At 42.0% G+C, this 144,179-nt stretch overlaps 2 protein-coding genes across 2 annotated transcripts; both read left to right on the top strand.

The window, feature by feature from the left end:
• The first annotated feature begins 4,407 nt into the window (after positions 1-4,407).
• Positions 4,408-29,883, top strand: eif3ea (eukaryotic translation initiation factor 3, subunit E, a). The gene is made up of 13 exons (XM_070835304.1): positions 4,408-4,507; positions 5,754-5,871; positions 6,098-6,215; positions 8,184-8,226; positions 9,236-9,340; positions 14,516-14,641; positions 15,000-15,124; positions 17,672-17,798; positions 18,318-18,419; positions 21,820-21,929; positions 27,857-27,959; positions 28,428-28,562; positions 29,720-29,883. Exons 1-13 carry the CDS (start codon positions 4,418-4,420, stop codon positions 29,753-29,755), a joined length of 1,338 nt encoding a protein of 445 aa, XP_070691405.1. The 5' UTR covers positions 4,408-4,417; the 3' UTR covers positions 29,756-29,883.
• Positions 29,884-33,825: 3,942 nt separating this feature from the next.
• rspo2 (R-spondin 2) lies at positions 33,826-89,199 on the top strand. Its single transcript, XM_070835792.1, has 6 exons — positions 33,826-34,134; positions 34,393-34,708; positions 58,027-58,215; positions 67,771-67,914; positions 68,204-68,392; positions 88,993-89,199. The coding sequence occupies exons 2-6, from the start codon at positions 34,609-34,611 to the stop codon at positions 89,106-89,108; spliced, it is 738 nt and encodes a 245-aa protein (XP_070691893.1). The 5' UTR covers positions 33,826-34,134; positions 34,393-34,608; the 3' UTR covers positions 89,109-89,199.
• Positions 89,200-144,179: the final 54,980 nt, after the last annotated feature.

Genomic DNA, 144,179 nt, shown 5'->3' on the forward strand with positions numbered 1-144,179 from the left:
CATGTGTTGTGCAGATGTTCTGCCATGCTTGGTGCCATTGGGTGCTCGCTGGAGGTTTGTATTGTTTTCTGGCCCACAGGCCTGGTCGATAACCTTCATCCCATTGCCATCGAGTGTGACAGCGCTGAAGTCAGCACTGGGCTCCGAATCAGGAGTGTGGGCCGCTGATTTATAACCTGACACGCACTAGGAGCGAGGTGATGCATATCTAAAAAGTTTACAAAAGAATCATTGAAATTCATATGAGATGCTGGAATTCGGATTCAGAGCAGGGATGCTTGGCTTTGCAACATCCAGCTCCGAGTCATTTGTCTTCAGGTCTTATTGATTTATATTTTGACAGATATTAGAACAAGGCCAGTGGCGGGTGTCTTTGGCAGTGTCATCTCCTCTCCCTCTCTTGGATTCATTTGTTGACCAAGAAAGCTTTCAGGGAACCGGAGAGCTGAGGTTTTTCATGGAATATTTGGCCCATCACTCCAACGCCCTCTAAGTTTATCCCATTAAGGCTGAGGAGCATTTCCTGCAAGACAAACACATAGGATGATGGATAACTGTTTTGCATACTGAAATGTGTTGCTGTTCCTGACAGCATCCCAATATTGAACATATCATGTGTGGTCAAAAGCATCACTGCCTGCAACTGCTTCATCCTAGAAAAACACACACATTTACAGAGACAGAAATGGTGGATGACTGTTTATATTTACTCCACTTTTATGGGCTTTGTTTAAAGTTTTGATAAGGCTTTAGCCCAAACCTCTTCATTCACTTGCCTGGCTGGGTACTATGGGAGCTGCTGAGAACAAATCATTAGTTACTTTCACCCTGTTGGTTGGGCTGACCGAGAAGCACCTTGGCAGGAAGAAATAACAAAGTTGCAGAAACGTCGCCAAGACATAGTTATGTTCGAGAGCAGACCACCATGAACTGTATCCACACTGAGGCTGAATCTGACAAACAACAATCAAAGTGAAGAGGGGCTCACGTTTTCTGTGCACAATTGCATGGCCTTGGCCTTAATGGAATAGTCTTACATTTCCGGAGGTATTGCTTGATCGCTTTCTTGCCGAGAGGAGGGTGATCTGTAGCAGTCTAATGTTTGTATGCTAAATATGAAGCTACAGCGAGCAGCTGGTTAGCTTAGCTTAGCTTAGCATTAAGACTGTAAGCCAGATGCTGCTTCCTACAGTTTGTCATATGATTAATGTAGTTATTAGTCAAGATATTAAATTGTGTAGCAAGACATTGCTTCATTGTTTGTCTCAATTCCCCCAGCCCATTTTCCCAACTCTCAGCAATTCATGGGTTTGGCTTTGCTTTTCTCTAAGGGGATGGATGAGCAAGCTGGCGCTGGACCATTCAAAAAACATGGGTTGAGCATACTTCAGGCCCTAATGGTGTTCAGTGGTGAGGATTGTTTGGTTTGTAAATTTCAATATGTATCTGAGACTTCCATTGGCAAATGCAAAAAGTGAGTGAAGGGTAAGTTTCAAACCTCTCTCTGTGTGGGAGAAAGTATTTACACAGTGAATAAGAGTACACAGTAAAGTCTGGCTTTAACATGTTTTGGTGAGTTCAGCATGTTATCAGCAAAACAACATTAATGTGGCGTCAGGAAAGAAAATGAACGATATCTGAAGAAAGGAGAGAGAATTCCCCTGCACGTCTTTTCCAAAATACTACCGCCCAAGCACCTTTTCTTTTTAAAAAAAAACAAAGATTGGCTGCTTGACACAAGGGAAACCAAAGCAATTTGGCCTTCATATCACTATTTATAATACATGATTTCTTGTCATTTTGCATTTAGCTTGTGGTGTTTTACTTATCGGAGAATGCTCATTGGCCTTGCCTGGGCTGGTGAAGCGTTTTCCCGCTGCTTCCTAATTCAATATTGTGTAATAACAAGTATTATTGCCTGCACATAAAATGCAAGCACACAGCTCACATTACACTGAAAATTAACAATATAGTGCTTGTGTTTATGTTACATGGAGGAACAATTATTGGGTTGTGATTATTTTGCACTAAAGTAAGGTTGGAGGGACATGTGGAGGTTTTCCTGCTTGGTAAAGGACTGTATGAAAATGATTGGGGTTGAAACCATCCCATGGCTATGGACGATTTCTTTGAATCCTCTTCTAGACTTGTCATAAGTCAGAATAATATGTGTATATTAATACGTTAATTAACCATGTTAAATTGGTACAACTTGTTTAAACGTATGCCCCAATCTAAAGCTTAATATCTTATCATGTTACTTTATTATATTCTTGTATATGGCACTTACTAATGTTCAGACTGAACTATTGTCCTCTGTATATGGCAAAGTGCATTTAATAACCCTTTATGAACCATGGTACACTGTGTGAAAGTTGTTCTTTTTAAAAAAAAAATCTAACTATTAATTATATTTGAAGAAAGAGATCTTATTCATTTAGAAAGAGAAAAAATACATACATGACCCTCCCCTGCTCTCCATATGGAAATTACAAAACCTTCCCCCTTTTGTGACCTCCTCTCCCACTCTAAAAATGTTTGTAAAGCTTCCTAAGTTTAAAACTTTGCCAGGAGAAGATACACACTTCAAGTGTGTTTACTGGAAATCAGGACTTTAAACATCAAATATGAAAATTATCCAACACACAAAAGTGAAATACAAATAAGTATATTTGACATATTTTTTCCATGATCAATAATTGGAATATTTTATGAAAATTCTGAGCAGGATTGCACAAGTGAAAGAATAATACTGGGCACAAAGACAATATGAGAATGAAGAAATGCATACTCAGTATGCATAGGACACAAGCTGCTCACATTAATGAAAACCTTGAAAAAATGAAAAACAACAACTGCAACAGAGAAGGTATTTCATTGTGACCTTATAAAGCCAACTTAATGGCAGCCAAACTGGCTGGAGCTTTTAATTATTTAAATTAAATCACTGAATGATCTAATAGAGACAAATTCCCAAATGATACTTGCCAAACTGACTGAATGATTGCATGGGTGACTCTTTTTTACTGCAAAACCTTTCCTGAAATGAAGCAGACAACACAAAGGAGACTTCAGCAGAGTAAAAGCTGTGTTTTCCCCTTTTTTTATTTTAAGCGAGCTGCCACTGAGCCAGAGCCGACTGTGTCAGAAGCACCCAGTAAAACAGCAACTGGCCATGGTGAGTGGTGTCTGTTTATGACTCATTTCTACCTGCCGTCAGGCGGCAGGGAGAAGTGGGAATGGAAGCGAGAGAGCCCACTAGTAACAAGGGAAGAATTGTGTGAGGATACACGACAGGACCTTGTGGTTGTCAAGAAAACAAGGTGCTAGTGAAACCTATTAGAGATGGGCCATTTAGTCGCTGATATTGGCTGTTGTCGGGTATGGTCAACACATGGGCACCTTTATGAGGCAGCTGCTGAGAAGGAGGAGGAGGAGGAGGAGGAGGATGGTTCAAATACACAGTGACGACAATCTAACCTTGTTGAAAAGTCAAATGATTGGAAATAGTTGTTTTCATTCAAATTTAGCAGGCTCACAAGTGGGGGTTCATCATGACTATATTTGCCCTCAAATGGTTTTGGTCCCATCAAGAAGTCACACACTGGCTTTTAGGAGAAATATTGGTGGTGTCTGGAGGAAAGCCTATGTTTTCAAATTCAACAAAACGTTCACTTGGATGCCTTTTTATAAATGAAATGTTTCACTGTATCAACACCACAAGGAAATTATGGGAATTTTGAAAGGTTTACAAGTCACAGTCATGCATCCGTCTGAGAAACCAAAGAAGAAAAAAAAAGAACCAATTTCCATACATGAGCAAGAATGAAAGGGTAAAAATGCTAGTGAAACACAAGTCCCATTCTCCTCCACAGGGAGCTCAACCTCACAAGACCACATTACTCAAATTTTACACTCTAGTCTCAAGTCTATTAAAATCAAACATTTTGCTTGTAATTAAGGAATAAATAAAGTCATGAGATCATTAAGCCTTGCACATAGCAAAAGCTTGACTGGAATCAGAAAGTAATTGGAAACTATGGAATTAACAAAAGTTAACAGTATAAGTGTATTGGCATGTTGCAAATAAAGAAATTAAAAGTAAAAGGGGGCACAGGCATGCAAGAGCTCATGCAGCAACTCAGAAAACGAAAAAAATACAGTACTAGAGTATCTATCTATCTATCATGTATATATTAACTGCAAAATAGTGATTATAATAAGCTCATAATGTACAATACATTATTCAATCACCGTACATGGTGGACTTACACTTCATAATTGCCCTGTAAAATCAGCATGACCAGGTCTTTTTGTGCACTTCCTATAGAGGACGCTGAGAGTGTCGCTGATTGGTCAGTTCCTCCTTCCGTACAAGGAAGAGACGCGCTTCTACTTCCCTTTCCCAGGAGCAAAGATGGCGGAATACGACCTCACCACCAGAATTGCCCACTTTTTAGACCGTCATCTCGTTTTTCCCCTGCTGGAGTTCCTGTCTGTCAAAGAGGTACGGACTATATCAACACGTAAACACATCGGTACAGTTTTTCGTAATTTCTGGAGGAGTATATTCGGCTTTTCGACAGTTGTAAAAGCCGCGTACGATAAAGGGTTGATCACGTTTTCAGCAGCTGTGTAAAGAAGCCACATTTACCCGGAGCGGATCCGGAAATGTAGCGTCAATCCATCAAAATAAAAGCACAAGAACGTGTCACTTTAGAGATCTGTCGTGTAAAACGGGAGAAGAAATCGCAGAACAACGCTTAAAGCGAGTAGATCGATGCATGTAGTTAAAACACGACCTTGTACTAATTACATTATATGATAAATACTTAATGTATTTCATTGTGAATCTCTAATGATCCCAATTGACTTATTTTTGAAAACAAGTACCGGAAGTGCTTCTTTTAATGGCGATAGCTTTACACAATCCAGCCACGCGCTGTTTGAGAGTCAGGCAGTTGTAGGAGCGCGCGTTTTATCACCTGGAAGAAGTTTGTTTTACACAATTGTTGGGCGGTGCTCCCATAGACGTTACCATTCTACGGGACAGCCATGTTGCCGCCCAGCGGGGATGTTCCGGACAGTGAAACAGTCGTATCTGGGTTCCTACCCAGGCGATGCTAACAGTTGGAAGCTAAAAATGTGGTTAATTTGTGACAATAACACCAATGGTTGGAAGGCATATTTAGCCAACTGTTGGGAAGTATCGCTCAATTGCTAAAAGATATTTATTAACAATGTTCACAGCACGCAACACAACTATTAGGGGCGGCAGACGCCCGCTACGTTCACCAACAGAAATGTAAGCTAACAGCCGGGTACATGACTATTTGGCTAGCAATGGTATATATTAAGCTGAGCTTTATAACAACACGAACAATATCCAGCTGTCTTTTTCAGTACAAATGTTGTGTATACTGTCACTGTAACTCTTTTATATTTCATAATGAATTTATAATATATATATATATATATATATATATATATATATATATATATATATATATATATATATATATGTATATATTAAGGCTAATACAACTAAGATGGCCATGTGGGGTGTGGGGGCATATGAATGAATAAAATAAGACAAAGTCATTATCCTGTAAATATTTTGGACCGTTTGTAATAATCAGTGAATTGGAGGTGTCTTTTTTTAACTGTTCCAGGACCTCCTTGTTAGGCTTATTCATAATTATGTCCAAAAATGCAGCTCACCTCTGTTTTCTGTTATCGCCTCTGGTTTGTAGATATACAATGAGCAGGAGTTGCTTAATGGAAAGCTGGACCTCCTCAGTGACACAAACATGGTGGACTTCGCCATGGATGTGCACAGAAGCCTCTTTCCTGAGAAGGAAATTCCCCATAGTAAGTGCTGGTGGATGCAAAAACACACACACAACACCAAGATATAGGATACTGCTTGACAGAAATCATAAAGAGTTCCTGCACTACATCACTCGCTCTATTCAGAATTGATTTTGCAATAAACTTAGTTTTACAGCGTTTTAAGTGCTGGACCTCAGACCATGTAAAATGTTTTTTATTATTGTGTTGCTGTTGATAATGATTTTCTCAACTCTCCCCGTGTTAGCTCTGAGGGAGAAGAGGACAGAGGTGGTGGCCCAGCTAAAGCAGCTGCAGTCAGAGACAGAACCCATCGTGAAAATGTTTGAGGACCCAGAGACAACAAGGCAGATGCAGTCCACCAGGTAAAGCCCGTTATTTTTAATCAAGAGTAGGTTTCTTTCCGCTTATTTAATAATTCTATATGTATAAACCTAAAACAGATTTTATGCTAGCTTTAGTGAGATTGTCAAGATTATTGCTGGCCTTACTCGCCATCATTCTAAGATTAGTTAAAACCTGTTGTTTGAAACGGTAGACGGCAGAGCAGTATTGCAAAATGATTGAGTCCAAAGAACTGCATTTTGAATGAAATATTTACTCAGCCTTTTCAGGGCTTTTGCTGAAAGAACTCAACAAAGAAAAAAGAGACAGATACAAGATGCTGTGGTTAACTTTATTAAGGCTGTTTTGTCATCTACAGTGATTAAAATATTTTGGTCATATTCAGTCTTCATCTGTGTCTTGGCGCGAGTGTGTACAGTTGATCAAAAGCATTATCCATCTCTTCTCAGTTTGCATTGTTTTATTATGCCGTTTTAGTTGGACTGTGGACATTTGTTTATTGAAGACACAGATTTGTATGAACTGCGATGTGAGATTTGAAGCCTGATAATATCAACATTGACTTAGTGCATGTCTATGTTATTGTTAGTGTGCTGTCAGTATGGAATAAGGAGGAAATCTTCCTTTTGGATGAGGGATTGTGCGTCTGTCTTAAATTATAAATGATTTTTTCTTCATACCATTGGGTTTGTAAAACAATAGGAAACTCATCTGGGGTCAATGAAGAATTTTCTCTCAAGCCAAAGGACATGCAACAGTTTTATTCCACCATTATGGCCTAGATAATGCTCTGTGCAGTTGCTTGTTTTTCACATTGTTTGTGGATTAAAGGATCATCCAGTGCTGGAAATGAGAAATGGGTTGATATTTGAAACCCAATGTCCTGTAGGTTGGAGTAAATGCACACAGATCCACAAAGCATTTAACAGAGTAATAGAACCTATTGGTCTTAATGCTTTATTGAACAGTTACCTAATAGACAAGGCTTTATTTGGACGACTACTGAAGCCAGAAACCAAGCCCAGCCATCATAGTAAATCATGTTAGTGCCATATTTATAAACAGCCTGTCATTATTAGACACACTGTGGATTATGACTACCATTAGGGTGATCTGTGATTTATGGTCTCATTTGTTCGGACTTGTTAAAGCAATCAAAACCACTTTTGGGTTTTTGAGTGAACATGCTGCTGATGGCTCTTTGACTTTTTCAGTGCAGAAGGTGGCAGTAATGCTGTGCAGACTTTTTACTGAACAGTTGCCACTTGTTGGACATGTCAGCAGCCGACTCATATCTAAATCTAAAAGTCTAAAAGTGCAAAGCGAAATATAAGATATGTATCTCTGCCGATTTTGCGTCTTTGCAGAGTTATACAGCTGCAGCGTGGATACACATATGCTTTAAAAAGTTCAATAAAGGAACTCCCCCAGGAGGTTCCTGTAGCTTGTCAACAGAGACAACGGTGCTGAAGCAGTGAAGAGTCCTACCTAAGCCTAAATGAGAGTGACACACCTCATACACGTACCTTCAACTGTGCAGTCATTCATTTAAATTATAGAAGTGAACATGCCCTAGAAATACACACAGTTTCAGTGTGGTGTCCACATAAATACCAAGATTTTGGGTCACAGGCAAAGTTGTAAAATGCAGTCGGAACAGTTAAGAAGAGCCAGTGCATTCCTTTATTTTGACAAAGCCATAGAGACCTAAAGGCTGTGCTGAGAAATCAGTATTCACTTTCCTCACCAGACATAATTTGTTAGACATGGCTAGCATACATTTGTAGTAGCCAAACCAAATGTAATAAACAGCCCATCACACTGTTTTAAAAGTGAAATGGTCTTCATTTATGTACAGCTCTTGATTTAGGCCAGAAGTGGAAAAATATACCTGAATGGGACTCCAAACACCAGGATGTCAGCCAAACGGCGACTCAAGTTAAATGGCCTCTAACTACAGGAACTGTCTTCTCTTTTTTTTGTTGCAGAGATGGACGAATGCTCTTTGACTATTTGGCTGAAAAACATAACGTAAGTTGGCCTGGTTTGCTGACATCTCACTTCTTCACTGCATTTCCCATGGCTCTTGTGTGAACCCATGGTTGTTTTAGGGGCGAAGTGGGAGGGGCAGGCCGAGTAGGGAAATGCAGAATTACTTCCCAAAACCCTTAACTCATTTTCGGGGTTTGTATGGCTTGCACAAATTCTGCGGACATTTACATTCTGTGGTGAATTGTTAAGAATAAACGGAGTAGCTCGGGACTCGTGGATAGAGCCGCAAGAATGCCGGAGGTTCTATATTTACCGTGATGTTTGGCTTCTTACCCTCCCCTCCATTGGTCCCCTCCCACTCCGGTATCCCGCTGACCTGCCTCCTGTCCTCAGTGCACCTCCACACAGCCCCGGCTTAGGGCCCCTCAGCACACTGTGGGAAAGGCTTGGGCGGCCCAGAGCACCCATTGCCTGTCACAGTTCCTCTGAATCTTGGTGAATGGCCTGACGTCAGTGCACGGTGCTGTGAGATACTGGACAGCAGGAAGGGCAGTTAAATATAGGAAAACAAGTAGGCTCCAAATGATAGCCCTATGTAAATATACATATGCATTGCTTATTTAGTTCACAAGACCACTCCTAAACAGATTTGTTACAAAAGTTAAATATTCTCTTGCTATTTAAGGCAGAATACCACTGATATGATATTGCAGTGTTTATTCAATGCTCATTTAGCAGTGGTGTGCTACCACAGCAGGAAACATAACATGACGTCTGTGAATAAATAAGAAATTAAAATTAGATTTGCAATTTAGTGACGGTGATGTCAAACATATTTGGTATACCAAGATGAAGTAAAATATTTCTTATGATCGCAACACCAATAGTTATGACACAGAACTGGGATTTCCTTCGGCACCACAGCTGCGTAAAATTACAGAGCAAGCACAATGTTTGATTTGAAAATATGCCCAATTATTGTAACTTGGTCTGACAGTGCTTTACATTTGCCCTGTTTGTGATACTGATACTCGTGTTTCTGTTGAAGTTTCGTCAGGAGTACTTGGACACACTGTACAGATATGCCAAGTTCCAGTATGAATGTGGAAACTACTCTGGCGCTGCAGAATACCTCTACTTCTTCCGTGTCTTGGTAAGTTTTCATCTCTTGTCATTGCCAGTCAACACCAGTTAACATTGAAAGTGATGTTTGCTGATAACTGTACACCTTACCTCACTTAACAGAGTGTCTGTAGTATTTTACTATGCTCATTTATATACTGGCTTAAAGCATTTCTCTGACATATTAAAATTGAACATCACATTATGTTTGCCAGATTGCTTTAATTCCTCAAAAGGCCAGTGCTCGCACAGGAGAGGAAAAGAACACTTAGAAGTAATTGAATGTGAAAAGCTTACGTCATTGCCTGTTCAATTCCCTGCACGTCTTTTGTATTAGGAGGAGACTGCTGCTCTATGACTTGAGTAGGATCTTTTACTGGGCCAAGTGATCAGTGGAGAACTGCATAATCTGTCTGTAGTCTTCTCACGGGGCGGGCCTCAGTAGACAGCTTATTGATTTGAGTGCTGTGGCCAGAGAGTCCCTTGTCACGACTTCTGAGCTTATGGTGTGCTTAAGTTATGCAAGGCATCTCTTAGTTAGCATCAAGATGGTTACACACATTCTGCAAGATGTTTCAGAGAGGCTGTACGTGTCTGATGGGGGTCCATATGAAATGTCCTCATTGAGAGCTGTTAGTGGCTGACCCTAACCTTAACCCTTCATTACGCTGCTCTTTCTCCCCTGAATATAAAATGATGAGCTGGTGGAAAAAGACAAATCTATACAGTAGAAAGGGTTTCATTCAATCATTTTCAAGATAAATGATTTTAAAAATCAAACCATGCCAACAAATGTTGTGCAGAGGAAGATAATTACAGTTCTCAAAGAGCACTGGCAGTATTCTTGTTGGTGCACATGCACACTCCCTATTTCCTCTATAAACAAAGAGACTTGTTGCCTGGGATCTGGCATTGTGGCCTCTCTCCCTTTGCCCTCAGAAATGAGTGAGAGATGAACTAGCCAGTGAATAGTCTATGTGCAGCCTGACTGCAAGGGCTGCTGTCTCTCATAAGACTTGAAAACCTCTCAGTGATCTTGGTCAAAAACTACGTTTGAGTCACTGTAGAGTTTTGTCTGTGTGTTTTGATTATGTGAACGGTGTAACCATCTTTTTTTAGATTCCTCAAGAAGTGATCCTTCAATGTTGGACTCTTAATTGGGCCTACTTTCTGTACTGTACTGTCTTTGATTAGAAAAGAAGAGGTAGACAAGTACAGGTAGCTGCATCCTTGCAGGGATCAATATTCTTAGAGAAGTCAAAATTTCAGGAAGAATGAGCATTTTCAAAAACAACCACTGGTTAGTTTAAGGTACCATTGGAAGTTTTTATTTTAGCAGGTGGTTAACTGCTGTTTGCCAGATCCCATGGCTCCTTTCCAGTCACTTTGAAGCACCGTGTGCCCCTACAAATCACATGACATCACATGAGGATTACATTTGTGACTCAGATATTAAGATTTGCCAGCTCTGCAACATTTTGCAGGTTTGTTTAATGTTTGTTTAACACACAAGCAGAAACAACACCAGCAATAAGCCCTGAAGTTAGGTTTTGTGGTGCCTGTTATTAGGCTATGAATATCTTTTATTGAAAGTTATAATCTGTTGTTGTTCCTACCAACGGAACAAGAAGACCTATGTCAAAACGATCCCATTATTAGCTATTTGAGCTGCAGTGCCTGGGAGGTGGCGTCAGTTGTTGCCTACTCAGAAGCTGCCTTCAAGGTCACATGCAGGGCAACTTGAAGCTTATAGCTACCCCCTGTCGACATGAGGTTATTGCTCCATCTGAAATGAAAAACAAATTTCCAACAGAAATGTAACTTTCTGACTCCTTTGATGCTATCTTGCATCAAGTGTTGGTAAGTTCAACTCAACAGAATGTCCTATAATGACCAGTGGAACCAGGCTGCACAGTCAGTGGTTTCCAAGTGTCACTCACTTGTCCTCTTGCTTTTGTTTGTCTTTGGTTCAGCATTTAGCTTTGCGGTAAAGCAAGGACCCATGCCAAAGCCAACCCTGAAAGAATGGGCAAAAATAAGATCAACATTTTGTCTGTTCATTAGAGTGAAAAACATTAAGACAATCTTTTGTTCCTAGTCTAATTGGCATTTGATACTGCACTGTGTTGCCTCTTGCCTTTCGGATGTCAGTGACTCTGGCTAGTCATGCACATTCACTATGCTGGAGTGTCCCCTCCTGAAAAACTTGGCAGTGACTCTGAGCGATGATGAACCGTCTTCGCTACAAACCCTCTTAACCCAAAGCATTTGGGTACTTCATTTGATGGGTTTTTCACTGATCTGCTTAAATCTGTAGAAGGAAGAGATGCATCCGAGACAAGATGACGGGTAATTCACCCAAGCTTTCCACTTCCACTCCCCACCAAAAAAATGCTTCAAGAAAAGTCCTCAAAAGCTTGCAACAGATATGTCCCACTGTTCCAGCAACAGTTGTTTATGGCATTGCAACTCAGTCTAAATAAACCAAAATTGCTTTAATTGAGGTATGTTGTTCGAAGTCCAGCACAGATATTTTTTCTTTTTACCCCTCAAATTGTTAAACCCCTCATTTTAAGTTCCAGCTAGATCAGGCTCTGTAACTAGATATCTGTTGCTTACTATTGACAATGCAAGAGGGGTTTTAGATGGGGGAAAAGGTAGAAATGGATTTCTTTAGTGGGAGTTTCTATATCACTCTCCCCCTCCCGTCTTTTCAGTGTTTTGTGGACCTCCCATCCTCACAGGCACCTCTTCTGTGTCTCCCTCCCCCGAATGGGAGAGGTGAGGCTCCATAAAGTCATTTAACGTGGGAAACCCAGTCAATTAAACGAAGGAAGCCAGCCTTGCAAAATCCATGCCTCAGGTCTTGTTACAGTGTGGCCTAGCCCGAAAAGAGCAACTTATTCATATCATCACTTAATGCAGGGATTGAATGTTAAGAATAAAGATTGAGTATCCCGACGGATCCCCAGCACAGTAAATTTATTGTTGCTGGTCAGTCAGCGAAAATGTGCCCATTTCACAAACCAATGGAAACTTAAGGTAACTGCTGGAAAAACCCAGGTATTGAAACTTTTCTAGCGTGGCCACTAGTGAAAGCCAGACTCTGTGTGTTTGTGTGTGTGTATGTGTGTGTGTCTGTGTGTAGAAAGCTGCCATAATGACCTGGAGGTCAGCCAAACGTAGCAGGCAGAGACTTCCAAGAGAGGGAAAAAAATAACAAACAAAACAAAACACTTGAACAGATGAAACGCTGACCTTTATACTGGCAGTGGAGCCAAGTTCTTCTCTCACTGTTACAATACTGATCTTTCGTGTGACTTCTGCACTCATTATGAAATCATTCATAATGGATCCGAGTCGTGCCCAATGATTAGAGGAACTCTGCTGCTCTGACTGGATGGATGGACACACCATCTAACTGTGCTCTCCTTTTGGGGAATACTACAAGAGATTTTCCAAATACTTGCCCCTGACACGCTGCTGTCTCATATTATAGCACTTTGTTGAAATGTTATCAGAGTGTAACTGGTCTTTGCCAAGTAAGAAAAAAACTCTTTACTTCCAAATAATCTTACCAATTTCTGGGGTTCCAGCGGAAACCTGTTCTTTTTTTAGTGTTTCCTCCACTTCTGCATCTGTCGCGTCTCACAGTCCAGTTCAGCGGCTGTCCAACAGTGTACGGGGGTGTGTGGTTAGGATCTAGGTTTCTCTGGCCGCTCAGCAGACACCCACCCTGACTTCCTGCTTGACTCATGTCACTGCGTCTGGTGTTTGGTGTTATCGTGAACTACTGTGGCGCAGAGTTTCCCATGAGCCCTAGGGTGTAGTCTGATGTCCACTACACAGTGATTGCCTTGCTGAGGTTCAGAGGCGTTCTCAACCTGTGTTTCATTACCTGATTTTTTTGTTTTGTTTGTTTTAGTCTGTTCTGAAAATCAAAAACAGTAGTCTTCAACATTTTTGAGAGCAATTATCCTCAAAAAATGTCTTTTAGCGTCAGTTCATATTTCAGCCTAATTACCTTGTGATAACGACAGACTTGTCCAAAGTTACTGAAGGTGATGGATAAAGATTATTGCAATTATCATTCTCTTGACTGAAGTCTGAGAATGAGTAAAGTTTGCAAAAATTGATAACAAGGCAAATCTGACTGGAAACATTATGCTCAAGTTTAATTCACATATTGGGCACTATCATTAGGAAATGTCCTGGGCATTTCTTGATGATTGTTTTTCAGTGTCGTCACTAAAGCTGCATAATTAAAATATCAGTGTAAATATTCATTATTTTTTACATGATGATTTGGGCAAGAAAACAAAATTTATAATAAGTGCCCATCACAAGGCACCAGATCTCAGAGTAGTTTCATCAGACCTTTATTTGACCAGCAGTCAAAAAACCCAGAGGTACTTAACATTGCTATGAAAGACAGAAAAGCAAACTAAATGGCAGCAAATGTTTTGTATGTTTCCATCAGTTACAAACACCTCCAGACAATCCTGCCTTTACTACTTTCTGAATTAGATTTTCCACGGTACTTTATACAAACAAGATTATTTATTAAGGCTCATACTTTGGCTCGATCTTTTAGTCAGCCCTCTGTCTGTATTTGTAGAGTGAATAATAGTGTTGTATTAACTAAGCGAAAGAACATAATGCAACTTTGGGATGGGATGATGTAGTTTTTTTTATTCTATTGTAGAATTTTCTCACCAACAGCCTTATGCAGCAGAAATGTCATACCCAATCAAAAAACTCCACTACAAGTGTGTTTCAGTCTATTCTGACAAAATAGTGACACACATGCTCTGAATATGCCTTTACTTAATGTGGTAATCTCAACACATCAAACGGTATGGTCAACTGCAGTGCAGTGGTTCTACGTTTAAGTGCAGCAAATTTGATTTATTAAAAGCTAAACAGTCTTTCATTTCTCTTTTTCTGTCGCGCTCTCTTCCCTTAGGATGACATAATTAAATAAGAAAAGTGACTGCACAATTCAGCAGTGCCACTGAAGCCCAGCAAGTAGTGGAAAGCCTGCTGTCATTGTGTATGGATGCAGATGTTACTGAACAGTCCACCAACCTGTATAAGAATATTTTTAAATGACTATTTAGTACGTCAAGTAATGTAGAGAAGCTGTTTCTTATGTTGTAGTGTCGTGTGCTTCAGGTTCTAACAGTGCACCATGTCTGTTTCCAAGGTCCCATCTACAGACAGGAATGCCCTAAACTCTCTGTGGGGCAAGCTGGCCTCAGAGATCCTGATGCAGAACTGGGAGGCAGCCATGGAGGACCTCACCCGCCTGAGAGAGACTATCGATAACAACGTAAATGCCCCACTTCTCAGAATTTGATACCACATTTAGATTCCCTTACATGGACTCTAATATTGACATTTCACTTTCAGTACAGCTCTGCTGTGGCATTTTATTCCTTACCCACACACGCTCATCTGACTACTTAGTGCTTGGATTAGAGTATAAAGTGGTTGTCCATGTTTGACTGATGGCCATATGGGAGGCAAGACCACTTAAATTGTTTGTTTTTTTTTACTTGTACCATACTGTAGAAAAGGACCGCTTCTATTTGACAAGTCTTTTTTAATTTAAGTTTTTGTCTCTTCTTTTTTTTACACTTTGTTGCCTTTCTTCCCCCTGTCTGTATTTCTGTCTTTCTCCTATCTAGTCCGTCACCTCCCCTCTCCAGTCTCTCCAGCAGAGGACATGGCTCATTCACTGGTCTCTCTTTGTGTTCTTCAACCACCCCAAGGGCAGAGACAACATCATTGAGCTCTTTCTGTATCAGCCGCAGTAAGTAAAATATAGCATTATTTAGTTTGGTTTCTTGTTTACACCCAGGAAATTGCCAAACTTTTGTGAGAGTACCAGAGAGTAGTTGTAAAGATAAGATCTATTTCCACCAAACAAAGGAGCCAGGAAAAGAAAAAGCTCTGAAGCTTTGCTGGACCTTTGGTCTGTTGGCCCACTGAGGTACTTTGAAATGCAGAGCTGCAATCACATAGCCTTTCAACAATTTGCACTGTTTGCAGAGGGACGAGGAAGAAGCAACTCAGGGGAAACTGAGGAGACTGACTGACCATCACTTAGTAGCACAGACAGCAGTGTAGAGATGGTTGTCAGAGCTAGCCATCCATGCAATGCTGCTGTCAAACTCAGTTTCTCCACTGGAAAGATATGGAGCCCAGTGATGTCTCTGTGCTTAATGTTGTTGTTCACCAGCCCTAAATATCTTTTATGAGGTCTGAATACAGCACAGTTATCAGTGGACCCATGTGTTGTGTTTACTGCCACCACAGAAGAATTTTGTATCATAGTTTGGGTCCATATTCAAGCATATTGAAAATTGTATTGTAGCTCCAAGGTAATTCGTAATTCTTAGATGATTTGGATTAAAAATCTGTCATTTTATAACATTAACTTGATTTAGAGAAAACCATTTGCTTTAATAACACACTTTTGGGTGGTGGGCTTCTTCATGAACCCCACTGGTATTTTTAAAGTGGTTTCAGAAGTGTGTGTTTTTCGTGTGGTCTGTTTACTCTCCAAGTCGAGAACGAGTCCATGTGTATCGCAGATCGGAAACTTTATACTCTGTGTTAAAATTTGCACACGGCCTATTTTGATGTCTTTGCTCCCTCCCCCTGTTCTGATTGCAGGCTTGTATAATTGTACAGATGATTGGGCTCCACAGACAGTATGACAGGCGACCACAACACAGCACACTCAAATGTCTGGTTCCCTGAATTTTACTCAGTTTTTAATTTTATTGTGGATGATTAAGGAGGCCTGCCCAATAATTACTCATGAAAAGCTCACCCAACCATCTGTGTGGACAAACTGAGGTAGTTTTGTGTGCTTTGCAGTTTCACAGTCTAGAAACCTCATGTTTTCCCCACTGAGGCTTGGCTCTCGTTTCCCATCTCTTGACCAGTACTTCCTTTGGCTGAAGTTGGTGACCAGTGGCTGGCCTTCAGCTCCACATATGACCTCTCTTACCCCTGCAGTCAGCAGATGTTGGTCCAATGCCTTGTTTGTGTACTATTGACAGACTGCACAGACTTCACGGGAAACAATATTCAGTAGCTAAGTATGATGCAGGTGCAAACTGGGCAAATACCACTGCAGTAATAGATCTAGACTCACTTGATTGTCTATATCACTCATTCAATTGTTGGACAAGATATTCTTCTCCAGACAAGCTGTGAAATGGGACCTTGTTACCCTGTCCCTCTGTTTTTTCCCACAGCCCCCCCTTGAATAGAGGAAATTTGAACTCATTCTTGATTTCTTGGCTGCATGCCTCAGTAGCATCTTCAGCAAACCGGGGCAGTGACGCTTGTTGCCTCAAAACTATAAAAAGAAGAATAAAATGAAGTCCCCTAAGTGGGGTAGGGTGAATGCCCCCCAGATATGGTACAGTGACTCATGCAAGATTGCTTGCTATTGGAGCCACCCCTGGAGAGTGAGTAGGTGTAAGTTAATCAGGAAAACATCACTGAGTGTTGCGGTCTTCCACGGGAGTCAAGCAACTACAAAGGGAGGAAGAGAGTTCTCCTAAAACCAGGCTGGCGATGGCTTTGCCAAGCAGCCCACTGCTGTTTTTAGACTCTACATCACTACTGCCACAGGTCCCCTGTCCCTTTAATTGTTTCAGCTAATTAAACATTTGCCGGCACTCTCTCTGAGCACCATGTGTTCCTCTGGCCTTAGCTGTAAGAGACCTGAAGGGGCCCACTCCACTTCCTCTTTTCAGATTTAATTTTGTCAGTTTAGTGGTTTAGTGGAGGGTGAAGTTCAAAGATAAACATTTAGAAACCATTGAGGATTTTCGATGATACAGTCACTGTCAATTGATGACCAAGAAAGTGGTGATGCTTGTGTGTGTGCAGACCATAAGTTGTTTTTTTTGTTTGTTTTGTTTTTTAAGAACATGGTCTTCAGAGTTAGTGTGGGACTAGAATCAGCCTGTAACGGTGTGTTCAGCCCTTAGCCAGTTGACCTGTGGTTGAGACATCAGTCCCTGATGGATTGGGTTTCAGCTACTGGGCAGGTCCCTGCTCACTGATCTATATCTTCTTGCCAGGGTTTCCTTTTCCTCCTCTCTCTCAGAGCACTAATGAAAGAGACAGCTTAAAGCTGGGACCCATGTCCAGAAGTGAGGGTCCTGTTAGGACATTTATCTGTTGTAGCTGCAAAGGCTTTTTCTCTGTCCTAAATGCCAGGAGCCCAGTAGGCAGCCAAAATGTTATATTATGTGTCCTTGTAAAGATCATGTCTTTGCTTACATCAGTCTGATAAGTGATTGCCTTTATCCTCACTCATGCTCCCTCATTCCAGATATCTAAATGCTATCCAGACTATGTGCCCGCACATCTTACGTTACCTAACCACAGCAGTCATTACAAACAAGGATGTCCGTAAGCGCCGCCAGGTTCTGAAGGATCTGGTGAAGGTCATACAGCAGGTATCAGACTTTTTATTTTCTTCCCTTGGTGTTTGCAAAGTGCTGACAGTTATCGAGTCATTTCTTACAGACATTTAAACAACCAATGTTATTGTTGACACTTTATTTTAAGCACGGGGAGTGTATATGGGTTTGGGTCCAAACTGGAAACCAACTACCACCAATGACAGTATCTTCATCAGAGATCTAAACATTGTTGGTTGCTATAATTAGTCAAATGTGTGCTCAATGTTTTCTGCTCCTCGGGTCAGGTTGGGACTCTCCCTCAGCATGATTTGGAAGTTCAGAGCATGTTTTCATTCAAGTACTTGTAAATTGTTTTTTTATTTAGCTATGTTTCCCAGCAGGTGGTTATTTTGACATCATTATTGTCAGTAGGATTTATAATTTTCTTTCTGACTGCGTGTATGCTGAAGTCAGTGATTTCTATTGGATTGAAAACCCGTACGTTTCATGATGCATAAATAAATAAATGTATTTTGGTATAATAATTGATTTTATTGTATTTTTATTTTTCAGGAATCCTACACCTACAAAGATCCAATTACCGAGTTTGTGGAGTGCCTGTATGTCAACTTTGATTTTGACAGTGCTCAGAAGAAACTCAGGGAGTGTGAATCTGTGAGTAACCACATGAATAACCTCACCAACACTCATTTAAACCTTTTGTTGCCAAACTATCAGCAGCAGAAGGGTTAGACTCCTGAACGTTAACCGTAGTAAACATCGTCAGTAATCATGTGATCTCTGTCTGACCTTCTGTCTGTTCAGTGTTCATATTTTCTGGATGTCTGTGTGAGTCCTATGCAGACAGAACAGAGATAGTGCGTGCCTCGTATCATACCTCCAGATACAGACATCCTCTCTGTACTCAGGCTTCTGTCAGATTTGACTATGGCCTGTAATTGACCCATCAGACTAATAGTTAACAGTAAAAGCTTTATAAGCAAAAATCTCCACAGAGGCGTGCTGACACTCTTTTTAAGTGGGAGGTCTAGCATAGCACTGCCATTTAGAGCATTTACATCAATTTTGGTTTATAATGGCTAAATGTAAGTCTGGTCCTTTGTGCCTGAATAGAATTATATGTATATACTGTAAAAGTCCTTTTTTGTTGACAAATATGGACACACAGTGAATACAGATATGATTTGATAAACGAAACTGACCTCAGATTAGACAGTATTCACAGATCAGTGGGAAAAAAGCCTGACACATTTACCGCCTTTACTTTATCATTTCGCACGACTATATCAAAATTCGGGAACCCATCTTCTTAAGGTCTGTGTCCCCAGTCAGTACTAAACAACACTCCTGATATACTCGACCAGGAAGCATCAACTGGCTGCCTTTGTAATAATGAGCATATGGTCAAGAATGCACGCTGACAATGATTGTAGAGGGACACTGTTTGGTGTGCTTGAATGTCTCTTATTTTCTCAATCTTTGAGATTTTCTCCCTTCATATAATTGATGTTTCAGTGTAGTGTAATACAATTCAACAGCCTAAAAAAATTACCATAAAACCATCTTTAAATATGGAAGTGTTGCATTCAGAGAGCACACGTGTTCTAACTGGTGTTGTGCTATATGTATATTTTGTGTAACTTGATCTCTTAGTTCATTCTTTGCATACACACTGTAATTTGGTTTTCCCAGATGACTTGATAATTTGGACCTGCAGAGGAATAAAAGGAAAACTTGGGGTTATTTGGCCCCCTTTTTTTTCATCTTTTGCCTTGCAACGATAAACCTTCAAAATGAAAAACATCTGGCCTGATCAAATGGCTCTTTCCCAGGAGTAAATGTTTATAAATCATGTCAGCGGTTTTCTGACAGTTCCGTTTCGTTTTAACCTATTTTTAAGGTAATGCAAAGAGTCTTCCGAAATCAATATTTAACAAATGAAGAAGTTATAACCAAACTCACTTGGGCAGATTTGTTGTGTCTTGGTTATACCCTCAAAAATGTGTGCATCATCTGTGAATGGTCATAAAAAATCCCAAGCATGTTCCAAGAGAAAATGAGATTTTTCCTATGAAAAGCCCTCTAGGGGCCATCTTCAAATGATGACATGTACTATCAACAATATTAGAGCTGTATCCTATTTCAGCTTAGAAATGACACACGCGCTCAATCACTGACCTTGTTAAACATTCACTTTTTAGGAACTCTCTGGGTTGGTCTTGACCTCGCCTCATGGGGTTCTGTTTACAGAGACTCTACTGTGATTGAAACAGATGCTCAATTCCAGCTAGCTCTGAGGTCAGAGCCCAAGTTATTCCAGGTGCTTTAAACACCGGCCTACCTGTCAGTCTTATCAGAGCATGTCCAGTAGGCACAAAAGCCCTCTATTGACCTTGCTCAGTTCACAAGCAGGTCTGACTAGGTGGGTGGCTCCAAAAATGTTTAAAGGCACCTTTAATGCATTACCTGTGATGGTCTGCAAACATTTTCAAAAATGGTCTTGTTTGAAGTCAGTAATGCAGCTTTTCCCCTGCAGAAATTCACACGCAAATCTTTAAAAAGCAAATTATTTCAGAAGTATAAAGGGATGTTTCACAGACCATGGAGTGATTGAGGTAAACGGATACCCTATAGGGATGGGCTGTTGTCTTGATGAGCATTTGTAATGCATCAATTTTGAGCCACTGAGAAGAGTGGCACCCATCTATTTACTGATTGCTGTAATAGCAAGATATGGGTATTGTTTTCAGCTGTCCTGTCTTCAGTTCACTGTACCCTGCACAATAGTTTACGCCAAGTGCTTTCAAATGGGGGCTTTAGCTTGGTTTAAATTGTCCTCTTCAGGCTGTGCAGGTTTTTTTTTTTTTTTTTTTACTTCTTTCCCACTCCACCCAAATCTGGAATCACTGTCAGATGTTAGATGCTTGCATGTCAAAGAATGAAAAATATAGACTTACCTATAGTCAGGCCCTCAGATTGCTCATAAAAGGGCTCTTCGGGCCCTTTTCAGAATTTGTTTAAGCTTTGTGGTTTGAGTCCCAGATGACAGTAATTAGGGCACTTAAGTGTTCAAAGTTTATCAGCCTTAGATAAGCTTTGTCATAGCTGAAATGTGCGTTGCCTGATAGCGCCATGTAGTTGGGATTTATTCAAGCAGAACTCTGGGCAGATAGCAGCTTTCTAAGCTTAAGCAAAGAGCTGGCATTTCTTAGAGAACTTTTGAAGATGGAGGTCTGTGATGTGAAATACCTCTTAATATGGAGAGTTGGAATGCAGTAAGCACTGAGAAATAGGAGCATTTCACACAGTGGTACCTCTGGGGCCATGGCTGGGTCATGAACATTTACAGTAGATGAATTGGCCATATGCAGTAGTGTAAGAGTCCAAGCAAGGCTGTATTTCTTACAGTAACAAGCCACAGGTGGTACCGTACATGGACAGCTGAAAAGACTTGCTCTCCTGTGAGTTTATTTGGTTTGGCAATGCTACAGTTATAAGATGACTGAAGCCATGAAATTTGGTGATCCTGCACTGAGGAATTGACACTGTCACCACCAGACTAGATGACTGGTGATGAGTCACAGACAATGTGGTCACCTCTGTGGTTGGCTCTGTTCTTACTGTATTGGTTCATGTAGTTGTGGAATTTGAATATTTGTAGTTGGCCCGAAGCTCCTTGCACAGCCTGGAAGTACTTATACATTCAGCTTTTAAAACTTTCGCCCAACCAAATGCTTTAGTAATGTACATCCAGGCTCCTTTCCCTGTTCACCCTGACTGTATATAAAAAATGGATTGGAATTTTGTTTGAGAGAATTTATTCCTTAATTGATTAAGACATGAATTCCTAGAAGTAAGCAGATTGAAACTTGCAATGCCGCACTGTTAAATCGGAATGTTCCAGCTTGATGAGTCAAAGAAAAGTTTTAATTTGTTGAACTGTTTTGCCTTAATCCAACCACAAGCTGTTGTAAAAAACTTGAAGGTAGACCTATAAACAGACAGATCCAACTGTCTTGCACTGCTCTCATGTAACATGCACTCTGTCTCTTAGGTTCTGGTGAATGACTTCTTCCTGGTTGCCTGCCTGGAGGACTTCATTGAGAATGCCCGTCTCTTCATCTTTGAGACCTTCTGCCGAATCCACCAGTGCATCAGCATCAGGTCAGTCACTCCACACAATCCACAATGATGATACCGTGCAGGGACACAACATTTGCTTTTAAATCCTGGACATGTTGCACAGCAGAATTAAGACAGACGTCCCTTAAAACTAACAGGAAGTCCTATTTGCTATCAGTGGACTTTGTAAGCAGTCGGTAAACAGGAAGTAAGAACACGGGCTTAGTGATTAGTGGAATTTTCCTCATAGATAAGTTTTTATTGCCTCTTCCTTACACAGCCATGCTGACCCCACACATCTAGAGGATTAAGGTTTGTGAGCTTTAACTGCTTCCAGGTCTCCATAGGTTGCTTTACTCAGTAAACTTTTAAGACCACCTGTCCAAGGCCAATTCATGGACAGTTTTCTCCCAGGAGCAGGTCAGGGTTTAGACAGCTTGAGATGTTCGCAGCTGCTGTAACAGGCAGAAACCTCCCTGTTATGTTTTTTTTTTCTTTTTTTGGAGGGGCGGTGAATGAAGGTTAGAGGGTTTAGTAGGTCTCCATTGACTCTTAGTTCAAAATCCAGTTTAGTTGCATTAAAACAAAATTGACCTTGGATGCCTCCCCAAAACCATGAAATTTAGTCAATGCTAATTATAGTGAGCATTAGCGGCGACAAGTAATTGTCTGCAATTAAGAGAGATTATAGGATTTGGCTGCCGCTTTACATCAATTTTAGAGTGACAAAGATAAAGACAGCATTCACTCTTCTTAGCTATTAATCCTCATCTTTGTAACAGTAGATGTGGGCATGTAGCTGTATCTAATCTCTGATATGAGGTAATGCATACGTTCATCTTTTGTTTATGCTGTTCCTCAATAATTTACTGTACAAATTTCCCACTCATTTTCGAGAGCTGTATTCTCAGTATTTTCTGCCCCTCAGGCATATTGGGATTGGTGAAGATTTGAAGGAAGCTCTTTTGAAGGAAGTATGATCCATGAACACATGATGCTTATTGGAAAGAGGGAATGAATTCCTCCTGTTGACACGAAAATGATTGCATTGACTGTTACATAGAGCCGTGGAGGTCTGTAGTCAAGGTTGAACCGTGGAACATGATCAGCCCCTGTCGAAATCTCCAGTTGCAGATTGTCTGGAATTGATTAGGAGTCCTGGTTCTTTTTGGCAGACTTACTGCAATTGGATCCATTTACTTGTTAAAGACCACAAAGGTTAGTGGTAACACTGAAAAAGGAAGTTGAACGGTGATTTTTCTACTTTTCACCTTTTTTCTGTGTCATGGGCTCTCAGTTTGTTGAAGTCTCTGAAGCAGGAACACATATCAGAGGCAGTTTCCGGGATTTCCGTGTTTATTTCTGGTGGCGTTATGACGATGGACAGAACATGCCTATTTTTGAAAGACACCCAAATTTCTAGTCATTAGTCCTCTACCCAGAAGCCCTCTGCACCCAAGCGTGGACTCTAATGAATTTGATGGCTGTTTTTAATGAGGACATTTTTACAGCTGTTGGCCATGATGGTTTCACAGATATTTAACTCGCCTTTTGCCCACAGCTTGGGACACAAAAGTAGACCAGAAGTTGGTGTAATTGAAGTTATTTTATACAATACAGGCTTATGTAAAACGTACTGTAGGCAGTGAAAATGTGATTCAGGCTGCACTCGTAATTGCTTACACACACATCCTTTTGTCTAGACTCTTCAGTGTCCCTAGTGTGTGTTTCCAATTTAGCTTTGTTTTCCTTGTTTGATTTACCGGGTTTATTTCCTTAGTCCTACCATGAATGTTTCAGTGGCAAGACCCTGCTTTGACCTCAAATGCACACTTGTCCTTTGACATTTTGAGTAAATGCTTTAGACACATGATAATTTGGGCAGTTTTCTTCCCCTCATCACGAGAGTGTATTTGTACACAACAGCTCACTGGTAGTTGGAAGGAGTGTCTTGTGTATTTGGATGTAACACTGAAGATCTTTCCACCTCACAATTGAGTCATTAAAAAGACCACACGATCATTTCGGTTTCCCCGAAAAATCAATTTAACCCCAAGCCGAAAGCGAAGTTGCTCCAAATGGCTTGGAGTCTCCCAAACGCTATCATATGTTAGTGTTTAACAATGCATTCATTTTAAGCCAGCCATGTTAAGAAGGGCGCTACTTTTGAGAAGGACCCCCCTCCCCAATCCTCCTCTCTCCTCTAACAGAGTTAGACCCCAATGCTGACCCCTCTCTTCAAGTGTGAGGTTGGTATTGAGACCCAAAGGAGTCCCCTAGCCTGAAGTCGAAAGCTCAGGAGCCAGAGTGAGTAAGGGGTCGAAATGAAAGTGATCCCCTCTCCCCCAAGGAACAGGATCATGATTGTGTAAAATAAAACCAGTCATGGAGGCTGTCTACTTGGCTATAGGGCCAAAGGATGTCAATAGTGTAGGTTGTATAAGTCTGACCCATTACTTGCTCCCTCTTTTTCTCTCCTTTTTTCTTCCCCTCTTTTCTTGTTTTCACTCTGATAGGTATACGACGGCTCACCCGATTTAAACCTCAGAGAAACAATGAAATAAAGTAACCCTCCTCTGATATACAAATGTCCTTCCTGGGAGGAAAACATTGCCAGACTTGTTTTAATAAATTAGATTAGAGGACTTTGGCTGGTACAGGCCAAGGCCCAGGGCCTTTTGGGGCACTCTGTGTTCCTGTGTTACGCTGCACAGATCACGTTTAGAGGGGTTAGGGGTTAGCTTAACTCCCCAGTGAGGAAACCAGATCATGTTTGTTTTGATCATCATATCTGACCTGGACTTGACTGACATGTGCCCCCACTTTACTGAATTGCCAAACAAAACACCCAGCACCCCTGCCCAGCAATCACTTAATCACACGGGCAAAATCGGAACCAATAACAAATTTCATCCAAATTTGCCTTAGATTACTTGATTGTTAGTTAAACAAGTGAAGGGTGTTTCTGAATGGCAGTGAGTGTGATGGAGGGATGCTCTTAACAGGTGCTGACTATTATTTGTGTGTGCGTGCGTGCGCGTGTTTCACATAAGCCTCAAAATAAGAGAGTTTGCGGATTCACAACATTTATAAACACAGGTGTACAATGAAGAAGAACTGTTTAAGATTCTGCACTATTTCTAGCAAATTAAATTTAAGAACATTTGTACCACCAACCAACTTTTTCTGTAAAAGGAGGAATTGGATAAAATCCAGTGTTAACGCATGCTTCAATGGAAGGGATACAGTTTGGGGAAATCTGACCTTTTGTACAGAGTTAAGTTGGTCACAAATTTGCTTAAATTTGATCGCTGTATATACACACATATAAGCTCACACACACAGTGTCAGTCTGAGCGCCGACATGTGCTATCCATCCTAACCTAACCTTGCTTCATTAGACAGCTGACACGTCTCCGAACTTGTTAGGTTCCCAAAATTGGCACACATGAGCAATTTCATTGTCAAGTGTCATTTTCTTCAGGTTTTGATGTGACCTGAAGTGTAATCATCTCTCCTGCAGAGCTACGTTAAATAGTTAGTGGGTGTGAGTGACAGGTCTCTCTCTATTGCCCTTTTCCTCCTCTGGGCTGCTGAGATGCCCATGAAACAACCCACAACTGGTTCTTTTGTGCGTCGTTATTTTCGTCTCCTCCATCGCTTCACTGTGGTGAAAGTGTTAAAGAGACACATGCAGTCACTTGGAGACCAAACCCTATTTTACTCATTATGCTGAGGTAATGTTGTTATTTGTTGTTTATGCTCTTAATGCCCCATCCAGACACTGACATCATGCCACTTCCCTTCTTTCGTGGTTTTGCCACCACTTGACCAACATTCATGGGTTAGAAAGTGGTAGTCTTTTATTTATTTTTTATTTTTTTTACCCTTGAGGTAAGACACATTATCACAAATCCCAAATAGGATTACCTTCCACCAAAGGAATGTCTGAAAGTCAGACTCTGAGGATGACAGTTGAAATCAGTAACTGTGCTGGTGGGATCTGTGTTTGCAGAGCCATGGCGTGAGAAGCGGTGTGGTCTGGGCACATAGCTTGCTCACTGAAAGAGTCACAAAATGTGATTAATGGACCAGGAAGTGATAATTAGTAGAATAAATTGTTTTTATATAGGCCTTATAACCCCTATTATTTTTTTCCATACACACACACAGGCTATACACAATGACAAATTTGACATATAGTAACTCATTAAGTATGTGTATGTTAGTAAGGTTTTTCAGCGGTGGGAGTGGTGTCTTGCTTTTGAAATGAGCGGTAGGGTTGCTGTAGTAATTGTGGGCAGTGCACAGAGGGGTTGAGGATATTTATTGGGGCCCTTATATGAAATGTGGTAGGCGTGGAGGGTGGTGGGGGTCAGACAGAAGGAAGGGGGCAGGAAATGTGGGGGGAAGGGGGTCTAGATGGGGTTATCGAGGGGGGTCTAGTTATTTTGAAAGCCACAAGGGAAGCCAGCTGCACTGCGGAAAGCTTTGGATCAAAGAATGCCAGCCACCCTCATACCTCCCCTCCCTCTACTGTGACACATCCACGTCTAGCTGTATCAAAGAGCAGGACGGGCTCCAACCTGGCTTTCATGTTGAGGGACACTCGCTGTTTGGACCAGTGTGTCATGACGAACTTTAGCAGCCAGGTGGGAAGAGTGTGTGTCCTGGACAGACGTACAAAAAAAATAATAAGTATAAGGATAAGTAACCACAGAAGCTCACGACATGGGGTCGTCCCACCACTTCTAATTGAGTCATTCGTACAGTCTGTAAATCAGGCTGTCATTAGTAAAGGACCATTAGAAGTGTTTTTGGGGTGTGCTGCTTCTTGTACACATTTTGCCTGAATACAATACGCTGGCCATTTATTAACACTGTCAAATGAAAATATAAGTGAGTAGTCATCCCTGGCCCTAATGTGTAACATCCATCATAATGCATTGAAGTGTTAGATATCAAGAGTAATGAGATGCTATTACATATTTTATGTGTGCATCAACCAATCAGACAGCAGTACAATTTCAGGACCAATCTTACCTGGCAACCAACCAGCAGCAGAGATTTTCTGTTATTTGAAAAAAAATCCCTTTGCAGATTAGCCACAGTTTTGTTAAAGACAGAGATACTCAACTAATACTAACATTAGTAATTTCAGGTTTAGTTTGTTTATATTATAAAAAAAAAAAAAATAATTCTCATGCAATTTTTGCAATTTGAACAAGACTATGCTAGCGGCTCTATGAGGCTCTGGCTTTGACCTGAATACTAAAGCATTGTAAACTGCTGATAATGGAAATGCTAAGATATTGGTGCCAAGTGTGTAGATTTATGATGTTCACCATATTAGTTTGGCGTATTAGCTTGGTAAAATTAGCTAATTAGCACTAAACACAAAGTACAGCTGAGTCTTATTAGTTTGCAGGTGTTTAATCCAAAAAGTGGAGGGACCAACAAAGTCATTACCACTGGAAACCATGTGTTTTATAGAGGGTCATTTTGTACAGACAGTTATTAAGAATAAGAACACTTTATTCATCCCGAATATTATTATTATTATTGCGCTACTCCATCCAGTAGGTGCTGAGATATTTCAGTCCCAATCAACAAGGGCTAGAAGGACCAACAGACTAACACTCCCATCCATAAAGCCATGGCTGAAAACTCAAGACAAAGTCAACTGTATAGAGGAAGGATTTAATGGTTTGTTTAAACTTCAGGTTTTGGTTTCCAAAATGATGAATCCAAAGCACTTGTAGTTTTGATTTTGAATGTCATCATGTGTGGGAAGGTCAGCTGATGAATTCTATGAGATCTTGACATGTGATTTTGCTATAGCTCTTAGCTAGGGTCTGCATCCTTGGCTTGTCTTCTCACTTTCTGCCCAGCACTGAGACAAACTGTCCTTCCGTTTCTGTTGCCTTATGCCCAGGTTAGAGCCCCATGTCTCTCTGTTTCCTCAACAGCATGCTTGCAGACAAACTGAATATGTCACCCGAGGAGGCCGAGAGATGGATCGTCAACCTCATCCGCAACGCCAGGCTGGATGCAAAGATAGACTCCAAGCTGGTGAGACCTTATGTGTTCTTCCTCGGTAGTCAACTCAGTACTTAACTAATGAATCAAAGCTTTGTAAACAGCCCTTTGTAAATTGGGGATGGCGGTGACATTCATGTAGCCCCTGTAGATGCTCCTCCAGTGTGACCTGAGACCAGAGCCGTTATATATATGTCCTGATTTTGTAATTGAAGGTTACACTGAAAGGACATTGTAACTATAATATCTCACCTTTGTAAGGTCCCTTCCATGAGGCTTCATGTTGAACCTGCATGTTTTGGCGTTTACATCACAACAGTTCTCTGTAATCAGCAAATCACAGCCCCGTCCTCCAGAATGACATAGAATTATCTAGATGTGCCTACAGTAGATGTGAATGGGACCTAAGCAGCTGCTGGTTGGTTTTGTTGGATGGTGTGTCTGCAGGACCAAATCTGGTTGGCTTATTGGTTGTTATTGTGGATCTGTCTGTATTTCTAGGGCCATGTGGTCATGGGGAACAACGCCATATCACCTTACCAGCAGGTGATTGAGAAGACCAAGAGCCTCTCGTTCCGCAGCCAAATGCTGACCATGAACATTGAGAAAAAGCAGGCTCATAGCAACAAGACCGAGGTGAGTGAAGCACATACTGTACATACAACATGCATAGAAACCACCACTTCAGCTCGGCGCTGAGAGCAGCCCTCCCCTAACCGATCAGATTGCTAGAAGGTCAACATGAACTGAGGGCAGTTCAAAGCATCTCAAATGATCGGCTCAGAACAACAAGGCAAAAGAATGTTGATGAACAACCATCAACAAAAGCTCTCTTTACACGAAATAAGCCAGTAAGAGCAAGTTTAACAGAGCTAACGCTTTCATCCCTCCATTGCTCTTCAAAGGCCTAATGACAAGGTAGATTCCAAACAACCATAAAACGATGCCTGAGCACTGTGACTCAGCTCAGCAACGTAAATAAGGTGGACCCTCACACTGGCTTTTGGTGAACATTACTCAAAGCCTGGAGTTCCCTGCACTTAGGACCTGTTGCAGATGTCTGGCTCAGGGTCCAGTCATCCCATTTAAGTGTGTTTTTGATGTTGACCTTGTGTGTTTTAGTGGTATGTAGACTGTTCAAATACTACAAGTACACACGGTGTCATAATCAGGCACATACTCTGAGCTGTTGCCTCACACTGCTCACTCCCTGAAGACATGCAAGTGTGTCAGAGCAGATTGATGGGTTGGCTCCCTCGTTGGACACCTGACAGCACCAAGGCCACAGAGTTACAACAGACATGTTAAATGTTCACTTTTTAACTATGCAGCTCTTGAGTGGCTATCTTTTGATGTGCTCAATTACCCTCCTCCCTATTGTTTGAATATCTGCAGCAGGAGTGCAGCCATAACCCTGTCCTGTAAAAAAGCAAAGGCCCCCCTCATTAAGGAGTTTTTGTAATTAGACAAAAGAGGCTGCAAACAACTCACAGAGCACCATTACATCCTGCTGTCCTCAAGGCTACAAATCACTTACATATAGAGAACATTTACTGCTTGCCATCTGGGCCGGCTGCTTAGGGTCCCTGTCAGCTCTCACAGCCACCCAGCGCTCACCAACAGAACACACACACATTACACACTTCAATGAGGAAAGCGTCAGCACTTAACTGCTTGCACATGTGCATTGCTTTTTCACATTTCCCACAATCAACAACAAAATTTTTGTTTTGATCGATCTCAGTGATCTACAAATGGTCTAATTGTACGTTTCCTTCACGCTTCTCTTCCAGACACCAAACTGGGCAGGCCAGGAAACAGGATTTTAGACACAATGAAGATGGATCCATCCCACTCATTGTGTTACTTCTTTTTTCCACACTTGTCTCTCAAGGAGCACAGTGCTGTTTTGTACTTCGAGTCATCACCAATTCAATAAAAGTGACCAACAAAACCATTTTCACCCATGATTGCCTTATTTCTGGACATTACAAATGGTGGTTGAGGTTTGAGTGGTCAGACTTTTTTGTATCAGTAATACTTGATGAAGTTTTAATGTGCGCATTGAGTCACCGAGTGGGACAGTTAAGACTGCTGCGTGTGATGCGGCTCATGTGTGCGTAGTAATGATGAATGGCTGTTTAGTCTGTTGGTTTTATGGTGCTTTAGTGGTTCGCTTCCCTGTGGCAGGCCGTCTCGCTGAGTGGGACGTCAGCTGAAGGGGGCAAACAGAGGTGATGTACAGTTACCAGTGGTCACACTCTCTGCCAGTCATCCTGCCCATCTGGGGACATGAGGGAGCCATAAAGAACCATTAGCCAGACGGACACAATCTTTTTAATGTCCCACCCCGCCCCCGCTGTTCTCTGCTTTTGACCTTCTCATAACTCAGTCGTCTGCCTCGTAGTCCCTCCCTCTTTAGCACAATTGCTCACAAACAGCCTTCATTCCTTCACGCGCCTTTAATTTTCCTCTTTTATCATATAATTTAACTACAGAACAAGAATTTTATATAAAAATACACCTGCTTTATTAGGCTAAATCCAAAGTGTCTCATCACCTGAATATTCTCTTAAACCACAAAGTGAATGTGTTTTCTGTGTGTACTTTTGAGACATAGGCCTGAAGGGTTTCCAGCCTTTAAACTAAACCATCCAACTACAAGAGAAATCCGTTCATGATGGCCATAGAAAATGTGCGATGAAGCTTCACTTCACAGCCTTATGTCAAAACTGTCTCACATTCAGGTGAATTTATGCTCCTCGTCAGGATCCAAGGGCAGAGTGGAAGCTCCCGTCGTTCAGCACTGCTCTGTTTTTGTTTCCGTTTGTTTTTAACCTTTAAGTCAGCTGACATAGATATGGACTTAAAGCCACTGCAAACTTCATCTCAGATCTCAAATTTTTCTGTAACATTGCTCTTAACTATAGTAAATAAATTCCCATGGCATTATTTATTGATAATGTAAAACTCAGGAGCAGCAGTGCATAAATAAACAATTTAAATGGAGTGCTGTCCTCTTGATTATTGATTTTGAGGATTCAGCTATCTATACATAGGGGGGATTGACCGCGTCATCTTAAGATAGTTTAAACAATCAAAAACTCTTACTCTCTTGCCTGGTTTGATCAGAATCCTACAGCAATTGAATTTCATATCGCTAAATCCTGATTGGTGCAAAGTTTGTGATGTCATCTTTTTCAAAAAAATAGCCCAGCCCACTTCAGACCAGTGAGAACAGAGCAAAAAAACAAGTCCATAAATCTCTCAAATGAAGCACCTACAAGTGTTTAAACTTCGGCAAAAATGGTTGTGTTGATTGAGGACCCCGTGGCTTATAGGAGAAGCTGATTTGAGAAAATAATGTTTTTGGGGCCTTTAAAGGAGCATTTACCTTCATATCTTTTGGAGAATTTGAAAGACGTTTTGACACTTTTTCTAGCTTTGAAAAACTGACCTCTTACAGCCACCTTTCAAGCCTACAAGGTTTGAGAGTTGCATGTTTTTAGAAGAATGATAAGCTATTAGATTTATGGTTGAGGTTCTTGATCTTGGATACAGCAGTTAACAAAACCTCGCCTGAGGGTCCATTTTGTAACTGTTTTCGAGCTTTTGATCTGATGACATAATCGTCCAGTTGTCTTGAGTTACAGATGTTCAAATTTCCATTGTGCACCTTGAGGTTGAGGTAGTTTCCTCAACCATATATGGTGACTATAAAGCTGTATTTGTACATGTAGACTGTAATGTTTGAGCTTTGTGAATGCCGTGTTAGGATTATTTCTGGACGTTGAAGTTTCCAGCTACAAACATGGAAAGCTGCTAAGTATAACTTGAACTTTCTCAGCTTCCCTCACTCTCATCCTCTGACATTTTCGAGATTCTGACTTAGATGACCACTGTGGCCTGGAGCCTTCTTTTTTTCTTCTACCTAGCAAACCATGACAACAACCCACAACTGAAGACCGTCCAGTCTGGATCTCTGATGAACGGAGTGTATAGCAGCTCCCCTCATTCCTGTTATGGCACTGAGGGCTCTGAGCCAGACCATCCAAATGCTGACGTCACCCCCACTTATGTGCACTGCAAGGAGTAGGAGGGAGGGAAGGAGAGAGGAGATGGGGGAGAATAAAGTGATTGGTTTACCGGCCCCCTTCTCCATGACACATCATGAAAATAAAAGTGCCGGAGGCCTAAATTATCACATTCACCTTAACCGTGCACTCTCAGATGTTGTTTTAGAGAGGAATCCAAACCAGCAGCACTGCCTGCGGCTGACAGCCCTCCTGACCACAGTGTCTGTCACTGCTCTCTGGATAAATAAATAAACAAAGTCAGGACAAAGGTCACCACACGTTTTGGCAAGGAAACAACCATGATTCCTTCTTTTATTTTCAACATATTGTTAGAAGCCCCCCCACACACACACGCATATATTTCTTTTCATAATGAGCTCCAGTGACGAAATGGAAAGTTGAACTTGTGTGTGTTTTACCTCTTGAGGGTGAAATCTCCTTTTTTTTTTTCTTTGTTTCTCTTGCGTTTAAAGTGTGCAACCTGTGTGTAAAACACATGTTGTCATACTAAGAATGGAAGTCTTTGTGATATCTGTGACTTAACCAGACTTAAGGTAGTAACAGGTTGACTTTTCTTACCATTTGTACACTGGAAACTTTTTTAGCAGCGCACATTATCATTCTATTTTAGTCTCATGTCAGGATGAGTATTGTTTCTTCACTTCACACTGGTCTGACTGGCGTAGTCCTCCTGACGTGGGCGATATAACTCTTGTATGAAAATAATTTCCTGAAATAAATAAAAGATTAAGTGCCACACCTAGTGGCTGAAGGAGGTAGAGCATTCACAACTAGTATTCCAATCAGGATGTGGATCAGTTGCTGAGGATGATAACATAAAACCAGAATAGACTTTTATGATGCTCTAGTGTTTTTTAGTTGCTCACATATATACACAGCACTGCACTGAGAATCTTCCTGTGAGCCTCTATCTCTAACTTTAATAACACTGCAGCCACATTTCATTTGTGGACTGATTTGTAATTGACCCTGTCTCATGTCTCCGTGGATGAGGCCGCACGGGTCAGTGTGAAAGGCCCGGGTCTGGAAAACCCCTGAATTTATTGAATGATTTATTCTTGTTCCGCAATTGCAGCCTCCCCAACGATTATCATTCATTTTAGAGGAGGGGGCGGCCGTCCGGGGTGCGCAATAAAAGAGGCGTGACAAGATGTTAGACTTGCTGGCCCACCTCATTACGCACATTATGCAGATAATTGCTTTTTTTTTTTTTTTTTTTTTGGGCGAACCTCTAATTATTCAAAAGAGCTATCGTCAGCGGAAGAAAGCTTAACCGAGATAGTGAGACCGATACTGAGAGTTAATGCCTGAGAGGGGTCACCAAACTTTAATTTGGAACAGTTATGAAGAGATCCACGAGGAAAAAATGATATTGTGTGATAATAAGAATTAGGATCCTCGTTGGACTATTAAAGGAGTATTCCTGGTAGATGAAATATAACATGATGCAGTAAATTCACTATTACGCATAGTAGACAAGCAGCAATCCCATATAAACCCCCCGCTAAAAAACTTTTTTTCCCCCTGAAGGATGGTTCCAGCTTTTTACGCTCACTAGGACCCAGAAGCAACCTCGTACCGTCCAGTGTGGGTGAGTGCGCGCGCGGAGGGGGGTTGGGTGGGGTGGGGTGAGGGGAGACCACACTAAATGTCATCTTCAACATCTCAAATAAGAAGAAACACAAAACTAGAGATCTCCACACGTGACAGCGGCACGGCGCTATATGAGGAAAAAGGCAGCAAGCATCAGGACCAGTCGGGAGTCAGTCACCGCTCAACCTCAGCAGCGCGCAACACGCAGACACGCTCACCGGCTCTCGTTTTCCGCTTTAAAGAAAAGTAACACATGTGAGTTTGTTTCTGCTCTGCTACAAGACACGGGACAGGACGAGCCGGAGTCAGGAAACGCAGGTAAACGGAATCTAAGCTTTTACAGAGAGGAGGAAAGGAAATCCCCCTCCTTCACCGCGACCACCTTTTTTCTCCTCCTCGGACCTTCTGGAGACACAAGTTTCTCACACAAAGGGATGCTGCATGTTCCAGAGCCGCACTTGCACTCAGAGGGAACCTAAAAGTGGACCGGAGCGGAATTACACTTCATCAGATGCAAGGTATACACCGACACGTTATTTCACGGAGCGTCCTGGCGACTATTACGCACGGTTGCGCTTATTTTTTTCTGAAAGGGGCGTTTGAGCAGCACGCTTTGCCTTTGCATCTGTGATTGTTCCGACACATTATCACACAGAAGAGCTATTATTTTTTTTGTTTTCACCCCCCTCTTGTCAACCCCACGCATCATTGTTTAGGAAGGTGTTGATTTCATTACACTGTTATCACAGTAACCTCCTTTGTCATTCTCCCCGCAGAGCACCAAAACGGACACTTTGAGTGACTGGAGGATCGGCGCGCTTCATAAAATGATTCCAATCAGCGACGTGATAACATGTCGCATCTCATCTGATGTTTGACACATTTGAGGATCGACTAAAGAAACTGGACGAGGACATTAAAAAGTCAGAGAAATCACCCCGAGCCCCGCTGGCACCTTTTTACTGGAGTCCGAACAACAGATCGCCGTCCAGATGCAGTTTCGACTCTTCTCATTTGCCCTGATCGTATTGAACTGTATGGAGTACAGCAACTGTCAGGCGCCGTCGCACCGCTGGAGGAGAAACAAAAGAGGTAACACGGGGTTGTAGGTCTGAGAGCAGCATCCAGGGGAGTGACTTTAACAGATGGCTACAGACTTTGTGTGGGTCACGGGAGGCAACGGCCCCAAACTAAAGGCTTCTCACACATTCTGTTAAAGTGCGTTTCCTTCTCGCTCGTGTGCATGCCTTCTCTGTAGGTTCCCATATAGAGCCCGGTGCGCACGGAGCAGGCGGGCAGTCAGAGGAAAAATGACATCAATTATCGTTCTGTTTGATGTTACAAACACACATGTGAGAGTTGGGAATCCCGCACAGATTGTAATTCACCAATATTCCAGAAATTCACACTGAGGAAAATAAATCGTAATCTAAGTATCGCAGCATCTGATGTAACTTATTAACCTCATGAAAGCAGATTTTCAACATTATGTAATGATTTCAGAGCCGGTAGCTAATGCGTAAAATGTGCGCAAAATTGGCCACGCGTGTGGCTGTCCAAAACGAACATTAAAACATGTTGCGTCAGTGGATCGGTTAAGCGTATTCAAACCGCGCTGTCAGACGGGCTATTAGCGCTACTTCCCGATGTTGTGGCCCCAACAAAGGGCTCTCTATATATCTACACGTGAAACTGCTATAAAGCTGCTAGCGCGGATCGGTCTATAGGGAGCTGGCCGCTTATAGGAGGGGAGGGGGTCGTATTGTGGGAGTTATTTAATGAATAGATACGGAATCCCCTTCCCCTGACTTATGAAGTGCACATCTCCACTCCAGCCTCCTAAGCTGGTTTTAATTGATCTCATAACCACTTTGAACAGTTGGTAGGAAACCCGCATAACAATCGCTCAGCGGAGGCGCAGGAGTTGAGGAGGGGATCAGCCCCTTTGTAAATACTACCCTATGCTCTGAATGAATGAGGAGACAGTGGGATTAGGAAAGTAGCCCCCCCCCCAGACCTGTGACATACGCACACCTCACCGGGGTCCTCAGAGAAGACTTGGACAGAATTGCGCACGGGGACCATGCAGCAGACTTGTGGGCAGCATTAAACAGTCAGCACAGTGTGGCAGTACAGTAGAAAAAAGTCATTTAAAGTCAAAGGAGAGGGGGTCTTGTAAACTGTAAGGCAATCACAGATTTAATCATATGCGCTGCGTGCCAGGGGGAACCTCCACACTCTGCAAGCCCTCCACTGCCCATCTGCAAATAATCAGGCAATCACTGTGGGGTACTGGCACACACGTTTCTCAGCTCCTCTGTGTTTTTCTTTATCTTAGGAGAGTGTGATCTTAGATAGAATAAGGAGATAGAATGTCATTTTTATACTCTGATCAATGTTTTTTGTGGAACTGCATAAATCTGGAGGGTATTGTGGATGCTCAGGCAACGCATTCAGTCTTAACATGTGTCTTCTGGTGCCTCTTTATCTGTGTGGTGTGTGAGAAAGGGGGAAAGGGAGAGAGAGAGAGAGAAAGGAGGGAGGGAGGGGGTTGGTGGAGGGGTGGGCTAACCAGTGGAGATGAGATCAAGAGGTTAACTTACACATTTGACCTCAAGAATAGCTTTAGGCTGAGCACTATAAGCTACGCATTGTTACCGCCAGCTCTCAGAACGGATGTTACACTTGTCAAACTAATCCCATGCAAATATGTACAGGTTTTGTCCTTACAGTAATGCTGAAAGTGTGTGTGTGTGTGTGTGTGTTTTGGGGGGGAACAGCACTTTGGGCCAAAAGTGCCATTCTAGCAAGAGGTGGCAGCCGGCCAAGTTTTCGGTATTTGCTTCCTTCCTTTATTTATCACGGTTATATTGAAAGAAGCATGTGTAAGAGATCATTGTCCAATAGGCCCAGAAATGCTTGAATATTTTTCTAGCCCTCAAGGTTCCTGTGACAGCTTTATACACAGCCAGTCTGGCATGCACAGGGAGCTATCCAAACCATTCAGGAGTGTTGAGACCCAGACACATTCAAAACTCAATTAGGCCACACTCCGCTCCCCGGGCGTTACTGTTTTACGCGCAGCAAAAACACACAATTTAACAAATGTCTTTTTCATTTTTACATGCATGAAAAAGTTGAGCAATTTCGTACACTGCGCACATGCAGCCACACGACCGAGTGAGGTGTAAAGGCAGCGAGATGCCATTCTAATTAGGAGATGTCAAGGAGAAAAACAGCCATTGCGTATGACTGGAGCCCGCTGAAATGTATGAGTAAAGTCAAGATTGGGATCTTTGTGTGGTTTCTGGGCTGATCTTGTCTTGTTCACTCACTGCATGGCATGACCCAACCTCCCATTTGGCTGCGGTAACTGCACATATACTTTTTTTCATGTAAAACAGATGACAAAACATATTAAATTTACACCTCCTTACCCCCTATCCTGCCCACTAGAAGCAGGGAAATGATGCCAATGAGCCTTTCTATGATATCATAGGTAGACACAAGGGTATTACTTTTCATTTTTATTCTCTGGCTAATGATGCCACCTGCTGACTACATAAAATCAGGCTTGAGTACCAGCGCTGCCTGAAGGAACATAGACACACAGTGGGGCCCTAAGATTTTAACAGGTAATGAATAGGTCATAGCAGTCAGGAGTGGTGAAAAGTTGCCATGTGATACTGTTAACCCTTCCTTGTCCCAGAAATCCCAAATTTGGATTCCCAGCAGGCCGCAGCATGTTTCAGATCATGTTCAACTGTGTAATCTGTTACTTTAACAGTGTTCCCAGATGTGAAGGACAAAAGTGATTAGATGAAGCCAGTGCAGCCTAGCAGGGTGGAGGTAGTGAGGTCAGAGATGCATGACATGTTGTAACACACTCAGCAACATGGGTGTGTGTTGTGAGTTTTTTGATGCCAAAATACACAGAAAATAGTCATGATTTGGGGCGGAATATGCCTTTCAACAAAGAATCCCCTAAAAATGTGTGGAAACTTGATAATTTCAGGTATTCGTCTCTTGAGAAGTGACTTGGAGCTTTCAGTTTGATGCTATAGCAGAAAGAAAGATTATTTGGAAATTATTCTTAAGTCTAATGCAGTTTTTGGCTGTATAAAAGTACAAATTATAGCATCTTTGGATGCAGATGAGCAACTCAAACACAGTGGCCTCTCTCTTTAAGCCCTAGGAAATCAGGCCTGAGTGTGCTGAAAGCTCACACAAAGTCCCAGGTTTGTGGGTGTAAGTGTTAATGTTGGAACCCGGTACTTCAGCGCAATATAATACGCTGATTAAGTGCCTGGTGAGGAGAGGGAACACTCCAAGAGGCTGCTTTGAAACCAGCCTTGCCACTCTTGCCTTTGGAAAAAGTGAAAAAGTCCTGTGGATGGCACGTCTGTTAACAAGGCTTACTCACATGATGCCACTCTAATCCAGGTGATGTGAGCGTGATTTATTCCATAAAACAGAAGGGGTTCGTTTATTTTACTTATGTGGAGCACCAGATTGATCGCTCAAAGGAGAGGCTGAAAAGTGATCTGAGGTTTGACAGTGTGGAGTAGGAGCAGCCCTCCCTCCTTCTCATCCTCTGAGGTTGTGCTGTTTGAGGAGAGGTGGGGGCTTTTTAGGGGATGAGGAAGGCGCATTTAAGCAGATCAGCTGGAAACGGCTGAATGTGAACAGCATCACCTGAGAGGGATTACAGCGAGCCGAGTCTTGACCTGAGCCGGAGCTCCGGCATCAGGGAACAGAGCCCTGTCTTTTCTCTCCCAGGCCCCATTCGCCAGGGCTAGATAAGTGTAAATCTGTGTCTGTGTGCTCGAAGCTGTGTGTGTGATGGAAAAAGAGTACAGGGAAATCCACGGACGCCCTGCAGGTGCACGTTCCTGATGCTCTAATCAAGACGTCAAGTCCAGAACAACGTATACACCCCCTTCACTCGCACCCACTCCTAACTCCTCGACCAATCACGTCCACGGTCTGTCTCGGGGATTATCATGGCCATTAAGGACAATGATTCACTTATGCGCTGTATTGATAAATCACATTAGTCTGACCCAGCCTCCGAACTCTGTCGAAAGACTAGCTCCTTGTTTGACCTACTAACCCATGCATGTCGATCCTGGCCTGTAGTGCAGCTCCTGCTCCGAGTCACAGCGGTATCAGATGAAGCCGCTGAAAGGCTCCTCAGTGCGCTCATGCCATGCTACACTGCCGAAAACCCCAGCAGAGGAAAAAAACATGCAGTGGCATGAACTTTCTACGCACAGAGGCGGAGGCGCACAGAGAGAGATTCTTTTGGGCACCATGTGACAAAGTGGGGATGATCTGTTTTGCTTTTTCTTTGTTTTCCCACAGAAAAAAAAAACCTATTAGAAAAAATTCAATTAAGCCTAATGAATTCAAATCAATATCCTGAGTTTATGTTTTAGGAACTACATGAGGCTGCTATCAGTTCTTTGGGTGTTGCTCCGCGTTTAAGCAAGATCCGTCTCACATGGATGAGAACACTTATTTTGTACCACTTCCGCACACTTCCATCTATCACATTGCGGAGAAAAACCATTCACTGTGAGCATGTTTGATCCCTCCTTTTGTCTTTTCTCAGGGTGGGGTGGGGTGGGGGGGGTGTACATGCGGGGATCCTCTCTTACACCCTCAATCATTGTCATCAGAGGATCCCATATGCTGGTAAAGCTAAATGCCAAACAGATGGTTTTATTTCAGTCTACATTTTACCACACTGTAAAAGTTCATTTTTTCGGAAATGTGAAATGAAATGAAGTTATTACATAAAATCTTATAACACACTCCATATTTCCTCACGGTGATTGGAAACTCCCGAGCAGCAGACAAAAACTGCAGTGTCCCTCCAGAGCGCAAGGGTGATTTTGTAACCCTCACCTATGCCCGTTCCCTCAGTCGCCCACTCCCCCAAAGCAATTACACCTTAATACGTTTTCTTATAAAGCTACTAAATATGACCAGCCAATTTGGTCCGATTCTCTCAAGTTTATTGGGTCGTAAAAATTCTAATATGGGAATCATTTCTAAGTGCCACACATAAAACAACAACACAAAAGGAGCATTTTTAGAAAAAATGACTCATACAAGGGCTTCACAGGTAGGAGAGCTGCCCAGAGCCGGAGATGGAGCCCCTCAGGCTTATAGTGAAATGCACTTCCAGACTACTTACTTCTCACATTACTAATACACACCTCTAAAAGAATTCAGTGAAGAACTGTTTAGAGGTAATGATGTGGATACAATAGGCATCCATTGTGTTTTTCCCCAATGAATTTGATCATGGGAACTGTTAAAATGACCAGATTCCCTTTAGCTGTTTACAAAATAAAGTAACTACATAAAACTTGAATTTAAACTTGGAAACTTTGGGAAAGACACTTTTATCAAGATTCAGAGGAGAAGATCAATACCAGTCTAGTGTATGTGTGGTAAAACTGTAAGTGGAGGGAGCAGCTGGTTAGCTTAGCTAAGCATAAAGACCGAAAGGGATCAGTTAGCTTAGTAATGACTAAAAGTTAATGAAACCTACTAGCACCTCAAAAGCTCACAGGTAAAATGTTATATCTTCTTAGTTTAATCCTCACAAAAACCAAAGTGTAAACATGACAGGTTGATGTTTCACCATTTCTTGGCGAGGAGCCAGTAAGTGGAGACTCCAAGAAGTTACTGGCCCCAGCCAAGAAATATTCCACCACAAAACCCCCACGTAAAAACAGCGAATAACAGGTTCTTTTGTACACATAAAACAACTTGTTCATTCGTGAACTGTAGAGGTGATTGCTGAATTTTGTGGATGGAAGCCAGGCTAGCCCCCCCCCCCCCCCCCCCCATTTCCTGTCTTTATGCTAAGCTAACTCGGTGCTAGCAGTAGCTTCATATTTACCGCTCAGATGTGAGAATGGTGTAGATATTCTCACTTAACTCGCGGCAAGAAAGCAAATAAGTGCATTTCCTTTAGACAAGTGTTTGGCAAGCAACTTGGTAATTGAGTCACAACTTGACAGGCCATAAATTTGATTTCCCACCTGCCCTAAATGTGCAGAAGAGCCATGTGTATTTAGTGACCCAAGAGCCCTTGGAAGGATGTTTTATGTCTAATGTTTCTAGAAAAGCCACACTCTGTATCTGCTCTTGTTTGCCATGTCAGTGTGTTCCTCTGTGTGCGTGCCGACTAGTGCCTACTTTGCATCGATCTGCAAGGCCTGGAAATCTGAAACTTAAGGAGGCCCCTTGAGAAAATACACCAACATGTGCACAAACAAACACACACACTGACTCCAGTTTGCCGCTAAAGGTTGTTTGCATCAATGCCTGTTTGAATGGCTGCCGCTCCAACAACAGTGAGGCATGGGGCTCTGATCGCTACCCCCGTGCCCACCCCTTAACACTCGACAGATGGACAAGACTCCTTTTTTTCCCCCTCTCCCTGCTTTTATGGGACCTCTAATTATGCTTACACACCACATCAAAATAAAACTCAGCATGCAATGGCTTTGGTATGGAGAGGAAGTGAGGTGGTCAGATGCAATAAAGAGACTCTCTGCAGAGCTCGCCTGTAATTTGACGGCCCGAGTATGGAGAGGTAAAGGTAAAGGTGCAGCTGCCCTCAATGTCTCCTTCTGACTGTCTGATGCAGCCTGTGGAGTCACAGCAAATCTGTGGAATTGATATTGATATGCTTCAGTACTGAAGGACCTGAGCTTTTTCTGCCAATATGATGATGAAGTAATGTGAAAGATAAACCCAATACACTTTAAAAGACGTGCACATACGTGACAGTATACTTCAGACCCACCCTTGATTTATCCGAGCCAGGGACTGTAGGCAGCCTCTGTTATGGTTTTGGCTGAGGCTGGGGTTAATGTTGGTAATTGGGCACCCTTAGACTAAATGAAGACTTGCTGTGGAATTAGGCTTGGACTAGTTGAGACAAGAGCTTTGAATGCTGCAGTGGGTAAGGTTTACACTGGATTTTTTTGTTTTCTTGGGCATGGAGCTGTGTTAGGGCTGGCTTGTGCTTCTATCTCCCCACTCTCAGGCCTTGTGGTGTGAGGAGGGGAAGGCCTCATGGCTGCCTGCGGAGTGCAGAAGCACCCGGTGTGTTTTTAATCAGGAGCAAGGCTGGGAGTCATTACTGGGCCTCGATGTTGAGCTCATTGTCTCTCTGACTCCCTCTGTGGAGAGAGAGGAAGACAGAGAGTGAGGATTGGGGGGGAACAGAGAGGGCAACGTAGCGTGCATGTCAGATGTAAAGAGGTCTTAGAGGGTCATCCCCCCAAGATTTATGTGGTCAGAATAGAAGAGGAGAGTGATGGAAAGAGAGGATACACCGAACAGCACAGGAATGACACATGCATCTGTCTGCTATCAGAGCAAAGCAATAAAATTGTAGATCAATCATGTAATGGGAGCTACAGTACGTAATATTTTGCCTCAAGGCAGCAGAGTGAGCTCCTTGTTCTGGCAGAGTTGTTTAAGCTCACACCACCCAAATGATTGTCACTCATCCTGATGAGCTGTGTGATTACTGCCGACAGCAACTTTGTCTGTCTTTTCACAATTTCTAGCTAACTGGTTAGCATTATAGTTGTCAAGCAGTAAGCACATCGCTCTGTCATCTTACTGAGTATGGACAAACAACGCAGGTGTTCACAGTTTTAAAACGCCGATGATGCAGCACACATGAAGCTGTTCTGTACTTTTGTCCTTAATGTCTTTCCACATTATTACTGCTGTGACTCACCTGATAGCTCACCAGCCAACAGCTGGTGAGAGGATGGCATTTTAGCGTTTAGAGTCTACTAGGTAATGTAAGTGCTTTATGTTATAAACCTACATTCACTGTTTTCTTGGCCACTTGGGTGCAGCAGAAAGCAAGCTGCAACATAACAATGGACATATTATCATTTCATAAAGTTGGTATGGGGAATTTGTGGTTAATATACAAATCCAGCAGATTAACAGCAACACTGAGCCCAATATTCACTCTTCTTCTACTTGTAGTCTGGTCTCAACCAACACCTGAGGGAGATATATGTGGTACTTCAGCTGCTTAAAGCTCCACTATGATCTAATTGCTAACTTTGTCTGTTTTTGGTGCTTGGCAATTAGTGTACAGTGGGTCAGTCAAGTTTTTTTTGCTAAACAAAACAACCTGCTCTATCTATCTATAAATGAACCAATAAAAGAGCAGTAGACCTGAGCGCAACGGGAAGGTTGAGTGATAACTGTCGGTTTGACACTTTGAGTGACACCTTCCATATTACACAGCCATTTTTATTTATTATTAATCTCAAAATGTTTATGAGAGCAGCTGTAAGGTTAGGACTGTCAGCATTTGGGTCTCCAAATTCTACAAAAGAAATCTGGATTTTCAGACAGTCTGAGTACAGCCAGACTGAATGGCGCCCTTACTGACGCCTCTCACAATCAGCCTTTTGTGGGTGGATTCAACATCTTGTCAGTACAATTACAGTTTACAGTTTGCTTCCATGGTTGCTGCAGTTGGGTTGCATAAGTCAAATACAATGGTTGACAAATTAAAGGAAAAACCTGAATAACGGAGTAAAAAATCAACAATAATTCTGATCTTTCCAAACAGTGCAGTGGGATCGCTGGATGGTTTGATGTGTATTGAAACTAATGTGAATGAAAAGCTTTGCCGTCATGATCCTCAGATGTCAGTTACCTTACAGGATGTTCCTTTAATCTGTTTGTACGTTAATGAAGGAGCTTTGTCTTGGTGGAAAATCAGGCTGCCATGTAAATATATTTAGAATGAATACTGCACATAAAGAATCTCAGGTGTAATTGGTTATCATGACAATATATTCACTCCTTCAAGGTTCCAAGTCACTGTTGTGAACTTTTGCCACTAGTCAGTTATGCACATTGGACAATGCTTTCTTTTCACCTGTCAGTGAATGCATCTGAGTGGTAACTTGGTGTCCTAAGCCGCAATAGCCATATTCTGAGCATGTCTGACCTAGATGTCATGTTTGTGGTCTTTGTTGTTGTTGTCTGTGTTGACTTAAACCCATGTATGCTTTTGTGTTTCGCTCTGGCTGCACACCACGCAGGCTTGGGACACACACACACACACACACGATGTTAAAAAGAGAAAGTGGAAGTCTAATTGTGGGGGGAAATTTGTAAGCTTGTGTTATGATTTCAACGCAGCACATTTTTATGTTGGGCTTTGTCAAAGAGGACATCAATTGTGGTGACTGCGTTTTTTTTCCATCACGGTTTCTCACTAATCTTGTTTTAGGGCCCAGACAATGAAGCAAGGCTGTGGTAAAGACAAATGCTAGACAGAAAAGTATAAAGATATAAAAGAAAAAGAAGTCCATTAACATTTCTCAGATTCCTTCACTCTTTTTTTCTCCCCTCTAGTTATGCACTTGTATTACATCTTGGCTGACTTCTCTTTAACTGGATATTATTTTATTTGGACTGGGGCCAGGTCTCAGGAGCAGCGGCCTTAGCTGTGTAAACAGCTGTCACCAGCAGGAGTCATAACTAATAGGTATCTGCAGACAGGGGTCACATGTAGTTTACATGTTTACCAGCTAATGGTTATAGAGACGGTACTGCTTTGGTGCCTAATGGATAATGTGAGGCTGGTTATCATCACCAATGGGGACACGCATGCATATGCATATGAGCAGCCAGAACATTATATTCTTCAAAAGAGCTTACGTAACTTCAGAGGTCGAGGGTTATTTTTGGAGAATACGACACTGCATCTAAGACATTTTTTCTGACTGTTTAGAGAAGAGGAGACAACTCTGGGAGTTATTGCATTGCTCTTTGGCACATCCAGAGGTTTGGAACATAGCAGCCAATACATGACAACCCAATTTGCTGCTCATTTGTAGCAGTAAACACTGTGGCGTGTAGGCACAAGACAGGTACCGCTCCATGCATCTGTTGCCTCCATGTAATGATACGTGACCTCATGCCACCCAGAGATTTTGGATGCGAGTCTCCACTTCTTCATCCAAAATTTCCTTTTATCACAACATCTAACACCTTTGTTAGATTCTAGCTCCCCTGCATACCAAAGATCACTTTTTTGTGGCAACAGATTACATTTCCACACCCAGAAGCACACGTAGTCTTTCTGCTGAGAGGAAATTATCATTGCACCGCAGTCGTTTTCATTTTGCTTTATGTGATCCATTTTGGCCAGTGGAGTCCACTCATCCTTCATACTCTATGAAAGCATTTATTCCAGGTCTCCCTCAAAGGGCACCGGAGAAAAGAAATGTGTGCTCCTGGGGGCTGAGTGTGGCCTTTCAGAGCCAACACAAGCCGGTTTCTGTTAAGAAGCCCGGGCAGTGCCAGCCATTCAGTTGCAGGTTTGTGGTGGTGCGAGAACACGAGGCCAGATGTGACCCAGACACCTGCAGGAGCAGAAGGTTACTACTCTCATCTGGATACAGTATAGCCGTCAAAACAAACTGTACATCACAGGCCTGTGAAACACCTCAGATGAACTTCTCTCTAAAGTCTTGTCGTGTGTGTGTTTACTTTTGGGATAACCCTCAAGTTATTGATCAAACATGGGTACATATTAAGACTGGAACAACATTTCAACTGTCTGCAGCTTGAGTAGAAAAATATCAGCGTTTATTATTCTCGCATTTAACCGTCTGATCAACGCAGCGATCAAATATTGGACATTTCTGTCGTACGAAAAGTCTTCAATTAGGTGAGAAAACAAGCAAAGTTGTCTTCTCTTCCCGTGAGAGACCCGATGTAGATATTGGATACTGCCCTGTTTTTGGGGGGAGTAAAATAAGGCTTTGATGTTTAAGGTTTTTTTTTTTTTTTTCGTGGCAGGCACCATGTGTGAAAGTGAGACCAGGTCTTTGCCATCTGTCCCCTGTGGTGCACTCCACTTTTGACCCTGGTGATCACCTCACATCTCCCTGTTGTCTTCGGCGGGCGAGGAGGGGTGCGAGGTTGTATCTTGTTAAAGGGTTAATGAGGTAGAACTTTGTAGCAGACATTCTCGCCGCACCCACCAGAGATCGTTATGAAGGGAGTTAGCTGGAGTCAATCAGTCAGCACAGGCTATTTTTTTGGTAGTTTCTTTTCACTTTTGTTGTTTTGTCTCCATCTTTAATGCTAAGAGTGTTGAATTTCCCATAGATCACCTGTCAATCAAACAGTGTGACGCCTTTTTCCCATTCTGTTGGTGAAACTTGAGTTTGTTAGGGTAGCGCTCTTGTGTTCATGCTAACTGCCTGGCTTCTCTATTTCTTACAAACAGACAAGAAATGTAACATTCTGCACTTTTTGTGTGTCAAAAGAAATTTCATGATTGCTGCTTTACACCATTTCAGGGGAAAATCTTGTCACTTTCACTCCACTACTTTCTTTTAACAGTTATCGTTGCTGCTGTAGTTACTTAACAGGTTAAAATTTTGCATACAAAATATGATCAGTTTCTAAAATATGACGCAGTGTTACAAAATGTATCAAACTATACTTCAGTTCCAGTATATGAAGTAAATAGTTACTGCTAATAGTAGTTAGTAGTAATAGTTCCTCGTTGTCCAACTGCAACATAATTCTTAATAATAAGAATATATATATATATGATTTATATTTATTATATTAATCATGCTCATATAAAACTATCTATTCTCGCTACATATTTTTACTTTTGATAAATATATTTTGCTGATTTGACTTTTGCAATTTCACATCAGTTAGATAATGAATGACTGACTATTATTTAGCTGTGTTATTACTACTTTTACTTAGATACTACTTGGAACCTAGGAACTGAGGACTTTTAATAAAATAATAATAAAAAAAAAAAGTTATACTTTTCTGAAGAACATATTTGCTTTCTGGCAGGGAGACTGATATCACACTCACTTAGCTTCTCACAAAGACTGAAACATTAGAGGTGCTCATGGGCAGATTTTGTTTTCTTTTGGACAGAGCCAGATTAGCTGTTTCTCCTTGTTTCCAGTGTTTGTGCTAAACTAAGCCAACTTCTTGCTTCATATTTAGGGTACAGACATGAAATTAATTCCCCAAACATAATAAAGTATTTAACTCCACTAATAAAAATATTGCTTTTAACCTCTCATTACATTACTATTTCATACTTTTATTTTTTACCAGCACTGCCAATTAGTGACAGGAAGTATTAATTTTTATATCAACACTTTATAGTTTTTTCATTTACAATCTGTTTTTGTGTGCCACTTATATAAAAGATGACTACCTCCCATCTGGAACTGAAGCTACAGTATGTTCTCTGCTTTGTGGCAAGTACAAAAAAATCCGCATCCAACTGTTTTCCAAATGTGCGAGCTGGAAGTCAGGGTGAATTTAGTCAAGGTGATGACAAATGGAAAAAGGAGAGTGAACACAGCTTAGGGTGGGAGAGACGGAGCATTGCTACATGGGGTGCAAATATGCCAGGCATGCCCACTGACTTCACTGATCCTCGTCTGTGGTGTCCTCGTTCTCCTCCTGCACTGAGGGAACCCTAAGGCCAGGTCCCACTCAGCAGCATGTGTGTATGTGTGGGAGGTGTGGGTGGGTGTGTGTGTATGTGAGTGAGTGAGTGAATTACTAGACTTCCAGCACGTTGAGCTACAGGTGTGAAAATTAGGTGTGAGGTTTATGTGTGATAAATTACCAACATGTGGGCTAATCGGAGCCACTCCACCTTTTCCTCCACCCACCCTTTTCTCTTTTCCCTTTTCTTCTTTCTGTCGAGGGGAAAACACATTTCTCCCACAGCTTGAGTGGATTTGAGGGAGTGTAAATATTGAAATATTCAAAGTTTCAAACTTTTCCCTTTCTTTTGGGCCTCATATCTTACTTAGGATTGCACTGCTTGTGCTTTATCTGTCATTTTTATTTTATTGGTTACTGTCAAAGACATGGGAACTCTGGGAAGAAATAGGGTGTTTCAAGCACCTGAGCAGATGTATATGAGATATAACAAAGACTAATGACAATATTTACATCCATCTGCGCTATCTTTCTTTTGTCCTCTAAAGTGAGGCACACGTTCACCCAAAGATTAAAGGATTTCTGGAGATCAAAAATTGTTTCAGCTAAATTTCTAAGAGCATCATTAACTCTGGCTCTGTAGTTTTAAATTTTCCTTTTCTTAATTTATTATTGTTATGATGTTGACTGACATTTTCAAGTTTTGCACTAAGTAAATGTGCAAAGTCCAAGTGCTTAGTTGATCCATAGTTGCTTGGAACGTGCCAATTTCTATCTGCAGCTGCTTTTTAACGCTAAATCTGTAATTAAATGCTAAAATATAGATCTTAGATCTGTCAGTATGTTGCAAGTTCCTGAGAAACTCTGGAGATGAGTAGAAAATGACTGGGGTGTTTCACAAGAACATTAACCTTTTTCTTTGAAAGAGTGAATATAGATGAGCAAGAGATGAAGAGCTGGCAAGAAATGTAAACCACATGCTCGTCCTCCAGTGCCTGCCCAGAGAGCGATAAAGTCCATCCTTGTGAGTCATCGATGAACTCCCATAGTGCTCCTATTCCTGTGTGTCATAAAGTCCTTTTACACCTGTGCTGACCAAGTATGGCGTATGGAGCGAGTATCATCATCAGGAGAATCAAAGGCAGATGCTGACTGATGGTCTGTGCCACTCGTCTTTTAGCATGTGTAGGAGTTCAGGGAAAATCCCACTGAATGTGTGATGTTTCATGCATTATATTGTGATGATGTGTGTACAATTTCCACTATTTTTTTTTTTGGTGCCACTTTATAGCTGTGCTGTTTTTATATAAAATACACCACCAAAAACAAAACGGCCCTATAAATGCAGCATCACCAACAGTTCATTTTAAAAGCGTTAAAGCAGTTTCAGAATGGATTTTTCCTCCATTGGAACAAAAGCTTAACCCGATTAGAGGTTTGCATTGTTTTAGCACATTGTTTAAGCTATGTTGACATTAACTGTGAACAGATATTCTGCTGTTTTCACTGCACGACTGAGCTGTAAAACATTTTATGGGACTGCAAGCCACATTGAAGAGGCGATGCTTGACCACCACATCAAGGTCATTGTCTCAGTTTTTTCCTCCTGTGTGACCATAGTGCTTTCCATGTTGGTCACACGTCTGCTATGGTTAATGGTTTAAGTATCCATCAATGTGGCAGAAAGTATTAAAAGACTGCAGCACATACTGTGAGACATACTTTTATTTCTAATTTTCCCCAAACAGAAATGATGAGGTCTCTTTCACATCAGGGGATCCAGATGTGGGATTTGACCTAGGACATGGGATTTAAGTCATAATCCAACATAAAGATGTTGATAAGGAAGTGAAGTAACCTTGGGTCCTCATATAGAGTTGGAAGGAGTGCAGGGGGTGAGAGCCATGATGAGTTCAGCTGGACAGATGGGTGAAAGGTGCAGAAAGCGTTTCCAGATTGACTCAGAAATACTGTCAATGTCTCTATCTGACTGGCTGCAGGATCAGAAAACATAGGACAGAGAGATCAATTCGCACTATTCACCTCACATTTTATGTCGTCATTTAATCTGTATGAATAGATTACATTTATTTATTATTTTTGAATAAGATGAAAGATGAATTGATTTATGTGGGCCAAACTAAGACAGAGTTGGTGGCAAAATCATCCAGTGAGTTTAGAAATGACTCTGATTCTAGATACTAGAAATGATTCTTCCTCTTACAAATGAGAAATCTACATCATAAGCAACAAAACGCACCAGCGCTCAATTCAGTACACTCAGGGGTTTGGTGTTTCAGCCTCACGGTAGCCTATGGTGACTAATGATGACTAATGTAATGATGACTTGCAATAGCTTAGCATTTTAGCTAACAGTAGTGTAGCATTTAGTGTCATCATATAATTACTGCTTGTAGCTGCAATGGCAATTCAGCAAAAGTTCCATAAATATGCTTTAAAGGAGTAGTTCCACAATTAGTGAACTACGTTTAGTACATTTTTTGTTGAAAGTAAGCTGAGAAGATTGTTTCCCTCTCTCATATCCATATGGTGAATATGCAGCTGGTTAGTTTGGTTTAACATAAAGACTGGAAATAGTGGAAAACAGCCAGGGTCGCTCTGTTCTAATTGATAACAAAATCTGGTGACCATCACCTCTGATTCTTGCTGATTAAAACGTTCTTTTTGTCGAATCTGTACAAAAACCAATACGTTTAAAGATGTAAATTCATTCTTTATGGGTGGAGCTATCCCCAGTCAACCAGAAGAGGAAGTTACTGCTCCCATACATGTTTCTCATATAGATGTGATAAAAGAAGGCAAAAAATATTTCCCAAAATGTAAAACTAGTCCTTTCATAACAAGCACTTTGTATGATGGAGATGTGGTCATCCAATGCGTCAAATGTAGTTTTCTCACCTGCATGTGACTGTGGCTCACCCTATTGAATCACACTAAAATAAATGACCTTGAGCTTCTGTTTTATTGTGCACTAAAATGTGAAGCTTTAAATTGGCCCCCATTTTCCAGTTGCCTGTTTGATCCGCGGCTGCCTGTTTTACCCATTCGCTATTTAAACCGCCATCCTTTCAAGTGAAGGTTCAAATCTCTGTGCTGCCCGCCTCGCCCGGTGGATCTGTGTCACAGGAACACTTGGGCCAAGCTAATATGTCTGACAGCAAATGTGTTTGCTCAGTCTCATGCTGCAAAATCATTATAAGCAGCAGGACCGTCCTAAATTATAAACATGTGCTTACAGTATGATCTGTTAAAGTAAACTGGGGGAAAAACGTAGATCCTAAAACCTGACTATTTCCAGCTGGAAAAGAGTCGGAGGCAAGTCCAACATATTTTCTGCTAAATTGGAACAGAAATGTGCCTTCAGCACACAGGCCTGAAGTACCCCCCTCTTACCCCTTCTGTTTTTTCTCCAAACTTTTTGAGCTAAGTGCAACTTCCAGTTCCATGACAAATAAAGTCACGGGCCTGAAAAGCGGCCGGTTTGATGTAATTTTCCATGTACCAGCTTTTAACGAGCTTGAACAATGTTGAGACGTTACAACGGCTGGTGAACTCTGAGTGCGAGGGTTGACACTGTTGGCTCTCCTGCCTTTTACAGCTACAGAGTGTAAGCCCGGATAGTTAGGTGGTTTGAACAGCGATCCAGAAAGCGGCTTTTTAACTCACAGTTTGGTCCGCCACCCGTCGGCTGGTGGCTGCAGCGCTACTCTGTCCCGTATCTGCCCTTTCTCTCTCTCCCAAGCTTTCTCTTTTTCCTCTAAAGTGGAGCAGCAGTAAGCTTATACCATCATTTAGAGGGGAACAAGGGAGGCGGACAATAAACAATAATTGTCTCAGTGCCACGAGGAAAAGCGTATAATTCTGTTGGTGAATGTGATGCTTTCCACATGAGAGCACAAATCTTCTTGACCTGCTGCTGCTATGTAACTCCAAAACTTGAGGTTTGCCATCGCTGCCTCTTTACCAAATAACATTTATAGTTAATAAAATGTAGTAGTAAAATGTATGTTTGGTCTTACTTGATGGTAGCAAACTTTCTCTTATAGACTATACTGTAACTAAATTTTCCAAACAATGGACAGCGTGAATGCTGGTTAGTCGCATTCACAGTCTGCATTATTAGATTTACATACCAGGGGTCCTTGGAGAAATGGAGCAGAACTGTGAGAATAGAAACAGTTGTGTTTTAATATAAGCTCGTGTCCTCTGTCTGCTAGGTTTGGAGTTTACTGCTGCCTTATGATATTGCCTCAAGTCTGCTGAATTTCCAGATCAGCTCAGTGGTCAGTCATGACGCGCTCATTCTACCTAGATCGTATCCTGTGCCGTCATTCATTCATTAAAATTATATGTGACAAGATAAACTACAATCTAATCAAAACATCTTACAGACGTCTGTTTTCTACCTCTGTGCCCAATATCATAAACTACTAATGTGTATGAATTTCAGTTTATGGCTAACATTACTATGGATGACCCACTGCAGTCTCTGCCCATTTTTACAGGAGAAGAAAATCAATAGTCCTTATAAAAGTAGTGATGGCAGCTTAAAGAGGTGATGACCGGGTGAGGACTGGTCATAATATCTTTTGCACTCGCTGAAGCTGCTCAGTGGACAAGTCTGTGAATGTAGCAGCTCAGAGGTGAGAGAGAGACGCGTGTAACCACTTCTGTAAACCTTTTTCAGATATAGCAGGCCACATGCATATGTAAAATGTATACGAATGTAAATTATTTGACATTACTTTATCCCATTTTGTCCATAAAACATGAAATATAAGGAAATGCTACTAAAACTTAAAGGATTTGTTCCGATACGGTCCAGTTTATCTTGTTTATATTTAACTATATTTCTAATACCATAATGTATTTTCTTTATGTCATCTTTTAGTATCATAATAAAATTGTCAAATTTAAAGACCTGAAAATGGTTACAAAGTATCAGTTTTCAGCAGCACTGGTTCTGAAGTCTGTCTGGTTTCTCAAACGTTGGCCTGCAAGAGCCCACATCAGTGAAACCCTGCGTAAGAATGTCTTCTTGTGCTCAATGTTAAGTTCGGGGCTCTAAAAGAAACACAAAAATTATGTGCAATTTGCCTTGTTAGGGTTTCGGGTTGCAGAAAGTTGGAATGGGTCAACGTGAATGATTTCATGGGTAACGGTAGGTGAGTGGAAGGCAGGAAGTTAGCCGGCCGTGGGTGGAACCCCCTGTATATGTGGAGGTTTCTGGCAGCCCTGAGAACAGTCTGTCACGCTTGCTTTGGACTCATAAAAACGTACCTGAGACGGAGTTTGGGTTTCTGCTGGATCTCACTGCAACCCTAATTGCTCTTGAGCTGCTTTAGAACAAACCTCCCAGCAAGCCTACGGCTGTAGAGTGAAAGTGCTGCACTCCAAACATGCCGTCATTCTTCATGTTGTGAGCCTGACTGTTGCGCATGAATGAAAGACCAAAACTTCACCTGAACATGTTAGATGCGTATCAGTGAATATCTGCAAGGCCATTTCACCATGTAACTGGAATTTTATGCTTTAAATTAGGATTTTTTTAAAATTGTCCAATGCAGTAGGTTTGAAGGAAATGGCCTTGGATTATGGATAGGAATAGTTTGACATTGTGGGAAGTACGCTTCTACGCTTTTTTGGTGAGTTAGATGAGTAGCTTTATACCACTTTCATGGCTGTGTTGCAAATATGTAGCATAAAGACTAGAAACAATGGGAAACAGCAACTCTGGTTCCAATGAAAGGAAACAAAATCTGCTTACCTTTCCCTCTAAAGTCCACTAAATAACAAATTTTATATTGTTTTTTTTTTATTCAAAGAAAAACCTGAATGTAAAAACAAGTTGTTCGTTTGTATGGAGCCAGGTTAGCTGTTTCCCCCTGTTTCTACGTGTTTTGCTAAGTTATGTTAACAGGGTTGTAGCTTCATATTTACATGCAGGCTGAGTGGTATTAATGGTCTCATCTTACTTTTGGACAAGAAAGCGAATGAGCACATTTTCCAAAATATTCTTTTAATCACACACATGAGGTAAATATCCCCCTGAAATTAAAATTTCCAGAGGGATTCCCCTTGAAATTCAAAAAGCATTTGTCACACAAAATCATCCTCAGCCTGGCTGTCACCATATATTGTTGATGGGTGAGGAAGAGGATATGTGAAGGGTCCTTCATGTGGTTCACTGTATGAACCCACTACACAAGCCCTCTGCCTTGTAGACATGACACATTGCGGCACTTATTAAGTCTTTGTGTTAAAAAGTCCTTAAAGAGGCTTCTTCTTCTTCTTCTTCTGGCTTTTGTAAATACAATACTTGAAGCTCAGAGGGATCTGAAGTTAGTTGTCAGAAGTGGGAACTGCGGATTTGTTCTGTTTCACGTAATATGTATTCCGTGGTTGAAATCGTAAACGGCATCGGTTTATCATGTGCCGGGAGTGGTGCATCAAATGGCGTGTACACTCCTCTCCTGCCTTGAAAAACATGATTGGCGAACCTGGTATCCATAATCTCACAATGACCACTTTCTGTGCGGCTCCTCTATATGTCTGGGTCACTTTGGTTTCAGTGTGACTGACAGATGAAACACTAGAAGAGCCGAGGCATTACATGATTTGTGGGGAAAGAAGAAGCCATGGGGCAGTTGAGCATTTGTCAAAACATGACACATAGCGTGTTTTTTATGGAAACAGATTTGTGTCGGTGTAGTCAAACAAAACTTCTTCAATATCAAACAAAAATAAGAATTTGAGAGAGAGTAAACATCACTGAAGCAGAAAAAAAAAGTCATCCAAAAAGAAAAACTTCTAACTTGCAAACAAATTATTTGTGCGTCTTTTATATGTTTTGATAATTTCCCCTTTTGTGTACAGCTCCCTCTGCTTCTTCATCACAGATCAAACTTTTGCCTGGGTCAATGCTTCCATTTCATTAATCATGTAGGAATTCAGTAAAGTTAGCTATAGTAGGAAGTGAATGTCCTGTACCGCTGTTTAGGACGTCAGAACTACAGACAGAAAGTCAGGCAGTGCAAAAGAACAACTGCCAAGCCGACAGTGAGGGCAAAAGTCTGATGAGCGAGGAAGAAGCAGAGGGAAGTGTAAACAAAAGCACGTAGTATCATGTAAATGTAAAAGACCAAATGTTTACATGGTTACACAGCTAATTTGTTTGTGAGTTTTACTTTTGAGATGACCTTTTTCTTTTGCTTCAGTCTCTCAGTCACTCTCAAATTCTTATTTTTGTTTGACTATTTTGACACAAATCTAATTCCATAGTTTCTTTTAGGATTCGGATGGACTCAATTTGGATGTGTCTGCTGTTTGAGAAAAGGAAAAAGACACTCTATGCAAAAACAAAAACCACATCCATAACTCAGACCACGCTAAACATACAGCTTTATGTTCCTGCCAAATTAAGTTAAGCTGCAATGATCTATAGAGACTTCAGAACCAACACTTAACTCATTTCCCTTTGATTTTCTCTTCTTTAGAGCCACTTAAAAACATGGCTGCTACACGCTTCGGCAAACTGTTTTCAATTTTCATGCCAATAAAGCACACTGAGGTAAAAATCTTTACTCACAAGCCTCCTCCAAATAGTCCTTTCTACAGTTTCAGTTCTGCTGCGAGCGAGCTACTCTTGTATTTCTTCTAGTCTGAAAAATCACATGCAGATGAATGAGTGTTTTCTTTAAGAATGGCTGAAACCTGCTGGCAGTCGACAGATTGATGTAAAGTGCGCTAGACATTATGCTGGTAGTGTAGGACGTGAGTTGGACAGAGCAGCTCCAGACACTGTGAATTGTGGCCTCCTTCCTGACATACCTGTGGCCTGAACCCCCAAACCTTTCCACAGACACACACACAAGCTAATCTCCCAAGATCAGCACCAAAGGAGGTTCTCTCCACCATATAAAGCCTTTCCTTCCCTCCTCCCACCCTCCCTCCTCCAATCATACGCTAATTCCAGGATGTGGGATCTGCTGCATTCAAATGGCGTGTGATTATGTTATCCTCAATCAGCACGCATTGCGAGATTAGCAACCAGCAAAACAAATGTTTGACAACAAAGAGTGAGCAGGATTTTTGAGCCAGAGTCATGAAGAGACTTTTCAGCGACTAGAGTTTCTCTGCTGATTGACTGGCCAGTGATCTAAGATGACCGCAGGCCCTGATTTTATTTTTCTATTATTGTTAGGATAGTACTATTAGCACACTGTTAATAGTTACACAGTTGAGCCCACTCAAAACAAGCCGGAGAAATAAGCTCTCCAGTCTCACAGTTCTTTAGTTTTGCCAAGTTGGCTTTCCCTTTCTGTCAGTGTTGTGTTCAAGTTTGGCGAGGGCAGAGGGAGTAAATGTGACCAAGTTAATGTGAATGTCAGTTTGCTGTAAACACATCCAGACTGTATATTCTGCAGAAATATATGGTTAAGTATGAGGTTTGGGCTAATGTTGCAGTTTAGTTTTACTGAATGGAAGGATTGACAGAATGAAACACGAGATATACTTGAGAAATCATGTTTGTGGTGTTACCTGACAGGAAAGAGAAACACTTTCAATACAGCTGCAATTATTTATTTTTTTAAAAATGAAAGAGACATTTACTGTGTTTTTATTCTAATGTTATACACGTGAAAATATAAAAACACGAGCTTATATCAAGATATAAATATATATATATATATATATATATATAAATAGAAAAATTCTGCAGGGCACATCATTTCTAAAAAAAAAAAAAAATCACTATATATAAAAAAAGGTGTCCATTTGTCATTTAGCCAGTTGCAAATGTGATAAATAGTATCTGTGTCCAACAAGCAAAGCCAACTGACTCTGAAGATGCTGAATCAAGAGACAACTTGTATTGGCAAAACTGAAATAAGAAATAATAATATCATAGACACTGGATTACTACAGTTTTCCATCTGAGAATTCAAAGAGCCAAAACTAGTTATAATTCGGGGTTTCCATCTCTCCCTTATGTCGTACTGAGTGCTGACTGGAGATGAACAACCACCAGTCTGTGTGACGAATAGGCTCGGAGCGCACACCCCAGCGCTGCCGTGATCGATGGGGTGTCGCTGCAAGCCTCATCCCTAAAGACCATCAGAGACACATTCTGATTAGCACTTCATCTTACTTCCATCCACCCCGGCTTCGGGAGAATGAATGTAGTTTGGCAGAGTGAGCGTACCTCTCTGAGGACACACACTCTCAGCACTCCAACAAAAGACATGAAAAAAGATGAGTCTGACATCCGCTGACTGATTTTCACATGATTACAAACTGATGCTTGCACTGGGCCCACTTAGCGCTCACTTTCGTCTTGGTGAATCTGTTCACAGAAATCTAATATGCGGATCCACGGCCAGTAACACAGGCATGCTCTGCTCTGTCTCTCAGGGTTTGTCCAGTTTGCTGCACAGTGTTTTATTAAGCGTTGTGGTAGGTCGCTCGGTTTGAGCGGCGCTGTTACCCGGTCCCTGCTTGTGATATTTAAGACTTGGCTTAAATCAATTCAAGTGTCTCTCGTTTTGAGAGATTGGATTCGCCCAAGGACATTTTCCTGTAAACGGGACGCTAAGGAGTTTACACTGAAAGTCACTTATTGTGGAATGGACTGTCTTTTTACTGGCTCCTTTGTCTTCCGCAGCAACTCGAGCCGAGGCCAGAGCCACTGCGGTTTTGGGGGCTTTCATCGGCTGTCTCAACACAATCGTTCAGGAGGCCAGCTCTGACCAGAATTAATGCAATATTCACATTCATAACCAATCAGCATTCAAACATCGAGAGGGGAGCCAGAGTTTGCATGAATGACAAATTGTTGAATTGAACATATTTACTATGAATTAAAGAATATCCTGCTGATATATCTATTATGGTCGTTTTGGTTTTACTCTTGCACTTGGGTTGTCTTCTACTGGTCAGCCCTCCCACAGTTGAGTCTATTGCCTCAAGTTCACCCTGTCCTTGTTGTTGGGTGAAGTCAGGGTCATCTACAGATGAGTGATACAATGAATTTTATTTTCCTGTTACAAGTAGCTTTCTGGACCATGTGAGATCTTCTACCAAAACCTAACAATCGTAGTGGCTTCATATTTAGACAGGAGCTAGCATGTCCCCAACCCTAATTGGGTTTTCGTCACAATCATTCACCAGGCAGCAAGAAACTGCTGTCTAAGTCTAGCAAAGACTGTGAACGATCAATTTCAGTTGAACACAAAAGTTGTAGTAGGAGTAGTAAAAGATGGGTGTGAATCAGATGATCAGCAAGGAACGGATGCTTTAAAGCTCTCTCTTCACTGATGGCTTTCACGTTACATGACAAACAGACGGTCAGATATGATGACTTGTTTGCTTTGTTAATGCTGACATGTTTGCACAGTATATCGCTCAACCACATCTGAATGCAAAAGTTTTTAAAACTGTTTCGAACAACCGCATTTTAAAGAGGTGAAAATCTGTGACACTGAGAGTGATGTGATATGATATTAATTAGATAATAATTAAAGTGGAAACACTTCAGTGACAATCTCGCTTCAAAGGCATTCATGGCGTTGCACTCGTTCATACAAAATCGGCAAAAGTTGTTAAAAAAAGAAGGCTGGAAATAGAGGTTCAAACCGCGCCTGCTTTCTCAGTTTGGCACGCCCGTCCAGTTGTTGCGTGAAGCTGCCGTGCTTGTTGAATTGTCAGTTTCAGAAAATAACAAAAATTGTTGGAGGCAGCCACAAACTGACTGATCAGAAAAGTTTGTTTGACCATCCAACAAAGTTGAAGCATACTGACATCTATACGTATTAAATTCCATCTTGTTAATCACCTTTGCTGTTTGCTCCTCTGTGTTTGTCCTGCAGCTAGCTATGGAGCGTACCCCATCTGTAAAGGCTGCTCAGTGTGCTCCAGAGACAACGGCTGTGTAAACTGCCAGCCCAAACTCTTCCTGTTTTTGCGGAGGGAGAGGATGAGACAGTACGGGGAGTGTCTTCACGACTGTCCAGCCGGATACTACGGCATGCGCAGCCCCGAACTCAACATGTGCTCCAGTAAGTCAACTTTAACCCACCAGCCTCCCCCACACTCCACCTCTACACCTCCATCTCCCACACTGCAGACTTTCCCCTCCTTTTGTCGACTCCCCCCGACCACCCCATCTTCCCCAGACACACATGCACACTCCCTCAACTTCCCCTTTTCCCACAACACATGATTTATCGTCGAGTATCCAGAGGAGACGCACATACCTCGCAATTTAAACGGCTCATCTGTTCACACAGGTGGATGTGAGTAGTGAACCCTCGTCTTTGCAGTTTCTCCCTGTGGATTTAACAGTGAAGTCCAGCTAGGAGGAGTGCTGTTTCTAATTTCTCTTAAACACTCCCTTTACACTTGCATTACCAAACTTACAGTTTCGAGAATGTTTGAAGGCACGAAGTGTTCTTAAACCACAGAATTATTTGCACCTGTGTTCCTATAATGATGAATCCCGTTGTACTCGTAAGTTCAAAGCTTGTGCCAGTTGTTCGTAATTAGCATAAGCAAACCCCCCACCAACCGCCATAAAAGGGCATGAGACTGCAGTGCCGAGTGCACACAGAAACAACACACAGATATTGAAAAGAAAAAGTTGAGAGACCAAATGAAAATCTACAGCCAGTGGAGCACCAGACTCGTAAGGAAAACGTCACTGTATTGCTGTAGGAGGTGAAAAGCAATGAGTTGTCATATTAGTAGCATCAGAAGTGGATTTAAAATAACAAAAGCCAAGATGGGATGGCATGCTATCACCAGGGGTTAAAGTGGGCCACTACACAGCCTGGTTGTGTGCATGCTTGCAGAGCTGATCATATTAATAGATTTAACTTATAGTCACAGTCAACATGTTTCATTCAACAATACTCAGATTTGAAACTTTCCTTAGAGTAAAATAAAACATTTTCGACATAGTCGATGAAGCCCAGGACTCCACTGCTTTATTCTATGATATGTTACTGGGTAAACTTGAAATCTGTGGTGAACAAAAGTACAGAATGTACTCCCATCACTCATTCAGTGATCGCTGTATCCAAAAAGTGTCTACAAATGATGAAGTAAAAAATGGTTTGATCTCAAATCTGAGGCCAAAAAATATTCAGGGGAGAGGTCCGTCAAGATTTCTAAGAGTTGGATTAGTGCATCAGGGCCATTATTGGGAAGACAGCGCTCTTGAGTGTGCCAACATATTTGATGTGAGTTGTAGTGTAAGTGTTGATTTATTTATTTTAAAAGACAATAATGCTTCTCAGCACTCAAATGTGTGTACGTGTGCTCTTGAGTGTGTGTAGATTCTGTTTTTACCTAAGAAGAAATCCCAAATAAGAAAACTTTTGTGAATCTTAAAATCCTCGTGAAAACTGCGTAGTATGTGGTTTTTAAGAAGAAATTTCCTCTTAAGAACGGTTGGTGAATGAGGCCTATTCATAGCAGCATGTAAAAACCAGCCCTTCTGGCCATGTCATTCAATATCATCGGAGCTACAAAGATGGTTATGTATTAGCACTACGGCATGAAAGTGGCTCCTTTTGTTGACTGTCTGTAGGAGCTTGTGGACTGAGACTTTCACCAGACAGTGTAATTTGTTGGCAGCCAAAGTAGTTTTTCACTTTTGAACAGAAAGCCAGTCACAACTGAAGTGTCCACATCCTCCTCCAACAACTGTACGTTCGTAGAAGTTTGATAAGTGAAAACAAATCACTAACCCATAAGATTAATCGTGTGTTTATGAGGAAGGAAAACATGATCTAATTCTGAACTTGGCTCACTTATGATGATTGGCTCACCGGTAAAATCGTAATAGATATTTGCTAATAGTCTTCTCATTGTTACACATGGTACCCTTGTGGACAGCTGTAAATGTAGTAAATGTTTTGTACCATATTGTTTTGTGGAAAACACTGTTTTGATGTAATAGAATGAAACAGACCACGCCTTCGGTGTCACACAATCTGAATCATGTTTTACAGTTGAAAAAACTCAACTCAAACCGTAACAGTGAAAAACTGAAATGCTTTCATTATTCTTGTTGAAGAATAACTCTAAAATCCAATTAATGAAACGTCTCCCTCTCCTCCTCATGTAGCACCCTGATCTCATAACCTTATTGTAACATGGAATATGCTCTGAGAGAGAGAGAGAGAGAGAGAGAGAGAGAGACCTTATAGGTTTACACAGAGCCCGAGGTGTTGGCTGAGTGTTTCATATGAAAACAGAGAGGAACTGGAACTCATATGGTTCCCTGAGCCAAACTTCTGACAGACGCACTAAAATGAAGCCCCAGAGGAGGGTGTCCGGACCTTTAGGCCCAATAAAGTGAACATGTAGCAACCACAGGAAGGAAAAACAAAACTGTGTTCTGCTCACCCAGTCACTGCAGACCTAGATGCAAGTACATCCGCTGGCTCCATTCGATTATGAAGATGAAACTTATATTAAAGCTGCGCCAGCCAACCTTGGATGTTGCTACCTTAAAATTGAAACTTTGGAGTATATTCACATTTACCTTACAGGCTGTGATTTTCCTTCAGGGTTGTATAGTAAAGCATTAACTAGTAAGATGTTAAAATGACCACTTTCTTCACTAACAAGTAGCACTGGAAACTGCTGTGGAGTTTTTACTGCATTTTTCAAGTAACTTGTTAAACAACAATGTCATATAAGGAAGACCAAATGTATGAGACAATTAAAAACCTGAATCTAACATTGTCCAGATGGACAGAAGGAAGAGATTTTATTCTCATTTTTAATGTAAAATTTCCAAACACTGTCAACGGCGTTCATCAGAATTCCATTTTAGCAAATTTACATGATGTGATTTTCATCTCTTTTGCAGCATCTCTGTATCTGTCAGGCCTCTTCTGTGATTTTTGGGGAATTTTTTGTCTCAAGCGGTAACAGTAATTTCACCCTATTTTTATGACTCAGAAAAGAAAATTGGAAGAGAAAGACATCTTGTTCTCTCTTTTATTTTTTACTTTAACCCTGCTATCCTAACCGCTGGATCCCCATGCTGGGTGAAATTTGACTTTAATTGATCCTGATGTGTGGCAAGTTAATCGGAATCCCTCTCCGTATGCACTGCTCATAGAACAACATCTTGTATTGTCACGTAGCATCACATCTCAGAGTGAGACCTACTTTGATGTGATCGCTGCTTCAGTCATGGCTCTCTAATCCAGTTTCCCATTTGACCCTCATTCTCAGCTGCGCTCTGCATGTCATTTTCACTAAACAGTTCACGTCCAACCTCCATAAATGGATATTTTATTGGGTGGGAAGCTAATTGTCGGGTCAGTGTATATTATTTGTGAGTTGATACAGGCAACTGGAACGCAAGAGCTCTAAGGCAGTGGACAAATGACAATGAGGGGTTCTCCGCCGACGCAGTCAGAGCTGCTGTGTGCTGCTGGTTTCCAAAGAGGCCTGGAACGTGGCATAACGTCTCTGTTATCATGAGCTTTTTAAACACAGGCTCTGAAATCACTTAGGGAGCAGCTGCTTATTATTACACCAGAGTTTGTCTGTGTGATCTTATCTCATTCAAGAATTTTTTGTGGACTGCCTGGGTAAAGAAAAACAAGAGCTAGACAAGCAAAAGGCTTATATACTCAACCGCTCGCTGGCTGAAACCTCGCTTTCAGTTTTCAGAAGGGGCTCCTGAGGCATGTGACTGAGAGAGCTATGGGTGGAGAGGAGGGATCAATATACTTTTCATTCTGTTAGCTGGCAATATGATGCAGTTTGATGTAACAGTGGCACAGATAGTTTGGCCCATAATGAGTTTTAAGCCAGTGCAATACCACTAAGTTTAGACTGAAAAAATGAATTTGTGAAATACTTAAATATATTATTTTCAATGGTGAGAAAACTCACTCATGTGTGGGCTGCAGCATATCCCAGTGAACGCTGGGCAAAACACACTGGACTGGTAAAAGGATAAAATATTAGCCGTGCAATGTGTTCAAGTACAATGTCAAGGTTCACACTGTAAATTCAGGCATGGGGTGCAGTTTTTTCAGCCATAATAAGTCAAACTCCTGGTCATAAATTTATGACTTTGTGTGTTGACGATCGGATGATTCACCATTAGTTTTGGTCTCTGTGAGTTTGCTTCTAGTCCTCTCAAAAGAGTCCCTCGTTTATGGGCCTCATCCTTGAGAGGATCCATTGTAGCCCCTGCAATGGGACACAGGTATAGTACACACTACCTAGAAGCAATTTACTGCAGACGTTCTTCTTGTTGGCAGCAATTGAAGGAACATTTAAACGCGGGACACAAAAGTACAAAAGAAAAGTGGACAATAGAATTAGAGGGGAACCGTATTTCCAGCAATTCGTAGGAGATCAGTATACGCTAATTTGGAATCTCACTTTTTTTCAGCCTCACTATACATAACTACTAATTTCTCAGCAACATTTGAGAAACGGTGCCTCACTTGATGAATTTTAAATGTAAGGCTCACAGGTCTAGGGGTTTTTCCCTACATTGCAGAGAAAATAACACCATAATTAGAGCCGCAAACAATGGGAACTATACTTTCTGCAACGTAACATAATTGGAGGCCCATTTACAACTACACTTCAGCTGGATTCCAAAGAGGCCCGAGACACGGGAGCCACAGTGTTAACCACCATTACTAAGACGAAGCTGGTTCCTAAGCAATGCCTCTTTGTTGCATAATACCTTTTCTGTGTGTCCATATATTATGTTCCTGGGTCTCAGCTTTGCAAGAACTCTTTTCAGCAGCTAATTGACGGGTTGATATGAGCTATAAACCATATGCAGGAACTCCACTGTTATCCACAGGGGTTCTTATCAGCCGTCCAGAAGAGGCCCCACACCAGTGTCTGTGGGTGTCAACCCACTGCTCTGCAGGGAAGATTTGTAGCAACGGTCACACAGTGCGCTGCTGTATGTACAGCCAAATCTGTGTGAATGCGGTGCAGTCATACTCTTGCCTCAGTCACTTTTCATAATACCTCGGTTTTAACGTACATTCCCAAGCCAAAGCACATTCTGTCATTTTGTATCACAAGCGAGCTCTCTGGCTGAAAGAATTATGAGCTAAAGGGCGACTATCAGAGCTGTCTTTTAAGTGAGAGAGTGTTGAGAGGGTCTGCATGGGAGCAGGGCTGCATTCAAAACCTCCTCCCTCGGGGTGTATTACGGACCCCCCACTGCTACACACACATACACAAACTCTAACCGCCAACCCAGTTGCCTTACCCCGCTGCAGTGGGCTTTAAAACATGCAGAAACCCCAGTGTTCGCTGCCAACCAACAACCAGTCTGATCAAGGCCTGAGATTGCCAATATCCTGGAAACATGGTTTAAATATCACAGCTCATTCAGTGCCACTGTAATGTGCCACTAGAGACTCTTCTGTCAGAGGTAATTATTTTGGATTGCCAATTGTAATTACTTTTTAACTGCATTTCTCGGACTGAGGACGTTTGTTACCAAATTCCATTGTTGTATTTCTCGCTGCTTTGTCACATCAAATTAGGGAATTGGATATTGAAGGTGAGTGGATATATCTTTTCCAAGATCATTTTAGTTTTAAAGTACGTCATACTTGATGGGTAGGAGGTTATCCAAAATGGGTACCAAGACTGTGTAAAGGAACTAACATGGGCTTTGAATCTTTTATTTAGTGGTACTGGCAACTGTCTTTCCCGCTTTCCCTCTCCATATCTCTCATTGAAGGTCTGTCTTTCCCTGCCTGTTTCTTAGCTTGTGGGTATTTCCATTGCACAGTCTGCAACAAAAAGACCCGTTGCTTTTGGCCTTTGAGCTTTACCGAGGGACATTTAATCATCACAGCTTTACTAACTGCACTTTCAGATTTGCCAGACAATACAATGGACCCACCAAACCAAGCCCTGCTCCCAGGACATTATAGCCAGACGCATAGTTGAATTGGGTTTTTTCTCAAAACACTGTGTAATTGTGCATACTATAGTGTGAGTGGAAGGGCTGTCTGTGCTTGACCACTGTCTGGAGCTTGAGCTCTCTGTGTGTATGCTGGAGCTGGCTGAGCAGATACAGGAGCAGATCCTGGTATATCGCAGACTGTGTTCCTTGGAATGAAGTAGCTAGGAGGACCACTGACATATCTGTCACTCCCGCCCTCTCTTTGGGAGACGGTGATTGACAGGAACACCACCTCTGCTTCACCTAGCTCTACGGCGGCATGAGGAGGAGCACCCATGTGGAAAAAACAGCATGGAGAGAGTTGGGAAGAACATGGCAGCTCTGGCCTTTGCCATGAACTCCTGCCATCCGCAGCTCCACACGACATGGCTGGGTGGCAGCGAGCAAGCCAGAGCTTCCATGTCAGCCAAACCCGGGGCCTAGAGAGTAGGTCAGAGCTGTTCGACTCAGCTTGGAGGCGAAGGATGGAAAAATAGGGCTTGTTTTCCCCCTCTAACTGCCAGGTCTTTTATGACATGGACACTCCTGCTGCGCAACATCGGGTCTGGTTAGCTTTCTGGAGGAGTCTGTCTCGGCAGACAACCCACCTCCAGCTCAGATAATGTAAAAGACTCTGTCTGGAATACAAGAGATTCATCAATCTTCACAAAATGATTTAGCGCCCTTTCTTCACACAGTGAATATTCATGTAAATAAATAGAGTGATTACACATGGTGCTGTCAGCCTGCGGAGGAACAGCAGTTGAATGAAGCTGACATGAGGTTTTGAGTGTCCGTGATAATATCGACTGGTTCCTTATCCAGACCACAGCAGAGGGACCGACTTCTGCCAAGCATGCGCCATTAGATCACAAGCGACGCTCAGTGACTCATCTCTCAACTTAAAATGCACTTGACATGCTAACCACATAAAATTCAAGTGCAAAATCAAACAAACGACAAAAAAGTCAAAATGGTGGAACTGATGTAGCGTTAATCTCCTCAAATCGTGTACCCTCAGCTTTTGAAATTCCTCTCAGAGCTGAAACATAAGGCTTGTCCTCCTGTATTCATAATATAACTCCCCAGAACAGCCAGAACCAGGCTGGGAGATAATGATGATAATACGTTTAAGTCCCAGGAACACTGGGCCTTCAATAGGATCTGATGACCTCATTATTTCTCATTAGTCTCCCTGAGGCACCTAGATGAAGACTTTAAAGGTGGTCCAGAGGTTAATCCTGCAGGGAGAATGAACCCGCTCTCCCCTGTATCTGTTTCTAGAGTTGCTGGACGAGCTGCCTAACTGCCTACTCGGTCAGTGGTCAGCCTCGGAGCTTCTCCAGTGTCACAGATAGCCCATGCTGTCCCAGATAGCCTTTTGCCAGATAACTGGACAGTGGAATAAATGTCTGTCATAGTGATCCCTTCCGACCCACCCTGTTCCCTGATGACCTCTGACCTTCCGGCTTCGGCTCCCTGCACTTTAACTCTCATGGAGCCGCATTGATGTGTCATCCACCTCATCCATCTCTCAAAGTGACATTATTACTTATCTTCTATTTAGAAAACAAGATGTCAGGGCATTTGCTCCACTACCATAATGCATCTGAAACCGAAACCAACAGTGATGGTTCATACAAAAACCTACTGCTGCAAGGATACAGTATTCTGCACATCTGTGTTGCTCGTATTTACTGTCAATAACTGAGGATTGCACAACAACTCCAGTGCTTAAGAGTACTGCCAGATGTTCTTGTTCCCCCTCTCGCTCTTTTATTTTTTTGTTTGGGAGCTAAAAGTCTCTCAGGTGATGACAGGCCTAGGAAGTGTGAAGGCTAAAAGACAGCTTTGTGCTTTCCAATTAGCTTGGTGATTTATTAGCCTGCTCCCTGCTTGTCTTGTATCAAACCCAAGACTGACCGATTCAGTTTTAACCAGAAAGAAGTTGATGAGAGGCAGAGAGCTAAAAAAAAAAAAAAAAGGGCAGCAAAAAGCATTTACACCCTTAGACTCACATATTCCACACCAAAATCTCTGCAGCGCAGCGGAACTCTGGAAATTCAAGACATACAGTGTGTCGAGATAAGATAAAATGGAGTAAAAAGTAATACCAAGATAAGCTAAATGATACCAGATGATTGAATTAATAATATAAAATGATATGTGAACACAGGAAATTACCAAAGAGAGCAGTGACTTATGGTTAGTGCATCTACATTTTTCTGAATGTAGAGTTACAGCTTCATTGCAGAGTGGGTCTATCTCCAGACCTATCTGATTGGTATGTGTGTGTTTGTGCATGTGTGTGTGTGTCCATGGTTTGTTTAGACTGGTCGGGAAAGCGTGAGACCAGAGTGAGTGGGCAGAGGCCATACTTTAGGGTTCAAAGTAAAGCGGGGAGGGACCCCCTCGTTTTGGAGGAATGTCGAGGAGGAGGCCTGATGGTTAGCTGGAGATGGTGTAATTAAGGGGTGTGATTGTGAGAACCTTCCCTTCCCCGGGCCCTGCAAGGGTCACAGATAAAAGAGCAGCCCTCAGCCTCCGTCGCTCTCACATGTGGAAAATCACAGTGACGCAGGTTTGCGCGTGGAGAAATGCACCCGCACTAATGCATGGTTGCATCCCCGTGCAAGACTCAACCAGAGGAGCAGTTTACACCCTACCTGGGAAGCCCCGGAGATGGTGGCTGCAGGTTGTAGATAGTGGTTTCCCAACACTGGAAGCCTATTGGGCAATAGAGTCACATAGAGCTTCTGAGGAGCGTCATAAATTAGACAGCTCTGGGAGGCTCCTTCTAATCATGTGGGCCTGTGCGTCGCCCCGTTGGTGTGGTTGTTGTAATTTGGCCCTGCCTGACTTGCTATTTGCAGAGTAAGAGCTTGATGACACATTGCCGTGCCTTTCTTTGCAAGTGTGGCACTGTGTGCAGCAGCAGGGTGTGGCGTGGGAGGATAAGTGTGCTGTTGTGTGCTCACTAAATGCATCAGCATTTGTTTGGCAAGGTGGCACAAAATGTTGTCCCGCATACCACCCCCTTCCTAACCTACCTTGCCCCTTTCATATCGTTGCCAAATTTAACAGGTCTGCACAGCTGGCCAGCATTGTGATCATGGGCCATCATTCACACTTTAATGAAAACCTGACCTCCCAATAACCCTCACTTATGGAAACAGACACAGATTGGAGCAGTGTAGAGTGATAGGACAGCATATTAAGGACACCATTCAGAGACCTAATGGGATGTATTCCTGTTGTAGCACTCCATTTGTTGAAAACACACGAGCTTGTGTTTGTAACCAGACTGTTGGATATCGGTGCAATTTGCTGAAAGAGGTCAACGTAACATTATTCTTCACTGTCTTCGCTGTTATGTTTTTGCACAAGTGACTTGCTCACAACAAGAACAAGAACAAGAACAGGAAGATGGAAAAAAAAATCTCTGTCAGGCAAAACAAGTTTTCTGAAATAGACTTGATCCCCAGAGAGAAATGATTCACAGGGCATCGGCGGCTTTTTTTTTTTTTGTGGGAGAGACGGTATACTCCTTTCATGAACCCCTTTCCCCAAACCCCTTAGCTTTCGATCAACTCCAGATGAGAGGGTTGCTCAGACCCTGATGACTCTCCTCTTTCTCTCCTTCTTCCTCCAGGGTGCAGGATAGAGAACTGCGAGTCCTGCTTCAGCAAAGACTTCTGCACCAAGTGCAAGTCGGGTTTTTACCTACACAAAGGGCGCTGCTTTGACAAGTGCCCCGAGGGCTTTGCCCCGCTGGAAGACACCATGGAGTGTGGAGGTACGTGTATCATCACAGATGTGTACAAAAATGAAGTGTTAGGAAAGTAAACAACCTTGCCTTTTACCCTTTTCTTTACCTGGACACATCACTCTGTAAGTTCTCAGTTGGTCTGCTTATTTTGGACTGAAAAACAAGCAGTTCAGCTGAGACCTCACACAAAGAGGTTATTGCATCCCAATAAAGCTCCTTCACCCCGTATTAAAGCTTGACCTGGGGTCTTTGAGTTGCCTCTAAATTGCACTCTGCCGTGGTTTCACTGCACATCACTTACTGTGTGTCTCTCCAGAGGGCTGTGAGGTGGGCCAGTGGAGCGAATGGGGAGCCTGCACCAGGAGAAACAAAACCTGTGGCTATAAGTGGGGTCTGGAGACCCGGACGCGGCACATTGTAAAGAAACCACCCAAGGACACAATACCCTGTCCCACCATCGCTGAGTCCAGGATGTGCAAAATGGCCATGAGGCACTGCAGGAGAGGTAAGGATGTTATGTAGCCATACGTTGATATGTGTAAGAGATATTCTGTCAGTCGGTCCGAACTCCATCCATGTTCACTTTACACGACTCTGGTGAATATTAAAGAAAACAGCCCACTTATCCCATAGGACAGCTCTTTCCCCCTCTCAGAGTTCCACCTGCTTCATGTAACCCTTGTACCTTGCACTCAGCCTTGTTTTTTCACCGTCTGCGTTTTTGAGGTGCACAGTGGTGTTTCCGTGCATGAAATATCAGTATTTTTCCATGGCGGCCTTGTTTGAGCCAGCTCTCTTTCTGAGGTATATTTTTCCCCCCTCTCTCCCCATCTCTCTTCCTCTCCCCAGTGGAATTCTTCAAAGTACGAACTGCAGGTTTCCTCAATGGCCGTCTCTGTTTCCTCCCGTCAGCTTGAGAGATATTTGCGGTGCACACAGCATGCATGTCAGGCCATTAAATGAGAAGTCAAATCTGGAATTTCTCTGTGTGTGAATACAGCGAAGGGTTTTTTTTTTTTTTTTTCAAAAAGTAAACCATTTCTCTCAGATGGTCCAAACACACCATTTGGGGTGATGGCCTCAGTTAGCAGTGCTTTTAAAATAAATGTCTTTTCCCTTAATGTACTTTTATGTCTCTCATAAACTTTGGATTAGGATAGGCCAAGTGTAAATATTTAATTTACCAAATAAGGAAGCAATTACAGTGGCAGATATCATTCAAGCTGTCAAAAAAAAAAAAGAAAAGCGTTGTTTAACTGAAAGAGGAAAATATTCTAACCTTGAGCACTTTTCTCAATTCTTGGCGTGGAGTGTTGAATTGGAGGATCATTTAGTGAAGTGGTGAAAGTGTAAATAAACTTGAACTAAACCCTGATAGTTTCTCATATTACAGCACAACCAAGGAAGTTGCTGCTTTCTTGGTTGGAAACTGTGATTTCATGGCACGTTTAGTCCCTAAAGCCCTGTCCTGTTTGTCAGGGAAATTCTCTCCAACCCCCACGCACCTCTTCATGACTTTGTCGTGCCTGCTTGACCTTTTCCAAGATACTTTATGACCTTCTTTAATTAAAATTTGGCATTGTTGCTCATGGTTACTGTCATTAATTATCTCAAGCATGAAGTCACTGATGGGAAGTTGTGAAGTTTAAATTGAGCGCATAGCAGAGCCATTCTTCTTCAGTCTGTTAGAAACCGACAGCAGACTCGTCACGTACATCTTACTTAAAGCTACTGCTCCCTGGTGATGCGGCCATTGCAAACCTCTCAGTACAGTTCCTTATTCAATGACTGAGTCAAAGTCTCTACGGAAGACCAGTGGCCTCAGCTGTGTGGTTAAAAGCTGTGTGTTAAAGTGTCACTGTGTGTGCATCTTAGGGCTCTCCGGGCTCATGAAGTGCTGCGGTGGCCTGTTTAATAAAGGTAAATTTCAGACTTAGGCATGTGTTGTTAATTCCCCACCACTCGACCGCTAGTGAAAAATCCCCACTTGGCAAAAGCCAGTGAAATGCAACACTCTTCAGCTCAAATAAATACAAAGTAAAAATGTAAGCCACTGAAGTCGAACGGGAGGAGATCCAGTGCAGTCACATGGGAGCTTGACCGACTGGCGTTGTAAAATAATCACTTCCCGCGAGTGATAATAAAGCATAATCCAGTGGGACGAGAGGCCACCCTCTGAAATGGAGGTGATTCGGAAGTGGATGTTCAAGAAAGGGCTGCAATATGGCTGAGTTCATCATAAAATACCTTGCTAGGTGACCTTTTAAATGTATAAAAATGTAAAGGATTTTGACGGCTATAGGTCCCAAGTACTGCTTAAAAGTAACAGCCTTTGCAGTGCAAGATGGTAAATTTAATCTTCAAGTCGAATTTAGAAAACTGTAAACTAAATGTATGTATTTTATTCATATTCATAAGAAATTCTAAATATAAGAAGCGCTTATATTGATCATTTGGAACACAAGACTAAGTCTATGTCTAAAAATGAACATTTTTATCAGCTCTTCTCACCGGACACCAGACACCGATGTTTAGGATAAGCATAGGATTATATAACTGCAGACTGTAAAGATGATGTGGATTAAATGGAGACAGAGGAAGCAGCATGTAGGTATACACTATTTATGGCAATGCTTATCTGATCACCCTGGCTTGCATTTCTACATATCTACGTATTTAAATTACACTGGACGTCATTGACAGATCCCCGTCTCCCGGCTTAGGCGCACAAGGACAGTACGAGTGATCTTCTTCTTTTCTCTCTGTGTCGGCAAAGATCTAATCCCTATGTAAAACACACACAAGCAGAGAAAGTAAAGCCCAGATAATGTCAAGAGGAGGGGCAATTTCACAGCAAACATGACGACTTGTGTAAACCGTGTCTGATGTGTTCCGTACAAGTTGCCGATCAGCGTAAACACTATGTATCATTCGCACTGCTGGGATTCATTTTCTGTTCTCAGTCGGTGTTTGCCAGAGCAGCAGTGTCCTGATAACATACTGTCCTGAAAATGGTGAGGAAAGATGGTTTGGAGCAGATGGACAGAGAAAATATGTGGTGGTACACTATCACAAACTCTATTTCTATCCAACTGTCAAGCTAATTTTAAGCAATGTTTTGAAGTTTGGCAAAACTAAAATGGGAACTTGTTGTATTTCCACCAGCTGCGTTGCACGTATTATTTAGGGAATATTCTATAAGTAACACTCCAACTAAAATGGACAACTACATACGTGACAATGCTGGGAGGCTGGAGAGGATGGATTTTTCCCAAAAACTATTTAAAAGTATCTAAAGCCATAAAGCAGGTCAAATCATTAAGATTTGACCTGCTTTTTTTGTTTACGGCAGTCACATTCAACAACTGCACAACTTATCTGGAAAAAGTGCTCCTGTTGCTATTAATCACATTAATTCTGGAAACATCAAGTGATTGAAAAACCTTCAGTGCAATGTTGATGAAAATCTTTGTCAACTTCTCCCTTTTTCATTAAGCTTAAATTTGGTGCATCGCTAACATGGAATACTTCAAGGGAAAATGTGCTAGATAATCTCTAGAGGAATAAGGAAGTCTTGTCACGTGGCTGCTCGGCTCGGTGTGTGTGCCAGGCGTTTGCATTGTACCCTTGAGACGGTAAAATGCTCCTCTATCCTCTGGATCCCTCGAGTGGTGCTCTGAACAGGCTATAAACAATAAAGAGACTTTATTAATAGCTGCTCCGGTGATATCAGCATTGACGGACTTAGCCCCCCCCCCTCTATCTTGTGAACTGATGGGAGGAGAGGAGAGGAAAGGTGAGGAGAGCGATAACGCTGCAGTGCCCGACTGTTTCATATTGATGCTAATAAGGAATTCCCTACAGAGATTTCCCAGCAACCCCTGTCATCAGATTCACTGGTTTACAAACAGACATGTGCGACAACCTCGATTCATCTTTTTGCTGCTGCCCTGCATCGCCCATCAATCCATCTGTGTATTTTCCTTTCTTTCTCTCTTGCCCACCCACTCTACTATAATCTTTGAACAACAGCTGCTTCTGCCATGTCAGTGACATTAGATGTTGTGTAAACAACTTAAAATGTTAAAGCTCTCGAGACTCCCACTCTTAATGTAATCCCCGATTTGAGATTTAAAAGGGAGTAAAGTCCAACACAAACACACTATTGCGACGCGGGCTAATTTCCAACAGTTTTACAAATCAGCTTTCAGATTCTCAGACGGCACAAAAATCTTTATGGTAGCAGGCCAGAGTGTCATTTGTGCAGCCCTGCTGGCTTGATTTGTGGGTAAAAGTAGATCCCTTTAAGGGACATTTGTAGCGCAGGAGGAGGCCAAGACCAAAGTTAACCCAAACGAGAACAGAGGTTTTACAATATGAAGTTATGGAACAGTAAAAATTCATAGCTTGGCAAATTTTGGAGCTGATAACAGAAACATGTTTAAGACCTAGTTTTCTATAACAATGTAGTTCAATTTACACTCTAAATGCTTCCATGAGCCCATGAAGGTGCACAGTCACCATGCTGAGCTCAAGGAAAGGAAAAGAGGGAGAGTAGTAAGCAGCAGAGAGAGGATGAATAAGAAAGGCACATACAGTATAATGATTATCTTTGGCCACTGGATTATGTACCTGTACTTGGAGAGCTGTGGGCCTTTGTGGGAGTATTGATCTCCCGTGTGTGTAACCAGAGAAACCTTTTCTGCTGTAGGGCTCAACCAAGGCCAAGCCCTCCATCCCATCAGTCATCTGAGTGCTTGGATCCAGCCACCACTAATACTGTCTGTCATAACTTCTGTGTGCAGTTTGTGTTTATACTGTAACTGTGATAACTGCCTCTTGCAGCCTTGATGCCTAAACTATTCTCTCTGCCATCAATTTGAAACCTTGGATAAACACGTTTTGTTACACATTCTGTGGCAGGGGTGTAGAGGAGGATAAACCCACCTAGCCTCAGTCTACCACGTCATCACTCCTCTGCAGTTCGACATCTAAAGGCCCTGCAAGGTCTTTGTCTGTATTTAAGGCCATTAGACATGGCAGAAAGGCGGGCAGTTGTTTAATTTACCCCACAAGCACCTACAGTCTGGAGCAGGGGACCAAAGTGAACCCAGATCTACCCCGGATCGACCAGACCCCATGAGGATTTGGTTGACTGGTGGGATTCATGCCAGGTTCTGTCTGAAACCGGTCTGGTTCTGCGGTGAATCCACAGTACTGTGGACCTCCTGGTCTTCACCGTCTGCGAACCATCTGCTCCAGAGTCTCTGCTCCTGTAAAACGATGCACAGAGCAACGGTGATTGCCTCAAATCCGCTCTGGAGGAAGCTCAACCGCCTTGTCTGTAGCTCACACCGCTCGGCACACCAAACAATTCCGGTCTCTGGCAGTCTTTGCGTACGAGCAAGCGGTTAATGCGCATGCATGTATATGAGCGTGTGACACAATTTTGGTGTTTATACTCTCTGAGCCAAGAGGTTTAAGCTCTGGCGAAAGATGCCATTCACTTCTGAGCGTTTTAGTTATGCACTCAGCATGATCACATCTGAGTCTGGCCTGTGTTTGGCTTGGAAACCTCGCATCCAAACACATTTCTGGATATGTTTTTTTCAGATGTAGCCTTCTACCATCAGGCCAGCTTTTTTTCTAAAACAGACGCAAGCTTTCAACTTGAGGCTAATTGATGGAACGTGTTCTTTTCTCAGCAGAAGAGCTCATGGTGCAGTTTGTCCAAGCCAACAACAATCGAGCTCTGCTTGAGCCACCATTCTGACGTCTACCCAAAGCACTTGAAAACAGAGATTTACACTTCTGTTCCTTCATGTATTTATCTCATTATTACAATTAATGTTCCCCGGGTGTGCTCTACGAGAAGTCATGACTTTTGGAAGGGAAAGCTGGTGCACAGATGACAAGTCTTGCTCTGATTTCTGCCACAGTGGAATGACGGGTGGTGATTAACGGCGATCTCTGGCCTCGGTAATATCACGGACAATCCGGATCAGTTCTTCCCGCTAGCGGGAGCGGAGTGAGGAGCGCTTTCCCAGGACAGAAGGAGAGCACTAATTGGCAGCCTCCCTGTCATAGTGATTATGTGTGCCTCACACCGCAGCCTGTTGTGACTGGGGGAGCCTTGGCTTAATCTTCATTTAATAAGGCCGCTCCATAGGGGCTGACACAGTAGCTGGTGAGAAGGCCTCAGAAATACCCTGGTTCCTTTGGACAGCACGGATGGCCTGGCTCTGGACACAGGGCCTGGGTTGGTGTCTGACTGGGATAACCCCCCCACTCACTAACCCCTCCCCCCACACACAAGCTTTCATTGTTCGTTAATTTAATTAAACACTGCCAAAATCGGGTTGTGAAGAGTAAATACACAGTAGAAAAATAATGATTCCCTCATGCCGTACACATGGCTGTGAAACTGTAAAACTGGAGTGACAGAAAGCACTTTTTTTATAAGCTGTGCACTGTGCTGTACTGAAGAAGACTATGGGTGAAGAGAAAAGAAACATCAACCTGTCAATGACATGGCCAGCTCTGCAGCGTCCCAATGCCAATGGTCACCAGTCACAGTCCTGTTTCTGTCCCATATCATGTACGTTTGTTATCTCCTCCTAACTAGATGAAAATCAGTTATCTTGCCTCATGTCTGGACAGGCAATCAAGACTTGCTTTATGCTGATGTTCTCAAACTAAACTTTCGGGTTTATTTTTCTGCCTCTCAGACAGTTTAGTGGTGTTAAATCTTCCATCGTAGGAGAAAGTCATTACCAGTAGTCTCTGAGACTTCTCTGCCCTCGGTACATTCCTTATAAGGGGGGGGGATGCTGGAAGCTGTGGGGAGAAGGAGGAGGGGTGGGTCTCTGATTAACTTCCCACTAAGTGCCCCTGCTCTCTGACCAAAATAAATATGGCTGCTGTCATTTTGTCAGCAACTGTCTTCAGAGAGCAATATTTGAAACACCCCATGATCCTGCTGGCTTTTATATGGAGAATCCATCGTCATACCACAGGCATGAGCCATAAACATGTGGAGGCCTTACAAAGACCAGGGGGTGGAGGGATGGAAGGAGGGAGGTGGAAGAGGAGGGGTCAGCAGCGCTCACTGGAGCTCCATACTCCACATTATTGTCATCTGGTCTTTTCCAAGCAGGAAGAAAGAGGAGGGGTGTGAGTAAAGGGTTTTTTTTCACACTCTTTGGCCTAGTTGAGTTGTGGTTTTGCCGAGCTGCCTTTTGTAGACTCATGTACACACATTAGATACAGCAGTCCTCTTATTTGTTGGACTCGGTTTATTGTGAAGTGTGCATTGGCAGTAGTGCTGTTCCAAAAATCCAAGCAAGCGGACTGAGAGATATCTTTGTGGAATTCAATTTGATGTTGAAATGATGTCTGCTTGACAGCCATGACTACAACCTGCGTACATCTATGAAAACATGACCTAAATGGACTATTTGTAAGCTTGAAAATCCCTTGAACATATTGTTTGTCAAAGAGGAGCAACACCGCTTTGCTTGCGAGGCTTCCGTTGTCGTCTTCTGGCAGAGGAAATGAGGCATATGGGGCCGACATCAACAGCCCCATCAAAGACAGACGTACACAAACAAACAAAGTGGCAGCAAACTGGAGGGGGGAAAGAAGGAGGAGGAAGAGAAGGGGGGAGATACTGTACAGAAGTGGAATGTTTTCATGTTCTCATGCCCCACAAACGGGAGCTATTTCCCCCCACTGAGCATTATATGGGCTGATATTGCCCATGACACGGTTGGGGCCGTAAAGTGCACCTTCAGTGAATGTTCCCTTGATGGGCAGTTTGTGCTATTACACCCTGTGATTTTTTACAGCAGCCGAGACACGGTCTGTGTCTTTACAGGGATGGATGGCAACAGCTTGTGAGGAGATTTTTGAAGTAGGGTTAACTCATATGTGGGACTCTTTTCAGTCTTGTAAAAGATCTGATGACTACTAGCCAGACTCCACTAAAGCCATAATAGAGGTTTGCTTCTGACCACCATTAATACATTTTTCCTTATTTTATGTCGAAAGGCTGACCAGAGAAATCAATACAGTGAGGTGTTAAAGGATTTTACAGAACAGCACCAACGGCGGCATCTGTAAAACATGTAATGAAACCTGCTCAACCTGCTTTAAAAGAAATCGTGAGTTTGGATTTGGAGTGTGCTATGATGGTCCACATGTAGTTTTAGAGGCTCTTCCATTCTAACAGGCAGAAAATACTCGGAAAACGTTTCTTTTTGACGTTTTTGGAGTGGTGGAATTTCTCAGATACAAGCACAAACTATCATCTGTTTCTGCTTCAGTCAAAAAAAAAGAGCTTATATCGGTCTGACCCCATGTAGAAGTGGGCCTCTGTGGCGGGGTTTCTCACCTCATATTTAGATAACCCAAGCTGGTCAGAGAGGGATCTGTTTGATCAAGCTGCATCCCTGCACCTCCTCTCTCTGTCTGCCAGACCTCCAGTCCGGCACTGTTGCCAGCTCTCCTGTGGCCCGCAAGCGCTTTCATCTTCACATCTACACCACACCAGGCAGATGAGAATGCATACACACACATGCACACACACACACACATGCGCACACACACACAGACACACACACAGACACACACTTACAGACAGACACATTCAAGCAGCCACAGTGTGAGACACACGTAATAGACACCGACAAACAATAAAACAGACCTCACAGGCAGAACAAGTCACCACATTATCTGCTCTTTTCCTCGTCCCTGTTTCCATTCTCTTTTCCTGTCTCGCACTCGAATGACAGTCTCTCACTCATGTATCACATATCACAGTGCAGGGCTGTCTGAGGAACAATGTGCATGCCACAGAGGAGGATGTGTTCGCGTGGCGCACATTGTTCGAGGAGGTGCTGCATGCACTACAGTCTTCCCTCTCCAGTGGTCTGGCTGGAGGAGAAAAGAAGGAAGGCGAGGAGCCGAACAGGGAGCCTGAAAACATCTGGTGCACAGTTGCACTGGCTCAGCCACCAGAAATTCAACTCCTCTCCTCTCCTCTCCTCTCCTCTCCTCTCCTCTCCTCTCCTCTCCTCTCCTCTCCTCTCCTCTCCTCTCCTCTCCTCTCCTCTCCATCTCTATCTCTGGCGGGCATCTTTATAGAGACATCACAGCTTTTAATTACAGCTGGTAATTCAGAGAGAGGCTGTGGCTCCGACCCGTTCATGTCCATGAGTGTGGACCAACATGCAGACACAACAAAGCAGCAAGTATAGGCCTGCTGGCCTTTGGTTGTGTGTATGTCTGGGTATTTTTCTGTGTGTGTGTGTGTGTGTGTGAACTAACAGTAACAATTATAGGGGGGATGCAGACTAAAAGGACCGCCATCATAGTAATAGTATAGGTAAGTAGAGGCCAGGGCCAACTCACCAGTGTTGTAGAGTACTACACTCACATCAACACAAAAAAACACTAAGGTGATGTCACAGGTTAACGATTTCAGTGTAATGGAGAAAATATATGCACAAGTTAGCGACCTTAACATGTTTTCTTAATGCATTAAACAAAACCAACACCAGCTAAGACTCTCCGGTTATAAACTGCAGAAAATCTGTGAATAGTCTCGAGATAGTTCGAGAGCCAGTAGCTGAGCTTCTGGTTGTAAACACAACATATCATCAATTTATAAAGTTGATATGGCACCAACGCCTGAAGAAAATATCTTCTCTTTAGCTGCTAAATGCTCCACTTGTCACTGACTTTGTTTTTAAGTCTCATATTGCAAAGTTTAAAGATGCTGAAGTGCTAAATGACCCACTGACCCATTGGCAATACAGAAGCATTCGTTATGGTGGCTTGAAAGTAGAAAACACGATGACACACACATCCTTTAAAACAACAATATCATGCTCCTCACATTAAACCCCTTTGATTTTTGCATCCTCCTGATTTTCACCGTTCTCATTCACTGTGCTTTACGTGTTTGCAAAATTTTATTTATATTTAAAGCTAAAAAAAAGAATTCCCTTTGTTATCATTTCTGTAGAGAGGGAGAAGAGATGGAGAAAAGCATGAGAAATCCCAGAGATCTTGTAAGTCTACGTCAAGGGGAATTTGTTCTTTAAAATATGCTGCTGTTGTTTAATTGGTGGTTACAGCAAATATATAGACCAAAGTCCTAAACATATTAAAATTTAATTACTTTTTATATGATGCATATTGCTAAGATAAAGATATGTTCCCTAGACTAAAGTAAAGTAAAGTTTCTCCACAACATTGTATTGTTACATACTATAAATTAAACTACAATGTGTCTGAATCTTAACATTTTCAGGGGTAGGTGACTTTGATTTGATTTTACGATTTCTGAGTGTTCTTTCATGCCAGAAATACCCAGTATATTGCCCTTTCAGAGAATATAACATGATGGCCCTCTGAGGAAAAACAGGAGAAATGATTGAGTGGTTGGCGTCATGAAACCCAACCCATTCCAGGTACCAAATCAAATCCTTTCAAACATAAATGCTCCTTCACACTGGGTGGCAAGGTCCAGGACCGTGATCCCGACAGGCCTTGAGACTTTTCTTTCAGATTAGTGGGAGCTTAAGTCTCCCTTTGATTTGATTCCTTTCTCCTTCCCCTGCTGCATCCCTGACAGATGCTGCTGCCTTCTGGAGTACACAAACCTCTCCTCTGCGAGGTGAGACCCTGAAATGACCGTTGAAATTGCACTGTAATCATACACAGCTAAAAACAACAAGAAAATGTCTGCCATATGCCTCAAAGCCCTCTGTTTGCCTTTTAGTGAGTTGAAGAGGGATTATTGACAAGAGGGGGAGAGCGGTGCCTGGATAGAGGAGCTGAGCGGTGGTGACTCTTATTGCCCATGTCTGTGATCAGATCTGTCAGAGCCACTCAGCTGTCTGTCTGCCTGGTGTTTGACAAGTGTTTGATGCAGCACAGGCCTTAGAGAGGATCAAGCCCTTCCTGAATTGGCTTTACCTCTCTCCCCGTGCAACAGGAGCTCTGCGAACACATCAAACACAACCCCCCCTCCTTTCTTCCGCTGTGAACTAATGAACTATTTTTATCAAAAAATATGTGCAGTCTGTTGGATCATCAGAGGAGAGTGAACAACAGTGCCCTTCGAGAGTTAGTTGAACAATCAAAGAAAACAAAAAGCGCCAGCCAGACTTGATTCCCTCATCATTGGCCATTGCATGGGGATTGCGGGATGATCCTGATGGCCCCTGTCTCTGTTTTAGTGTCTAAGCCAGTCTGACTTAGCTTGGCTCCCCGCTCGTTAGGGTCTGGTCCTGTTCTGGGACAGTTGTGCTCCATGTCCAAACATGTGAGGGATTTCCTCCTGGGGTTTCCCAGTAGAGAGAGAGGGGGATAAAAGGACTTGTGAAGAAATGAGATATAGAGAGGGAATCATGCTGGACAATTTCCTCCTATATCCTGCTCCCATTCCCTTACAGACCCACAGAGCCCAGGAGGACACAGACAAGGTGGAATTAGAGAATCAAAGACTGTGTGCACGCATATGAACTCGCATACAAAAAAAAACACTCATGCAAGAATGCACATTGTTGTACGCGTGCACCGTGGAGATGGCGACTCTGTGGATCACACATGGTCACCTTGTTCTCTTATAATATGGGCATAACACCCTGTTCTTATACTGTTTCTAAGCTTTCTGTTCGTAGATTGTTTATGAAAACGGAGACAGATTTACCATCAAAATTCTTTTCATTTTTTAAATAACAGGTTCTTGATTTCAGTTTCATTGTTTAAAGACAGACAAACATGGGCTTCTTATTTCTAGGCAGCAGCAGTTCACTTTTTCTTTTTTACATCACCTTGAATCCTACTGATGTGGTTAGTAATGTAGATAGAAAGCTAGTTAGCCGATCACACAATTGATTGTAGCTTACATTCGAGCAGACAAACACTTAGTTTAATTTTTGTGAGTGTGTTTCTGGGTTTGGAAAGACTTAGAAGATACTGCTCTCCAAACACTTTCAATGCTGTCACTACTGCGCCGTGCTCATATGGAGAAATCCAAAGCTTGATAGGATTGCTGTGCTGAGTTACAGTTTTATCACTGTTTACTGAGAAAAACTTCAGTAAACTGACAGTTATACACACTTTTATGTTTCTGTGCATGAACTATGTGAGTGAGTGTGTGCCAGTAGTGTACAGTGTTGACAATTTGTTGAAAACCTCCTCCATCCCTCCCTCCCTCTCTACCTTATAGCCCCATAGGGCTGCAGAAAGCTCCCTACTCTTTGCTCAACTTATTGCGTGCTTCCTCATGGTGGTGTTAACAACCATTTTATTCCTTTCCATAAAGTCGGGTGGGGTGCTGTAATACAGAAGGATTGTTCGTGACGACCTAGAGGCTCATGGAAGAGGGCTGAGCCAGGTAAATCCCCAAACCAGGGCCCTCCATTGGGGGTTGACCTCCACCTTTACCCGAGGCCCAGATGTACATTATACTGAACAGATCCTAGAAATGCAGATTCACCTCCTGAGATAAATAATATCTGTTCCAAATATTTGTTAATAGCTGTGCAAAGAGGTCACCGTCATTGCAAGATGTGCTTTTCCTGCCTCCTCCATTGTCAGTATGATGGTGCTTTTAAAAGTGCACAGTTAATCCTGGTGGGGTGCTGGTTTACACAGAGAGAAGAAGATTGGTGAGGTCCTCTGGAGCGAGTGTGTTTCATTCTATTTGTCGAAGGATGCCAAAGCTGATTTGCAAGGTGGAGTGTGTAAAAGTACACTAAACTGAACTGCCAAGTACTTTTATTAGGTTTTGCTTCTTAATGGAACAACAACGATAATGAACTACTACATATTGAGCCGCAGCAGCAAGTGATAATGCATCAGTGTTAAGACATGTAGATGACAGTTATATCAGCCTAGCTTGAAAGCAGCTTCTTTTCAAAGATTGAATAGAACAAATAAATCCAAGCTGGATTCTGTGTCTGTTGAAAATTCCATCAGCTCAATGCAATACACTTATCGGCAACTAAGATGAATGGCTATCATAACCGAGGCACTTCCTGCTTTGTATCACAGCATGTGGGAATTATAAAATGGATCAAAGGCTTTATAGAGATCTCCTCTTAATATGGAAGACATGGAAATCAAAGTGAGTGCTACGGCCCTTTTCTATCTTTGAGTAAAGACTAACAAACAGAGTTCACATCTGTAGTAACTTCCCAGCTAGAATGATGAATTGGCTACTGTATATCCCAGCAGGTTTCCTGATCTTTGGATCCGCGGTCACATTTAAAACCACTCCCCCATATGCTGCAGCTATCTTCAGCTCACTCTGCCACACCCCCGTGCACACAACAAATACAAAAACAAACAGACCCACACCAGCGGCAAGCCCTGAGGAATATCGGAGCAGGGCCTCCCTTTGATAAGCGCTGAGCTTTATATTTTTCTCATCAGAAATGAAACACAACATTAAGCCATTCATTAAAGTCAACTAAAGCTAATTATCCCTCATTTACCCAAGGGCCTGTGGGGCAGGAGAGCCCCATATAGTTAGGCCCAGATGTGTCGATGAGTCAGTCGGGAGATAGCAGACCGCAGAGGGGGCTGCTCACTTCTCTCTGAGTCCTGCGGTTTCAAGACGCATCAGACTCAGCGGGCCGGTTGTGATGCCTGCTCTCTGCTGACGTAGCCTCATGACACCATTGGCTGCGTAAAGCCACTGCAATATGGCCATTTAGTGGAAAAAAGTCGATAATGATCAGTTACAAAAATGAAGAGAGTATCATACCTCACTATTTGGCACATTTTCTATGTTTTGCAGTAGCTGAGTCACATATAAACAGCGGGCTTCCATTAAAATTACCTCTTAGTGCTGCAGGGGGCAATGGTGTGTTACAAGTTTTTACATTTTGATAGCTTTAAGTGCAAGTGGGAAAACGTTAACAGTTGGCAGGATGTCAAAGCCTAGAAACCATATAACGTCATGTGATTCAACTCCTCGGACCTAATTTCTTCTTCTCTGTGTCTGATACCCCCAACCAGACATTTAGAAATAATGGCTGAACCGCTTTACCACTGGGATGAGGAAATGTCGCCGTTATTGCTGAGTGTGATTGTCACAGAATGAGGCATCTGCTCATTGCAGTTTAGGATAGATGTTTATATTTTGATGTGAAGGATACATAAAACACTGTGTGATGAGCTATTACCAGACATTAATTTGGACAGAAAGCGTGCAAAAGGGATGGGATGCTATTCCTGTTACTCTTCCTATACTCTTTTTTTCAGTTTAGGCTAAAAAAGCCAGGTGTATTTTTCCTTATAAATCTTGCTTAGTGCAGCTTTAAACTAATAAACATGACATGGATTGGTAAGAAACCATCTGGTCCAGTGTGGGGCCCTTTTTTAACTTCTCTCAGCCCAGAGAGTTCGTGCTGAAGTAGTGATGTATTACAGTGGTGGTGGTGACAGTACAAACAGTGTCCAGCAAAAGTCAATGCACTTTACAGCTACAAACTGTTATAAAATTGAAATGCTTAATGAAAACTAATGAATCATTTAACATTAATCATAAAAGTTACATTTTGAATTAATGATTTTAGCAAGTTGTCTTATTTATGTGTTGTGACTTCGCTGCGTGGTTGCCACTAATGGCTTTTGCCATTGCAATTTGTTTGTGTCTGGTTTCACTTCACTTGGAAACAAACTGCTCTAAATGTGTAATACAACAAAGGCAGCTAATATAGGAAATGTATCCAGTGCGACCACAAGGTTTGCACTCGGGCTACCTTGAATTAAGCATGAACATATAGTTCATCCTGTTCTGCAGACATTGCGTAAATACAGCATTTGTCCACATTCACTTTTTCTACACCCTTCTTTATTCAGAGTTTGGGTGTGTGTAAAGCCAGTGTAGTCACCAGTGCTAAGCTAGCTGTTGATAGTCAATAAACTCCTCAGTTCTGCAGGCAGGGTCATGCATATTTTTTTAGGGCTTTTGAGTTATTTAAAGGCACTTCTGAGAGCTGGACTGAGTAATGAAAGCAATGTGACTGTAGCGGTTTATTTATTAGTCAAGTAATGTAATGTACTTTTTCATTGACTAATGATTAAGTGGTTATTTTTTTCAATTAACTTGCTTAACACAGTTTGCCACACGTATGTATACCAGCAGAGCAATGCGCAATGCGCATGTTGACACACCAGCATCAAAGAGCATTTCAGAAACTTAAGATATCATGTCCCAAGTTTCCAACGTGGAAATCTGACCTAAGGGATTATTCCATTTAATATTTCCATGCACAGTAGGAATAAGTAATTCCCAACTTTCCAACATTTCTAAAACACAGCATAAGTGTTTAAGTGAAGGTGTAGTCGGGGAAATAGCTTTGGAAAGCCAGTTCTTACTTTTTGGGGTTTTTGGAAGTTGGCCTAATTTAACATCTGTCTTCGAAGGTTTGTACTTGATAACCACCTTTGAGCGCTGGAGCCAGAGGTGGTAACCCAAACAGCACAAGGGAATGGTGCCCGTATTGTGAAATGCAGCAGAGCGTGATTTTGAACTCTGGATAGACTGATGGAGAAGAACTTCAATGTGCAGGGGTCATCATCTGCTCTGTAGCCTTCCTGGGCAGGTTGTGGCTGCTTCTCGCTGGTGTGATCGACCTTCTCTAGAGGGGAAAAAACACGCTGTCTGCACTGACCATCAGGCATATTAATCACTGTGTCAGTCATGCATGTTTTGCCGGGACTTCTCCTCTTAGAGACGTTAATCTCCGAGTTGGGTTTTCGCTTTAACTTATTGTCAGTGAGACGAAGCATCAAAGAGCCGAGCGGTGAGCTAACCTGCTTTTTTAATCTCTGTGCAGATCCTCCACCGGGTCATAGATGAGAAAATAATGACCGACCTAATCCCAACATTAGCTTTTTAAATCGGAATGCGTATGTTTTAAATCATTCTCGCCTCGCAGCATGGTGATAGTAAGCAGAGCATGGGGGAAAGGGAACGAAAGAAAGAAAGAGTGAATGAAAGAGTGTGATCCAGAGTAACCTTGTTAGGGCTAAGTGACGCTGTGCAGAGACCCTCTTGTCAGTTGGTTGGCAAGATGAGCTTCTTGTAAATGATTGTCCTCTCTGTCAAAAGGCTGATTTCTTTTTTCCTACATCTGACGTCTGTGCCTCAGCCTGAGTATGTCCCAGTAGAGTTCCTCCCGAATATTGTAGTTTTTTCACTCCATCCTTGGTCTGTATCTGTTACAAATTTCTGCCGTTTTACACTGAAACTTTATTTTCATCTGTATCATGTTCTCCTCTGCCTCAAATGTCAAATCACCCTTTTACAGTATTTCCCTGCAGGCACACAACAGTGCAAAGCACCATTAAAAGTTTTGGCCTACCTCTGGCCTACGCCTTAATGAACTATGGGTCACTTGAGGTCATACCACTGCGTCCCACCTATAAATCAACTGAAAGCTAAGTTCAGCAGCAGTATAGGGCAGTGTCAGCGTCCGTAACCTTTTCCCAGACAGAGGAGTTGTCGGTGTGTGAATAAAGAGAGCACTGGCTGGCCACAGATCCTTTCCCCTTCACAGCATTATAAATGTATGTGTGAGGAGGCCCTTAATGGCTGCTAATCCAATTTCTGCCACTGAAATCAAATCTCACTGGCGCCAGTAGTTCTCTCCTTCCCTCACAAATAATGGCCTCCGCTTTGGCCTGTTTATGAAAAAGACGAGCCGCCAAAAATTCCGGCTTTACCTTCCTTAAGTCCACCCGAATCTTCTTCAAAATTGTTTGGATTTCTTTCTTTTCTGTGCCCCCCACTCGCCCCTACCCCTGTGTCCTACGAAAGTTATTAATTGACCGTCTGCGTCGAGTGGAGGGATGGGGTAACAGGAGAGCGGGGGAGAGTTTTCAGCAGTATAGGATCCCATTTACCGTATGTCTTAATGCCTTCTCGAGGTCAGCCATCGATTTTTCTCAAACCGCAAGCAATGGAGATAAGATTAGGCCTTCGATTCCTGCACTGCTGCCGGAGCCGTGAGTGGATGAAATCACTTGGCATGTTCCGACAGTCGGTGCATTGCTCTTTTTTAGCAGGTCATGGCCTCTGTGATTATAGGGTAACATATACTGTAGATACCTCCAGAGTAGCCTCTGGGCCAGCATGGAAAAAAAAGTCTCCTTTATTTAGCAGAGAAACCTTCTCTGTATGCTCGGCGACAAAAAGGTAAATATCAGCCTCATTTCAAAGGAATACAGCAATGTTGCATAATGCAGACGAGATTCTCTCGTGTAAACTTATGCATATCCTTGAGTTTGGTCCCCTTTTCCAAAACAAAGATATTAGCTTTGACACAGATGAAGGGAGCTTTGGCTTTGGCTTTCTTCCCCCTGGATATGGATTTGACTGATTATCTTTCAGTGCATCAGTTGGACAAGTAGTCATATTGCCATTCCGCAAGGAGATATTATTCTGGAGTGCGAGCCTAATAATATGATACATCTAATAGCGCTTAACTCTTAGTTGGATCTTCACCATCTCGATTATTGCTGAGAGCCTCAAATAGCATCACAGGGACACAGAGAGGGGAAAAGGGAGAGCGAGGATGATGGGAAGAAAAAGCAAAAGTGGTGGATCCCGGCTGGCTTTGAGAGGTTATTGAGGACCGTCCACCACAATGCATGCAAAGGAGTTTAATATTTCTTCGCTCACTGGTTTGGCAGCTGAAAAGATTGGAAATGACACTAAGTATTTCTCAAGCTCACATAGGTGATATAGAAGCTCACAATCACTGACGCGCCACCATAAAGGGCACATATATCATTCACAAATGTGCGCGTACACATGCACGGATCCATAAAAGACTTCCACAAAGGTCATTTTTGACAGCGGTAAACAACCATCTCACCACAGGCTCTGCTTCTGATTCAGACAGACAAAACATTTTGATTTGCTCTTGAGATTTTTGTTTGTTTGTTTGATTAACTTTTCATTTCAAACTCAAACATAAATGTCAAGCTGGCAGAGGAAGATTGCATCTATGAAGGAAAACTAAACATTGGTGAAATTATGGTTAGCTGGAGTGATAGTAAATGCAACCAGAACGGAAAGAAAAGTATAAAAAAAGATTATAATTTTCTGATAAAAGCCATGGTCTTTTGATTTGATCCTTACCGTGCCAGTTACAATGCAAAACAAAGACAGAAAATGATTTGAAACCTGCTGTTCCTTCCAAGACAAAATTATCTTTACATGCTGTAAGATTTATGAATTTGTTCTTGGTTTTGAAAGCAATTGAGATGACTTAATCATTTCTTTCCAAGCAAATTAAACTGTTTCCTCTGTGAACCCTGGTAATCAGCTTAAGTGATTACATCGGTCGTAAATATGAGATGATGAAAGCTCAGCATTCAGAGTGCATAGTGCCCTGAGGAAAGACTTCTTGGTAGATATGATAGAGCGTCTCTCTAGGACTGTATCAGATGCTGGGGGAAGGGGCTTATGTGGGGTTTGGTTGCCCTCTAGCTGTCGGCATTGACATTGGGTTATGAAATATGGTATGAAATTGTTGTGTAGGTGAGTTTATGAATCATCAGTTAGCTTGGTGAGTTTGAGCGGAAGAAACCCATTTATCTTGCTGGCATTAAGAGGTCTGATTAGAAGTATATCAGTTTCAGTAATCAGCAAAAAGTCAGAAGTGGTCATTGGCCAAACAAAATAAATCTTCCAGGATGAAAGTGTGTGATGAGTAAAGTTCTCTGTACAGCAGAGCTACAGCATGGAGTGGCTCCATCAGTACACCTGATATTATATAACAGAATGATACATACAGGGTAATACTTTAAGCACAAAACATCAACTGAGTGAATTTAATTCTTGCTGTAAGGACCATAACTTTTTTCTTTTTATTAGGAAGAATGTTTTGTATATTCCATGTGTATCATGATAATTTGACTTGTACATAGGCACAACAAAAAAAACCGCCTTGGACACAAAAAGGTAACTACTAGATTTATTTACAGCGTAATACATTTGAAAAATGTGAACTAACCATAACTACACCAAATCACACAAATTCCACTTAAGTCAAAAGTTGAGATGTTGAGAACCTTAAGCTGGTTAGTTGTAGGTCTTGTTATACTTGTTCTAGTTAAAGGGATGATGGTATAGTACGGAAGGAGTGAAGTTACATCATTGATCCAAGTTTAATCATAAAGGTAAAAAAGTCCAATATAAGATGATTAATCGGTGTGTGTAAAATCTGTAATTTATACCTCAGTACTCAGTAGCCCACTCTGCATGTGCAGCTGCTGAATTTGTTTCTTTCCTGCAGTTTTGTGAGTATTTAAGTACATGTCATAAGCGCAGAAAGAGTGAGAGAGTGAAAAACTCTTTGGATTACAGATCTCCTGCTTGGTCCTGAACTAGTCAGGAAAAGTACTTTTTAACTTAACGCTCACATATGTATTTGTGTTTCAAGCAATTGCTGTAAATGCAGGCTTTTTCACTTTAAATGCAGCCTTGCGTCCAAGGAATGGCCCACGGAGGCTTTGCCCGTTACGGAGGGAGTTTAATGCTGCACCATGTGCTTTATTGCCATCAAATGTAATTCATCTTGAGTTGATTGCACTGAAAGCCGTGTTTATCAGGCACCTAGCAACACTGTTTTGAATGAAAATTACCTCTTTAAAGAGCAATTAGGAAAGTGAACCCATTGGCCAAATGCCTTTCAGCTCCAGATTTACTTTAACAAATATTATCATACCATAAGTCATGCAAAAAATCTAAAGTGGCATCAGTTAAGCAAGTGTACAAAGTCTTCTGGTAATAGTTTTCAATTGAGGGGCATGAAATTTTGATGGAAGAGATGTGAAAGTTGTTTTCAAAGGCCGATTCTAACTAGGAGCCGTGTGCGAAAAACGTTATTGCCATGGCACAGATTGGCAATTTGACTGAAAATAACAAGATTAGATTAATTGCAGGAAATAGCTCTGTGATGGTTTGATGTTTGCATGCATCTGTATTATTCATTGGGAGACCCTATTAGCAGAGCAATATCTTACTTTCTCATGCGTGTCAGCTTAAAAGAGTGAATATTTTCAAATCTACCTCACAGCGTGGCCCTGAGAATGGGAAATAGGTCTTTTGCAGGGGTGCTTAAAAGGCCATTGCAATGCCAGCACATGTGAGAAGGCAGTTAGAGATAATGCCACATTTTACACAACGTTACCTATTTTTCGTGAGAGAAAAAGCATGAACAAGTGCAATAAGAAGACGTAGAATCAGGCAATGAAACGACAAGATTTGTTTTCCTGTAGCGTTTTCCTGTGCTTCCCCCCTCAGCGAACCATAGCGTGGTTTGTTTCTTTGTGCTCTAGATCAGGATCCAGATAGCGTCTCATCATCCAAGCCTTACTCCACTTTTCCCCCCATTAGATTTTCTTTTCCCTTAAATTCCCTCACACTCACTCCCCCGCGCACACATACATCTCGCACACACACCTCGTTATCTTATTTGTGGCCTTGGCAGCCAGATTGTTGCCTTGCGGTTCGGTAGCCAGAGTTTTCTCTGTCACAGAGAGTCGTGGGTGCAGAACCTCCACCACACAAGCTTCCATGAGAGCAGGAAGTCAGCTCCCAGCATGCCTTGCCCATCCCAGTGAAACCTGGGATGGATTAACCTTGGGCTGGGGGACCTTTCCAACTTGGAAAGAGAGTTATGCAACTTCCCATACTTATCTTTCCTTCTCTATTGCAGTGACAGTGAAAAGTGTTGGGCTGAGCAGACGTTTGTTTAAAACTGAGGTTCTGTCCTGAGGGTGGAGCAAACAAAGACTTGATATGTGATGTTCCCTCATATATAAAAAAACCACTATAAATAATAAATAATAAATATGGTTCTCCTCTTCATGTTATGCAGACTTTTTGATTGGTAAAAGTTGTACAACTGGTAAGACATCATTTTAAGGGCTTTTTTGGAATCATTATGAGCCATCAATACTACAAATTGATTCACAATTAATCAAGTTAGTTGGAGAATATAACAAGTATAGATAGTCCTGATTACAGTGATAAACCATTTCTTCTTCTTCTCTCTTTATTCCCAGGTGGCTCAGGGAAGCACCGATCCAAAGAACCAAAGAAGAAGAACAAGCAGAGGCTGCGGTTTCGGGCCCAGAACCAGCACAGTGACCATTTGGCCTCTGCGCGCTCCACCCAGTGAGGACTGAAACTACGGACTTCCCACTGAACAAAGAACCAACGCGAAGCTGCTAGCCGCTGCTGCTGCACCCATACTCTGACCGACGACTATCACCAACCCCACCACCTCCCCACTTACCTCCCAGCCCAGCCCCCACCTCCCCTCTGCCCACCAGGACACAACCACGACTCACAACTCTGTCGCTACAAAAATATATGTCTAACGTACGATATCAGTATCAACACACTAAACACATGCTTCATGCCTCTGCCTCCTGCTGCTTCCCCCCCCCTGCCGCAGTGACCAGCCAGGTGACTCTCTTCTCTCAGCCCCACCCCTTGCCTTGCCGTGTGGACCTTTACAATTGACATTACTGAACTCATTTCCCGTCATTAACAATGTCATTAACCGCGCAGGGTGATGGAAGACGGAGGGGCAACCAAAGACTGTGGAGGCGGGAGAGCCGGATGGAGAGAGGTGGATAGGAGAGGTGGTGAGGGAGTTGGCAAGCTAAACTGCTCACAGAAGTTGGGGTGGGGGTTGGGGTGGGGTTGAACCAGGGAGGATGAAAATAAGATGGAGGATGATGAGACAAAAGAGATTTGGCTGAAGCAAACGGTGCTGATGGACAAGAAAATGGCATCTTGAACCGAAAGAGACTGTTTTTTTGTTCCTATATTTATGTCAAAACTACCCTCACCTTCCCCTCTAAATGGAGACGGAGTGTTCCCATGTGTGGCCTTTATGTTATGTACATTTTTGAGAGTAATATTAAAGAAATTACCATGCATAGTTGCAAAGTATTTTATTCTCAGCACAAACTGTTTACGTTCAGACCGCTTTATGCTCTAACTGTATAGTGTGGATAAAAAAAAGAAGAAATTTAGTTGTTCGACTAGCATGGCAACAGACTCATGTGTACATAGTTTATCTAATTATGAAAGCTTATTACTGTATTTTCAGTATTGACTCGTTCACCGTTCTAAATGTTTTAGAGATAAAAAGGTTGTAATACCAAGCTACAGATTGAAATGATTAAAACAAATAATAAACATAGCCGCCACATAGCTATTTCATTTATATGGTATATATTTGATTTATTTATTAATTCTATTTTGTACTTTTTTGTTCAATGAGAATTTTTGCCTCATACTGTTACTCTTATATGCTGAAATATTCTTTGAGTTTCTTATAACAGTGCATATCTTTAACACGTGGAAAAGGTTTTTGTCTGATGTCACGCAAAAGTGTTGTATTACATTCATTTGACCTCATCTACTGATTTCAATGTTTTAAAGAAGAAAAAAAGACAAATAAAACTATGCTTTGACATATTCTAGGTTTAATAATTAGGATCCAGCAAATGTATGGTCGTAGGACTGCATATGTGTACATTGTGTTTTATTAAAATACATTTCATGTGACTGTATGATGAAGCCTTTCATTATTGTCTATGGCTATAATTCATGCGGCTACAGTAAACTCTGAAGCTACCATTTCCTTGTCTCACTTTAGTGTACAATTATGCGATTTCAAAAACATTTGTGAAATACATCATGTCGCCCTGCATGACACAAGTGCTACCTCCAGCCAGAGGATTGGACATGGTCGATTGGGCCTTAACAGCATGACGGCACTGTTAAGGGTTTATAATTCACTATGACGTATCCTCACGACTGGTACAAAACCAGTGCATGTTTTTGGTGGTTCATTCATTTCCAGCATCATACTGTAATGCCCTAACAACATGCATTTGGCTGTGGCACTTGTCTTTCATCACGCACACACATTCAATCACCTCTTTATGTGATGCGTGTCCCACTTATTCACTTTTATGGTCCTCAAAACATCAAATAAACAGATATAAAAGTCTTTCTGCAGGCTAAAGCTGTCTGCTTTACTGGCAAAGAGAACATGTTTTAATGCAAGTCATGGCTAATTTAGCCTGAGATCCACACTGTACAATCGTTGTCCCAAAAGAAAAAAAAAAAACTGAATCTGCCAGACAGCTTATGGATGCACAGTAGCACATGAATCACATTGTGTCACACATATATCACCCTGGGAGACACGGACCACAGTCTTCCCGCTCTGGATAACTCCCCTGAAATCACACATGATATTTCCACAGGGAGGCCTTCAGTGTTGAAATACCCGTCTCTTTACCCGGCTCTGTGTCCATCTTGAGGCCCAAGACACAGCAGTTTTAAGTGCCTGAACATCTTTCACAGGTGTTCAAAGCGGCACACTGGAGGCCATTCATTTTCACAGCTTAACACTTACACCGAGTGACATTCACGCAGCAGAGCCCTGAGACTAGTGAAAGTTTATCAGACAAGTCAAAAATGTGACTGAATACATCATAAAACAAATAATATAAGGTGCATAGCCATCAAACTACACAACCATGTACATGTAATCCTACATGTACTGCCTACTGTTGCAGCATCACTATTAACTCTTACAATAGTAGCTAAAGCATTTCAGCCAGCAAGACGTCATGTCATTTCAAGAAAAGGGACATTAAATCCAGGATGAGATATCTAAGATGGAAGCACAGTGTCCATGAACTTCTAAGTGGAGTTAGTTAAACTGCTTTAGTTAATGTTAGAAGGGTTTAAAAATATGAAAGTTAGCTTCAACTCAGTAAGCAGCTCAGTGTGTTATTACCGAAGAAAGCTCAGCACTTTGTCCTCTCTATTGCTCCACTGATGGACACGAACACCCCATCATCATGAGGAAAATAAAGAAAAGTGCTGAGGAAATGAAAATGCAGCATGGGGAAAATAGACCAAGATAACAGGAAAATGAGGGAGTAGAAAAAATAAAATAAACAATACTAAAGAAAAAAATGGAAAGTAAAGTAAATTAAGTTTTATTTTATCTAATCAACTGATTAAATGAAAAAAGGGGAAAATCATTTTGCTTGTGTTCAGTTATATTTTCATGTGTGCTGTATTTTGCCTGTTGCAGAGCTCGACATTGCTCTCTATTATTGTCTTAAAATTGCATGTTCTTTTCACAATGACATCGATAAACAGCTCCGCTCAGCCAATTGGGTCACAACTGAATGAAACAAAGCAAAAATGACTGTTGCAGGGAATGAAATAAGGCGTAGATGTAGCGAGTTGTTTTTAAAGACATCTGCTGCTGGTTACAAGTTAATGAACGATTCACAGATGTCATCCCCTGGGCCAGACTATCACTGCTCCAGACTGGGGGATTAAAACTAAAGGCTTACGGAGAGGAACTGCACTGAAGTGGATTCATTAAGCACAAGACCACCACTACAGCACACACTGCAGTGTCTACAGTGGAAAAAAAAAAGGGGTACAAAGAAAATCACATCACACATTTCAGAGGAATGGGTTTGTTTATTTCCCCTCACCTTTCCCCTTTGACATGAGTCCACTTGTTTTTTTTTCTACTGCTGTGAGAAACAGGACACTGATGGTATTCTCAGTGTTGTTAAGAGGGTTAGCAGTCATCCACACATTAGAAGGAATGGTCCTCCCTGCGTAAACCACTTCTGTAAACTGTGTGTATGTGCATGCATAACTCTGTGTGTGCGTGTGTGTTTTAATGTTTGTGCTGAATGTGGTTAGGTGGCTGAGACTGAAGCTCCCTTTTAATCTGACAGAGAGCATTTTCATTAGTTCTGTTGGGTCCTTTTATTAAAGCGTGCTTCAAAGGCACAACAAGTGAAACCACTAACAGGAAATGACCCTGTGGGCTCTACACTATATGGATCAGCGATAGCAATCTGTGCTTTTAAAGCAGGTTGTTATGACACATGTGCATCCATTGTACACACTGTATATACCTCACAAGACACTAAGAGGATAAAGGGAGGGGCTCAGAGACCTCTGCTCTACATTCACATTCTGCAGCCTACTGTGAGTGAACAGTTGTGGCATTTGTGGCACATGTGACACATTCGTTCCAATGCAGATGGCAGAAATGGAAGTTATGACAGTGGTGGGGCAAATAAGATTGCCTGGGATAATAAATGTTGTAATAATTTGCTGTTTTTAATAACTGTATAATGAGCAATCGGTTGCCCTTCAAGTTGAGGGAAATCTGGAATCATTAATCTTCGTATGAGTTAGCAATGGTGTTTGGCACGGGTCGAAACAGCAACGAGTAGGAACATAGTGGTGTCAAAGGACAAGCAGATCTTAATATTCTGAACAAGTTTGCCATATGTTAGCCATCATGATGTGTACAAGGCCACTAAATGGTGGCATTAATGGGTGACTTTTATTACTAAATTCACCCCTAATTGCAAAACGGCAATCCAAAGTCAACTCTCAGATGCTGATTTTGGCTTCATTTGGAGTTGCTAGGTAACAAGTTATTACCAAAAATAAATAAGTTCTTCAATAAAAGCTAATTGTCTGTGACAGTCATTTGCTTTGCTGCAGAAACGCTTGAAATAAGAAATTGAAAAAAAAGCTTGTGAGCTGCACTGGAAGTATGTGATGATCACAATCAGTCAGCCCTTCCACATCTGCCTCACCTGCTGGTCGGGAGGTGAAAAAGATTCATGTCGTAAATGCTCACCTTGCACATTAATGTCACATTGCCGTGTTTTATTTGTCTTTCTTTTCTTTTTTTTTTTTGGATGACAAATGGGGGAATATTTATGAGTCACTTGCTGTGGTAGTGTTTCTGCAGTTAGGCTTCATAACAGCAGGTGCAGTGGGGGAAATGGGACTTTTTATCACCGTCCATTACATGGAACAGACAGCCGTTTCTATACTGACCCGGTGTGGTGTTTCCTATGGGTGCTGTAAGTATTTTTTGGCTTATCTAACCCTACGTTCCTCTGAAATGACTGGCTTTTCCTTTTACGCTGGGATCCAAACACAACACAAAGCCATTGTCCCTGGTCACTTGAGGGGAATATAGGCAGAATAGCTCTGCTCTCCCTCTCAGGATGTGACACGCAAGGGCTTTATGACTTGATCTGAATCATATTGCGCACCTTAAACACATTACAGGCTGGGCGAATATTTCCTCTAACTGGTACTCTGAGAGCCATGGGCATGGCTATTATATTGGGCTCAAGAGCCAGCTGCTGAGGACAAATTCACAAGGATTCCTTTTCTCCCCCTCATGACTCTCTGGCAGCCTTACTCCATTCATTCAATTTTTATATGTGCCTAGTAGCCGTGTTACTACCGGTTTCAAGGGAGAATTAATCAAAAACAGGTCTTATTAAAGTATATTAAGACCAGTTGAATTGGGTATAATGTGCTCAGTAAGGGCCCAGAAGGGTTGTATTTGAGCCATAGCTGACACTTGAGGCTTCCAGGAGCGGGTCTATGTTATTCTGTAGTGGCACTGCACCGCTTCCGGGGGGGGGGGCTCGATGACTTGAGCCAAGTGTTGCATTGTGGGTAAGTACATTTTAAGTGGGTATGAGTACAGCAGGGGGTAAAGGAGGGTCTCATTGTCCAGGAATGTTTATCCGCCCCGCATTCATTCAGGGCCGGATTATGCAGCGCCATGGTTCAGAAGCAACCTTTGCCTCCACTTGGAGGGTCCGTGGAGGAAATATTCATTCATACATATACACATGTACAAACAGGCATTATCCTCCTAATAAGAAGCCAGGTTGATTGCTCCCTCAAGGTATGGTGAGTAGGTGGAAGTGGAGCCGCTGCAGCAGGGTGTTGTACCTCAGACTCCCTCGCTGGGCTGGGCTCCCTGGGAAGGCTGGAGCCAGTGATGCTCCCAGTGTGTGTAACACAGTCATCATCCTTAGCACAGCACATTTTATTGGGCAGTGTGTGGGTTGTAGAAAAGTGTTTAATCAACTCAGCTGTAGGGGAGGTCTTGACCTCATGTCAGTGGTTCACAGCCTTGATTGTGTGTGTGTGTATGAATGGCTCCCAGCCTTTGCTGTGGAGTGTGACCTGCGGTGGAGCCTCTGGTTCACACTTTTCTCTCTGCTGTTGCTGGTTGAAGTGATTAACTGCAGAAAGTGATGACTAATCTGTTGGTTAGGAGTCTGAAACAATTGAAGTCAAATGAGATATTACAGGCAATATTGTATGTAATGTGGTCCTCTGGATCCAATCAAGGGAAACATTATTGGAAAGCAATTCCAAAGATCTACTCCACTGTGTTAGATATTCTTTCAAAGAGTATTGCTCACAAATCATCATTGCCTTTAGAGAAATCAGTCAATTGTTTTGCATTTTGCCAAGCACTGAGTAAAGTTAACTAATATGCTTTGATATGAAATACCATAAAATAGTCTCATTTTGTGCATTCACTCAGATATTGTTATTTTCACATTAAACAGAAAGTTCACTTACATCATTATTATTTTGGCCATGCAAACAGTGTGGCTCTAAAATTGGTGTCAGTATGTTGGTTGTTCAATTGGTGAAATATCTGATCCACTGACTTTTCTCCTGGTGCCATGTGTAATTCATATTTGTGGTTTTGAGTGAAATGTCTTGACAACTATTGGATGCATTGACACAAAACAGACATTTATGTCCCCCTCAAGATGAATTGGATTGACTTTTGTTATGACCTCTCATCGAACTCCATCATCTGTTCAAAATTTTGATCAGTCAGACACTAGTTTGCACCATCAAGAGTCACTTTTAGTCAAATAATAATTTAGGAAAATTAGATAAATGTTGTTTTCTGATCAAGTAAAATTAATGACATTCTCTTCAGCCTCAGCTGTAGTTTCTTTTTAGTGCTAATTGGCAAAAGAGTGTGTATTTCTAGTGTTTATCCTGCAATTGTGACAAAAGACAAAATAGTACAGTGGTGATAACTTTCCAGAGTTGTGATATTCTTTGCAAACCATGATGCAGTGTTTTGGCACATCACAAGCGTTTTACACAAATTAATCTCCTATTCCAACTGGACTTCCCTGAATTGTATTTCATTGTCTCATCAGTACCCTAACAACGTAACAGCCTGTATTAAAACACTGCAGTGAGGTGGTGAACACAGTAATCACTATACCTGCAAAACAGGCTTTAACATTTGAATGAAATCAAAGTACCACTGTCCTTAAGTACAGTCTCACTGAGCTGCTAGCTTTGCTGTATAGAGTTTTGGTCATTTTTATTAATAAAACAGCAAATTAAACGGATCAATGTGACAATTTTGTGTCTCAACGAAGATCTGAGCATTTGATTTTCACTTGCATTTTTCTGAATGCCATCAAGTCAAGTTTGCCTACAAGTTGAATGACAAATAACAGCAACATCCAGTGAATTCCTCAGCTTACAACCCAGTACTTCAGTTTGCACAATTTAAGAATGCTGGCCAGGTTTATAGCTACTATACATTAGTTCACAGATAAGCAGACCCCAAAGTGCTGCCTGTCGTCCTACATTGTGTTGTGTGTGTGTATATGTGAGTATGAGTAAGATAAAATAAACCACATGGTTTCTGTGTGTGTTTCTGTGTGTGGGGCACACTCTGCTTTCATTTACTATCTCCTTGTGTGGTTTGGCAGCGGCTCTGTTGGTATGGGGGCGTGCAATGGGCATCTGTCTGGGCGCAAGGCAGGCCTGGCAAGCCCCCTGCAAGGCTGCATGAGGGTGGGATCAGAACAGGAGTCTGCCAGGCTCCAGACTGGTAGTCTGTGTGAGCATATGCGTGTGTTTCATTGTGTACATGCACCTCTGTGTGAGCATATGCGTGTGTGTGTGTGTGTGTGTGGGTAATTAAATCGTAATCACGCAGGTTTAAATAGCAACCACAGGTTTGCCATTGTTCTGCTTGTCACTTGGAGCATGTTGACCTCTCTGTATGTTGTTTCATCATTTAAAGCTCTGTTACTGAGTCTATCTGAATCTGTGTGTTCCCCAATCATTCTGAATTGAATTAACACCAGACCATTTACTTGACCTTTGTGGTCATTATAATTGTGAGGTGCAATCCAGCCATGCTGAAAGCAGCACAATAGCATGCATACCACCATGGCTAGATGCCATACCTCCCATCACTGTGCTGGATAACAAGCGGAGCACAGTAGAGCTGAGCTGGGCCTGGTTTGCACTTGGACAGCAGACCACCCTTGAAAATTGAACTTGCCTCTGTAAGTGTTGTTTGTTAGAGGCCAGTGGAGGAAGGTACTTCCTTAACACCCCAGTATTTGGCCTGCATGGTGACAGATATTAAGTGTTGGAGTTAAAGCATATTCCCCCATTTGTCCCTTAAACTCTTTTTTTACTGATCATCAGTTGTGCATGATTGATAGCACTCAAAGCTCAAGCACAGATGTTATGTGTAATCATTGCATCCTATGTCAACAATGCAACCACAACACTTATTTTGTTCATGTCATATTGTATTGACATTAAAAGCAAAAGTGATACTTCTCAACAGTATCTGCAGGTAGTGTTTAATACAAACACATAGTACCTACAGGATGATGACATCTGCACATACTGCACATGTCGATGACGCAGCAGTGGCAATGATAACAGCACCTAATGGGGCCAATGTGACTCCTCTGTCTTATATTATATGGCATCTGTGTGAAAGAAAATAGGCCGAGGTGCTTATTCAGCATCATCGTGCAGTCCATTCATCCCGTTTCATCAGAGAAGTGTCAGGGCAGTCAAACGGAAAAACACATCCCCTTTCATTTGAATTAGCTCATGTTAAATGGCTTAATTTATTCAATAAACTGACATCCATGTTTCCACTGATGCCTCTTCATGTGCCGCAGCTTGATTGTCATAGGCCTTGACAGTTCGTGGGTAATGAAGGTGTCAGGTTTTGAAAATGAAGAAATATGTATGGAATAAAAAAGATCATGTGTAGTTTTCTGTTGTGGATTTAAACTGTACTTTAGTTCCCCAATCCGCAAATTCCACCCCCCCACCCCCCACCCCCCACTCCCACCCCTATACACTGAGGACATCTCCTCATTTTATTCAATTGTGAGCGATGTATATTCCTGTTACAGATGCAGCAGTTTTTCTATCTGAAAAATGTTATGAAGGTTCAATGTTACTAGTTTTACAGGAAACATGAAATCATGAAGTCATTTCCGATGTGCAAAAACACATCACTCTAATGCTCTCATGATGTTTCACTGGTGTATATCTGAAATTATTAGAAAGTCTATAGAATCTTTTGAGAGTTGCAATATGACAAAAACTCAGCTTGTGTACTTTGTACATCACGTTTATGATGTTGTCACACAATAACTACCGTGTGACCAAATCCATCAAAGTGTACAACCTTAAATACACTTCAAGATGTTCGATTTGCTTTAACACACATAACATATTTAGTGGCTTAGGTGTATGTTTTTTCTGTGTGAAACACAAAAGACATGAGGAATGTGTTTATCTCCAGCATTGTCACTCACTCTGTTTATTTTCCCTCCATCTGTGAAGAAAGCATCAGGGCACTTTGTAGGGAAAACACATCCACATAGATTTAATTAGCTCAACCTTTTTGCCTCAGATAATTCAGTTAACTGAACGCACCTTCCATGAGTCCACTGGTGTCTCTTCATAAGCAGCAACTTGACTGATGTTGCTCATTGGTTCCTCCAGCAATTGCACCTGTCAATGAATTGTGCACATTTACAGTGGGAGCCAGAAATTTGCATTTAAACAAACCACTCATAGATAATAAGTAAATGAAATTACTCCAGTGACTGAGACAGCAGAGCTCTCCTCAGCTTTCACTGTACAGGAGCTGCTTTCAGCACTGGGCTTGCATCTCTCTCTGAGGGATGAGAATGGGAATTTCATGAGAAATTTTACTTCAAAACTACTACTACTTTTGTTCATCTGTTCTTCACATCAACCATGAACATTTTTGCCTGTCTTTTATCTTAACATAGAGTATATGCTTATGCTTATTTCATTCATAATCATCTATAACAAATCCCATGCTGCTGCAAAACAAGATAGCTGCACAAATATGGTTTCCATTGACCTCTGACACATAATCTTGTGTGTGCATTGCAGAGACTAGAAGCATTTTTAGACAATAATGCAGTTGAACCCATCACCAATAAATGTTTATGAATGCAGTATTGCAAGAAAAGTACTTTCATGTGCACCAGACAAACAAAAACAGACATGCGCCATTGCTTTCGTGAACTGGTTATTATTAAATCACAATTATTTAATTGAGAGTACTGGAGCAATGAATGTTGACAATGCATTGAGAGTAACGATATGTCAGTAATGTAAATCAATTGATAAAGCAACACATTATGATATATTAGTAACATTAAAGTTTAATGCGATGATCATTTCAGTATTTGAAAATACATATAGATGATATCTATGAGCACACATTAACTACAGAGTGAGCAAATCCTTCAAAGTGTGCATTCATAAATACAATTCAAATAATTAAAGTGTTAAATCTGCGTAAAGAAATAAGATATTGAGTGGTTGTTGGAGCAGGAATCCTCAAAATCTGCAGCACACTCCACAGATGTTGGTGTGCAGCAGCCGCAGCAAAAATGACACTTAATGCAACAGCATCTGTTGTTATACAGTATGACCCCCCTCTCTAACGCTGGGAGAAGAACGCTCTCCGCTTTTGACCTTGGGCCATATTTCCTGTTCCACAACAGCAAATCAAGCACTCACTTCAAAAAGGAATTTATGATTTACTTTTACCAATGAGAACCAGGACAAACCTTGTTCAGGTGTATATTCTTTCATTTTACTATTGGCCTCACTTTGCTTTGAGAGATATTCAGTACACAGGATTTTTTCTTACATCACATTGTGGATAAAACTAAAACAATAACTGTTACAATTGTCCAAATGTATATAAAGAGCCATAAGATATATATAAAACAATATACCTTTTCCTGGGGGACATGTGAAAGAACCTACAACATTTCTACAGTAAGGTGTAATCTAGTTTGCTTGCTTCTAGCTTGAATGGTTTGATTGATGGTTTCTATCAGTCAACACAATTTAAGCTAGAAAATCAAGTTTGCCTCAAAACATATAAGTGCAGGAGCATCACCCACTTTATTCAATCAACCAGCTCTGTCTGTCTGCACAGTACAGTACATAAGATTATACCACCATGTTACCAAAAACTTTGAAGGCTGTTATTGTATTGTCATTCTTTTGTTATTCTGTTTTTTGGTTTTGTGCATGTTGAGCACTGTAACACTTTGAATATTAAAGTACAAACTAACACCAGACTTATAGACTAATACTGTACATTGTATACATTACTAATATTACCATTATATAAAACTAACCCATCTACCTCAAGTATATATAGTAACCTGTTACATTAATAATTCCATATTTATACCAGCGTATTTGCACTGTGCACCATTACACTACTGGCCTCTTGGTTGCATTTTTCTGCAAATAGGTCCAGATTTCTTGGAATCAGCCCATATTTAATAAGTATTGCCTTATTTTTAAACCACTACTTAATCTAACACATTATGTCCTATCATGATGAACACGTGCCATTTTACTTGCCTGACTGATACAAACGGCCAAAATAAATACAGCACATAATATTTATTATCCAGTAATAGCCTTTTTTTAGGGGGGTCAGGCAAACAAATGTGAAAATCTCTACAAGCCCTGAGGCCTTGTTTAGCTTTGGCTCAATGTCTGCTTGAGATTTGACCTCTTTCAACATTGGGAGTTTTCATTCTGGAGGCCTTTCAATTTATTTTCATTCATTTTAACCTCTGCATTCATAAGCCTCCCTGGTCCTGCTGCAAAGAGGCTTCCCCACAACTTCATTGGAACAATTTCTTTTAATGTGCTGTTTGGGTTATGGCAGTCATAGTGTTCAGCGCACCATGTTTCAGAGTCTTCCACAACATGATGCTAGATGTCATGGGCTTCACATAAAACTGCCATTGGTGAATGACAGAATGACAGATTTGTAAAGTGTCTTTGGAGCTCCTACGGGCCTTTTGGTGGCCTCCATCACTAGTGCTCTCTGGCACAGACGCTGATTCACAGCTCTGCCATAATATTTCAATTTACTCTTGACCTCACCGTCCTCTGGGGGATATTCAGTTACTTGTAATCTTTGATCAACTAAGTTAAACAGCACTTTTCAAAAACAAGGTAAAAAATGTTTTACAAATACATAAAAACAAGAGAACTTATCAGATAAATGAAGGCATAAATATTGAGGTTAACCTCTGTGTGTGTTACATTTGCACATAATTCAGACCAATTTGTAAAAAATTGTTTCAAATATTACATTCCCTGTTTTTAAATGTTGTAATCCCAGGTTTTCCAAGCTTACTTGTTTTGGCCTGTGTATTGCTTGATATCTGTCACTTAATACTTACCTTGGCTACCAATATTCTGGACAAATAGAGCTATTATTGACACAGCTGACAGATTGACCTACTCAGGCAGATCGATATACCTCTCCCCCCTGGCCTAAGCCCCTGAGCCCACCTGTCCCTGTATCAACATTATCTTGTTTTGTCTCCGTCCAGTCCTCCCACCTCATTTCCGTTCGTTCCAGCTTATTTAATTAACAAGGTTAACTTGTATGACAGCCTAATTGCTACCAAACCCATAACATCTTTGCATTTTCCATCAACAACAGGCCATGACAGAATCAGTGTTGGTACTTCATCTTCATCATTTCTGCGTGAAAATAAAGATGAGAATCGATTATGGCCTCCGACCAGCAATAGCACACGATGTTCTCCAAATGCAAGGCGCTCACCTTTTTAGACTCAGATGGCAATGTCAAGTTCAGGTTAGCAGGTTGCACATTGCAGTTGAAACAAATCTTTTTCATCCACTATTCTTCTTTGCTTCTATTGTGCTTCCCCCCTCCTCTTCCTTGTTTCTCCATGCATGGCAGTTAGTACCACAGTCATGAGTAGTGAGACGTTTTGACACAATCCTGGGAACTTTGCCAAAGCATGTGCAGCACAGGAAGAAAATCCAATGGGAGACCATTGTAATTAGTCCAATAAATGTTTTCACTTGGATGTATTCGAAACAAAGCGGGGCTTATTACAGCGCGCATGGGTTTTATTGTGAGAGCTTGTAAGCGGATGATGTCTTCTGCACAGAGTCAAAGGCCACGGCTTTTCTGTGGCAATGAAACAATTTAACAGGAGCCCTTGCACTAACAAAACCTGTGTTCTGCTACTGTGGATGCAAAGAACAGTTAAACGGCTGCTCTATTTCCTAATATGAGGATGTAATAAATGCATCAATGGATTTTGCTTTAATTCAAGTTCTTTTTATCCTTTTCCTCTAATCCTGATAGAAGATATAAATAACGGATCCCACTGCAAAGGCACACTGGTTTGAATTAAGTAACATGGATGCTCATGACTTTCATTAAAACGGCGACATAGCACTCATGCTTGCTAGAGACGTCTATGAAAATGGTGCAGTAAGGCCTTTTAAATAGGATTATAGAGCTTCTGAAACTGTTATATGTATTTAATACAATACAGTAGACGCTTGTTAAGTCACATAAATTCCCAGAAGATCATTTTGTAACCTGTAATATCTCCATTTCGTGCAGACACACACACAGTCCTGACAGCCCAGCTTTAATGGGCTGAGGCCGCCACTAAGGGCCCTAAAGGCTCCTGCGATAGATGTGGCTTTCCTGAGGGTGACGTGGGGGGGCAAGAGGGGGCAGAAAGGGGGTCAGGCACATTCACCATTGGGTGTTGGCCGGCCCAAATTGCTGCCACATGAATGGACTTGTGATTAAGGACAGGAGAAGGATGGAGGTGTAGAAGTAATCAGGATGGATAGGAGAGCAAAATAAAACGGTAAACAGAGAGTAAACATGGGTAGGTGAAGCGGGGTGACTGGGTGTACAATATGGCATCAATAAGTGATATGGGAGGCCATTTACATCGTGGACGCCATGTGGTGAAACCTACAAAGCATTCAGTCAAGCGGCTTCTATTGGCCTCTAATTTGCTATGACTGTGTCCTGTGTTAGTTAATTAAGCCACAAGATAGCTGGTCAGACTCAACAGTTTCTTTTTTGCTTTGCTTCCTGGGAGGTGATATATTTAGCCGTCTCGTGTGGCCCTGTGGGGTGGTTGTTTTGAGGTGACAGAGCTGTCTGTTGCGGCCTGCTCGGTCGTGGCCTGTCACGCCTGTAAAAATGTTTGTGAAGTGAAGAACCCAGAAAACTGTGGTCTTGTGCCAAAAAGGGTCTTTACTCACTCGTAATGACAGAGCAACACTTAGGTTGTGCTCAGCGACAGTTCTGTGCATGTCGGCTTGCTGTGAAGTCGGCCTTTGCCTCTGAGCAGTAAACAATGCTTTTACATTACAGCGAAAAAACGAGCGGGGCAAGGATCTTATTTGTGTAGCATCCATCTTCTGTCTAGATCTAATTAAACATACCTATTAGCATGGAATCTTAATTTGCCTGGAAAGTTAATTAATCCATATAACTTTCAAGGCAGACTCGTAAAGACCTGCACTCATATGGCTGTAATACGTTACTGGAGACACTTGTAATGGAAATGCTTAGTCTTCCAGCCACCCAGGAGTATTTAGTAAGCAAAATGGCCTTTTCAACACCGCATATTGTCCCCTTTTCAAATTCTTAACACCCACCACTTATTCCAAGCAGGCGGTCAAAATGAGGCACACTGGAAATCGCTCCTGTTTTATCCATGTCGCTTTACACCCAGCTTTTATAACGTAACGTGGCAAGCATTACACGATGAGGGACTAATGATATATTTTCTCAGCTGGAACGTGGGAATTGCACCGCGGACGCAAAACAGTGTAGAGTCTCAGTAAATTAGTGTGTGTGCCGTTAAGTGAAAAGTGAACAGCTTGCCAGAATTGGGCTGGCTTGGGACTCATAGGGAACCCGCTATACCGCACAGTGGGAGGGGGAGCCACAGGAGATATTGAACCTATAGGGAAAGGAAGCCCACTGTCAGCGAGAAGTCAGCGATAGTCTCTGAAAACCCAGACTTCACCCTCTGACAGCTCGGAAATATCCATTTTAATAAGGGGGAAAAGTGGATTTGGCCAGACATCTTCGTTCCTCCCATGGAAACTCATCTGTCCTGGTGTGAGGCGACACCCTCAGTGACTTTTAACTAAAGAGTTGAGCATAGCAGACTTCTGCAGACCAGTAGGCCCCACAGACTGTATCCACAACTTGGCCCTCTGGTTTCTTTGAAAATAAAATCACTTCAAATCCACTTTGTATGAACTCTTCTGACTACTACACATTGTCTATTGTCAGAATCTATTTTTGTTGTTGTTGTTCTCCAAGACAGTTCTATAGTCAGTGTTGAAGGTGTAGTAACAGCTGATCGAAGTCAAGGTCTTCTACCTGCTGACTCACAAGACCGCCAGCCAGCTGTCTGCAATGTCAAACACTGAGAGTTTGTTGGGAGAGACGACCTCCTCACACACATTTTCAGTGTGCTAAAGCTGATTGTACACGTCAATATGCTTTGTAAACTCTTTGCATAACTGAGGCATTTCCCAACAGCAGATGCATCACCTGGTCAAAGGGCAGACGAAATGCTCACAGATATAAAGTTAATAATCAAATGTACTATTCTTTAAATACCGTCAGTAGAGTAATATATTTGTTAAAAATAATGGCTTCTTTGATGGTTCCTCAATCTGTTTCTTCCAAAGATTACTTCAATTCAATTAGGAACTACAAAAATGCTCGCAAAGGCTTGAACTTGACATTGGTTAACTTAAATTTAAATGTTTAAGAGAGCCACATTACCTTTTTTATGATTTTGATTATAATGGGATCTTATTTAAAACACATGGATGTAGTAATATTCAGCAGCTGCACAGCTCTGCCTCTGGGGCATTCTTTGTTCAGCTAGGAGGGAGGCGGGGGGAAAAAAAGGAAAAGGAAAAGAAAAACTTCCACATGCTAACATTTACACAGTGATTTCTTTTAATTGCACTCTACTTTTTAATTTGCCCTGGACTAATGCTTTTAAAAGTAGGACTGGAGGTATTTTATTGAAGTCATGCCTAGTGCCGGACCAAGTTTTCCTGATTGCTGTGGCCTTGTAGCCTGGCTCTTTCCTACCTGACAACCTGCGTTATTCCTTTCATTCGCTATGTCAAACATGCCACACAGCATTTGTACTTGGAAAGACGAAGGGAACACACTGACTGAGAGAGCTTCCTCCAGGTCCACTCTTCAAAGGATTACAATAAATTAACATTCCTTGTACTGGGTGAGTGGCAAAGTCGAAAAGAATCATGTTTAAAAGTGGGGTTGAACTGGAGACGCAGATGGCCTAATAGATACATGTTGCTTTTTAAAAGGGAAGAGAAGAAAGCTAAACAGATCTTAATCTGAGAAGCTGGAGGGCAGGCATAATATTTAGTTAAACACTTCCAGTCATAATAATGCATCTGTCAAACCAGAGAAAACAAAATTTTTGAGCTCTGTGATATCTTAGGTCCTCTGATATTGCAGAGAGAGGAAATGTCTCATTAAAACACATATCAAACACATCAGCCATTTCACACTTGATCCAAACATCTCCCAGTTTACCGTCCTAATAGAACAACCTTACCCACATGAGCTCCCTTACCCACATGAACACCCTCTCCCTGATTAGAAAAGCAGCAAACAGGGAATTTTCCCTCCATATATTTACAATTATGAGCTGCCAGCAATTTTGACCTTATATCTCTTCTGTCTGACACTCTGTGTTACAGCCACCGCCAGGGAGAGTCTGGCAGAGCCAAGATCAGCAGTAAAACAAGCCTGTGTCTCGACTGCGTGACAGCTCAGACCTCAAGTGTTATGTACCTCCGTAAAGACACGACCAGGAGAAACCAAATGGAGTCACATTTGCAAGGTTAATTACAGAAAAATAGATGAAAAATTACAGTTCAGCGTCTGATCCACAAAGCTGATGTTACATTTCTCCCTCTCCTAGACACTCTGAAAAAAAACTCCTTACATCCCCTTGCACTGCTATGAGTGTGTTTTGTGTGTGTGTACGGGTGTAGCCAATACATTAGTTTGCAGATACTATTTTTTTTTAATGTTTAGATTCCATTCTGGGTAAGATTTTTCTTTCTGTTTTGGTTAACAGCTTAAGAGGTGGCAGTCAGTAAAACCTGTGATTAAAAATGACCTCACCCTGCCAAAGAGTAATTATCCTTAATATTTTCCTGTGATTAAATGTCCGTTTCTACTGCCAGTTTCTACAGCAGTGAGTCAGTCTTTACCTATTTTGTATTTACTTTATATACATATATATATATATACATATATATATATATATATATATATATATATACATAGGCTACATGATTTAACTAGATCTGCAAGCATTAAGGCAAGCAACTCCAAACAATTGGTGCAATTTGGAGCCACAGACACACCAATCAGAGAAGAACAGGAAGCCAAGAACATGATTGAATCGGGCTTAAACAGGTGGTTTAACACTCTGATGTGTGTCCCTGCCACTAAATCATATTTCATCTCACTTTTAAATTCTATATTACATGCTCCCTGAGAAAGAATGGAAGCCCACATTTATTTAAGAACCCGTATAATTCTCATTTTCAAGTTCATATTTGTATTTCGATACCCTTCTTGAATTGGTTTATTATTTTTCTCATGTCAAACATGGTTGCAGCAGCTGTTTTCAGCCTCTCTGTACGCTCCATTTAGAGGAACACAACAGTTTGCATGCTTTGCTTTTGCCACTGACATCTACTTGTTACCGGGAGCTGGCATTAATGAGGAAAGAACAATGGCGGATGCGGATTCAGGTTTTCAGTGGGCAGGGACAGTCAGCCTGCTGAAGGGCTGGAGGAGGTCTCGTGTTCAACAGATCCCTTATGAAATCATAGAGGGAGCCAAATCTAAACTGCCTGTTTTCACACACATTTACTGAAGATGGAACAGGAGAAAAAGAGAGAGGATTGTGTGTTTTGCACACCAACACTGTAGCCTGTTGATGTTGCATCTTGTAACCTACAACCTATATTTGCTGACATCCGTCACCATTCCACCGGCGTAATATAAATAGATATGAAGGGTGCTAAACACTCAGGCCAGCTCAGAGTGGATGCTGTTTTTAGGATGAATTCGCTGCTCAGAATAAACAGGAACGCTTCATTAGGGGGTAAATGGAAAAGTGAGTGTTTATGATCCCAATTACCACCTTTGCTTTAGTGCCTACTTTAATCATGGCCATATCCTCTTCTCTCACTCAACACTACAAAGCCTCCCACTGCAACACCACACACACACATGCGTTCACACACAAATAAAACTGAGCTAGACCTAAGCACTTCATTTGTTTCCAACTGCAATGCAATGTGGAGAAGTTTGTTACACTTTAACAGATTTGTGTCTCAGCTATTACCATTTTTTAAAATCAAATATGATACAAGTTTATTTGCCGACCGTAAATCATCTTTATCTTGCTTCATCAACTAGAGTGTGACTCTTCAGATTCAAGTACAATATCCCCTTCAAAGAGTAATAGTTTTAAGGGCTTTCCTTTTTAGGCATACTCCACGTAGACTTGCTCACACAGTCAAATAACCTGTGGCGCAAAACCTTTCACCATGATGATCATCATTATAGTTAATCACCATTCATTTCCAGTTTCACAAGAGCCCGCAAGATCAAACATGGAGTATTTTGAGCATTTTCCTATGGTATGTTCTGGAACAACAGTTTGGAGTAATTGAAACAATATGCAGCATATCAACACTCACAGTTACTGAACCATCACTACAGTTTGCAGATATCGTGATAATGATGTGAGCTTGTTTTCTCTTTGCTGCCGCCACAATAACTGGCACTGCAGCTCGGTCAGTTTTATGAAACGTCACCAACACCATCTTGTGGACATAACAGGTAAACTCACTCGCCGGCAGCTAGAAATCAAACAGGGTCAGTCCCAGTACAGTGGAACCAACAAACAACAAACCCTCCAAAAAAAATCAACAAGAGACTACAGTTTTCACTAAAACCCACTCTAATGCAATCTAATTCTGAGGTTGCTTAAAATCTGATGTGAAGACATCTGAGGCAGGAAACTAAAGGACACTTGTCTGAGCATCAAGAACAGAGCTGCCCCTGTCACTTGAAACCTCCACAATACATTACCCATAGACGTTCCTCTCTATTATGGCCGACATTTGATTTGTGGTCTTTGTCTCGAAGACCGCATTTCCTGGATTTGATACATCCTCAGTTTTTTAGCTTGTCTCTTATTTCACTGCGTCTTCCTTCTCATGTTTTGCATGCCAACGATGAGGGGCTGAACTGCTGTATGGTGAGATGCGACAGTTCAAACACACTGTGGTTCATTAAAGACATCCTGTTGGCTCCGAGAGGGAAAAAGATCCTGAACCAGCCTACTGTTGCTCCGGTCTGCCCTCTAAACCCACACTGGCCAGACCACATCAGCGCTGAGGCTGGAAATCACAGAACGAACGTGGTCAACCATACACACAATACCATTTCCATTTGTCATTTCTTTCCTGTGCAGAGTTCAATAGCTGGTACAGTATTGAGTGTTGCTCCAGGATCCCGGTAAGCCGTGCAGATGGCGTTCTGTGATGTTTAATGTCACGTTTGTAGTGGCAGGACTGTCACAGCAGCCTCCACGAATAAACCCTAGCTTTACTGAACTTCACACAATGCACAATTTTTATTTAATGAGACAGATTGTGTTCAAAGTGAATGTAATAAGAGGGACCAACCACTGGCTGTAACTAATGGCATTCAGACAGAGGAAACATGCATTTCAGGCATTAGAGGGAGAGTTTTGGTTTCAATAAGTCATGTTGTAATGAGCTGAAGGAGTCACCACCTCAGTTGACTCATAGGAAGAAAGCTGATACCTGAGGTTGGATCAGAAATTGCTGGGTTCAGGGAGGAAACACAAAGAAAGAAAAAGAATACTGAATGATCACCAGCATCCTCCGACCTCAGTGTGGACAGTTAACTTGACGTCTGTTTTGGGAACAGTGGCCACAGTTGTTGAGAAAACAAACTTCCAAAGATATGATGAAACAATGAATAAGATTTGTGCCAACGTTCAGGGTGTTTCAGAGTGTTCACATCAAATTCATGTATATTAAGTAGCTCTCTATATGCGTATACCTCCAATTTTAGAGAACCATTAGTAATTATGAGAGTGAACATCAACATCTGAATTTAATTAGAAGGCTTTTTTTGCCTTTTAGCTCTGTTTTTGGTCTCCACCAACTCCTGAAGGAAATACTTCTTGCTCTTCAACTGCTAAATTCTCACCAGCTAGCTGCTAACATTGTCTTTCTTTGTATGTTTTGCAAGCACCTGCCTGCTGTTACTGGAACCTACTCTGATGAGAGCAGTGGAAGTGAACCAAAACAGTTATGGGCTGTAAAACCAAAACAATGAGCTGAAAGGGGCTAAAATCGTCCATAGAGCTAAGGGAGTCAGGAGTCAGGTGAGTCAGTTCTCCGGGGAATTGTTAATATGAAACTATTGATTCGTACAGCTGTGATGCTCTGCTAGGCCTGAACTGCAGCTTTTTGTATTCTGTGTTTTCGTCATTAAGTGAAGTCCATGATGCGTTGGGGTGACTGGGTTGCTCAGTCAAGAGCATTCTAGGTTTTGCCAAAATTATTTTGGTTCCCTTGTATCTTTCCTTCAGTGTTAAATATGGAAGTGAACACATTCAAAGTCAACACTTTGACCCCATACTTATTCTGTCATTTCAAGTCCAATGTTCTATTCCATGCCAGCCAAATCAGTGCTAAAACAAAGTTAAAACAATGTCACTTACAGACTGCATATCCAGTTTAAAGGTGCCCTTTGTAGCAATTTAACATTAGCAGATCTGTAGTATTTATCGTAATTGCTTTCGGATTTCAAACTGATGACTTCACATCTACAATTATTTAACTTAGAGCACATTATCTATAAATGCTGTGTGAGTAAATACTAGAAGCAGTATAGGCTGGGACACAGTTAAACAACTTGAATGAGTTTGTGTTCATGTATGCGTGTGTGGGTTGCAATACAGTAGCTGTGTACCCAGGGCTCTCATCCAAACAGCTGGTACCCATCTGTTTCTTCTTCTACTCCTGCGGCCTGCGGCTCAGGGAGTGAGGTGCACTGGCATGCGGTGTCTGGGTCTGGACCAATAGCGGGGAGGTATGCACTGCAGGAGTGTGCGTGTGTGTATGAATGTGGTTTATGGTGAACGAGTGCTCCTGTGTGTATATGTGGTTTCGCACTCAAATCGTGTGTGTGTGTGTGTGCGTGTGTGTGACTATATGTGTACACGTTTGTGTGTACATGCATGCATGTGATTTATGCATGTTTGTGTGTGCCTCTGGCCAGCTCTGCATCCTGCATGCCTGTGTGGTGTGACTGTGTGTGTGTGAGTGTGTTCGGCGGTTAGTGATAATCACATTATATATCCACTTTAATATTGTTGATACACAGTCAGATGTTGCAGCAAATCTCAAAGCGCTCTGCTGCCCTCTTATTGCCTGCACAAACTCTCCCATGATGCAGTCTGCTCCATAAGTGACTCATTGCGGAGAAGTGTTCAGTCTTTCCATTTATTGTTTATGCAGATCATATAGACTGAACATAACTTTTGCCTTAGAGTTCCAGATTTCCATCATTACTTTATGGCTTCATTGGCATGATTGCTCCCCAAAACTATGTGCCTTCCATCACACAAACAGATAAAAATATAAGAGTCTTATAATGCTTTAAACAGACGGTGGCTAAGGTGGTATTTCCGTTGGGTAAGGAAGTAGATGCCTGGAGAATGTTAAGTGCTCGAGGAATAGGATGATCTTTATTGATGTGGCTAATGTTATGTCTGAGGCTTTGTGGATAAAACAACAACATTTCTTCCAATTGATTTTAGAAGACTGTTCACATGAGAAATTGGTCAAATAACCCATGACCTGCCTTGAACTCAATCCCACATTTAATAAAACGTAAGGATTTATTTTTTTTTATATAGTTCCACTGGAGGGCAGTGTTGGTCTTGTAATAACTCCTGGCTGCGGCAGGTGTGTTGGTGCGTGTGTGTCATTAGAAAAAGACAGTGTCAGCATGACTGAAGGCGACTGATGCTGTCTCTTTTGTTCCCTGCAGCCTGCTCAGTATGCATCCACATAACAGACAAGCCCTCCAAATCTTATACTGTGGGCAACAAAAAGTAGATCTAAGCATTCACAGGGGGTAAACCTTGGTGTTTGAATGGGATGGAGGGGGTCAGCTCAGTCTAAGGGCGCTCAGCCTCTGTCTTAGTCTGACTTCAGCTGGCACCTGTCCCAGCATTCCTTGTTAAGCACTAAACAGTTCAGCTCTGTGAAAGCTGGTGGGACACCTGAGCACTGGGCTATTTTGGGGACCAGCAGGGATGCACAAGAAGGCTGAGGCGTGTACAGTGCAACCGGAAAGCTTTCCCCCCCCCTCACTTTTCCCACATTTTGTTATGTTACAGCCTTATCCCAAAATGGATTAAATTCTTTTTTTTCCTCATCAATCTACACACAATACCCCATAATGACGAGGTGAAATATGTTTTTTAGAAATTTTTGCAAATGTATTAAAAATAAAAAAACTGAAATATCACATGTACATAAGTATTCACACCCTTTGCTATGACACTCAAAACTGAGCTCAGGTGCATCCTGTTTCCACTGATCGTCCTTGAGATGTTTCTACAACTTGACTGGAGTCCACCTGTGGTAAATTCAATTGACTGGACTTGATTTGGAAAGGCACACACCTGTCTATATAAGGTCCCACTGCTGACAGTGCATGTCAGAGCAGAAACCAAGCCATGAAGTCAAAGGAATTGTCTGTAGACCTCCGAGACAGGATTGTATCGAGGCACAGATCTGGGGAAGGGTACAGAAAAAGTTCTGCAGCAGTGAAGGTCCCGAAGAGCACAGTGGCCTCCATCATTCGTAAATGGAACCATCAGGACTCTTCCTAGAGCTGGCCGCCCGTCCAAACTGAGCAATCGGGGGAGAAGGGCCTTGGTCAGGGATGTGACCAAGAATCTGGAAGAGGTGATGAATTGAAAAAAATCACAGATTTGGTTATAGTGTGTAGATCTTTTTTCTTAAGGGTCTCTACTCTTATTATGTATTTTCCTTCATTTCCTAAATTGTTGTTGTTGTTGTTGTTGTTGTTTTTTTGTTACTAATTTAATTATTTGAACTTGTTTTTTTCTTGGTCAGCTTGTTTTTTTTAAGATATAGTAGGTATTATCAGAGGCATTAGTCTGTCAGTGTTGGCCTTTAAATCCTTTGCTGGCCAACTTTTGTCCACACAGGCACAGAACAGTAAATACAGGACTAATTCATTCAGACACACAAACTAGTAAAAGGCATAGTGTCTCTATTATTTGGTTCTGTTGTTGTCTTGGCAAGACCTGAAAGTTAGAGACTAAAGACTTCAAACTTGGCAGGATGAGTGAAGAGATCTAAACTAAAAAGTAGCTAGGAGACCCTAAACATGGTAGTGAGAAATGTGAATGAATCACAGAGACACAGATTAATGAACATAATAACAGAGGACAAAAGTTTATATTAACCAGTGTTAAGAAATTCCAAAGTGTACTTAGTATTACAAGATATGTTAGAGCTCATTACACACAGTGTTAAAAAACACAAGACTATGAAAATAATATTACAGTAACCTTTGTACTAATGTTTGGTAATAAAGGGAAGACAATATCGTGCCCAGAAAACAATCAGGGCACAATATGTATTTATATCAATAATAATATTGGTATTTTTGACTGTGGTGAACATATTCTGTTATTTTGGGTACAATGTGATCCAAAGAGCAACAATTTGGTGTTGTGGATGAATTTAAAAAGAACTTATAATATAACTATTTTTAACTACTGCTAATGTTGTGTCCTTTACTGTTCATGATAGTTCATGAAATCTATCATCATCTTCAGCGTTCTTAGCCTTTGGATGGGTACACCTGGTTTTCACTTCATTTCCATTTATTGCAGAAACCTACAGTACAATAATGTAAATTTGGAGGTGTTACCAGGCAACCAGGGGGCCAAAAACATAGTTGAAATGCAAGGAATTATTATTAGGGCCCGAGCACCAAGCGGTGCGAGGACCCTATTGAAATGCGAGGAGGAAAAACGTGCAAGGGAGAAAAACGGGCAAGTACCCAAGAACCAAGAGGTGTACGGACCTCATAGGCCCCGAGCAGGAAGGCCTCGAAAAAATACGTCAAATGCAAAAAACCTGGTGACCAGGGGGCCAAAAACATAGTTGAAATGCAAGAAATTATTATTATTAGGGCCCGAGCACCAAGCGGTGCGAGGACCCTATTGAAATTCGTGGGTGCAAAACATGCAAGGGAGGAAAAATCCCAGTGGGATCCCAGTTGATCCCAGTACCCAAGAACCAAGAGGTGTAAGGACCCCATAGGCCCCAAGCAGGAAGGAGTTAAAAAATATGTCAAATGCAAGAAACCAGGGGGCCAAAAACATAATTGAAATGCAAGGAATTCTTCTTCTTATTATTATCATTCTTTTTCTTCTCCTTTTCCCCAATGAATTGCATTTTTGGGGGCCTAAATATGCACGAAAACTCATGAAAGTTTGCAGAAAATTCAGTCGTGGTGAGAAATTCCGTAATGCCCTGATTTTTTTTTTTTTCTATTGCATTGCCCTGAAAAAGCAGGTTTTACTGAAAACGGTCCATGTCACAGCCATAAAGTGCAGACCAGTGGACATAAGAGAGTCTCCTGAACACGGAGCGCAAATGAGCGCAAGAGAAGTGTTTCTCTCTCCCTCCTCTGTCATTTTAACATGGCAGTCAATGAGGCGTTCGGTCGGTGCTCCCGTCGCTCCGAGGCTCGTGGGACACTCTGCGTGTGTTTCTGTGTGTTGTGAGTCACATGACTGCGTGTCCAAAGACTTAAGCTACATTTTGAGTGAGAAACTGTGACTGTGGGTGAAATGGTTCGGCCAAACCAGCGAGTTAAAGACAAAAGTTTCATGTGATTTTTCCGCTCCTCCACGCTCTAGTGATGACGTCACCCACTCTAGCGCGGCCACATACACACTCATGTAAAATGGGAAAAAGTTTAAATGATTTTTAAAAGACGACTGTGATGAAGTGGTGAATGGCACAAAGGAGGTAGAGGTATGTGCTGAAAGAGGGAGAGATGATGAACGTTTTAAAGCTTCAATGGAGTTTCTAGCTAAAAGCATGAAGGAGCTGTGAGGGCTGGAAGTCGGGTGAAGAAATGGGAATGTTGAAAATTTTTCACATTCATTTCTATGAGGAAATAAATAAATCGGACATTTTTAAAGTTTTGGATATGAAAGGTCATAGCAGAGCCACTTCCAGAGCTCTCAGAAACTCCTAAAGGACTCCTGCAACCATTGACACATACACAAGATATCTTGAGATATCTTGTCTTGGGATATTTCTATGTGATGAACAATACTGGAAAAACTACTTTTTTTAACAAAAAGAAGTTTGTAAGTAATCAGAATGTTGGCTGAGGGTGTCACTGATGACCTCAGAGGCTTCTGGATTGTTGAGTCGATATAAATAGAGACGGAACCCAAACTGAGCCGAGGGAGATAGACAGAGAGAGATACACGTTCACCACACATCCGAGACACACCACCGTTCGAAGAACACTTCAACAACCATTGAAAACCTGTTACAACTGCGATTGGTTCCATTAAGAAGATCAATGAAAGCCAACAGCAGTCCAGTCGAGGCAATGCTGCCTGCGGGTCTCACCTGGGGAGAGATCATGGAGTTGGAGGACAAAAAACAGGAGTTACTAGCTACACTACCTGATGATGGCAGCAGTGCTGTCGAAAATGTGGAATGGGAGTCTAATGAGGTCTCTCCTGCTCCGATGGATGCAAGAGAGCCTCATGAAAACACCCAGAGGGAGCAGCCACCTCAAAACAACGGTTTGAGACGTAGGGAGCAGCAAACTTCTTACAATGAGAAGTACATGCGTGAAGAAGCAGAGTGGAAACTGAAGCAGCAGCAGAGCTTGAGGTTCGATCTAGACAAGGAGGTGGTGAGGCTCAAACAGGAAATCAAGAGTCTCTCCTCCACAGCCCTCGCAGCCGAGCCCCTGGATGGGTCGAACAACAACAAAGACGACCTGATCAAAGATCTCACAGATCAAGTCCAGGCTGAAAGGCAGAGAGCTGACCTCCTGAAAAAAGAACTGGAGGAACTCAGGCTTGAGTTTAATGAGAGAGTCACCAAAGTCCTGAGCCTGGAAGAAAGGCTGAAAGAGACTCTTCTCTATCACAAGTTGATACCTACAAAAACCCAATGATGCTCCAGGTGTGTGAGCAGATTGGAAAAACCCCCATTTCAAAGGTAAACAACTTGATCACAACTGACCTCCATGCACCACAGAACACTTCTGTAGCAGAGGAGGTTGCCCTTCCGGAGGAGTCCCAGGTCGCTCCACTGGAGGAGGCCCAAGTCACCGAAGAGGTCGCCCCACTTGAGGAGGCCCAAGTCACCGAGGAGGTCGCCCCACTTGAGGAGGCCCAAGTCACCGAGGAGGTCGCCCCACTGGAGGAGGCCCAAGTCACCAAGGAGGTCGCCCCAAAGGAGGAGGCCCAAGTTACCGAGGACAGCCGTTATATCGCTCTCTGCACACACACCAGACTACATTCACTAAAACAGGGATTTTACCACACAGAACACAGGAAGCTGCTGCTCTGCTGCTGCCTCATTCGGTTAGTATGTTTGTGTTGTTGTGTGCTATATAAATATTTCTTTGGATCCAAACTAACCATTAAAAGCATCGAAGTAACACAATGACATAAACAAACTCACTGATTGAGTCAGCTGTAGAAGAGAAGCACTGATGTTCTGTTCGGTAAAATCCCTGTTTTATCGCGTGGAAGGGTCGGAGTCCAGCAACAGGACGGAGCCGCCGCACGCCACGACGTGCACGAAGGTGCGAGGGCCCTCCAATGCTGCTTGCAGCTTTAATTAGTATATTATATTAGATCACGTTAAACCCGCATTGCAGGACTTATGTCTCTGTCAGTAAAAGTAATTACAGTGTTGACACATGCTTAAGATGTATTGCTACAGGTGACGGTGGTTATCTGTGTTTGTCCATCTGGAGCACCATAAACTTTTATTCAGTGCTTCTACCATCATGCATCACTACCAGTGTGCCAGCATGGGAGAGTCACCACAGACTGGTATACTGTGAAATACAGTGAGGTGGATCTCGTGATGGGCTTAATGAGCGTTGTGTGAACTCATTTGGCAAAGGCTTAAATGTAATGGATGTTCATCTATATGCAACGTTCCTGCATTCCAGCTATAAGTGCAGGCACCACATTGGAAAGTAGGCCATTATTTAATTCCTAACAACCGTTACTCTGGAACCACACCAGTTTCAGCATGTCGAGCTAGGTTAGCCTCTTTGTATAACAATGGGAATGTCCCAGGTGGTTGTAGCTGTGTAGTCTTTGAGCTGAGAACTATGGCAGAGGGTTTTCATTGTGCCTGTGCGCTGTGAGCAATGTCATCTTTTGAAAATTCTTCTCAATATTATCATAAGCCAGATCTGTATCACTTCAGTAGGATTATGCCCATAATGTAAAAAAGCTGCCTCTCTGCAACACTTCAACAAGCCTGCACGATATAAACAGTATGTTGAAATTTTCCATAAATTATTGCAGTTTTCGAGTATCCAGACAGCTGATAGTTGTTCACACTAACATACTTTATCCCCTCCACCATACTTTGGCATTCAAGGCCACAGGACCTATGCCCTTTCCAGGTCACTGAATGTCTGGTACATGTACTGCACTAAGCTGTACACATCTGGCGGTGAGGGAATAGTGAGACATTTGTCACTGACAATATAATTGGGTTCTCCTTACAAGCAGAGGTGAGCGGGAACACCGACAATGTGAGAGCAGCAGGAGTAGAAGTACTCAATACAACAATGTAAAAATACTGCATTTTCATCAGGGGTCACAAGCCAAAAACATTTAAACTTATCATGCGTGATATTGTGTAAAATCTTAATCCAAAAAGCTTTCAAGTAAATATAGCAAATTAAAAAGTAAGATATTTTTTCCTGAATTGTAAAGAAGTAGAAATATTAATTAGCATGAGCATGAAATGGAAATATTAAAGCAGAGCCTCAAACTTGTAGCTGTACGTAAGTACAGTACTTGAGTAAATGTCCACTGCTGGAGAGCAGGGAGTGCAGGGAACAAACCAGGCTGTGCATGAGTTTCAATTTGGCCATGGATCATTTCTAACAGTCTATCCATGAAAAACAGGACATTGTTGATCCAATTTTTCCACTTTGTTTCTTTTTTTTTTGTTTTTTTCTCTCTTTCTTTCCCTTTGTCTTCTGGAGGCAAGGATGCTCGTTGGCTGTCAACTTTGGGTCCACCCTATTTTCCACCCCAAACTGCAAGTATACTGTGAAATTGCATTAAGGTATAATATCCATCTTTATATATATAATGTTTAAAAATGTGTCTGTCAGTTTCACTGAGCAGTTGAATGATACAGTACCTAACCACTGCACTGGGGTTTGATTATGTCTCGACTTCACCGGTCTTTTTCCAGTAGGCTGCACTAATGGGCCTTGTACTGCAGTGTGGTGTGATATACGTATGTGCTGGGGCTGACCACTGGATGCAACAGTCTAAGAGGCCAGATTGGCTAGATTGAACGTCTCATAATTTCACAGTCCTTTGCTTGTGCAATACAGAAACCATTGTGGTAAATTACACTCCTATATATGCTTGCAAAATAAGCAAATATGATAGAGATAATATTTTTGTGTGTTTTAGTGATGGCCCAAAGATAACCAATAAATATTCCTAGCTGGATAAAGTGTCTGCCGGGGCATATTTCTTGATGCAGGGCCTATAATGCTGTACATGACAGAGCATGTTAACTGTTCTGTTCACAGTGAGTGTCACTGTGTTAAGAAATAGATAAAATGACTATTTATTACTAACCTATCAAGCAATTCCTCTATTGTTTCCCTAAATATGTTAAATTAGTTATTTGATTGGGTGAGCGCTTACATATGACTGACTCAGGTCTTTACCTAGTACAGGCTGGCTTTGGGAGATCATGACCTCATCACAAATTTTGCATCATCTATTGTCTTTAGATTAGAGATTTGCATTGTGTGTCCATATTGGTTGCACTTCACAGATGTTGCCCAGTGTGCAGTAATGTTGACAGTGACTGGACCCCATGAGGTCATACTTGTGTTTGCATTTTTTTTCCAACATAGCATATGTGTCACCTGATATATTTGATTTAAACATCTTCCTTGCCGTTGGGATATCCCAATCCAAACATCATCACTGACCAAAAACCCATCATCTTCCCCAATCTGGGAGCTGTGCTCTCCAACACAACACTGCACAGCCCGGGACAACCAGGCAAACTAATCGAACAGCGAGTTATGCAGCTTTTCACCGCAGAGCAAGACCCTGCTGGAGGAGAGACGCCGCTAATTGCTCTCGATCACAACAGCGGCTCCACGTTAAGACGCCTGACTTCGCTTCTCCCCGCAATTATGAAGATTAGAGGCAACATTAGACAGCTCCGGGGTGTCGGTTAACGACTGCACGAATGGTTCCCGACCTTCAAATTTCGGAGGTGCCCATTCAGGGAGGGAGGGATGCTGGATGAGAAAGAAGAGAGAGCAGAGCTGAAGAAACATCACAGATGACTGCGGATTCTGCACGGCGGGTCGTCTCTCCAGCCTCCTCCAGCCCTGCCTCCCGTAAAAGGAGTGGCTATCTCAACATTACCGGCACACACACACACACACATGCAATGAGCAGTCACACACACGGGCTTTCAGGGACTTCATTTGTTTTGGTCGGCGATAATCTGCAGGACACAGACTGAAGCACCGGCACATGCGGTCATGGCTGTTTGACAGGATTTTACGCACCGACCCAGAGCAGCAGTAAGGTAAGACGATACGCGTTCTCACTGGTGCTGTGTGTGGTGGAAATGACTGGGGAGCAGTGTACTCTTAACTTGACTTACTGAGTCATCCCATTATTGATATTTTGTTGTGTGTGTGTGTGTGTTTGGGATCAGTTTGTTGGCAGGTGCATCAGGCCAGTAGTTGGGAATTGCAGGTTCCTGTAGTCCTTAAGGTGCCCAGCAAACAATGCAAGGTTTAAATGCATCAAAGACCTGCATAAGTTATTTTAACAGCACAATGACCTGCTCTAATCATACTGTAGCTGCCATTCACATTACAATTCAGATATTTTTCAGACAATTCACCACTTCAGTAGTGTCAACAACGTCAGCATTTTGAGAAATGTTTGTGTGGCATGGAGGGCTGAGTGGGGGCCTACATTACCGCCAATAATGGGATCTCAGTCTCAGAGTGTATTGGCCAGTTAGTGGACCTTTTCCTGTAATCCAGCAGCACTGGCCATTAGTTTGTGTGTGTCATTACCGTGTGGTCTGTAATGCAGTAGAACCATAATTCACTCTGATGGGACATTTTCTGCAAAGTAAAGGCTGATGTAAACTTTAATCTGAAGCCCCAGGTAAACCATGGCTGAGGCCAAAAACACACATACACATGAGTGATAGTATTCATAGTATTTGACAGTGTTTACCTTCACAATTCACAACTGTGTTAGAGCTAAATAGTGCTAACCTTTGCTCCAGAGGCAACATTTGCATCGTTGGCATGGAAATAAAACTGACATATCTCTGTTCATATTATTCGTTGCCCGTCTGTGGCTGTCGTCTGTTTTGTGGTGACATCATGGCCCAATGCTAACTGGACAGCCAAAACATTTACATGCACAGCACGATAACTTTACAAAGGAGTGAACTCTGAACTCAGATCAGCTGCAACAACATTAAGGCAGGTTACAGTAGTGCTTTCACTTGCTGGGCTGCAGGTCTTTGAAAGCGGAAATCTCTACACATCTCTTGTAGTGGGTGGGTCACTGTGATAACATTTGCTACAGACATTATAGTACTTAAATTATTCAAGAGCGCATTGCATTGCAGGACATTGTTGCTGTAGTTAAATCATCTTGGAATATTTATGCCGACAGAAAATGACAGGAGGTGTCAGAGAGCCTTTCAGGAAAAACCACTTCACTTTCATTTGGCAGATATATGGATGGTGTTTATGAGTGCTGATGACTCATGCAGCTACTCTGTGAAGACTAAGCTCAGGTTCATCAGTTTAGGTTGTACTTACCCTGGGATATAATCCTGGTTCTCCACACTTATTGCCACACACATTTTCAATGTTAAAATAGGATAATTTAATTGATTATTTATTTATTTATTTAATATTCAAGGGGAATAGGATGACGTCACGCATAATGACTTGTGATATTTCACAGTGACTCCGATGATTTCCATTCAGATGTTGCACATAACTGGTAAATATTTAACCTAAAGGCAAAGGTCGGGGACAGTCTAAACAAAGCATAGTAAGTGATAACCAGCAATGTGAAGCAGTTGTACCTTCTGACATATCCACTGTATAACAGCAATGTATGTTTTACAAAAATGCCATGCTTCTCATTACAAACATAAAATTTAGTCTGCGTGGCTGTTGTGACATGTACGTGTTCAGTCCACAACATGTGCGGGGTTGACTTGATATTGTCATAAATGTTTTCTAGAAATGTTACCCATCCATCTTTTCCCTGACCAAAGTCTATATAGGCTGAGCAAAGTAAGCCATGTAGGTGCAGTGCAACATCTTCACTTTTGCATGTGAACAGGTGAAGGTCAATACTGTTATCATGGTCACGGAGCCTCTCTCTGCAGGCCTCTCCACACGCCATTGGTCGTATTTCTAAACCTGCATTTTGCATTTTATGGCACACTAACATTAACTGTTTTGAGTTCTGTCTTTGCATAAATTTCACTGGCAGTTAGACATTAAAGTAATGAGATCACAGCACACAGGAAATAGCCTGACACAACTGTTGACCCTGGCTGGTTTATGAAAGCTTGGGTGTCTTTTTTACCTCTTGGTTTCTGGTCAGTGGTTTATTCGTTCCCCTGACGCTGACACTAGTTGGTGAGTGTTTAGTTCTAGAGGCTTTGGACACCTCATGATCAGTATTGGTTTTTATGATGCGTATGAGGTGTTTACCTTTTACCTTTAGCGAAAAAGAATAAGGTCAAATATAGCAAACAAGTCTGCTGTGTGCACGTAATCATTATTAATATACATTTGTATCATATCATACTATAGGGGTCGATTCTGAGGTGGTCTTGTGGTTATAGTGTGAGTTCTGGGTGTGTATGCATACACTCTCATTCTTCCAAGAACTTTTAATCTCTTCGCTAGGTAGGTGATGGCGACCCGTAAAGACAGACGTAGGGATCGAATCCCACAGGAGGAGCGGTATGACGAGAGGAGCACTGTCCCCTGTCCTGGTGACACCCTGCCCTGGAACCTGTCCAAACACCAGAGGGTCAAGCGCTCCAAGTCGGCCACAGGGGAAGTCCTGGATCCAGCAGAGAGGGCTGTGATTCGCATTGCAGGTAAGAAGACTATAACAACTGCAGTGTTACGCTCACACATGAGATACAGTGTGACCAAACTGAAAAAGTTAAATCTATAAAGAATTATTCAAAAGGGAAAAGGAAAGATCTCTGAGCTAGATGGGAGGTGCTAACTGTCATTTAGCAAGCTCATTAGTTGTTAACAGGATGACAACTTCACACATTTCATTCAAAAATGCATTTGTACCATGGACTCCTTTTTCATGGAGCTGTTAAGATGCTCACATTGGACGGTTAAATGAAAGTGGATGGTGTGACACGGTTGATCATTTGGTCTCCTCTCTGTTCCCTGAAAGGATGGCACTTTCAAGACAGCATGTTATGAATCAATGACGCACAATTTGTCAAAGTGCGCCGGAGTTGAATAAGACATGCAATTCATTGACATGAATTATTTTTGTAGCGAAATCCCAATTGTAAAACCTGGTGTGACGCGTCCTTTAGGAGTGGTTACAGGTTCAACAGAGCACACATCCGCTGTGCGTTCATGAAGAAGAAGAAGAAGAAGAAAACAGTAAAATAGTGCTTTGCAGCAGAGGGAGTGCTCCACACAAGTACAGCTGGGAAATGTGAGCGTCTTTTGAAGGAAAAGGGGAAATGAGTGACTTTACAAAAACAATGTGGAGTGAATTTTAAAATTTGCTTCACACATGCATCCGTGGGCGTTGTATTGCCAAACTGTAGTGGAAACCTGAGTGTTCAGACTTCATTAATCAACCATCAGAGAAGAAAGAATATTATTCATGATATTGACTCTTCTACTTATGAAAAGCAATTGAAAGGTAATTACGTCAGATCCATTGTCCTCTGTGGGATTGTCCTTGTTTGCCTTCTGGGTAGAACTCATCAAACAGCATGACACCAATTGGTCAAGAGCTCAGTTTGAGATACTGACTGCTGAATTCCACTGTTCACACATTTGCACCATTCAAGTGTGTTTATTATTTAGGGTAAATATTTAGGGTCTCTAAATAGCAGTGAGAAGTGCCTGCCTTTGATGAACAGAGTAAAATTGTGTGAAAGGAAGTAGGGGTTGAAAACAGTATCACTTGCTGTAAGCGAGCATTATGGTGGGATGCACTTCATTATTGTAGCGAGACTATGGATTTAAAAAGCCTGATCTGAACAGCTAACCCAGTAAGTGATACTGTAAGCAAAGAGGAGGCTAAACAGAGCTGTTTTGTACATACACATGTAAGATACTTATTTCCCTTGTGCAGAGGTAATGGGTTCTGGCAATTGAGCAGGGTCTGCACTTTATACATTAAGGCAAGGAAAGTAGCAAGAGACAGTAGTTTTCCATGTGTGAGGCATGGAACAAAAGCCTGGGATCCTGTCCAATTCAACTTTAGGGATGCTGGACACACATTATTTATTTATACTAGGGGTTAGCAGTGCCATTGTTGTGATGAGCAGATTGCCTGAGGCCATGTTTTAGACACATCTGCATAGTTTATTGCCAGAGAAGGCCTCATGTCTGACTGCAACGATCAATCAGCCATAGGTTTATCGGAAATGCAGTCATACTCATTCCTCATTATATGCAATTATCAATTCGATCCCTACTGCACGAGCTATTTGATATCTGAATTAATTCCTGAGTGACATAACTATTAAGACCTAGTAAATTACCTCATCACTATTGCAATCCAATACAGTGCAGTAGAGCCCAACGCGGCAGGCTGATATTATCAGCCAATATTGGCTCTTCACATATATCTATGACTGAGTGTTGGCAGATATGCAAAAAGAAACTGCATTACATAAATTCTAAAGATGTGCTAGAGGTAATTTCGAAAAAGTCTTTCCACTACTGGCTCAACAGTTGGTGTAGAAAGGCAGGACAACCCCACATCTGCACAGATATGATGCTGAGATGACAAACAATGAAAAACTAGTTATGGACATAATGGGTATCTTCAGTCAAACAGTGAGATAAACAGTAAAACATGCTAACATGTTCATTTCTATGTCTTCTTTGTCACTGTAGTACAGAAATGAGATGTGATCAGTGCACCAATTTTAGCACTAGAAGTCTTTGATCCAGTTTGTTTTGGAACGCGTAGCTCCTGCCGGCATACGAGGAAGTTTGGATAACTTAAGCACCTACAATAGGCCTGCGTCCACATCCTGTACTTCTCTTCCTCTATCAATCACATGGCCAGGTCAGGCTGTGTCAGCACCCATGGGTGAGGATGAGCTTTTGTTGTGGATGAGCTTTTGTTGCTGACAAACTAACTGGCTGCTACAGAATCCCTGACTGTATATAGATGAGCATGTGCTAGAAGGTTATCAGAAGTGGACGGCATACAGTTCTCGTTAGTTATAACCTGCTGTGTGGCTGAAGCAACATTCTACTGTTTCTCTGGTTCTTCAGGAGCATCACGTTCTGCTCGATGAGCGGAGAAATCCTACTGTTCTGCGACTTTTACATTTGTAGAACCAACTGGATAAATGCTGAGGGTTAGCTTAGTATAAAGACTATACACAGAGGGAGCAGCCGGTCTGGCTCCATCTGAACAAAGAAACACAATCTTTTGACTGGTACTGTATAACATTTGTCTAAGCTTCACTAAAACAAAATGTAAATTGTGGTTTTACAGGGAGCCATGTGCTGGAGTATTTCTGGGCTGGGCACAGTGACTTCCTTGAGACAGGTTGCTAGTGGACACTCACGGCCTTTTTACACCTTTTTTAGTACTCTCAGCAAGAAAGCAAATAAGCACATTTTCCAGAATGTCAAACATTGCTATGTGACCAGAATCGGTCGATGGAGCAAAACTCCATTCCAAAAAAACAAACAAACTTGTAAACACTGAAGATTGTGTTTTCACAGAATGCATCTACCAGACACCAGATTGTTTAGAGCAGTAAATCTTTGCTCTCATGAAATAACGATATCTTCGATCCCTTTTGTGTTACTGCAAGTCAAACACAGTCAAGTTGCAACACTCATGTAAAACAAAATTTCTAGCTAAATTACACACGTCTTTCCTTTTTGTGCCTTCAGAGCCCGTTTCTGCAGAACACTACTCTTAACTTTGCAGATGTCTGAATTAGTCCTTAACATACATTTATCTTTGTAATTACCTATTAGAGGAGCTTAGACACATTTCTAATCACCTGTGGGAATAGGCCTTGAGAAATGAGATTGATGAGCTTGTAAAGATCTGGTGCGATGTGAGGGCTTCAAGAATTGAACACCATCGGATCTTTTGTATCTATCAGTGACATTAGGAGGTTGTCAACGGGAATTAGGGGACTCCATTGGGTTTGTCCTATCAAGACATATAACCATTATGCCGTTATAAAGTTTGTTTCATGAAACAATCACTACTCCACTGATGGAATTCATACCTGCTTTCTTTAGTGCAAAATTGGTCAGTTGCTTTGTGTCTGATTTCCACATTATTAATACATATTGTAGAATATTTTGCTATGCTGTATTTCAGTACTATTCGATAGTAAAATCATACTGTGTGAAATATTGAGTTTCAGGCTCTCCAGTCAGCTGTCAGACTGCTCACAAGGAGGATTTACTGTCCACAGCGTGGCTGTGACGGTCAGTACAGGAGGACAGGGAGAGGTCGGAGGTCATCCCTGATGCTCGGCAGGAGAATGTACAGAATCTTTAGTACATGCACGAGAGCTGTAATCGGGGACTGGCTCCATGCCAGGTCAAGCACACCACCCTGCCACCTTGTGGGTGACTGTCTGCCCTTCAGTTCAGAGGTACAAGCAATGGGACAAATCATTTAAAAGGCTTTTTACACATTTTACAAGAAAACATGTCCTTAGGTAACAGTAGTGATATATGAGTTTAATACCTTTGAGTGAGCTGCGTTAGTCATACGCAAATTGTGTTAAATGTGTCATACTAGTGTAGCCTGGAGCAGCTAGCCTCAAGCAGAATTGAGAAGCACTGCTAAGCGCATTTCTTCACACTACTCCACACTATCAGATTTTTTTCATTTTCAGTTTCCAAGTGACATCACTTGAGGCCATTTATCAGAGGGCAGCATTCCCCTTTAATTCTAACAAATTTCTATTTGAAAGGTCGTTATATGAAAAGGAATGTTTGTAATTCTAATGGATAACGCACATTATATCACATTGCATCTGCGATTAGATAAAACATGGTCATAGTCATCATCAGACATCAGCCATAACAGCTTTAAAGGTATTTATGACAAATGGTGAAATCTAATATGCCTTTAGGTTTAGTGTTAGTTGTAATAGTTAAAATAGAACAAGGTTGCTGACTCTGACATAAATGTTGAGTACCCTTACAGTCCTGTTGAGTGTATTCCACCGTTGGCTTTGAGAGTCTAAGAGAGAGGCTAAACGGCAAATATCAATTATTCATAATGTGGAGGCCATGATCTGATACTGAGATTACACTACACAGAGATGGTCTCTCTCACACACACACACTATGTCCTGTAGAGATTTACTGTGCAAATGATTCGTGTAAATGAATGGAAGCCTAACTATTTCAGCAGTACTTTATAGCTCATATATTACCGCCTGTATGTGAGTCATCCACTGCCTGTTCCTCATGTTATCAGTATGCACTGTGACCTCAACGGAGAAAAGATGCCCCTGCAAAGATGTAAATCTTCATCTACAAAATGCAGCAATATTCTCACTGACAGTTACTCTACAGATACTAAGACTCTTGCCCTCAGGCGGCTTTCACAACAGTGCAATAAAAGAAATTTAATGGGAGCATTAGAGCTGAATACATTGACATTTTGTCATATTATGCCTCAGAGTTGTGTTCCGTTGATCTGATTCACTTATGAAAGCCGCTTTGTATTTCTAATCATATTCCTCAGGTGTTAGAAATGTCTCATGCAAACAAAACGCTGGCTTCTGCCTATTCTTGGATCTTGGCTGCAGTTTAAGAAGCACAACAAAAGCTTATTAAATGCCATCTAATCATAGATTGAGCTCCATGCTTTAACACAGCTACTGGCTCATTCAGACAGCGGTAACCCCTTTGCCCACTAGGTGGCACTTTCTATTTCAAGGGGCTGGTAGCCTGAAAATATTCATCCTGGAGAGTCATCACAGCTCCTGGAAAATGTGTCTCATTTCCCACACCCGTTTCAAATAGCACTGACCACATAGTGTATTCCTTATGCCCCCGGCCTAACAGATCTCTGCCTAAGTTTTATTCTCATTGACGTCTTCTATCAGACAGAACAGCTTTATTACTGCCCCTCCCTCTTTTTTTTTTTTACAGATTTGACCTTTATGCCTTTCCCATTACATGCTGTTTCAGGGAAGGAATGCTGAACCTCGCCATCAGTTTGAAATTCTGTAAATGAGCTGTAACGAAATGGACAGATCCAGGCAAGAAAGAGGAAAAACACACAATCTGTGTATTTCAGTTAGACACTATTGTGGATATCCAGAAGAGGGAGCCAGGTCTATTTCTATGCGTGTCCTTCTGTTATTGTACTGATATAACAGCAGCATTTCGACATTATTGCTCTAGAACATTATCCAGGCAGCTGCAGCTCTGGCTAACTGACAGAGAAATGTGTCAAGTATCCAGACTGGGGATGATCAGCTGATTGGCTGATAAAGGTAATGTTAGTCAGAAGAAAGAGGGAGACGAGATGTCTTTAAATAGGTCCTTTCAATGCTGAAACGCTGAACATCGCAAGCAACAGTCATATGTCAAATGCTTCCTGTAGAGGAGGGGTTTCTGGACTTTGTACACAACTAATGCCTTTTGATATTGATCGTAGTCTAATGTGTGCTACTGACAGTAACACACTCAATTTTGTTTGAAATATCTAATCTGAGCGTTTTTGAGATTGAAGGACAGAAATGTAGAAAGATTTATTTGACTTTCAATTCCATCAAAATCCAGCAGAGGACAAGTCCTGTTTTACTAAGACCATCAGTCAGAAAGTCTCCCATAATAACGCTATTGTTGGGAGGTGTTTCATCTTCCAAAGCCAGACTATCTGTCTAGCTTTTGGCCGGTATTAAACTCCTGCCTGTGTGTACAATCTAGTCTGTGTGTGTACACAAAGTTTTGTTTGTTTCCCCCGTGGCTTTTTCCATCAGTGGTGAGCTTTGCTTCAGTAATCTCCTTGAATGTAAAAGATGTGCTGTGATTTGTGAAGAGCCGTCTCTCATTCTGAGGACAGAGTGGTGTGGAAAAAAAGCACAACTATTGTTAAGAAGGTAGCTTTACTTGTCTTGCTCCTCTTGTCTCTCCTTACAGAAGGAGATGTGCAGAGAGACTGTTTACTGCTGTGTACTATAGCTTCTTTAACAACTGCAGAATGAAATAAATTGCCTGAATGTTGCAAAATGTGCCTGTTTAATTTTTACTGAAATAAAAATAAAGAAAAGCCATTGAATGAGAAGGTGTGTCGAAAGGTTTGAATGGTTCTGTATATATGTACATAGCACATTATAGTTATATTACTCCACTGCCTGTTATGTTACAGGATGCAGAGGAAATGTCACGGCTTTGCATGTGGTGTTCAATTCATCTCCTGGGACCATTCACAGGCACAAGTATTAAAGCGCGAATGCACACGCACATTCTTCTGCATGTATACATGAGACAACAATGTACAACCTTGTATGTTCATACATTGGAACATGCGCCCACACATTCAGATTTTCTAATGTGGAAAGCTTGTCTGAGTAAGCTAAAGAATATGTGCAAGAGTCTCAAGCCCCTTCATGCACCTGTTGAGTATTGTTGAATGAGATCTGAACACGCCCGCACGTTTTCACATGCTCGGTCACATCACGAGATCATGAGCCTTTTAAAGTCGCAGCTTAACTGAATACACAGATGTCCTGAGGCCATGTTTAGCTGTCCGGCTATTTGGGAATGGACACCAAACTAGAATTATGAAGTGCGTATCCTATAAGATCTATCAACTCGGTGTGTGTGTGTGGGAAAAACACAATGTCAATATCAATGAGAGTTAATGGTGGATGGGGTGCTAAATGCTTAGTTTTAAATATCTTACAGCTTCTGCATATTTCTCATACATTAGTCTGCAGTTTAATAGTGATGTCACAGTAATATTTGACGTGGACATTAAGAACTATGGTTATGGCCTGAGTACTTTTTGACAAGCGCATCTTGTTACTGACTACTGTCCCCCCACTGCATTATTTGGTTACAGTATATGTCTGATTACTGCTGGCTCCGCTTTATAGTTCTGTGCAGTTTTTATAAGTGATGGAAGCCAGAGTCAACATGTTGATGTCATTCTTCTGTCAAGCCTCTCCCTATTTCAAGGGATACGAAGTTATCTGTTAACAGTTAGCTGTTTAACGCCGCCTCATGAGGAGGCTATGTTGACTGCTTAGAAATCCATCTGTGTGGTCTGGGCTTTTAAAGCTTGCTTATTTGTGCATATTTATTAATATTTTGGGGTCTGCAAATTGTGAAAAAAAAATTTGTATTTGCTATTAAGCTTGTTGCCGTGTAGAAAACATGCTGAACTTAAAGTGAGGGCCTAAGTATGTCTCTGTTTGTAAAACGTCCTGTTGGAATGAGTGTAAAGATACAGACAACCCCACTCCTGCAGTAGCAGCAGCAGCAGTAACCGGGAGTTTGGAGTGGACTTATCGTGTTTCCTCTCAGGAAAATGTGTCCTGGCTGATGTCAGGTCGGCCTTGGCCAAAGAAATGTCTGATAGTCAGGCTGAGCAGCAGGGATTTTCCTTTTCCTCCACTATTGTGCTACAACAGACTCCAGACACAGTGTAGCTGGCTTCAGCCATTTACTATGGACAATATGTCTCTGTTATTTGACACAGTCCTCTCTCTGTTTGCCAACATCACCATTATTTGTCATTTTTAATGCGATAACTTGCATTGATATTAATCAAGCAAAGCAGTTTAGGTGTTTGATTGATTGATACAATCAATCAAACACCTAAACTGAATTAAAAGAACAAATGAAGTCTTGGCATGTGGGCTTGTGTAGCTGACTGGTAGTTGTTTTTTTATCCATCATTTATTTTGGTCTGGACTGTCACCTGCTTGGCTGGTCAGGACATCTGTTGAATATTCAATGACTGCCCTAACAGTCGATGTTCCTGGTGGATGTCAAGGGCATATCTGCGCCGCGACTGCCTTTGAATGTATTCATCGTGCTGCAGGCATCAACTTTCTCAGTGACCGGCAGAAACATAACAGCTTCCAGCTGGAGTGTTTCACTGTGGCACAAACAGAGTGGACATCTTCTCCGTTATGAGATTATGTCCTGTAGCGACTGGCTGCTTCCTTTGTGTGATTAAATTAAGGCCTTATAGAATAATAACTTTTAAAGCTTTATCATCTTTGAAATAATAACTTTTGAGGTTCTGCAGCTCCTTTGGTGATATTATCTTGTGATGATGAAGTAATTGTGTGATCAAGTGAATTTCCATGGCTATGTGCACAGCAGGGAGGTAAAGAAACTTCTTGACACAATGTGATTAAAATTAAATGTCACTCAGAAACCTGTAAAGAGGCCACTTCCATTTGTTGATGGGGAACTGATGTCTTTGTACCTGACTGAGATGTTTTTTGATAGACTTATGATCATAGGTTGATATAAAAAATGCAATATGCACATTCCAGTTTTGAGTTTGATCTTTTATGGGGTTACACACAAGAGAATTATGTAACATTTGTCCGACAGTAAGAGAAGTGTGTTTGTGCTTTGGTGGTGTTCTACAATCTACTTGCCATCCATCACAGTCTAATTCAGTGGAAGTGCTAGCAGAGAGCCCTGTGCTGCTGCTCCGCTTTCCTTGCTGCTGTGCATGTGCTTGGCAAGCAGCAGGCTGCGAGTGTGTCTGCTGGTCCAGTCTGTGTATCTTTAAGAGGAGGGGCCTGACATTTATATTAGTATTTGTGAGCCAGGCTATGGTGGGAGGGCATGGAAGAGACAGGGAGGAGGAGGAGAACGGAGGGAGGGAGGGGGGGGGTGGCTGTGGAATGAAGTTGGGAGCTGTGGAGGGTTCACACACAGCTGAGAGAGCAGACAGAGGACAGCACAGGCTGCCTCATGCACATCCATAGGCACACAGAGACAGAGAGGAAGAAGCTGACCTAAAAGGAAGAGGAAGAAGCAGAGAGGAGGAGGAGGAGAAGAAGAAGAGGGCAAGAGTGGCAGCATGGCCATGTACGAACCCGCCTACCTGCCTCCGAACGCCGAGGAGCAGGACTTCATCCAGGCTTATGAAAATGTCAGAGAGAAGTATAAAGGTGAGAGCCTGCACTCACATTACAGTGATGACAGCTTCAACACGACTGCATGTGATGATGGAAGAGGTGTCTCCCCATGTTTGTTTGTAGTAGGAAGTATGCATTTGTCTCTTTTCTGTATTATTGAATCTGCAGAGGTTCAAACACGTGACTGTTTGAGTTTGTGTACCTGCTATGCCTTTGATCACGCCGGCTGCTGTGTGTGTCTGTTTGTCTGTGGAGCTGAGCAGCAGCCGGTGCACGCTGCATCTCTTGACTGCTGAGTGTTTTATTGATTGCCGCACATGTTCGCTGTCACTCTTCCACAATGCCTCTGTTAGTGTGTGAGCTGCGAGAGTCCGGTGGATTTACAGGAGTGCCTCACTTTGATATGTGACCGTAGCAGCAAACCCAGCCCAGCTGACCCCTGACCTCCATGAGACTAAGAGTGTGGTTTAGTTTAAGTCTGAGTGCTCTGCTGATTGTTATCCTGTATCCAGTCGCAACAGAGGACTTAACAGGTGCTGCTGAGCAACAGCGAAATTCATTAATACACCGCAGAGAGCTCATGCTTTTCTTCTCAAAGTTTCATCTCAATTTATCCCTTTATCCTTTTATCTCCTGAAGTGTGCAGCCCAGCATGCCTCCTCTGGATTATCATACATAGTTTACTTTTTTTGGAAATGAATTGGGGAAAGATGGCAGTGAGAGGCACGAAGTTGAGTTAGTTTTGATAGGTGAAAGCAAATCCACATCCAGAGCAGAGTTAATCTCTCTAACCACTTTTCACTCTCTTTACGTCAGAGGAGCAGCACCAGGTGCTTTCATTTCAAAGTTTTGTTTAGCTCTCCCCCCTGTCAAGATCTAATGTACATTAGTATTCTTTCACTTTTCCTTCCGCTAGATGGTTTTCCCCCTGCATGACTGTTCCATTTCAACAGATCATCAGGAACGGGGAGAGCTCCTCTATTAATATTGCCCCAGTTTTCTGTTCCTTTTTTTTTCTCATTTTTCTAACTCTCCCTGAGAACCTGGTGACTGGGTTTGTGCTGAATCACTGTCTCTTATTTTTTGTGTATCAGCATGTTCACGTGTTTTTCTTGTGTCAGTGAGTCTATTTGTGAGGATATGTTATATCTTTATTTAAATGCTGCTATGCATTGCATTTTCAACAGCTGAAAACCGTCGGTTTTATTGTAAGTAAAACAGCGGCGTAGCAAAATACGCAGCTTCGTCTGGTGACCACTTTGTGTATCATCGGCATGGATTTGGTAGGGAATTCATTGGACAAAGGGTAGATACTTTACATGCAAAGGGTAGATTACTTTGTAGCACAAAACAGGAGGAAGGTGCTCTAATCAAGTGCAAATAGAACTGGTATCAAAAGTATAGAGTTCATGCCAGAGAGTGGAAGAAGGGCAACAATAGTATCAACATCAGACTGTATTTGCTAGAAGTATGTATGGTTCTGTTTGTGATTGTGTGTGTGTGTGTGTGTGTGTGTGTGTGTGTGTCAGTTTTTTTGCAGTATCTGTAGTCCTGTTTCTGTAGCAGAAGGTAATGGGAAGCAGGAGCCAGCTCTGTGGCAGGTGTTTATGTTCCAGACGTTCCTCTGTGTTCCTTCCTCGACAGCGTCTGTGCTCCACTGAGGTCCTGCTCTCCTTATTAAGGCACACTGATGACACAGCCAATGAGAGGAGCTGTCTCAGTTTGTTAGCTTCCCTCTCTCATTTTTATAAGTATGCTTCTCATATATGTTTTTGCCAGCATACCGCAGAAGCCTACATTTCTGTAGAACATGGAACACTTCAGGAAGACCTGTAAACCGGTGAACCTTGCTCTTACTGTTGATGCTCCGACGGACTCATAATAGGCTGCATGCAGTGTAGTAGTTCAGATGGTGTGAGTGTAGATGTACCTATTGATGCTTGATGATGAAAAGTATGTGGTTCTTCTCAAGGTACCCAGCAGAACAGATGTTTCTGGGTCACTCAGATACTCCTCTTTATCCTTGCAGAATGTAACCACACTGTCCTAAATATACGTCCTTGTCCATATTCTCCACGTACTACCCCGGTTTTAGCTTGAAACAAAGTCAGACTCCAGCAGATCACTCTACCATTTCTCCAGCGAACATATTTTTCTGTGTGTTTCAAGGAATGTGTCTTCCATGACCTATATAAAAACGTGTTAAGATGGATATTTCTTGCGGGATGATGACTGGAGCGATCCATTTTAAAATGAACCTACTCTAGACCAGCCACAACTACAAGTTGATATCATGTAAAACCTTTACTGGATGTTAGAAAGCTGTGTGGTATCTTCAACATACTGCCATGCAAAGAAATGATTTGCCTATGTAATCACTGATGCCCTCTAGATACAGCACACAACTTCCAGGTGCAGATGTTTGCCTATCAGGGCGCTGTATGTTCACCCATTGGACTAATTAGTGTTTCTGTACTTCCTTAAAACTGAACTGTGGCAAAGATGATGTGACTACTTGTGCTCCACTTAACCTGCTAGTGTAGCTTAGCTATCCTATCTGTAGACTCTTAGTCTTGCTCAGCTCTGAAGAACGTTTGTGGGAATTACTACGTAATGCCTCCATAGTTAAGTGATCAGAACTTCCTAATGGTAAGATATTTCATATATATGTATGTATGTTGGATTTGACAACAAGAATATTTTCCAAATGGGTTAAAATACAATTATAGTCAATCAGTCAGTCTGCTGTATCTAATGTTACTCACTGCTGTCTTATTGTCTCCTCTAAATTATAGCTGGCTGAGCGTTAAAGGCCTGGCTGCTGTCCCACTGTCCTCTAATGCAATTTGCGCTAGCAGCTGATGCCGATGTTACTGGGCGGCCTGAGCGGGGGATTGCCCTGTTGATGTCGAGCGGACTGCTGAGGGTGCACAGACATGGCTGGCATCCATATTTCGCCCCAGTGTGTGTCCTGCAAGGCCCTGTCCTATGCCCCGCAGGGCTTAAAATAACCCCTAAATATAGCCGTGGCCATGTTCTGCCAGCCAATTAAACAGTTATTTTTGGAAAGCTTGATTGTCTGCTGAGGCTAATTTAAATTCCAGTTTCTTCTTGGCTGGGAAAGAAATCAAACACTTGTGAATTATTAAGGCAAGTCTAGCTTTGATGTGCATAAAAGAAACTGCAGTTTCTGACAAGAATAGAAATCATGATGATCGATCTTTATTTTTGCTCTCTAACTGATATGTTTTAATGATTTAGAGGGCTATAATTGTCATCATACCTTTCAGCCCAGTATAGATATAGTGTAGCTATCTTTATGAATGACTGCAGTGCACTGTATTTACAGTATGTGTCATTGTATGAGGTGAGAAGTTGTGTGGGAAGCTGTTTGTCACACAGATTTGTGAATGAAGTCTTAAAAAAGCCAAGAGGCAACTGAGCATTTATGGGCGTGTGTTTGTTTAAAACCTACCGTTGGTTGTATGTCTGTTTAAAGCTGCTGAGTGCTGGTGGTGTTTTCCCATCCCAATCTTGTGACGTCTCTTCATTTCCTGTCCTGCTGCTATTAGAAAAGTTATGTTGGCTTCCTGAGCGGTGACAGATATCTCAGAATTGTGAATGACATCTTTTCTTTTGCTATCTTTTCCCATGTATTTTGTTGGCTGGCTGCCACAGGTTGTGAAGTGAAGCTAATAAAGAGACCGGAGAGAATAATTGGTGAAGGCCCTTGAAAAAAAGCACTTAACCGGCAACAGAGCTATGGATGCACTCACTCTGTGTTGTTGTGTGAGGCCAAGAAATGTTACTTATTATTTACAAAAAGAAATGTGGCGCTTCAAACAAATGGATTTTCTTATCTAGTTTCTGTTTCAGTACGATGTCAAACACACAGTGCCTGCCCCGTCTTTCTGCACACAGTAATGTGGCTGTCATTCAAGACTGTAAAGCCTTAATGCCATCATCTGGATTACCGGCCTTATGTTTAGAAAAATTGGCATGTAATAACAATATGATGTTTGCAACAAGAAAGACGAGGAGGAAGTTGGTGAGGGAGGGGTCCACATTGCCACGGAGAGCCATGCTGCCGCCATAGCTAGAAGATAAAACGGAAGAGCAAAATGTGCCACCTAATACACATTACACGGCTTTAAGAAACTTAAATAGATATGGTGGCAGCTACACATTATTATGGTCTACACATTAGTTAAACCTGTGCAGTTTATTTTCTTTCTCCCACTACAAGAAGCTGTTCTTTTGCTTGAACCCACTCTGGCCACCACTATTACAAACATAAAGTGCTATATTCACATTGAGGTCAGCCATACACAGACGTCATTGCCAGGTGAAACCCTCATGGAAAGTAGGCCGTTGGTAGAAAATCTGTGGATCTGGCGTGTGGGTATATACAGTTGACATTTTAGGGCATTTCTTCGAACTACAGTGCAGCCAATCGGTGCCCTTTTTAGACCTGAAGCTGCCAGTTACCTGCCAAGCGAACCAAACAGGCAAATCTCTGTAATGGAACCTTTCTGTTACTCCATTTCCGTTAAATACACCAACTGAAATGGAGTGCAACATTAACCTCATGCAGGGTGTGTCTCTGTGTAGTTTGTGTGTGTGTGTGTGTGTGTGGGTGGGGGTCAGAAAGTGCTTAGCGTTGTCCCTTTAGCCATACTGCTTTGCTGTGAGAGTTGTTAGATTTGTGTATCCGAAAAGACAGTGGGTTGTTCCCCTTTTTTTGGTGGGTCATTTTATTTTTTTTTCATGTGTGTCAGCATCCTGCTGCCTGGGATAGATCAGTGCTGACACACAGCTCAGGTCAAAGGTTACCCTGGGACAGGGCTTGATAAGCGGGACTGTGTTCGGATTCCTTTAGAGCCTTTTATGGGACAGAAAGAAGCTCCGGAGGGATGTTCCCCCAATCTGTCTGCCTTCCTGTCAAACACTCAACAATTTTGCAGAACAGAAGCTGCTGTTCTTTTATGCCCGAATCTCTGGCGTTTTATTGCTGTTGGTGTCTGAGTGGGGTAACGTGAGAGAGTGAGAGAGAGTGAGGGATCCAGAGAGGAAGTGAATAAAAGGATGGGCCAGAGAATGTTTACAAGAGACAGGGAGTGAGATTAGATACTGAGGTGTACACCAAGTCATGAATATGTACTGAGTTACATAAAAAAATGTACTGTATACAGAGATGCCACTAAATCAAATTGTATTTATTACTCCAAAGATGAAATTTGGTTGTTGGGTAACTGTGAACTTCAACTGCTGGGAAGTGAATGGTAAATTAAAGGATGCTATCCCTGTGGGCATTGTTGATATTCCACACACCAAGTTTATCGCTGAGATCGAGGAAAGCAGCAAAATTGCTAAAAATAAGTCAGATGGAGCAATAAGAAGATTATGCAGGTTTGAGTAGCCAAACTAGCCAAACTGGAAAGAAAAGGAAGGCAAATCATCAGCTACGATGTCTATCGCAATCCTCCCATCTTACAGACCTATATCCTGGACCAGCTATGACCTACTGCACTTGCTGTGCAATGAGGGTTTATTACCAACATTTTGGTCTGATCGTTTCTGGTTTTACCTCTAAATAAAGTGGTTTACATAATTTGCCAAAACTATTGGCTTGTTTTCAACCTGTCTGATCACCTGTCCACTTTTTGTTTCTTGGAAAAGGAAGAAGGGAAGACCTGATAAAGTATGATGATGTATGATGATGCCTTGTAGGTTGAAACATTTTGGGTGCTTGGAAATGTCAATATGTGGACATCCTTTCTTTTGATTTTGTGTGCTGTTTTTTTTTTGCCTTGCACCTGTACCAAACTGGCCTTAAATGTGCTCTGAGAGGTTGAAAAGATTACACAGGCACTGTACAAGTCCACTCTTTTGTTGCAGTGTCTTTATGACAAAAGAAAATAAAAATAAAGGCCATAAGTGTACTCAATTGGAACTTTGAACTAACATTTTCTTGATATTACTGGAGTTACAAAAGTTCTTGGCAATGAAGTTCAAACTGTTAGCAGACTGTTTTCCGACAATCATCTTTCACTCATAATTGGCACACATAATTGGAAACACTGATACAGAGCCTCAAGGATGTACAACATAGCAGTATTTCTGCAGAATTTGTGTTCTACTGCTCGGGTTTCATGATAAAACCTACAAACTAAAATTCAGACCAACTCCAGATGCGCCTTCACCTTCAGTCTTCTCAGGCTAATATGATGCCAATGTATACAGACCTCACACACAGTAAACCCATTTAAACTTAGACTCTACCTCAGAGTCGGGCTCCTGCCTGAAAGCGTGACATTGCTGAGTCAGACGGCTGTGTATCCGCTGTCTTACTGCCTAATGCTACGCAGCGGTCCTGTAGACGATGATGTCCGCTACTGACTGAACTGATGATCCTGTTTAATCTGACATCTTGTTTCAAAAGAACTGCTTAACCAGCAGATTGCATGGCAGCTGTCAGTTTGTTAGGTGTCATGCATCCTGCATCACATTGGAGTGTCAAATCTTTCAGATTGCAGGTTGCCAGGGTTGGACCTGTGCTTTGTGCCGTACTGCTGCGCTTTTCACACAAACCCGGAGCCCTGAGGTATTTATGCGTCGAGAGTTTCCCCCTGGTTTTTACAAGACTGAAACACATGGCTTCGTGGCTTGAGTGGGGAAAAAAGAATATGGAAAACACATTTGTGTGGAAAATACTGAAGTTCTAACACCTGGGTTGCGTCTAACACAAAGACTCTCTGTGTCTCCACTGCTTTGTACTGCAGGGCAGGGCTGTGACGCTTTATTAAGTCGAGCATTAGTCTGGGATTGTAGCTTCAAGGCTCCACTGAGCTATGAAAAAGCTAATAGGGAAAACAAAAACATCCACACACTCTCTTTCTGTCTCTCATACACACGCGCATGCATACCATTGCTGCAACATACTACTGTAGATGGAAAGATCTTTTAAAAAGCAGAGGAGTCACCACCTCCAAAGCTCAGGGAGCATTCCCTCCCCCTCATTTCCCAACCCTCCCCTCTCGAATGATCTTTAAAACTGGACGTGCGTGCGTGAACACTATTGTGTATGTGTGTGAGAGAAGCTAGGATAGGTAAGGGGGATGTAGCGATATGTGTGTCTGCCAACTAAAAAAAGGAGTTGATGGTGAGTTCACACAAGTCTTTTCCAGCTGTAACACATCCTTATTTCTAAATTTAAGCATTGGAAAACCGTAAAGCTAGTCACTGCAGGTGTCATTTTCACAGCACAATGACAGATGTTTGGCCCTTAGACTGCCCCAGTAGAATTTTTCAGTTAGGGATTGAAAAGACGTGTTTGATATTAAACAAAAGCTGTTTTTCCAACTTTTTCTCTAATTCAAAAGTGTTCAAATTGACCTTGAAGCTAATTCCTTTCCATGTAGATTTTTTTAATGGAAGACACCGAATCCACTTTGTGACTGTAAACACAGACTAATTCTAATAGACAGTTTGAAAGAAAGCACACAAATACGGACACATTTCTGTAAAAGCTAACGATGTACGAACTGTTTGGCATAGTTTTACTCTAATTGACGTACCATCTGTTCCACTCTTGCTTGAATTAATAGAAATGTCTGTGACTGCTGTGAAGGAGCACTCTGTTGAGGGAAGACAAGAACTTTTTGATAGGGGGAGTAATTTTATTCACATTGAATCTAGTCCAGATTTTGGAGGCCAGAGCAAGTGGAAACATTTCCGCTTCACTGCCAACAAGACTTAAATAGACTTTAGGGTTATTACATTCAAAGTGAGTAATAATGGAAAGACCCCTTCACATATGATCTGATGTGGTAATGTGTATTACCAGGTAATGATGTGTGTGTGAGCGTGCGTGGAAGAGAGCGTCGGTCTATTTCTCAGTCAGCCCTGTCATTTCCTGACACTGACGGGCCATGAGTTTATTGCTGGTCAGTGGTATTCAGGGCAACTGGTGCCGGCCGGTGTGACAGTCACCACACAGGCCAGGAATGTCACAGCAGGTCACCCCACACAGCTGCCAATGGGGGAATGTGCCCCACGTGTGTGCGCAATCACACACGCACGCACGCAAACGCCCTGACATTCTACATAAAGTTTCTCACTGCTCTTTCCACATGCACGCGCACACACACACACACACACACACACACACACACACACACCCTTGGGGACTACAAACATGCCACAAGGAGTAACTTGTTACATTCTACTCTGTTAGCAGATCACCTAATCTCTTTTGGTCTGAGGTATCAAAGACGGAGGGGCAAAGCTTGTTAGCGGCTCCAAATACCTTCCACAGACATATTCTCCTTGGCTTTTACAGGAGTTGCAGTTAGTTAAAAACTACCTTAAATGGTGTGGCATTCTCTGGAGGTTTCACCAAAAACAGTGTTACATAAAAGGCATGATTTGTTTCATAGATAGTAGCTTCCGAGATGATAGGCTGCTGTAAAACTAAACAGGGCCTTTCGTGCGTTTGTGTGGCCGTTGACTGCTGGGTCTCTGAGGGGTGTGCCCATTCTCCCTCCAACCACAGGTCAAACAACAACCGTGGAAAGAACTGCCTCATGTTTGTTTTCTTATCTCAAGTTCAAATCACAGCTAATTCAGGCTTTCCTGTAGTGCTTCAGCTGCACTTTGACACAGTCGAGCATGGCCGGGCTTATGTTCAACGCTGTGTTTGAAATGTTTGAAAAGTGCATTTGTGTGGAATGAAATCAAAGTGCAATATTTCACCTTTCTCTCACTAAGTTGTTACAGCTGTTATCACAGTTAAGACGGGACTTGATGTGTAGCAGAACCGTGGAAGCTTAGAAGGGGGGGCGAAGAATGCCATGACCTCCGCTATCCATCATTCATCTTTGGACTTAACATTCATACCATGAATTCACAGCTGAAGGCTAGGAGCGATGGTCATGATTATGACATGTCAGTACCTTTATTCACTCAGTTGACATGTGTACTGGACTTTAAGTTGTACCAAGGGCAAAGTTCCACTGCTGAACACAACTGTACCACAACGATTTCCAGCCATTACAGTATATCACATTTAGACAGATGGGAGTCTTTTACAGGACGACAAAATAATATTCACAAATAATTTCTAATTGGAACATGTGATCACACACAGAATATTCTTTTATTTTCTGTGGTTAAACAGTGCTTCAGATTTTGAGTAAATGCAAAGTGCCTAATAGAAAGTGACTAATAGAAACAGAACCTTAAGCTCTGCTGCATTGTATTAGAGTGAGTAAAGAGATCTGAAGTGTAATTAGTGACTTGAATATTTGTATGTGACTAATAGCAAGAGACAGTCAACCACAAGCGTCAGTGTTGGAATAGAGATAGACACATGTGTCAATTTTGGGAAAGCTGAAAGGTCTCTGGAAGAATGGATGTAAATCTGTCAGACGTGTAGGACCAGCACCCATCCTGGGAGCTGAGCATAGCAGCCAGTAGCCAGGGTGGCGCCTCTACCAGAAACTCCCTGTCATGCATATCGTAGACAGAAAAAGATGATGAGGCACTCAGAGAGTGTGTAAGAGGACATAGAGTCATACTGAAATCATGTAAGAGATATAATAAGAGATATAATAAGAGATTATAAGGAAGGAAAAGAGGTGTCTCAGCCTTCCTCTCACTTAGCATTGATCAGGTATGTGGTTGATTTCATGCTCAGCAGCAGTTTGCTTGGATGAAGGGACGGGTGTAAGGTGAGATGGGAGGCCTGTTGTCACGCTGGGCCTCAGGACTCCAGCTGGAGAGGTTTTATGTTTGGCTTCCAGAACGGTCTCTGCCAAGTCAATGACACGGTACCTAGACACAGTGTCATAGTCATACTGTTCAAAGAACACAGAACATATACATTAGTACAGCTGAGACAATAAGTCAACTGATCAAATAGTGCATTGACAGGAAGTGTGTTATTCTAACTATCTTGATAATCAATGAATCATTTAAGTTCATTAAGTACAAGCAAAAATCAGTCCTCTATGGTAGTAAACTAAATTAGAGCTGCAACTAACATTAATTTTCACTACAGTCGTATGAAAAAGTTTAGGCACCCCTCTGAGGCTGCATAATAATTTACTCTGTCTGCACAGAAAACGATCACAGTGGCATGCCATTCATTTTCTAATAAAAGCTAAGTAATGGGGTATTTTCCAGAAAAAGATTTTTAGTGTAGCAATATTAAGTTGTATGAAATTGTATCAGATGTGAAAAATAGGCTGTGCAAAAATTTGGGCACCCTTGTCATTTTGCTGATTTGAATACCTGTAACTACTTAGCACTGATAAATTGGAACATAAAATTCGTTTGGTGAGCTCATTAAGCCTTGAACTTCATGGACAGGTGCATCCAATCATGAGAAAAAGGTATTTAAAGTGGCCAATTGCAAGTTGTTCTTCTCTTTGAATCTCCTCTGAAGAGTGGCAACATGGGGGCCTCAAAACAACTCTCAAATGACCTGAAAACAAAGATTGTTCAATGTTACGGTTTAGGGGAAGGCTACAAAAAGCTATCTCAGCGATTTCAGCTGTCAGTTTCCACTGTGAGGAACATAGTGAGGAAATGGAAGACCACAGGCACAGTTGTTGTTAAGGCCAGAAGTGGCAGGTCAAGAAAAATATCAGAGAGGCAAAGGCGAAGGATGGTGAGAATGGTCAAAGACAACCCACAGACCACCTCCAAAGACCTACAACATCATCTTGCTGCAGATGGTGTCACTGTGCATCGTTCAACAATTCAACGCACTTTGCACAAGGAGAAGCTGTATAGGAGAGTGATGCGGAAGAAGCCTTTTCTGCACACACGCCACAAACCGAGTCGCTTGAGGTATGCAAAAGCACATTTGGACAAGCCAGCTTCATTTTGGAATAAGGTGCTGTGGACTGATGAAACAAAGATTGAGTTATTTGGTCATAACAAGGGGCGTTATGCATGGTGGCAAAAGAAGACAGCATTCCAAGAAAAACACTTGCTACCCACAGTAAAATTTGGTGGAGGTTCCATCATGCTGTGGGGTTGTGTGGCCAGTGCTGGTACTGGGAATCTTGTTAAAGTTGAGGATCGCATGAATTCCACTCAATATCAGCAGATTCTTGAGAATAATGTTCAAGAATCAGTCACAAAGTTGAAGTTACACCGGGGCTGGATATTTTAACAAGACAACGACCCAAAACACTGCTCAAAATCTACTCAGGAATTCATGCAGAGGAACAAGTACAATGCTCTGGAATGGCCATCCCAGTCCCCAGACCTGAATATTATTGAAAATCTGTGGGATGATTTGAAGCGGGCTGTCCATGCTCGGCAACCATCAAACCGAACTGAACTGGAGATGTTTTGTAAGGAGGAATGGTCGAAAATACCTTCATCCAGAATCCAGACACTTATTAGGGGCTATAAGAACCGTCTAGAGGCTGTTATTTTGGCAAAAGGAGGCTCTATCAAATATTGATGTGATTTTTCTGTTGGGGTGCCCAAATTTATGCACCTGTCTAATTTTGTTTTGATGCATATTGCACATTTTCTGTTAATCCAAAAAAACTAATTTCACTACTGAAATATTACTGTGTCCATCAGTTATTTGATAAATCAAAATGAAATTGCTGATCCAAACACCTCATGATTTAGAAATGAAAATAATGGAAATTGTCAGGGGTGCCCAAACTTTTTCATACGACTGTATAAGCCAGTTAGTTTCTTACTTAATCCATTAATTGTTTGGTCAATGAAATGCCATTAAGTAGTAAAAAACACTCATCACAATCTTTCAGAAGTCTAAAATGATGCATTCAAATCACTTGTTGTCTAACCAACAGTCAAAAATCCAAAGATATTTCATAATATATGACAAAAGAAAAACACCAAATCCCCACATTAGAGAGGTGTGAACAATTTACTGACTCACTTTCACTTTTACCAGCACTATTAGATGGAAGTGTAAATGAGGAAAGGAATACAGTGACATATTGAAGTGTTTATGCTCATGAGGTTCCTCTCACTTGAGTCTCTTACCAGAAACTGTATAAAGTTTCAGTGTCTTCCCTGTCGTGCCTACTATAGTAAGCCCCAGTGGTGTCCTCTACCAGTAAAATCTGACTGGTCTGAATAGTGAGAGTCGACAGCAGCGTCACATTTTTCCATCCAACCGTTGGGTTTGCTCGACACGCACTCTGCCAGCTCCATGTACTTTCCCAAAAGGCTCAGGGGAGGCATGTTTTGGCAAAGACTGTGTTTCCAGCCTAATGTGAGCATCCAGCTTACAGGCCCCTGGAGGTTTCTGCCTCTCCCTGTTGAAACACAGGAGGCATAGTGAGATAGGAGATGTGTTCCATTTATTAAGTATGCATATTATTAAGTGTACCATCCATAATTGATGATTTTTCCTCTGTACTGTGTTTAACTACTCTAACATCAACCAGTACTCTTGTCTAAGACATAATTAAGCATTTAGTTTAGTTCATGATCTTTTTTCCCTGTATGGTCTAGGATCATGGTGTGTTGTTTTATATCAACTCTTCTTACCTTTCCTTATGCTGCTTGAGCTTATTTGGGCTTTACAGAGTAAGCACAGCCCCTAGTGGATCTCTGTCCTCATAACAACAAAGCTGACAATCAAAAAAAGCACAGGACTTTCAAGGAAAACTTAGGAAATCAAAAGCTTTGAACATATTTCCAGGACACCCACACTGGTAGCTGGAATCTATGACTATTATAGGCCATCTAATAGCTGCTTCTACCTTTGAGGTCAGTCTTATTGCAATCTGGGAATTCTAAGATCATGTTATAATCAAAGCGTGGATCAACATCCTCTCTCTCTCTCTCAGTAGCTGACTGTTGAGCCTAAATAAAGCTGTAATGACAGCATCTCTCCAGTGATGCTCTTGGTCCAGCTCCAACCAACTGATTCAGAATTAAAGCCAGTGAGTCAGAGTGTGGGTGGGGGACCTTTGGGGCCCCAGTTTGCTCGTTGTCCACTGCAGAAAACTCTATCTCACACCCTCTTTTACTCCCTTCTGCAAATAGGATGTGACTTGGAGCAGAACCTCCCAGTGTCCGCCTCTCTGTTGTAATGTATCCAAAACTCAAAAACAGGACGGTCTTTATAGGAAACAACCTCACACGACTTAAATGCCCTCACGGGACCTGGTTGGAGGTCTTCAAGGGTGGAGCATGGGAGGAAACCTGCAGGGGTCATTTGCTCCATGCCTTGTTTCCCCTCCATCTCAGTTCCCAGAATTCCTCACCAGTCTTGCTTGTACAGTATCAGTTTGGCAGGAAAATCAGC

The sequence above is a fragment of the Pempheris klunzingeri genome, chromosome 8, assembly GCF_042242105.1.
Source record: "Pempheris klunzingeri isolate RE-2024b chromosome 8, fPemKlu1.hap1, whole genome shotgun sequence".
Taxonomy (NCBI): domain Eukaryota; kingdom Metazoa; phylum Chordata; class Actinopteri; order Acropomatiformes; family Pempheridae; genus Pempheris; species Pempheris klunzingeri.

Bases quoted from the DNA above. Each gene is read 5' to 3' on its own strand.
- rspo2 (XM_070835792.1), top strand. From the start codon at position 34,609: ATGCAGTTTCGACTCTTCTCATTTGCCCTGATCGTATTGAACTGTATG. The intron at 34,709-58,026 runs GTAACACGGGGT...TTTGTCCTGCAG, and splicing joins CTGGAGGAGAAACAAAAGAG to CTAGCTATGGAGCGTACCCC. The intron at 67,915-68,203 runs GTACGTGTATCA...GTGTCTCTCCAG, and splicing joins AGACACCATGGAGTGTGGAG to AGGGCTGTGAGGTGGGCCAG.
- eif3ea (XM_070835304.1), top strand. From the start codon at position 4,418: ATGGCGGAATACGACCTCACCACCAGAATTGCCCACTTTTTAGACCGT. The intron at 15,125-17,671 runs GTAAGTAAAATA...CCCTCATTCCAG, and splicing joins CTCTTTCTGTATCAGCCGCA to ATATCTAAATGCTATCCAGA. The intron at 27,960-28,427 runs GTGAGACCTTAT...CTGTATTTCTAG, and splicing joins CAAAGATAGACTCCAAGCTG to GGCCATGTGGTCATGGGGAA.